The sequence below is a fragment of the Malus sylvestris genome, chromosome 2 (assembly GCF_916048215.2).
Source record: "Malus sylvestris chromosome 2, drMalSylv7.2, whole genome shotgun sequence".
Lineage (NCBI taxonomy): Eukaryota > Viridiplantae > Streptophyta > Magnoliopsida > Rosales > Rosaceae > Malus > Malus sylvestris.
In genome coordinates this window covers 23,652,366-23,796,544 of record NC_062261.1, presented here as the reverse complement: position 1 = coordinate 23,796,544, position 144,179 = coordinate 23,652,366, and the positions used below count along the sequence as shown (strand labels likewise).

At 38.9% G+C, this 144,179-nt stretch overlaps 1 protein-coding gene and 1 long non-coding RNA gene across 2 annotated transcripts; one reads left to right on the top strand and one right to left on the bottom strand.

Moving 5' to 3' along the window:
* The first annotated feature begins 9,603 nt into the window (after positions 1 to 9,603).
* Positions 9,604 to 10,874, top strand: LOC126605437 (uncharacterized). Its single transcript, XR_007616955.1, has 2 exons — positions 9,604 to 10,137; positions 10,317 to 10,874. It is a non-coding gene; the product is annotated as an uncharacterized LOC126605437 (long non-coding RNA).
* A 13,976-nt stretch (positions 10,875 to 24,850) lies between these two features.
* LOC126602262 (uncharacterized) lies at positions 24,851 to 110,770 on the bottom strand. The gene is made up of 6 exons (XM_050269096.1): positions 110,675 to 110,770; positions 102,017 to 102,377; positions 101,135 to 101,902; positions 93,646 to 94,354; positions 43,173 to 44,098; positions 24,851 to 24,930 (listed from the first exon to the last, which is right to left on the bottom strand). The coding sequence occupies exons 1-6, from the start codon at positions 110,768 to 110,770 to the stop codon at positions 24,851 to 24,853; spliced, it is 2,940 nt and encodes a 979-aa protein (XP_050125053.1).
* Between the last annotated feature and the right edge of the window lie 33,409 nt (positions 110,771 to 144,179).

Sequence of the window (144,179 nt, the reverse complement as noted above, 5' to 3'; positions counted from 1 at the left end):
CATTATCCTTCTAGAACCCTAGATCCTTGCCGCACCTAATTCCTATTTCCCTTGGGATTTTTGGTGTCTAGAAGCCTTATCTTTTCACACTCTTTCTGCTGCACATTATCTCCCAATCCCTTTGGGTTTTTGACTTGTTTTCCTTATAGGATTGGATGTTATTATCCTATGCAATTTAGGCCTTTAAAACCTTGTCCTTTGCTACCTAGGAATGTGAATTTTCAGCCTATAAATACAAGGCCTTGCCGCACCTATTCATTCACCACCCTCTACCAGATTTTCACTACACCATTCACCATTCATACCTCTTGTGCCGTGAGTTTGCAAGGAGAAGAAGGAAGACAACTTGGAGCCGTGCATGCCATTCAAGGAGCTTGGATTGTGGAGCGTTTCTAGGTGTTTTCTATCTTTATGTCAATGTTTAAATTTATTTGTCTTTGTGTATTTGCGAACATGAGGAACTAATTTCTTTATAGTTAGAGGGGAATTCAAAGCCATGATCATATGTTTTATATGACTTGATTTCTTCCAATTATGATTTCATGAATCGCGAATGTGGTTTACTTATCTATTTGATTGATAACATGTTTATGTATGTTGATTGAGGGTCGACACTTAGTTTGCATGCATGAATTTGATGCTAGAGTATAAGGGAATTTCACCTAATCGTTATTAACTTATATTCATAAGTGGTAAAAGTCGCTAGTCACGATTGTGTTAAGTAAATCCTAGGCAAGAGTAACATGCGTATCCCATAGTTATGAATGCCTCGTCAATGCTTATGATTTCCATTGAACTTAATGATCTTTGATATGTGTCTCTATCATGCGTATTCCATAGTTAGGGTCCTTGATAAGAATAATTTGGTTGTAATGCGTATCCCATTCAATTCAATGAATCTAGGGAAATCTGAGAGTTAATTGGTCAATCTAGTTAATTTGGGGCATTGTCATTCATGGTTTGTTGAAAGAGTAATTGGAGATCGAGTCGTATGCATATGTTTCATGTGTGGAGAAGGAACCTTCTAACTAGCCTTTCCCCATTCTATTTCATCAAAATCGTTTTCATTAAAGTTTGTTTTTAAAGTTTTTGTTTTAAAAGTTAAATTCGTCCAAAATCAATCCCCATTTACTTAGTTGAGTCATAGTAGTTAGAAATCACTTTAGTTTATGTTTTTAAGTGTCTTAGGTCAAGATAAAACCAATTTTCGTCCAAGATTGAGTCTAGTGTTCAGAACTGCCCAGATTGTGGTTTTAAGGCAGTTTTGAGTGTTTTTGGGCTGTTTTGAGTCTTTTGGTTTGTTTTGGTGTTTTAAAGTTTAGTTTTGTATTCTTTGAGTTTAGTTTAGTGTTTTAAACTTGTTTTTATGTATTTGAGTCCGTTTTCAAGTGATTTTGCAATCCCTCCTAATCCCCGGTTTAGAACGATCCCTACTTACATACTTTGCTACAATTGATAAAAAGAGGGTTAATTTGAGTGTCAACATAATTATCACACCATTCCTCATATGAACTACCAAAGAAATTGGAAAAACATAGATTGTCTTTATATTCCAATTTTAAGGAACTAAATTCCGTCACTATGTGAAATGGAAAAATGTTTTGTTTGACAAAATAATGTTCTTTATTAATCAATGATTGGATTATGGTAATCTAATTAATTATCTCTATAGTAGAGATAATATGGTAGTGTTAACTGTTTAGAAAATAATGATGCTTAAAACCCAAAAGGTTGCAAGGTAGTGACTAATCCCAACTAAAGTTGTGATACCTCTAAAACATAAATTACGAGTTGGTCATAGATGGACGCTTTGGATCGTTAGATCCGGATCCAATACCTTCTTGTTAAAATTATATAGAGGCGAAATGTTCGAAACTTTATTCTTTTGGAAAGAAGAAAGAATCACAAAGTTGTTGAGGTTAATTCACTTAGATGTTAGTGGCACTTGTCCACAAACATAATACTACTCATGTTGGATAACATTCACCGAAGATCACTCTCGGTTGGACTATAGTTTATTTTGAATAAACACAAGTCCGAATACTTTGCAAAATGTTTCAAAGAATTCAAGAAATGTAAGTTGATGAGTAAGACATCTAAAGTATTTACCTCCTTAGATTTGATCCAAGGAAAGGTAACACTTTAGATGAGTTTCCTTGAAAGATATCAAGGAAAATAGCATCATAAGATAATGTATTTCTCCATTAGGAGAAGAACGAACTCGAATAAGATTTAGTTCATTATATGTTATCTATTACCCATATATAGGATATATACTTCTAAAACAATATGATTGTCAATGAGAAGATCTTCCAATATTTTCATGACTCCATAAGATGTAGTTGGAAAGAAAAACAAATCTTAAAACATGTTAAGATTTGGGGTTGTGTGTTAATAAACAATATTTTTTTTATAACAATCTTGTAGGATATCCTTAAATTAACTTTTGGATATCGCTTCTATAAACCAACTAACAAATGTTGTTTTGTTGGGTAGTTCATTGTAATCTTACAATGTGATTTGCCTAAGAGCAAATGAACGAGGGATAGAACTCAAAGAATGGTTCTTTGAGAGACAAGAAAGTAATCAACAAATATAACAACCTAGTTCCTATACCTCAAGCTCCAAGGTAGTCGATAAGGATTTATAAACCGTCTCAGTTGAATGGTTTTTTGAACTTTATGACTAAGTCATAGAGTTGCACCTCTTAATTCGAAAGAACTAAGAATGAAAATCCTTATGACTACAATGAGTGTATATATATGATATATACTCAAGGAAATGGTAAAGTACCATTTGACTCGAAATAATGAAACCTTCATAGCTAATTGGTAGCTTAAGGTGACTACAATCAAAGAGAATGGTTGACTTTGAAGGAACCATTTTTGACGTAGTCTTAGTTTCAATTAATTCGAAGATTGCTAGCTACAACTAAATGGTGATTCAATGTTTGGACATAATATAGGTTTCCGAAACCATTATTAAGATAGTCTTGATAATATATGTCTAAAACTATGAATCACAAGACATGTAAGTTGTAGAGATCCATCCATCATGAATCTTAGCAAGCTAGTGGGAGCTATAAGCGTCTTATGAGAGAAAGGTCAAATCATTTGATTTCTCATAAAGATGTAAATGAATCTTTTGTTTACTAGGTTTACAAAAGATTAGTGGGAGTTAATCATATTCCTAAATTTGTATATATATATATAAATATATATGTGATATATATGAATGTATATATGATATATTAATTTTGGAAATGAAAAAAGAATATTTCTTCGTTAAAGTTATGACTTTAAACATTATATGAAGATAGAATGTATATGGGAGATATAGTCTATATACATGGGATGGAAATCTATAATGATATATTTCATGATATAATTGGATTATACCAATCCCTAATAATAGACAATGGATGCTAGGAAGTTTCTCATATGATGATAAACTTCAATTAGAAGGACAACTCTAGTGAGACTAAGAAGTTGCTCTTCTCAAAGAGAACGTACTCTTTGACTCCCAAAGAAATAATGCGTAAATAGAATCCTTTATGCATACGCACAAAGGTGATTTATGTATTTCATATTGTATGAAAAACATTGATATGAGTTGTACCTAGAACGGTACAAGACGATATCAGTGCAAGCCTAGGATCAGAACCATGGCAACTGTCAAGTGAGTCCTTAAGTATTTAAGAAATACTAAAGGATAGATTCCTCAAAGAATGAGGAAGAATTAGAGTAACGTAAAGGAAGCGTAAATGTATTAGATTATGAATCTAATCCATCATTGGATGTTTCTTCATTATGAATGAAGAGATAAACGGATAACTCTTTATTATGACTAAAGAGATATTTGGATGGAAACATTAAAGTAATGACTTTAGTGTGTTCCATTATGAATGCAAAATATATTGCCATATAGAAGCTTACAACAATGTTGTTTGGATGGGAAAGTTCATTTATGAACTCTCTATTCGGTTCCAACCAGAAAGTGTATCTAGTGTATCGACACTATGACACTAATGGGGCGATAGCTCAAGCCAGGGAATCAAGGTCTCATCAAGGTCCGAACTCATATGAGAGACTGAACCACATGATTGAGAATCATGTATAATGGTGACGTCGTTATTCTCAAGGTTGCTTCTATGGATAACATATAGATATCCATTGCCTAGGCCTACTATTTAGCCATTTATGAAATGACTACAAAAGAGGTATCATCACTGATGACTAAGCTGATTGGCTCTAGTGCAAGTGGGAGATTGTTGGAAATGTGCCCTAAAGCCAATCATATGATGATACTTTACGGACATTTTACATGTTAAACTAATCTAGTTTAACTATAAAGGGCAAAGATTATTGTTTGAGCCGTCTCATATAAATGTTATATGCTTAAACGATAAAGTCCAAGGAATATGTGATTGGAATAATGTAATCTAATGAAGTTAGATTCATGAGACCATTCTTTCGTAGACACATCCTAAATGTTCCTGATCATAGGATTGTCAATTGGGCATTGACAGTCCGTCAAGATCGGTACGTGCTATGTCTTCTCTCAGGGAGAGTGACTAGTCTCGAGTCATTGGTGTGTGTGACATCAAGACAAGTACGTAGGTGCTCTGTAGAGAATGAGTTCACTGAACGCGATCAACGAAGAGTTCTCATACTCATGTCACATGAGAACTCATGTTTGGGATAATGCAAATTAGTCATTTGACCTGAGGCATCACAGTTGTCTTGTGGTTAAGTCCTTGATCTTTGATTATGTCAAAGTCACCCCATCGGGGTGTCCACGGCATCGTTGGGGTTAAGCCACTTAGTCATGGAGGCAAGTGAATGCGCAACAAGGGATCTCTAACCTTCAAACCGTTTGAGGGAGAATACTCTATGATATGATTTAGAATCTCTGGCCAGAGTATGAATGAGATTTAGAAAAGTAGTTCTAAATCACATTCAAAGAAATCATATAAGCACACGAATCACATTGGATAGTAGACATGAATAAATAAACTATCAAACCAAACAATGTGGTCAGGAGTATTAGATTAGAGAAAGACCGTATTGCATTTGTAATCCCAAATTGAATAGGTTTTCTCTACCTCTTCTGATTAGCTTGGGTAACCATGATATGCTGCAAGGTGTCACTCATGGTTTGTGGAAGCCCTAAACGTGTGTAATCACTAAAGGGAGAATTGAAAGTAAGTTTCAATTCACAATCGATGTAAAATGGTTTTAAATCGCCCACTGCCTCGCTAAAAGGAACCTAATGGATCGCACACCGTGTATGGAGGAGATTGAAGAAACAATGGAGATGAGTAAGAATGATTAAATGGTTTAATCATTTATTTATGGCAATGATGAATTAATATGTTAATTAATCAAACGAATAAGTTCGTTAAAGCCCTCGGGATAGTTTTGGACCTTAAGGCCCAATGGGCTTCGAACGTCAAGCCCATTAACTTGAGTTGTATGACAACTTAATGAATAATGATTCACAAAGGCCCAATTAGTCCAAAATATCCTAATGGCCGGCCATATTGTTTAGGGTAGTGAACTTGGACTTATTTACAAGTTTGTCACTCAAATGAATAAAGGTATAAATATGACTTTATAGCCAAAATTCATTAAGGGTTTGTTTTGGAGAAAATTGGTGAGAACTTGTCTCTCCATTTCTCTCTAAAGAGGCTAGCCACCTTGGGGGGTGCATCTTGCAATCCACCTACTCCAAGGTCACTCATTTCTTCTCCAATCTCTCCTTGGTGAAGAGACTTAGAGGTTCTCAATTTTGGGAACTTGGAGAAACCTATTCTTCCATCCAAATCCATAGATTTATTATGCAAGGAATGAAGGCCCTCTCTTTGGGTGATTAGCCTTTGCTTATGCAAAGAGGAATCTACAAAGGTACAATTTCAACTCACTTTGTTTTGAGTTGAGTTTTGGTTCACCAATCTACTAGGCTTTGAATTTCATGGTTAAAGTTTTGTTTTTAAGTGCATGCAAGCATGATTCCGCCTTTAATTGTTAATTGCATGCTTATTGATGTTGCTTAAATGAACTTGTTTTCACAAAATATTCCTTCAATTCATGCATGCAAACTAAGTGGGCCCTCTTAACCAACATACACAAACCAGTTTTAATTCATAGATAAGTAAATTGAATTCACAACTTATGAAACGTAATTAGAAGTAATCAAATCATATAGCAAGCATAAACATGGTTTTGAATCCCCCCCTAGCCAAGGGGGGGTTTAGTTCCTGATATGCACAAAGCAAAGATAAATAAGTTTAAACATTGAAATCCAAAGAAAGAAAACACCTAGATACTCCAACTTGGACAGCAAGTGCATCCACGAAGTTCCTTCCTTTCTCCTTGCTGCGGCACAAAGGTTGGACAGGTTTTGGGGTTATGAATGGTGTAGAATGGATGGGGGATGTGTGGTGGTGTCTAGGGTTGATGGGTGGTGCGGCTAGGGATGATTTTGGGCAGAAATTATGGAATATGGTGGTGGAAGGGTGCGGCAGAGAGCAAGGGATGATTTCTGGCGTGAATTGATGTGTATGAGAGGTGGTAATTTAGCCAAAGGGTTAATATGAGTATATATAGGCACTTAAAACCCTAGGGGAATCAGATATGGACTTGTATAATTAAAACCCATCAGGAAAAGGCTTAAAACAATCAGATTTGGAATGGGAAAAGGCCTCGTAGGTGCGGCAGGTAAGGGATAGGGTGGATAAGGCTTCTAAAAAGCCTTGCAAGGCAAGGAAATCAGATTTCTAGAAGGGAATAGGTGCGGCACTAAGGGATAAGGCTGATTGTGAAGGGATAAGGTGTCCTAAAGTGTTTAGGACTCCTCTTTGGAGCTGAAATCTTTGTACATTAGGATTAGGAAAGTTTGTCTTTGTCAATCCTTCATCATCTTGGATTCCTTTTCCTTCTTGGACTTGGAAAACTTCTTTGTTGCTGAAACTTGATGCCATTTGGATTTAACTTTCCTACTTCAAGTAGGAAACCTTATTTGAGTAGGAATCTTCATCGTCTAGGAATCCCAATTCCACTAGGAAACCTATTTCAACTAGGAATCCTAATTCAACTAGGATTCCATCTTCAATTAGGGACTTTCCTACTTCAACAAGGAAACCTTGTTCAAGTAGGAAACATCATCTTCAAATCTTCAATTTCTTCCATCCTCTTGGCTCCAAGCATATGATGTCCATTCCAAGCTCTAATTTGCTCCAAAAGGCTCCAAAATGCATCCTTTTGCATACTTTGCCTTTATAGCCTGAAAACACATAAAACTAGCTTAAAAGACTACTTTAACTGAGGAAAAACAATGTAAATGCACAAGAACAAGCTAACTAAGGTGCATAAATATGCCCCTATCAAGATATGAATTGATTTCTTCCAATCGTGATTTGATAAGTTGTGATTGCAATTCAATTATCTATTTTATTCATAACTGATTCTTGTATCTTTATTAAGGATGCATACTTAATTTTCATGCATGAATTAGATGCTAGAATATAAATGAGTTTCACCTAATCGTTACAAGTTTATATTCATGAGTAGTGAAGGTTGTTTATCACAATCGCGTTAATTGAATTCTTGGCAATTGTATCATGCATTCATAGTTATAATTGCCTTGTCAACACTTATGATTTTCATTGAACGTAATGATCTCTGATTGTATCTCTATTATGCATTCATATAGGGGACTTTTAGAGAATGATTTGGGTTGTCGCATGCATTCATCCAATTCAATGAGTAAAGGAAAATCTGAGGGTTAATTTGTGCATCACGGTTAATCTGGGGTGTTGAGCATAATAGTTTATTGAAAAGCAATTGGAAATCGATTCATGTACAAGTGTGTCATGTGTGAAGAATGGACCTCTAACTAATCCATCCATCATCGTATTCCTCAAATTTGTCTTACAATCTGCCTAGTTTTATAACTTGTTTGTTTGTTTCAAATTCATCAAAACCAAAATCCCCATTTTACTTTCTTGTTTCAAAGTGTTAAATTTCAGTTTTGTTTGTGTTTTTGAGTGTTTTGATTCAAACCAAAACACTAAATTCGTCCAAAATTGTGTTAAAGTCAAATCTGCCCAGTTTGTGTTTTTTTTAGGCAGTTTTGAGTCCCTTGAGTCTATTCAAACGTTTTTAACTTTGTTTTTATGTTTTTGAGTAAGTTTAGAGGTTTTAGCAAGCCCTCATAATCCCCGGTTTAGAATGATCCCTACTTGCATTTATACTACAATTTGACAATAAGAGGATTTAATTTTAGTGCTTAACTTTCATCGCATCAGGGATGTGCACCACTTGAGTGCAATGATTAAATGTAATGGTGCATGAAAACAGAAATAATGAAGGGGACAAGGGTGAGTGTTGTGGTGATGAGTGAATGTAGTGGTGTATTTTCTGCCCATGCCATGCCTTTCCTTTGCCCATGTGTGTGTGTTTCCTTTGCCCATTTTCACACACATGTTCCTCATTATTTCAACCACAAAACAAACACATTTTCTACCCTCCAACCTGTCCATGCCAAGCTGTCCATGTGTGTGTGTGTTTCCTTTGCCCATTTGCACACACATATGCTGAATTCTAATCTTCCCAAAACGTCCATCCTCATGTCTCCAAGTGCATGCAATCCATTTCAGCCCAAAATTGCTCCAAAATGCACCAAAATGCACCAAAATGCACTTTTCTTGCCAACTTTGTTATTAGGACCTACAAACATACGAAAATGATTTAAAACACTCTTATAAGCAATAACTAACTAAGTAAGTGCAAGAAAACATGTTAACTAAGTCACATAAATATGCTCCTATCACCGGTCTAGAATGATCCCTACTTAGATCTTTACTACAATTGTCAATAAGAAGGTTTAATTTGTGTGCTTATATATTTCACATCAATACGGCATGATAAAGGCCCACGTTAGTAAGCATATCTTTGGATCAGCTCAAGACATCTTCAAGCCACTCCCAATAAAACTCAACAAAGATGGCTTCTCTAGTAGTCGACATGGTGCTATTCCAAGTCATAGCTCCACAATGGATGTGATCGCCAAGAAGCTCAAACAAAGTCACAATGATTAAAAGAAATCAGCCGCAAAGCTTGAGCAACACAACAAAGAAGGCAGCTACAAGACAGTCATTCAAAGCACGCTATAGTAGCAAAGAAAACCAAAATGCTACGCAATCACACTAAGCAACCCCACAACGATTGCGCAAGCAGTTTCTTGCACAAGCAAAGTCAATAAGCACGGGAAGGTTCGTTGTGCCAAAACACACACCTATTTGTCCTATAAATAAGGATCAATTGCTTCCTATTGCTATAGGGAGAATACATACCAAATAGTAAAAGGAAAATCAAAAGAAGGAAGTACATTTCTAGCAAAAGAAGGGAGGAAATTCCAAGCAAAAAATGGCAAGGTGATTTCAGCCACAAAGGAAAAAAGCATGCTGTTTTTGCAACAAAATCAGCAAAGAAAAGAAAAGGAAACAAAAAATAAGGAAGGGGCTTCAAAATTTCCAAAACATCAAAGGAAAGTACCTTTCCTTGCCAAAATACAAAAGGCAATCCCTCCAAAGCAAGGACCAAGGAGGAAAAAATCGATAATATCGGCGAAATATCGCCGATATTATCGTTTTTTTGAAGTTCCGAAATTTTTTTAACTATCCAACCTATTTTCGTCAAAATATCGCGATATTATCGATAATATCGATAATATCGCGATATTTTCGAAATTATCTACAATATCGCGATATTTTATTAAAAAAATACTTAAATATGTTGAGAAAACTCAACACATAGTTAACTTGATCATGGCCCAAAGGCCAAACAAGTTTTGGTTATCTCACCAGAGGAGTGTGAGTTTTATAGGAAAAATTCATTGCTCACTTCCTTGCATGGGCGATGTGGGACTCGCCCAATGGGGGAAAAAATCAAAATTTCGGCCGAAATTTTACACCCACTTTAAACGGCCATAACTTTGTCAAAACTCAACGAAATCAAGCAAGACAAAAACGAAAGTTGTAGCCCTCGAAGAGATGAAGAGAATGGTACCTCACACGATGTCTGAATCGTAGTGGTTTGGCCGGAAAATGCCTCGAAAATCACTGAGGTCGCTGAGGTCGTCGGAAACTGGGTAAGATTCAAATGAGTATAACGTTTTCAATACGCAACGAAATTGAGTGAAACAAAAAGAAAAGTTGTAGCCCTCGAAGAGACGAAGAGAATGGTACCTCACACGATGTCTGAATCGTAGTGGTTTGGCCGGAAAATTCCTCGAAAGTCACTGAGGTCGCTGAGGTCGTCGGAAACTGGGTAAGATTCAAATGAGTATAACTTTTTCAATACGCAACGAAATTGAGTGAAACAAAAAGGAAAGTTGTAGCCCTCGAAGAGACGAAGAGAATGGTACCTCACACGACGTCTGACTCGATGTGGTTTGGCCGGAAATTGCCTCGAAATCTACTGAGGTCGCCGGAAACTGGGTAAGATTCAAATGAGTATAACTTTTTCAATACGCAACGAAATTGAGTGAAACAAAAAGGAAAGTTGTAGCCCTCGAAGAGACGAAGAGATTGATACCTTGCACGTCAGCCAAAATTCAATTGACACACTCCTAGCTTCCAAAATTCAATACTTTTACTTTATATCAAGTTGAAAAAACATAATCGGCATCCAAATTAAAGTTTAATCTTATTCAATGTATTGATTTTCAATCGTTAATTGATATACTATAATTTGGAACTTCAACGCCTAGACGCATGCTTATGTGTAAGAAATTTAAATTGTCAAATTCGGCACATTATTCTTCATCATTTTATTCACTTCCCTTTTTTTTTTTTAATATCCTAAATAAAACCTCCAAATATTGTACTAATTAATTATATATAAATGATTATGGTGTGTTTAAACTTCTTTCATTAATTACTACATATTTTCTACACTCACAATGTTTGCCAGCTCGCTATATAATCAACTTAAATCAGTTAAATCCATCATGCAATGCATTTCCTTCCAATTTTTTGTGATAAACTAATAGATAATTGACTAAATAAACATCCTACAAAGTTTCATTAAAAATTTCCAAGTTTTTCTTACAATTTCCGTGGTTTCCATGTAATTTTTATCGATATCGATATTATCCCGATATTTCCATCGATATTTCCGTGTTTTCGGACTACCGATATTTCCGATATTACCGATATTTTCTTCCTTGGCAAGGACAAGCCTTCTAGTTTCCCAAACCAAAAGGGAAACACTCCCTTGGCTGAAAAAATGGAAAGGAAAGGGAAAAAAAAATATGCAAATCCTACTTATCTAAGGACAAGCATTAAATCTTTCCAAAACCTTGAAGGAAATCACCAAAGCTTTCAAACACTTTGAAGGAAATCACCTTCATTACCAAAATTGAAGGAGATTTCTACCTAAGGAAGGAAAAAAAATCCAAGTCTCAAATTACACCAAATGTAATTTGTCAAAAAAATAATGGAAAATCAATATGCACAATAAGTATGTGCCAATTTATCCATTTTCATAATTTTTATTCAAGATCACGCCTTTACAGACCTTGAAGAAAATTTTCATTTCATTCAAGATTAAGCATTTACGGCCTTTGAAGAAAATTTTCATTTCATTCAAGACCAAGCCTCAACGGCCCTTGAAGAAATGTTTCGTCCAAGAAATATGCCTTAACGACCCTTGAAGAAGCAAACTAATTCAAGATCAAGTCTCGTCTACCCTTGAGTTAGGACATTCACATTGTAGGACTTCAAAACACGTTTCCTACATGTGACAAGCACATGCCTACAACATGCTGATAGGAATATTTATGCGACTTAGTTAGCTTGTTCTTGTGCATTTATGTGGTTATTTCTTAGTTAAATTAGTATTTCAAGTCATTTTCGTGTGTTTGTAGGACCAAAGGGCTAAAGTATCAAGAAAGTTCATTTTGGAGTATTTCAGAGCAGTTTTGGGCACTAAATGGATAGCACATGTATGGGCCAAGGTGCATGGACAAATTTGGAGTTCAAAAGGCTAGGAATCTGATAAGGAGATTGATGCGAAATATATTAAGCACACAAATTAAACCCTCTTGTTGTCAAATTGTAGTAAAGATGTAAGTAGGGATCGTTCTAGACCGGGGATTAGGAGGGATTGCTAAACACTTGGAAACTGACTTAAACACTCAAAAACAAAGTTAAAAACACTAAACTAGACTCAAAGAATGCAAAACTAAAAGTCAAAACACTTAAACAAACCTAAAACTCAAAACAGCAACTAGAAGGCTCAAAACTGCCTAAAAACCACTTTCTGGGCAGTTTTGAGCACTTACACTAATCTGGACGAAATTGGTTGAAAACTTGAATCAAAACACCTAGAAACACAAATCAAAACACTTTCTAACTAATCTAAGACTTCAAATTAAAGGGGGATTTGTTTTGGACGAAAATTTAACACCAAACAGAAACTTGAAACTAAACAGATTGTAAAAACGATTTTGGTGAAAAGGATGGATAAAAGGCTAGTTAGGAGGTTCTTCTCCACACATGTCACACTTGCAAACAAAACGATTTTCAGTTGTTCTTCCTATAAACTATGAATACTCAACGCCCCAAGTTAACCGTGAATTGCACTAATTAACCCTCAGTTTTTCCACAAGTTATTAAGTTGGATGATTGCATACGACAACCCAAAACATTCCCTACAAGTTCCCTACATGAATTGCATAATAGAGATACAAGCAAGAATCATTACGTTCTATGAAAAACATAAGCATTGACGAAGCATTTGTTACTATGAATTGCATGAAACTTATGCTAAGAATTCATTCAACGCGATCGTTTTCAAGCGATCTTCTCTACTTGTGATTATAAGATTGTAACTATTAGGTGAAACTCCCTCATAATCTAGCATCATATTCATGCATGAAAACTAAGCGTGCACTCTCAATCAACATACGCAAATAAGTTATCAATCAAATAGATGAACGAATTGAATCCATAACTCATGAAATAACAACTGAATGTAATCGAATCAAATTGCAAGCATGTACATGGTTTCGAATCACCCCCCAACTAAGGGGGTTTAGTTCCTCATACTCACAACACAAAGTTTATTGAATTGAAACATCGAAGACATAAGAAAGATTACACCTAAAATGCCAAAGAAGTCCACTTTGAAATCTGCACAGAAAGCTCCTCTTTCTTCTTCTCCTTGCTGCGGCAGAGATGGTTTTGGGGGTTTTTGGATGTGATTTTTGATGTAGGAAGGGAATTAGGATGGTATGGGGGTGCGGCAAGGTGTGTGGGTGGTGTATGGAGGTGTAGGATGGTGTATAGAGGTGGAGAATGGTGGCTGGAATGGATGAAGGCTGCGGCAAAGTGGGGAATAGGGTTTTGACGAATTTCTGAATATGGAGAGGGAGAGAAGATGTGCGGCTAGGGTGGTAAAACACAAATATATAAGCACCTAAAACCCTAATGAAATCAGATTAGACCACAATGGGCTAGGGTTTGTGCGGCACTTAAGTGAACATGGGCTAGGGTTTAACATGGCAGATTTTAGATGATTAGGCCCTAGGGTTCGGCATGGGTTGAAGGTCCACAAGGAAATTTTGGGTTTAGGTCATCTAAAAGCCCAACGCCAAGAATAGAAACTCTCGAAAATGGAAACCTCCAAGAATAGAAACTTCCAACTTTTAGAAACTTTGGTTGCCAATTCCGATTTAGGAAAGATCGACCCAAAATGGAATCTTTTAGGCTTAGCTTTCCTACTTCAAGTAGGAAACCTCAAATCTTCAATTCTTCAATTCCATCCCAACCTTGCGTTCCAAGCATGTCCTTTTCAATTCAAGCTCACTTTTTGCTCCAAAAGCTCCCAATTGCATCATTTCATGTAATACGTCCGCTAAACCTGAAAACACAAGAAAGTAGCTTAAAAGACTATTTTAACAAAGAAAACATACAAAAGTGCATAAGAACTAGCTAACTAAGGCGCATAAATATGCTCCTATCAAATTCCCCCACACTTAGCTTTTGCTAGTCCTCGAGCAAAACAAACAAAGAAAGAAAACAAAACGAAACAAACTAACCAAAACAAAACCTAAACCTTCCAACAATTGCCTCAGGGATTTCCAATGCACATGACATGTTAAAGATTGTTATCCCCACAAATTTGAGTCATCTTTACACAAGCACATACTTAATTAAAGCCACCACTTACTAATTCACAAGTAATCAATCAAAACAATGCTTTGAATGTAGTAACATGCCTTAGAGAATTCCCTCAATTCCTTACAAGATATACACTCTATTTTCACTCAGATTTTCTAACTCCACACCCTACACTAGTCATATGTGAGAAGATTGATGTAGAAATGAAACGAATGCTCACATATATGTATCACAAAGAACGCAATTTCTAGAGTTAAGAAGCATGTTTAGATATGATCTCATGAATGGAATGCTACTACTTAGATGCGAGAACCAGTGACACCATATGCTCATACCAAATTCAAACTCCACAAATTGAAACACATAACATTCAAGATAGAAGTTAAGGGTTGTAATGGGGCTTGGGGTGTTGGTTAACAAGGAAAGGATAAGGAAAACAAACGTTCTTCAAGCAATAGTAAGCAAAGCAATGAAATTGAGACTTAGAATTCACTTAGAGTGCAGAAATTAACTTTAAAACACAAGGGGAAGATTTAAACAACTCCTTAGGGCCGAATTCATTGTTTTGGACCCTTACTTCAACAAACAATACTTTGGAACTCTTTTTCTCACTTTTCATATTTTTTTTCTTCAATTTTTCTTTTTCCACGAATTTTTTTTCTTTTCTCTTTTTTTTTTTCTTTTCTTTCCACACGTGCCTATGGCACACAAAATCACAAAAGAAATACTTCCCCCACACTAGTTTTCTGCCAACATAAATCAAAAGGAATTCAATTTGAATCATGCTTTACTATGCTTTAAGAACAAGGGTTTGGATGGTCCTAAACTAGGCTAGGTGAGGAAAACATGGGTTAACAAATAACGAAGGCTAACAAGGCTCAATGGGGTTAAAACCTACAAATCACAATGACATAGGGCACACGGCTTTTTGGCTAAGGTGGTGGTCACTACACAACTTCATCTTGAATATGTGTTATGCAAATCAATAACATGCTTTGAATGAAATGGGCATGAGTTCTAGCATTTGGAACTAAATGATGAAACGCCTTCTAAGTAGCAACCAAGCAAGGAATAATGAGATCATGCAACGACTTAGAAAACAAAGAATGCACAGATTTTAACTCTCCAAATAAGCGTTTAGGCTCAAGTCTCACAAGGTTGTAGCGTTAGTTTGAGTTCCTTCCTTCAAGCATGTTACAAAAACTGATTTTTTCTTTTATGATTGCATGTGAATTCATAAGTTATAACCACAACTAAACATAACAAAGAGTAAATCAAACTTTCATCCATGTTAGTCACTTTCTTTAACAGTCATGCACTTAAAAACCAAATCCTCATCATTGTGTTGGAAGGTACCCTAAGACACAAACAAACACAAAAACAACTCTTTTTGGGTTTTTAAAACAAATTTTTCAAATTTTTATGTAATTTTCGGATTTTTACTTCAAAACACACTAAAACACATCAAAACTGCTCAAAAACACTTAAAAACAGCAAGGAACAAGTCTTCAAGTTTAGGGTGATAAAATCACACGAATTTGTATCTAAAACACTTAGTTACCCCCCCCACACTTAAATCAAACATTGTCCTCAATGTTTCAAGCATAAAACCACACTAAACAAAAAGAAACATAAAACAGCAAGTAAAACAACTAAATAGGCAGATTCAAAATAAACAACAAAGAGAAGGGTTTAGGAACGCAAATCTGGAATTGAAGTAATTCCTTGGTCTTCCTTTGTTGAATTGCATGGGTTGCCTCCCAAGTAGCGCTTTCTTTTACGTCGTACAGCCGGACGAAAAGCCCTTTTATTCTCCATTTGTGCCCACGGCACCCAAAGAAATATCCTCCACAGTTTGTTCAACAAAGTTCTCATAATATGGCTTCAAACGGTGTCCGTTCACTTGGAATTCATGACCTGTTTTGAGACTTTGAATCTGGATGGCACCATAAGAAGATATGTTAGTAATAACAAACGGTCCAATCCACTTAGAACGTAACTTACCGGGAAACAAACGTAAACGGGAATTGAACAATAGCACTTTCTGCCCAATTGAGAATGATTTCCCACGGATCATGTTGTCATGGAAAGCTTTGGTCTTTTGCTTGTAAATGCTTGCATTATCGTACGCCTCAAGCCGTATCTCATCAAGCTCATTCAATTGCAATCTCCTTTGACTTCCTGCTTCCTCGAGGTTCATGTTAAACTTCTTAATGGCCCAAAGTGCTTTGTGCTCCAATTCAACAGGAAGATGGCACGCCTTGCCATAGACAAGTCGGAAGGGGGACATCCCAATGGGGGTTTTGTACGCCGTACGATACGCCCAAAGTGTATCATCTAACCGTAAGCTCCAATCCTTCCTTGTTGGCCCAACGGTCTTCTCTAGGATTTGCTTGATCTCACGGTTAGAAACCTCGGCTTGCCCATTAGTTTGAGGATGGTAAGGTGTAGAAACCTTATGGGTGACACTGTATTTCCTCAATAACGCTTCAATAGTCCGATTGCAAAAGTGTGACCCTCCGTCACTAATGATCACTCGTGGCATTCCGAACCTTGCAAAAATGTTAGTTCTAATAAAATCTGCAACCACTTTAGAATCATTAGTTCGGGTGGCCTTTGCTTCCACCCACTTCGACACATAATCAACCGCAAGCAAAATATATGTAAAACCATACGAAGAAGGAAAAGGACCCATAAAATCAATACCCCAAACATCAAAAATTTCAACATTTAGGATAGAAACCTGCGGCATTTGGTCCCTAGCACTAATACCACCCATTCGTTGGCATTTATCACATGTTAAGCAAAAAGTTTTAGCATCTTTAAAAATACTAGGCCAATAAAATCCACATTGTAACACCTTAAGGGCTGTGCGTTGTGTACCAAAGTGCCCTCCACATGCATATGTGTGACAAAAACTCAAAATTGAATGACATTCAGAATCGTGCACACAACGACGTATAATCTGATCGGGGCAAAATTTCCATAAGTACGGATCATCCCACACATAAAACCGTGCATCATGCCTAAGTTTATCACGTTGGTGCCTAGTGAACTCACTTGGAATACGTTTTGACACCAAAAAATTAACAATATCGGCATACCAAGGTGCACTAACCTTAATGGACAGCAATTGTTCATCGGGGAATGTCTCCAAAATTGGCACCAACTCCTCATTATGCACCATTCGGCTTAGGTGGTCCGCCACCACGTTCTCACTTCCCTTCTTGTCCCGAATCTCTATGTCGAACTCTTGAAGTAACAATATCCATCGAATTAGCCGTGGTTTGGCCTCCTTTTTGGTGAGCAAGTACTTCAGAGCTGCATGATCAGTGAAAACAATTACTTTAGTTCCAATTAAATATGATCGAAATTTATCTAAAGCAAAGACAACGGCAAGAAGTTCTTTTTCCGTAGTGGAGTAGTTCAATTGTGCATCGTTCAACGTCCGTGAGGCGTAGTAAATGACATGCGGCCTCTTGTCCTTTCTTTGTCCTAAAATAGCTCCTAAAGCATAGTCGGACGCATCACACATGAGCTCGAAAGGTAGACTCCAATCCGGTGGAACAATGATGGGTGCCGTGGTCAACAACTCCTTGAGTTGGTTGAATGATGCCGTGCACTCCTTGGTGAATTCAAACGCCACTTCTTTTTGTAGGAGTCGGCAAAGAGGTTGTGCTATCTTCGAGAAATCTTTGATAAACCTACGATAAAATCCTGCATGGCCAAGAAACGAATGAACCTCTCTAACCGAAGTCGGAGAGCGTAAGTGACGTACAAGATCTATTTTCGCCTTATCAACCTCAATACCCTTTTCAGAGATTATATGACCTAAAACGATACCTTGTTTAACCATAAAATGACACTTTTCCCAATTAAGTACAAGGTTAGTTTCAACACAACGTTTTAGGATCACACTTAGATTATGCAAGCAACTATCAAACGAATCACCAAATACGCTAAAATCATCCATAAACACTTCAATTATCTTTTCTACATGATCAGAAAATATGCTCATCATACATCTTTGAAATGTAGCAGGTGCATTACATAAACCAAAAGGCATGCGACGATATGCAAAGGTACCAAACGGGCATGTAAAAGTGGTTTTTTCTTGGTCCTCGGGTGAAATGACAATTTGATTATAACCAGAATAACCATCAAGAAAACAATAAAAAGCATAACCCGCTAACCTCTCAAGCATTTGGTCAATGAACGGCAATGGGAAGTGGTCCTTCCTCGTGGTGGTGTTTAGCTTCCTATAGTCAATGCACACCCTCCAACCGGTTTGAATACGTTGAGGGACAAGCTCATTCTCAGCATTAGCTACCACCGTCACTCCTGATTTCTTCGGTACGCATTGAACCGGCGAAACCCACCTACTATCCGATATTGGATAGATAACCCCACAATCTAGAAGCTTTATGATCTCCTTTTTCACTACTTCCATCATCGGAGGGTTGAGACGGCGTTGAGCCTCTCTAGTTGGTTTGGCCCCCTCCTCAAGAAATATGTGATGCATACAAGTCGTAGGGCTTATACCTTTGATGTCGGCCAATGTCCAACCTAGAGCAGATTTGAGCTCCTTCAAAACGCGAAGCAACTTCTCCTCCTCTTGTGCCGTGAGGGAAGAGGAAATGATGGCAGGTAGTGTTTCCTTTTCTCCCAAGAAAATGTACTTCAGATGGCTTGGCAAAGGCTTGAGTTCAAGGATAGGTGCCTGAATTATAGATGGAAGCAATTTGTTAGTCGAAATGGGAATGGACTCACGGTTAGTATACTTACCATCAAGCTTAGGTAAGGACTCAAGGGCAGCCACAACTTCAAGTAATTCCTCACTAGGGGGCACGGCATGGGATGAACCATGTATGCCGTGAGCATGCATGCAATCAGCCCCCTTTGTTTTGAGTTCCATGCCTCGTGTAATGACTTTTTCAAGCGCATCGTCCTTTAAATCGTCGAGATATCCCTGCGCCAAAGAGTCAATTATATCAATAGAAAAGCATGAATGGTCCTCACTAGGGTATTTAATGGAATCAGAAAGATTAAAATTAACAACTTCCCCATCGAATTCCATAGACAAAGTTCCACTATACACGTCAATCTTCGTCCGGGCCGTCTTCATGAATGGTCTTCCAAGTAAAATGGGCAGTGAAGGAGCATGGTCCGATTCATCCATTTCGAGGACATAGAAATCCGCTGGGAAAACTAAATGATTAACCTGCACAAGCACATCTTCCAAAACTCCCTTTGGATAGGCGTTAGATCTATCGGCCAATTGTATTATTACCCCATCATTTTTCAATGCTCCTAAGTTCATAGATGCATAAATGGAATATGGCATAACATTTATAGAAGCACCTAAGTCAAGCATGGCAGACTCAAATCTAGTATTCCCAATAACACAAGGAATGGTAAAGCTACCTGGATCTTTACATTTGGGAGGTAATTTGCGTTGCAAGATGGCGGACACATTCTCACCTACCTTGACCACTTCCTTGGTCGCCATCCTCTTCCTCGTGGTACACAACTCCTTCAAGAACTTAGCATACCTCGGAACTTGCTTGATTGCATCTAACAAAGGTATGTTAACTTGAACTTTCCTAAAGGTTTCAAGGATATCCTTTTCGGCCTCTTCTTTCTTCGTTTGCATGAACCTACTAGGAAAAGGCACATTTGAAGGGAAAACATTAGTATGAACTGAATTGGACACATTCTTACCTTTGTGGGACGAATTGGGCAAATTTGGGACATTAGGGACTTGCGGCAAAGGTGGAACCACCTTTGCCGTGGGCTGCTTTGATGCCTCCTCTTCCATTTCCAAAAGTTCATCCTCATTATGACCTGTTTTTGGTGTAGGACCTGCCCCAACTTCCTTACCACTTCTTAAGGTGATAGCTTTGGCACTTTCGAAACCTCCCTTCGGATTTGGAATGGTGGAACTAGGGAGTTGTCCGGGATCTCGAAACTTACCTACAAACTCGGCAATCTGCCCAATTTGTTTCTCAAGTTGATCCACCCTTTTATCTTGGTTTTGCATAGCCTTTGCTTGATCTTCCTGCCCATTAGACAACTTAGTTAGTATCTTAAGAAGTGCATCATTGTCAAGAGACATACCTGAGGCACTTGGGCCGGATTGGGCTTGATTTTGGGGTGGGCCGTAGGTTTTGGGAAAGAATCCCGGGGGTTGTTGCCTAAAGCCTCCTTGGTTCTGAGGTTGCTGAGGCTCCCTCCACTTGAAATTTGGGTGATCTCTCCAACCGGGATTATATGTGTTTGAATATGGATCGTTCCTTGGTTGGTTTTGCCCTTGAAACCCAATTGCATGAGCGCTTTCCCATCCACCATTTTCAATCAACTGTGGACATTTTTCAGAGACATGTCCTTGGATGGAACATACGCCACATACAATTGGTCCTTGCATCTTCATGCCCTCGGCCATCTGAGACACAAGAGAAGTAAGATTAGCCAATTGTGAATGAAGATCAGGAGTCGAACTTACCTCATGTACTTGGTGCCGTGGGGGTCCTCTTTGGCCTACACCCTCGTACTGTTGAGCGTTCAACGCTCTATTAGCAATCAAGACCTTGGCAGCCATGGGTGTTTTATCCACTAATGCTCCGCCCGCCGAAGCATCAAGCATTTGACGTTCTAGAGGTAGGAGACCCTCGTAGAAGTATTGCAAAAGCAACTCCTCCTTCATCTGATGCTGTGGACAAGAAGCAACAAGTGATTTAAATCGTTCATAATATGTAGGAAAAGACTCACCTTCTTCTTGCTGAATTCCGCTTATCTTTTTGCGGAGGAGGATGATGCGAGAAGTTGGAAAGAACTTCTCCAAGAACGCTCTCTTCATACTCTCCCATGATGTGACAGTGCCGGGAGCTAACTCATATAACCAATCCTTGGCTTTATCCATCAAAGAGAATGGAAAAGCCTTCATCTTCAAGATATTTCCGTCAACATTGACGGGAGTCATACTAGAGCAAACTACTTCAAATTCTTTCAAATGTTTGTTAGGATCTTCCATGGACAAGCCATGGTATTTAGGAATATGATGAAGCAAACTTGACTTTAATTCAAACTCATCCGTCTTACCTTGGGCAGCCATGGGGTATTGAATGCACAAGGGTGCGGCATTATCCAAACCCGAGGCGGAAAGCTCCTTGAGTGTACGATTGTCCATGGCCATGCCTTGGACTTCTTCAAATATCCCTGCCGTGGCTTCCTCCTCCTCTTCTTGTACGTTTTCTTCAAGGTCAGATTCGGAGTTGGGTGGATAGTGTGCTTGCTGGGTTCTAGCTCTTCTCTCAACTTCCTCTCAAAATCGTCGTCAAACTCCAAGATGTTTGCACGAATCGTTTGAGAGCTTCTAGTCATACATTAGTACCTAATAAACAAGAAACAAAATTAGGTCAGAAACTTAAACAAAGTCAGAAACAAAGTGAAATAAAAGAAACAAAAACAATCCAAGGGATTAGCAAATTTGCTAATCCCCGGCAACGGCGCCAAAAATTTGATGCGAAATATATTAAGCACACAAATTAAACCCTCTTGTTGTCAAATTGTAGTAAAGATGTAAGTAGGGATCGTTCTAGACCGGGGATTAGGAGGGATTGCTAAACACTTGGAAACTGACTTAAACACTCAAAAACAAAGTTAAAAACACTAAACTAGACTCAAAGAATGCAAAACTAAAAGTCAAAACACTTAAACAAACCTAAAACTCAAAACAGCAACTAGAAGGCTCAAAACTGCCTAAAAACCACTTTCTGGGCAGTTTTGAGCACTTACACTAATCTGGACGAAATTGGTTGAAAACTTGAATCAAAACACCTAGAAACACAAATCAAAACACTTTCTAACTAATCTAAGACTTCAAATTAAAGGGGGATTTGTTTTGGACGAAAATTTAACACCAAACAGAAACTTGAAACTAAACAGATTGTAAAAACGATTTTGGTGAAAAGGATGGATAAAAGGCTAGTTAGGAGGTTCTTCTCCACACATGTCACACTTGCAAACAAAACGATTTTCAGTTGTTCTTCCGATAAACTATGAATACTCAACGCCCCAAGTTAACCGTGAATTGCACTAATTAACCCTCAGTTTTTCCACAAGTTATTAAGTTGGATGATTGCATACGACAACCCAAAACATTCCCTACAAGTTCCCTACATGAATTGCATAATAGAGATACAAGCAAGAATCATTACGTTCTATGAAAAACATAAGCATTGACGAAGCATTTGTTACTATGAATTGCATGAAACTTATGCTAAGAATTCATTCAACGCGATCGTTTTCAAGCGATCTTCTCTACTTGTGATTATAAGATTGTAACTATTAGGTGAAACTCCCTCATAATCTAGCATCATATTCATGCATGAAAACTAAGCGTGCACTCTCAATCAACATACGCAAATAAGTTATCAATCAAATAGATGAACGAATTGAATCCATAACTCATGAAATAACAACTGAATGTAATCGAATCAAATTGCAAGCATGTACATGGTTTCGAATCACCCCCCAACTAAGGGGGTTTAGTTCCTCATACTCACAACACAAAGTTTATTGAATTGAAACATCGAAGACATAAGAAAGATTACACCTAAAATGCCAAAGAAGTCCACTTTGAAATCTGCACAGAAAGCTCCTCTTTCTTCTTCTCCTTGCGGCAGAGATGGTTTTGGGGGTTTTTGGATGTGATTTTTGATGTAGGAAGGGAATTAGGATGGTATGGGGGTGCGGCAAGGTGTGTGGGTGGTGTATGGAGGTGTAGGATGGTGTATAGAGGTGGAGAATGGTGGCTGGAATGGATGAAGGCTGCGGCAAAGTGGGGAATAGGGTTTTGACGAATTTCTGAATATGGAGAGGGAGAGAAGATGTGCGGCTAGGGTGGTAAAACACAAATATATAAGCACCTAAAACCCTAATGAAATCAGATTAGACCACAATGGGCTAGGGTTTGTGCGGCACTTAAGTGAACATGGCAGATTTTAGATGATTAGGCCCTAGGGTTCGGCATGGGTTGAAGGTCCACAAGGAAATTTTGGGTTTAGGTCATCTAAAAGCCCAACGCCAAGAATAGAAACTCTCGAAAATGGAAACCTCCAAGAATAGAAACTTCCAACTTTTAGAAACTTTGGTTGCCAATTCCGATTTAGGAAAGATCGACCCAAAATGGAAACTTTTAGGCTTAGCTTTCCTACTTCAAGTAGGAAACCTCAAATCTTCAATTCTTCAATTCCATCCCAACCTTGCGTTCCAAGCATGTCCTTTTCAATTCAAGCTCACTTTTTGCTCCAAAAGCTCCCAATTGCATCATTTCATGTAATACGTCCGCTAAACCTGAAAACACAAGAAAGTAGCTTAAAAGACTATTTTAACAAAGAAAACATACAAAAGTGCATAAGAACTAGCTAACTAAGGCGCATAAATATGCTCCTATCAGAGATGAAGAAATTATATTCAGGACAAAGAAAATAAGGAATAAGCTCAAAAGAGGAAACATTATCCACAACCTTATCCAACCTTATCCTATCATTATCCTATCCTAATCCTATCATGCCTTAAACCTAGTTGCAAGGGGACCTAAATATCTATTTCTAGAAGCATTCCCTTCTAGATGTCCCAAATTAGCCACAAAAACATTGTTTCTAGAAACCTTACAAAGGTGGCGCCTATTCCCTTCTAGAATGCCTTGCCTTGCCTTGCAATCCACTCTCCCTTCCCTCCAATACCTGCCGCACCTTTCCTCATCCAATTCCCCTTGGATTCTGATTTTATTAGCCTTATTCCTTGTGGATTTGGGTTATATAAATCATTTTCAGAGATTAATTTGGCCAAACCCTTTTCTTGGTGGATTTAAACTCAATGCCACACCCTAGGGCCTTAATACTTTTAATGTGCTGATTCATAACCCTAATCTGATTAACCCTAGCCTTGCCGTGCCTATATATACATATTTTCAGCCATAAATTCGTCACCATCCCCTAACCATCAGAAACACATTCAGCCGCAACCTTTTGATGTGATAAAAGTTAAGCACACAAATTAGACCCTCTTGTTGTCAAATCGTAGTATAAATGCAAGTAGGGATCGTTCTAAACCAGGGATTATGAGGGCTTGCTAAAACCTCTAAACTGACTCAAAAACATAAAAACAAAGTTAAAAACGTTTGAATAGATTCAAGGGACTCAAAACAGATTCAAAAGACTCAAAACTGCTTAAAAACACTCAAAACTGCCTAAAAACACAATCTGGGCAGATTCTGACCTTAACACAATTTTGGACGAATTTAGTGTTTTGGCTTGAACCAAAAACTCAAAACACAAACAAAACCTAAATTGAACACTTTGAAACAAGAAAGTAAAAGGGGGGTTTTGAATTGGACGAATTTGAAACAAACAAACAAGTTATAAAATTAAGCAGATTATAAAACGAAATTGATAAATAAGATGATGGATGGATTAGTTAGAGGTCAGTCATTCACACATGAAACACTTGGACATGAATTGATTTCCAATTGCTTTTCAATAGATTACGATGCTCAACACCCCAGATTAACCGTGATGCACAAATTAACCCTCAGATTTTCCTTTACTCATTGGATTGGATGAATGCATGCAACAACCCAAATCATTCTCGAAAAGTCCCCTACATGAATGCATAATAGAAATACAATAAGAGATCATTACGTTTCATGAAAATCAAAAGTGTTGACGAGGCAATTGTAACTATGAATGCATGATACACTTACCAAGAATTCAATTAACGCGATTGTGATAAGCAACCTTCACTACTAATGAATATAAACTTGTAACGATTAGGTGAAACTCATTTATATTCTAGCATCTAATTCATGTATGAAAACTAAGTATGCATCCTCAATAAACATACAAGAATCAGTTATGAATAAAATAGATAATTCAATTGCAATCACAACTTAACGAATCACAATTGGAAGAAATCAATTCATATCTCAAGCATGTTCATGGCTTCAAACTTCCCCCTAACTAATTAGGGGCTTAGCCACTCATGATTACAGCAAAATTAGAAAGTAATAACAAAATAAACATTGAAAACAAGAACGAAGTACACCTAAAACGCCCCAATCTACAAGCATGAAACGCCAAGGGCCTTCTTCTTCCCCACCTTGCTGCGGCACAAGAGTCTATGGATGGTTATGGACGTATGAAAGAGTCAGAAATAGGTTTAGGTTGAAAGGGGGTTGTGGCAAGGATGTATGGTGGTGGGAAGGGATGTAGAATGGTGTATAATGGTGGAGAGGATGCGGCTGGATGTATTTTTGAATGGAAGGGAGATGGTGACAAATTTAGGCTTTAAAACACATATATATAGGCATGGCAAAGCTAGGGTTTTCACAAATCTGATGGAAAGAGGTTAGGGTTTACGAGATAAAAGGCTTGGCCCATCTAAGGGAGAAAAGAACTCAGGTTTTATGCAGATTTTTAGGCTTCTAGAACATTAGGTGCGGCACAACCCTAGGGAAATCAGATTAGGGTTTAAACTTAGCAGATTTTAAGGCTTAGGGCCTAAAGATTCAGTTTAGGGTTTAAATCAACAAAGAAAAGGGTTTTGGCCCACTTAGTTTCTGAAAAGGATGTGTAGAACCCAAATCCACAAGGGAAAGGGCCTAACAAATCAAAATCCAAGAGGGAAGAGGCTTGAAAGGTGCGACAAGGGTTGGAACCAAGGTGAAAAAGGATTGGGAAACTTCCAATCCAAGAATAGAAACTTTCAAGAATGGAAACCTCCAACTTTAGAAACTTTGGCTTCCAATTCTGAACTCTTTGTTCTTCATGTTCATTTCTTCATTTCTTGCCTCCTTTGATCTTCAATTTCATCTATCCATTTGGCTCCAAGCATGTGATATCCATTTTATGCGCAAAACTGCTCCAAAGGCTCCAAAATGCACCTTTTTGCGTACTTTGTCCTTAGAACCTGAAAACACACTAAAATGGCTTAAAAGACTAAAATAACTAAGAACTAACAACGTAAATGCACAAGAACAAGCTAGCTAAGTCGCATAAATATGCTCTTATCAAATTCCCCCACACTTAGCTTTTGCTAGTCCTCGAGCAAAACGAAACAAACACAACAAAAAAAAATAAAATAAATAAACAAAAGACACTCTAATCCTTCCAACATTTACCTCAGGGATTTCCATTGCACATGACATGTTGAAGATCATCATTTCCCACAGATTTTAGTCATCTTCACACTTAAGCACATACTTAATCACAGTCACCACTTACTAGTTCACATTTAACCAATTAAAATGATGTTTTGAATGTAGCAACATGCCTTAGAGAATTTGCTCAATTCCTTACAAGATACTCTCTATTTTCACTCACATTTTCTGACTACACACCCTACACTAGTTATATGTGAGAAGATTGATGTAAACATGAAAACTAGTACTCACATATGTGTAAAACAAAGGAAGCCATTTTCTGGAGATATTAAGCATGTTTAGATTGAAGGGAAAAATATGAGTTTAACACATGGGATTTCTAAATGACTAACATGCATATACAATTCAAAATTTATATACAAGAGCAACGGAAGCAATTTATCAAATAATATCAAAGCTATAGTCATACAAATCCCCTTCAAGGTTCATAGGTTTATATATAATGCATCTATAACATTCAAGTTAAGAACTAAGTGAAGGTATAGATCTATACCTCTTGATCTTGATTTTAGGCCAAGGATGGACCACCTCCAAGTCCTTTGCTCCTTGAAGTCCTTGAGCCTAGCCTCCCTCCTTGCCTCCTCCACTTTGTTAGTAAGAGTGCTCCAAGGTTCTCCTTTAGTCTCCAAAGGAGAAGACCTCTAAAGATCCACACCCACTAGTGTAGTGAGATGGATGGAGGAATAACCAAAAGAGTGAAAAAGGATTAGCTAAATCACCCTTAAGGTGGCCGGCCCTTTGAGTGTTAGAGAGATATTTTTCTTTTGCCTCTTTGTTGTTTTAACACTTCAAAAAACCCCAATGAACTTTGTGCTATAAAGTTCCTTTTATAGACAAAAGAAACAAGTCAACATTTGACCTTTCTCTCCCTCTCTTTGGCCGGCCTATTGGTGTTGGTTTGGGCTTTGGGCTTTTATTATTTCAAGTCATCCTGTGCTTGAATAAAAGCCCAATGGGTCTAGGCCCAATGGGCCCAATTAAACCAGAACGTTTCTTTAAGCCCAAAACGATCTTTTATCGCTTTTATGATTTCTTTAGACTTTCTAAATTAACCACAACACTTAATTAATCCAATTAATTATTTTCTTCATCCATTAATTACTCACTACAAGAGTGTATCGGTGTACAATCATTTTAGGTTCTAATTAGCAAGGCAATGAGGTGATTGGCATCAATCCAATTGATTATATTTAATTCAATCACTTAGTGAATTAAAACTTCCTTTTAATTCACCTTCTTCTTTGATGACTACATTTAATCATCTAGAAGAACTCACAAGCTATGAGTGACATCTAACCATATGTCATAGCTACCCAAGCTAATGTAGAAGTTGTTCGGAGAACCTATTCAGTTGGAATTACAATGTAATTCGATCATTCTCTAAAACAATACTCTCAACCACATTACTAGGGTATGGATATATTATGTCAAACCCCTAATGTGATTATTCCTTCTTATATGATTCAATTGAGTCGTATAGGAACGCTTTCCTTTATTACGCTCGATACTTCGGCCGAAGATTCCTGAATCATATCTTAGAGTATTCTTCCTCTCTAATCGAGGATTAGAGATTCCTTGTTGCGCATTCACTTGCCTTCATGACTAAGTGGCTTAACCCCAATTATGCCGTGGACATCCGCGAATGGGGTGACTTTGACATAATCAAAGATTAAGTACTTAGCCACAAGACAACGACGATGCCTCAGGTCAAAGGACTACTTACATTATTCCAACCATTAGAGTTACTTGCTTGACATATGAGTAGACCTCCATGCAAGTACTCTCGTTCGATTGTGTTCAGTGAACTCATTCCCTTAATGAGCACCTACATACTTGTCTTAGTGTCACAACACGAATGGGATGAGACTTTCCATCATTCCATTTGAAGCGGACACAGTATGTACCGGTCTAAGCATTGTCAGTTTCCCTCCGACAATCCAATGACTAGGAACCTTTTGGACATAATGGTTATGTGAAGAAGGTCTCTTTAGTCTAACATTATTAGATTACTTCTTCAATCGATCCATTGTCCATGGATACACTATTTAGGACATATATCGTTTATTGAGACAGTCCTAATTCGTGTCTTTGCCATTTGATGTATAAGACTCATCTATACATCCATTCATTTGTCCTGAAAGGTTTCTTCCAAAGATTGACTTTCAGGGCATATTTCCAACAATCTCCCACTTGCACTAAAGTCAATCACTAGTGTATCTTATACATCTTGTTGAGAGAGCTTATGCTCGTAGGTTAACTTGGTTATGTATTAATCCCTTTTATTATTTAAAAGGGATTTTCTTATCAAATGTTTCCAAAACATTTGATGATGTCTCTTTATTGTGTTCGAATACTTTAAAAGCCTAATTTGTATAGGATAATAACACACAATCCTTGAAGGAAAAGGCTAAGGCTTTTAGAAACCAAGGGGGAAAGGAATAATCAGGTTTCTAGAAGTTCTAGAAAGGTTTGGGGCGTCACTTTTGTAGGACAAGGGATAAGGCCTTCTAGAAAGGTTGTTTTGTGGCTGATTTCTAGAAAAAACAAGGGATAAGGTGTGGCACCTTTGTAGGAGTGGATAAGGGCTTCTAGAAACCAATTTTAATGTGTCCTAATCTGAAAATAAATCCCCCATGCAGGTGGAATTAAATTAGGATAGGATTAGGATAGGATAAGATAAGATAGGATTGGATAGGATAGGGTTTGGATAATGTTTTGGATAAGGTTTCTTCACTTGAGCTGATTCTTTGGCTTCAACTTCCCTTCTTCAAGTAGGAAACCTTGTTTGAGTAGGAAACTTCAATCTTCTAGGAATCCAACTTCAACTAGGAATCCATCTTCAACTAGGATTTCATCTTCAATTAAGCACTTTCCCACTTCAATTAGGAATCTTTGTATCTTCAATTCTTCAACTTCAAAACACATTCCTAGCTTCATCAATCCTTCAAATTCGTCCATCCCTTGTGCTTCATGTGCATGAACTCCATTCTAGCCCAATTTTGCTCCAAAATGCTCCAAATTGCATCCTTTTGCTCACTTTGTCTCTAAAACCTGAAAACACATGAAAATAGCTTAAAAGACTACTTTAACTAAGAAAACACAACATAAATGCATAAGAACTAGCTAACTAAGGCACATAAATATGCTCCTATCAACATCCATTCATTTGTCCTGAAAGGTTTCTTCCAAAGATTGACTTTCAGGGCATATTTCCAACAATCTCCCACTTGCACTAAAGTCAATCACTAGTGTATCTTATACATCTTGTTGAGAGAGCTTATGCTCGTAGGTTAACTTGGTTATGTATTAATCCCTTTTATTATTTAAAAGGGATTTTCTTATCAAATGTTTCCAAAACATTTGATGATGTCTCTTTATTGTGTTCGAATACTTTGATGAGACCTTGATTCCATGGCTTGAGCTATCGCCCCATTACGTCGTAGTATCCTACTAACGACCTTATGGTTTGGATTCAATCATTGGTTCTAAAAGAACCCCTTCCATTCAAAACACCTTTTGAAGCAGTTTCTAAAACTATATATCGACATATATTTAATTTGTATACTTTATACAAACTTTGCTCCAACCTTGAGACCATTGTAGTACAATACTAACAATTCATTCATATGATTAGTACTTCATCCATTATGAAGTTCCATTTGTTAAAATGGCTTATTTTCACTTTGGTTAACAACCTAAGTGAATGCACGCTTCCAGAGTCCCACTCTGATGTTTCTTTCTTAAAGGCAATAATACTCTTTCAGTTGCTTTGGTTCTGATCCTGGGATATAGTAATATCTTAAAGTGACAACCCCTGTGGTTCTTCACCTTTGGATATCTACTTCACAAGTCAATACATGTGTCCCTTTTGTGATTTTATGACACATTCATTATAAGGGTTATGAAAGTGATTTCCTATCACATAGGAAAATGCTTTCTTAAATCTACAACATTTGAGATTTAATTCCCATATAACATTATTGAGATAGCCTTGCTATATCAATAAGTCCAATTTCAAGTCTATACTTCAAAATTGACCGTGTCATGTTTTGTCATTTTTCGAGTAACATCTATGTTTTATCAAGTCTATCGAATAGACTTTATTCACATCTTGTTGCTCAAATTATGACATCACTCCCACTGGCCTTGTTGTAACTTAGCATTCATTCAAAAATAACAATTATATTTTCTTGATTTGAATGCATATTGCTCCCACTAACTTAAATGAATCACACACAAAAGAATTCCTTCTCGAGTAATTCCATTTGAAATGTGTGACTTGTTTCATTAAGTCTATTCATTTAAATTATATGTTGTCATACACCATACTTCAAGTTTTAGTCATACTAAGACCTTTAATGTAGTCATATAAGAATTATCCAAGTCTTTAGTGGAAGCATGGCTCCTACTAAGGATATAGAAACTCAACCATTCCTTCTAGGTGGTTGATATAATTCTTTATCAAAACTACATAGAGCGTTATAGTTACATGAGATGTTGAATTTGGATTGTCTTGTTGTTAAACCATATGTTGTGACTCATTTTGAAACTATTTCCCTTTTGTTTTATCAACATGTCCATATGCTTAGTTATTTAGCTTGTTCTCATAAAAGAGAATGATGGACAACTCCCAACATATAACCATTTTATGCTAGGTTGACGAAACCAACATTCAAAGACTATTCTTTAGAATGTCACACAACATAGAATTTTAACGTTTGAAGAGCTTGAGTCCTTTTAACAATTAAAATTACAAACTTTTAATAATAGTCAAGTACTATTATTCTTTAGACAACTATAAACCAATCACATTCAAGTTTATATCCATTTTCACACCTCCCACTATTTCTCATGACTTTAATGAGAAATCATTTCATACATTCAAAATGTATAAAAGTGGAGTATATTGGAAGAAGACATTGTGTAGTAGCTTTAAAACATTTCAAGCTTATTTGTTTCAATCTTCACTAAGTTAATGTCTTGTTATTAAGTGACTAAAGTCTTTAAACATTTTATAGATTTAGACACTTCTTTCTTGGTTTAATCATTAACACAATTGACATTTTAAAACCTTTTAAAGAATGCCCAATTAGTTGTTCAAAACTACTAATTGAATCAAGAGTGATTTTGATCATTGTGTTTCAAGTGATAACCATATAAGGAACGTTTTTCTTATTACTTATATCATTATAATGTGATCTTCCTTTTCCTCAAGAAAGGATACTCTAGATTTTTGTCAATTCATATAGAACTCATAAGTAGACAAATGGAACCAAATCTATAGATTCATTGTATCCTTTTATGTCCTACATGTGAGATCTATCCATAATTGATAAATCTAAAGTTTGGTTATCACATTACAATAAATGATATAACTCTTGTATCTCATCTAGGATACAACAAGACAATTTTCAATTCATAACACTACTTTAAGGAAATAGTATATTAAAAAGGCATTCTTCACATAACATTAATATGATATTTCAAACATTCATAATGTTTAATACAAAAATATTAGCTCTATACATTTAGAGACTAATATAAATACCTTTATACATTTAGGCACTAATAGTGGTCTTCCATCATATGAAGCCACATAATAAGTTCTTAACAAAATAAGAAAGTTTAAAGACAATCTTTAATGCCTAACAAACTTCCTAAGTAGTAAGCAAAAACATAGTGGCCGAACCCTTCACCACATTTTCCTTGCTTGTTCATCTTCTACTTGGCTTCTCCACCTATATACAATTATACAAGTGATTAGCTCTTTATATCAAATATAAATATTTAGAAGATCTAACATTTAGAATTGAAGATAAGAACATAAACCATACCTTGTGGCTTGTCCTTAAGACTTGCAAGGTATATGATGTGAAAATTAACTTGACACACAAATTAAACCCTATTTGTGACAATTGTAGTAATGATGTAAGTAGGGATCGTTCTAACCGGGGATTAACTAGGGGTGCTAATCTAATACAAATCTACTTAGAAACACAAAAACTAAACTTAAAGACTCTAATTAGACTACTAAGATTCAAAACAGATTTGAAACACTCAAATCTGCCCAAAACTCATTAAAACAAGTTAATTGACTCAAACAGCAACTAAGACAAGATTTGGACGAATTTGACAAAACTTATGACTCAAAATACTTAAAAACACCAAAGAGGACAGATTATGAAGACTCAAACTTAACAAAATATGGGGGAATTGTGTTTGGACGAATTTGAACTAAATGCACAGATTGTAAATTAAAACAGATTGTAAACTAAATGTGATGAATCAATGGGTGATGGAATGGCTAAGGGGTTCTTCTCCACACATGAAATTTATGCAACGTAATCGATTTCCAGTTATCAATTCAATAAGTTATGAACCTCGACACTCCAAGTTAATTAGGTCCGCTTAAATTAACTTTCAGATTTCCCTAGAATCATTGAATTGGATGAATATGCATCGCAAACAAATTATTCCTAACAAGTTCTCTATATGAACAGCATGATAAAGATACAAGTTAGAATCATTAAGTTCTTTGGAAATCATAAGCATCGACAAGGCAATTGTAACTATGAAAAGCATGATACTCCTGCCATGAATCTACTTAACACGATCGTGACTAGCGATCTTCACTACTTGCGAATATAAATTCATAACGATTAGGTCTAACAAACTTATATTCTAGCACCAAATTCCAGCATGCAAATCAAGCGTGCACTCTCTATCAACATACAAGAATAAGTTTTGAATTAAACGGTTAAGCAAATTGTATTCACGACTTATGCAACGATAACTGGAAGTAATCAACTTATTTCACATAAATAAACATGGTTTCGAATACACCCTTAGCCAAAACGAATTTAGCCAATCATACTCAATGAAAAACAAAGATTACAAGAAGTAGACATTGAAATATAAGATAGAATACACCTAAAATTGTTCAACAACTCAGATTGAAGAGGCAAACAATTTTCTTGAACTGTCTCCTTCTCTTCTCCTTGCGGCAGATTGGGTGAGGATGATTTCTGGGGGGTTTGTGTGATGTAGAATGGATTATGGATGGTGTAGGGGCACGGCAAGGCTTGGGGGTAGTGTATGGGTGTTGTGTGGAAGGTGTGGAGATGAAGAATGTGATGCGAAATAGATAAGCACACAAATTAAACCCTCTTTTTGTCAAATTGTAGCAAAGATGTAAGTAGGGATCGTTCTAAACCGAGGATTAGGAGGGATTGCTAAACACTTGAAAACTGACTCAATAATGTAAAAACAAAGTTAAAACACTAAACTAGACTCAAAGAATGTAAAATTAAAAGTTAAAACACCAAAACAAGGTAAAGGAACCAAAACAGCAAATAAACACTCAAAACTGCCTTAGAAGCACAATCTGGGCAGTTTTGAGTACTAACACAAATTTAGACGAATTTATGTTATAACTTGACTCAAAACACTAGAAAACATAAACTAACACACTTTCTAACTAATCTAAGACTCTAAAATAAAGGGGGATTTTGTTTTGACGAAAATTAAAATAAAGAAAACAGATTGGAAATAGGGCAGATTGTAAAAACGATTTTTGTGAAATAGATGGGTAGAAGGCTAGTTAGGAGGTTCTTCTCCACACATGTCACACTTGCAAACAAAACGATTTTCAGTTGTTCTTCCAATAAATTATGAAACTCAACACCCCAAGTTAATTAGATACGCTTAAATTAACCTTCAAGTTCTCCTTAAGTTAATGAATTGGATGGGAAAGCGCATACAACAATTCAAAGCATTCCTCAAGGGTTCCTTACGTGATGAGCACAATAAAGATACAATCAAGAATCATGAAGCACAATGAGAACTATAAGTGTTGACGAGGCATTCGTTACTATGATGAGCATGAAACTAGTGCCAAGAATTCATTCAACGCGATCGTTTTCAAGCGACCTTCACTACTTGTGATTATAAGATTGTAACTATTAGGTGAAACTCCCTCATAATCTAGCATCATATTCATGCATGAAAACTAAGTGTGCACTCTCAATCAACATACACAAATAAGTTATCAATCAAGTAGATGAACGAATTGACTCCACAACTTATGAAATAACAACTGAATGTAATCAAATCATATTGCAAGCATGTACATGGTTTCAAATCACCCCCCAACTAAGGGGGTTTAGTTCCTCATACTCACAACACAAAGTTTATTGAATTGAAATATTGAAAACATAAGAAAGATTACACCTAAAAGTTCCAGCAATCTGCAATAGACTAGCAAGCACATTCAAGGGCACTCCTTCTTCCTTCTTGCTACGGCATAAGGTATGGAGGAGGCTTGGGATGGTTTTGGATGAGGTAGAATGGTAGAAAAGTGTCTAGGATGGGTGTATGGCACGGCTAGGGGGGTTTGGGGTCAGAAAATATGGATTTGGGTGAAGGATGGGCACGGCAAAGGTAGGGGAAAGGTTTCTGGCGTGAATGGAGTTGTATGGATGTGTGTGGAATGTTTTGTGGCTGCAACAAGGAGGTTTATTTAAAGGAAAACAGAAATTAAAACCCTAGGTTGATTAGGAAATCAGAAATTAAGTCTAAGGATTCTAGAATTAGGAAACAAATCAGAAAATAAAAGGAAAGGTCAAGGAAATATGCGGCTAGGGTTTAAAACATATTAGGAATGTGTTTTAAAGCTCAAAATCAGGAAAGGACCCTCTCCCTTGCACGGCAAGGAAGAGGAAGTAGTGGAAAGGGTATGTGAGGTGCGGCAAGGGTTGATATGGTGGAAGGGAGGTGTATTTGATGTCCTAAAATGCTTAGGAGGCCTTCAAAGTTGATAAGACTTAGGAATATTTAGGAAAGGTCAAACCAAAGTAGGAAACCTTGGCTTAACTTTCCTATTTCAAGTAGGAATCCTTCTTGGAGTAGGAATCCTTGTTCTTCTAGGAATCCTCATGTGAGTAGGAATCCATCTTCAATTAGGAATTCTCAAATAAGTAGGAATCCTTCTTCAATTAGGAATCCTTTGTTGATTAGGAATCCTTCTTGGATTAGGAAACCAACTTTCTTCAAGACTTTAATTCATCCATTCCTTTTGCTCCAAAAGGCTCCATTTTGCTTCTTTTTGCACACTTTGACCTTAGAACCTGAAAACACTCAAAAGTGACTTTAAACACTAAAATAGCTAAGTAAACATAACCTAAGTGCACGAGAACAAGCCAATTAAGTAGCATAAATATGCTCCTATCAAATTCCCCCACACTTAGCTTTTGCTAGTCCTCGAGCAAAACAAACAAAAGAAAGGAAACAAAACGAAACAAAACAAAACCTAAACCTCCCAACATTTGCCTCAGGGATTTCCAATGCACATGACATGTTAAAGATTGTTATCCCCACAGATTTGAGTCATCTTTACACAAGCACTTACTTAATTAAAGCCACCACTTACTAGTTCACAAGTAATCAATTAAAACAATGTTTTGAATGTAGTAACATGCCTTAGAGAATTCCCTCAATTCCTTACAAGATATACACTCTATTTTCACTCAGATTTTCTAACTCCACACCCTACACTAGTCATATGTGAGAAGATTGATGTAGATATGAAAACGAATGCTCACATATATGTTTCACAAAGAACGCAATTTCTAGAGTTAAGAAGCATGTTTAGATATGATCTCATGAATGGAATGCTACTACTTAGATGCGAGAACCAGTGACACCATATGCTCATACCAAATTCAAACTCCACAAATTGAAACACATAACACTCAAGATAGAAGTTAAGGGTTGTAATGCGGCTTGGGGTGTTGGTTAACAAGGAAAGGATAGGGAAAACAAACGTTCTTCAAGCAATAGTAAGCAAAGCAATGAAATTGAGACTTAGAATTCACTTTGATTGCAGAAATTAACTTTAAAACACAAGGGGAAGACTTAAACAACTCCTTAGGGCCGAATTCATTGTTTTGGACCCTTACTTCAACAAACAATACTTTGGAACTCTTTTTCTCAACTTTTCATATTTTTTCTTCAATTTTTCTTTTTCCACGAAATTTTTTTTTTTTTTTTTTTTTTTTCTTTTCTTTACCGTGCCTATGGCACTCAATTCCTCATGAAAAACACTTCCCCCACACTTATTTTCTGCCAACATAAATCAAAAGGAATTGAATTTGAATCATGCTTTACTATGCTTCAAGAACAAGGGTATGGATAGTCCTAATCTAGGCTAGGTGAGGGTAATGTGGGTTAACAAAGAAAAGGCTAAACAAGGCTCAACAGGGTTAAACTTAAACATATAATGGAGTAGGGCACACGGCTTTTTGGCTAAGGTGGTGGTCACTACACAACTTCATCTTGAATATGTGTTATGCAATTCAATGACATGCTTTGAATGAAATGGGCATGAGTTCTAGCATTTGGAACTAAATGATGAGACGCCTTCTAAGTAGCAACCAAGCAAGGAATAATGAGATCATGCAACGACTTAGAAAACAAAGAATGTACAGAATTTAACTCTCCAAATAAACGTTTAGGCTCAAGTCTCACAAGGTTGTAGCGTTAGTTTGAGTTCCTTCCTTCAAGCATGTTACAAAAACTGATTTTTTTCTTTTATGATTGCATGTGAATTCATAAGTTATAACCACAACCAAGCATAAACAAAGAGTAAATCAAACTTTCATCCATGTTAATCACTCTCTTTAACAGCCATGTAATTACAAACCGAATCCTCATCATTGTGTTGGAAAGTACCCTAAGACACAAACAAACACACTGATAGGAGCATATTTATGCGCCTTAGTTAGCTAGTTCTTATGCATTTTTGTTATGTTTTCTTTGTTAAAGTAGTCTTTTAAGCTACTTTCTTGTGTTTTCAGGTTTAGCGGACGTATTACATGAAATGATGCAATTTGGAGCTTTTGGAGCAAAAAGTGAGCTTGAATTGAAAAGGACATGCTTGGAACGCAAGGTTGGGATGGAATTGAAGAGTTGAAGATTTGAGGTTTCCTACTTGAAGTAGGAAAGCTAAGCCTAAAAGTTTCCATTTTGGGTCGATCTTTCCTAAATCGGAATTGGCAACCAAAGTTTCTAAAAGTTGGAAGTTTCTATTCTTGGAGGTTTCCATTTTCGAGAGTTTCTATTCTTGGCGTTGGGCTTTTAGATGACCTAAACCCAAATTTCCTTGTGGACCTTCAACCCATGCCGAACCCTAGGGCCTAATCATCTAAAATCTGCCATGTTAAACCCTAGTCCATTCCTCCTAAACCCAAGCCGCACCTTTCCATCCTAGAAGCCTATTTTACAAACCCTAGCCCATGTTCACTTAAGTGCCGCACCTAACCCTAGCCCATTGTTGTCTAATCTGATTTCATTAGGGTTTTAGGTGCTTATATATTTGTGTTTTACCACCTTGCCGAGAATCTTCTGCCCTCTCCATAAAATCAGAAAATCATCTCCCCCTTTCCACATCTTGCCGCAGCCACCATCACCAAAACCACATCTTGCCGCAGCCTTTGATTCATTCCAGCCACCATCCTCCACCTTTAGACACCATTCCACACCTCCATAACTCTTTCCCACACCTTGCCGCACCACCCTACCATCCTAACTCCCTTCTAAAAACCAAAAACACATCCAGCAAACTCCATTCACGCCAGAACCTGTCCCTCACCTTTGCCGAGCCCAACCTACACCCAAATCCATATTCTCTGACCCCAAACCTTCCTAGCCGTGCCCTACACCTATCCTAGATAGTTTTCCACCATTCTCCCTCATCCAAAGTCATCCAAAACCATCCAAAAACCCCCTAAACCAACTCTGCCGCAACAAGGAGAAGAAGAAAGAGGAGCTTTCTGTGCAGAATTCAAAGTGGACTTCTTTGGCATTTTAGGTGTAATCTTTCTTATGTCTTCGATGCCTCAATTCAATAAACTTTGTGTTGTGAGTATGAGGAACTAAACCCCCTTAGTTGGGGGGTGATTCGAAACCATGTACATGCTTGCAATTTGATTCGATTACATTCAGTTGTTATTTCATGAGTTATGGATTCAATTCGTTCATCTATTTGATTGATAACTTATTTGTGTATGTTGATTGAGAGTGCACGCTTAGTTTTCATGCATGAATATGATGCTAGATTATGAGGGAGTTTCACCTAATAGTTATAATCTTATAATCACAAGTAGTGAAGATCGCTTGAAAACGATCGCGTTGAATGAATTCTTAGCATAAGTTTCATGCAATTCATAGTAACAAATGCTTCGTCAATGCTTATGTTTTTCATAGAACGTAATGATTCTTGCTTGTTTCTCTATTATGCAATTCATGTAGGGAACTTGTAGGGAATGTTTTGGGTTGTCGTATGCAATCATCCAACTTAATAACTTGTGGAAAAACTGAGGGTTAATTAGTGCAATTCACGGTTAACTTGGGGCGTTGAGTATTCATAGTTTATCGGAAGAACAACTGAAAATCGTTTTGTTTGCAAGTGTGACATGTGTGGAGAAGAACCTCCTAACTAGCCTTTTATCCATCCTTTTCACCAAAATCGTTTTTACAATCTGTGTTAATCAAAGTTTCTGTTTTGTTTTCAATTTCTGTCCAAAACAAATCCCCCTTTAATTTGAAGTCTTAGATTAGTTAGAAAGTGTTTTGATTTGTGTTTCTAAGTGTTTTGATTCAAGTTTTCAACCAATTTCGTCCAGATTAGTGTAAGTGCTCAAAACTGCCCAGAAAGTGGTTTTTAGGCAGTTTTGAGTCTTCTAGTTGCTGTTTTGGTTTTTAGGTTTGTTTAAGTGTTTTAACTTTTAGTTTTGCATTCTTTGAGTCTAGTTTAGTGTTTTTAACTTTGTTTTTTAGTGTTTAAGTCAGTTTCCAAGCGTTTAGCAATCCCTCCTAATCCCCGGTCTAGAACGATCCCTACTTACATCTTTGCTACAATTTGACAAAAAGAGGGTTTAATTTGTGTGCTTAATATATTTCGCATCATAGGGTTAGGGTTAGGTGCGGCATAGGTCCAAGAGGCAAAGATGGGTCATCCAAAAGCCCAAAGCCAAGAATAGAAACTCTCGAAAATGGAAACCTCCAAGAATAGAAACTTCCAACTTTAGAAACTTTAGTTGCCAATTCCGACTTCTTTGTTCTTTACTTTCATTTCTTCATTTCTTAAGCTCCCTCGACCTTCAAACTCGTCCATTCCTTGTTCCAAGCATGTACTTTTCAATCCAAGCTCACTTTTGCTCTAAAATGCTCCATTTTGCCATCTTTTATGTCATATGCCCTTTGAACCTGAAAACACATGAAAGTAGCTCAAAAGACTACTTTAACTAAGAAAACATAACGAAAATGCATAAGAACTAGCTAACTAAGGCGCATAAATATGCTCCTATCAAATTCCCCCACACTTAGCTTTTGCTAGTCCTCGAGCAAAACAAAGAAACAAAAGAAAAACAAAACGAAACAAAACAAACAAAAACAACCTAAACCTTCCAACGTTTGCCTCAGGGATTTCCAATGCACATGACATATTAAAAATCATCATTCCCACAGATTTTAGCCATCTTTACACTTAAGCACATACTTAATTATAGTTACCACGTACTAGTTCGCATTTAACCAAGTAAAACATGATTTTGAATGTAGTAACATGCCTTAGAGAATTTGCTCAAATCCTCACTAGATATGCACTCAATTTTCACACAGATTTCTGACTACACACCCTATACTAGTTATATGTGAGAAGATTGATGTAAATATGAAAACGAATGCTCACATATGTTATAACAAGGAAAGCTTTTTCTGAATTTAATAAGCATGTATATGATCTCATGAAAGGAATGCTACTACTTAGACGCGAGAACCAGTGACACCATATGCTCATACCAATCCCAAACTCCACAAATTGAAATACACAACACTCAAGATAGAAGTTAAGGGTTGTAACAGGGCTTGGGGTATTGGCTAACAAAGAAAGGTGAAGGGTAAACAAACGTTCTGAAAACAATAGTAAGCAAAGCAATGAAATTGACACTTAGAATTCACTTTTGAATGCAAAAATCAACTTTTAAACTCAAAGGGGAAATTCATGCAACACTTAGGGTCAAATTCACTGTTTTGGACCCATTCTTCAACAACCAACACCTTAGAGCTCATTTTCATGCTCTTTCAACTCTTTTTCACACTTTTCACAATTTTTTTTTTCTTTTCTTTTCTTTTCTACCCCATGCCTCATTTAAGACTTTGGCACACAATACACAAGGCTCACTTTCCCCCACACTTGTTTTCTTCACACCCTTGATCAAAAGGAATTCATTTTAAGTCATGCTTACTATGCTTTAAGAACAAGGGTATGGATGGTCCTAATCTAGGCTAGGTAAGGATAACGTGGGTTAACAAACAATATAGGCTAAACAAGGCTCAACGGGGCTAAAACCTACAAAACAAATGTATGGAATGAAGGCTTTTTGGCTATGGTGGTACTACTAAACAACTTCATCTTGAATACGTGTTATGCAATTCAATGAAATGTTTTGAATTAAATTGGCATGAGTTCTAGCATTTGGAACTAAAGTGATGAAACGCCTTCTAAGTAATAACCAAGCAAAGAATAGTGAGATCATGCAACGACTTTTGAAAACAAGAATGCACAGATTTTAACTCTCCAAATAATGTTTAGGCTCAAGTCTCACAAGGTTGTAGCGTTAGTTTGAGTTCCTTCCTTCAAACATGTTACAAAAACTAATTTTTTTTCTTTATGATTACATGTGAATTCATAAGTTATAACCACAACCAAGCATAAACCAAGAGTAAATCAAACTTTCATCCATGTTTATAACTCTCTTTAACAGTCATGCAATTAAAAACCGAATCCTCATCATTGTGTTGGAAGGTACCCTAAGACACAAACAAACACACAAAAACAACTTAAAAACGACTCTTTTTGGGTTTTGTAAAACAAGTTTTCAAATTTTTATGGTATTTTCGGATTTTTGAATCAAAACACATTAAAACACACCAAAACAGCTTAAAAACACCTAAAAACAGCAAGAAACAACATTGGGAAGTATGAGTGAGAAAACCCTACGAATTTGCATCAAAACACTTTGGTTACCCCCCCCACACTTAAATCAAACATTGTCCTCAATGTTTCAAAGCATAAACTAACACAAAAACACATAAACAAACAAACAAACACTAACAAACTAAACATGGCAGAAACTAAATAAGCAACAAAGAGAAGGGTTTAGGAACGCAAATCTGGAATTGGAATGCTCTCTAGGTCTTCCTTTGTCGAATGCATGGGTTGCCTCCCACGAAGCGCTTGCGTTAACGTCTTCCAGCCGGACGGTACCTCCGTTTAAGCTGGACTAGGTGCCACGGCATGGAGGGGTACCTCCTCCACGACATGTTCCTCAAACATCTCGTAATAAGGCTTCAATCGATGCCCATTCACTTTGAATTCTTGTTGCGTCCTTGCACTCTTGATTTGCACTGCACCATGAGGGAAAACATTAGTGACAATAAAAGGACCAACCCATTTGGAACGCAACTTACCCGGAAACAACCGAAGGCGAGAATTGAACAACAACACTTTCTGCCCAATATAGAACGTCTTGGCACGAATCATCTTGTCATGGAATGCCTTCGTCTTCTCCTTGTAAATCCGGGCATTCTCATAAGCTTCATGTCGGATTTCCTCAAGCTCACACAATTGGAGCTTCCTATGTAAACCTGCAGCATCAAGGTCCATATTAAACCTTTTGACGGCCCAATGTGCACGATGCTCTAACTCGACGGGAAGATGGCATGGCTTCCCATAGATGAGCCGAAAAGGTGACATCCCAATGGGGGTTTTGTAGGCAGTGCGATACGCCGACAATGCATCGTTTAAACGCAAACTCCAATCCTTCCTCGTAGGCCCCACGGTCTTCTCAAGAATTTGCTTGATTTCCCTATTCGAAACCTCGGCTTGCCCGCTCGTTTGAGGATGATAAGGTGTGGCCACCTTATGCGTGACATTGTATTTCTTGAGCAACGCCTCGATGGTTCGATTACAAAAATGGGAACCTCCATCACTGATGAGCACGCGTGGCATTCCGAACCTTGCAAAAATGTTAGTTTTCACAAAATCTGCAACCACTCGAGAATCATTAGTTTGGGTGGCTTTTGCTTCCACCCACTTCGACACATAATCCACAGCAAGTAATATATAAAGAAATCCATGTGACGAAGGAAAGGGACCCATAAAATCAATACCCCAAACATCAAATATTTCAACACTAAAAATGGGGGTTTGCGGCATTTGTTGTATAGGACCTATATTGCCCGTTCTTTGGCATCTATCACAAGACATGCAAAATGTTCTAGCATCCCTAAAGATGGTAGGCCAATAGAAACCACATTCTAATACCTTAAGTGCTGTTCTATTAGTGCCAAAGTGTCCCCCACAAGCATAAGTGTGACAAAATGTTAGAATAGAACTAAACTCAGAATCGTGCACACACCTACATATAACTTGGTCAGGGCAATATTTCCATAAATACGGGTCATCCCACACATAAAACCGTGCCTCTTTCTTCAATTTATCACCTTGGTGTTTAAGTAATTCACTAGGAACATGTTTAGACACCAAATAATTCACCAAATCAGCATACCACGGTTAACTTACCTTGACGGACATCAGTTGCTCATCTGGGAATGTCTCCATGATAGGTACGGCATCCTCCTCATGTACCATACGACTCAAGTGGTCAGCCACCACGTTTTCACTTCCCTTCTTGTCCCGGATTTCGATATCGAACTCTTGGAGAAGAAGCATCCAACGAATGAGTCGTGGTTTGGCCTCCTTCTTGGTGAACAAATACTTCAATGCTGCATGGTCAGTATAAATAATAACTTTAGTACCAAGCAAATAAGAACGAAATTTATCTAAAGCAAATACAACAGCTAGAAGTTCTTTTTCAGTGGTGGAATAATTCAATTGTGCATCATTTAAAGTCCGAGAGGCATAATAGATAGCATGCGGCCTCTTGTCCTTCCTTTGCCCCAAAACAGCTCCTAATGCATAATCGGAAGCGTCGCACATAAGCTCAAAAGGAAGGCTCCAATCCGGTGGAACTATGATAGGGGCCGAAGTTAGCATGTCCTTTAGGTGATTGAACGGCTTCTCACACTCCTTGTTGAAGTCAAACGCCACATCTTTCTGGAGGAGACGGCAAAGAGGGTTTGAGATCTTGGAGAAGTCCTTGATAAATCGCCTATAAAATCCTACATGACCAAGAAACGAACGAACCTCTCGAACCGAAGTAGGAGAGGGTAAGTAGCGTACAAGATCTATTTTCGATTTATCCACTTCAATTCCTCTTTCTGAAACAATATGCCCTAAAACTATGCCTTGTCTAACCATAAAGTGACATTTTTCCCAATTAAGCACAAGGTTAGTTTCTACACATCGTTTCAAAATTAGTGTGAGATTTTCCAAACAACCATCAAATGAATCACCAAACACACTGAAATCATCCATAAATACCTCAATAATTTTTTCCACAAAATCTGAAAAGATACTTACCATACACCTTTGAAATGTGGCCGGAGCATTGCATAAACCAAAAGGCATGCGACGATAAGCAAAAGTACCAAAGGGGCATGTGAAAGTTGTCTTTTCTTGGTCATCCGGCGCTATGACAATCTGATTATATCCAGAATAACCATCAAGGAAACAATAAAAAGAATGACCGGCTAACCTTTCAAGCATTTGATCAATGAACGGCAAAGGGAAGTGGTCCTTCCTTGTGGTGGCGTTGAGCTTCCTATAATCAATGCACACTCGCCAACCTGTTTGGATACGGGTTGGCACAAGCTCATTCTCGGCATTCTTCTCCACGGTCACTCCGGACTTCTTTGGAACACATTGCACCGGTGACACCCAACGACTATCAGAGATCGGATAAATCACTCCACAATCAAGAAGTTTGATAATCTCCTTTTTCATAACTTCCATCATTGGAGGGTTGAGACGGCGCTGAGCCTCTCGAGTTGGTTTAGCCCCCTCCTCTAGAAGTATGCGATGCATGCACGTAGTTGGGCTAATTCCCCTAATATCGGCCAAAGTCCACCCAATGGCCGTCTTGTGCTCTTTCAACACTCGGATCAACTTCTCCTCCTCTATGGCCGTGAGTGATGAAGAGACAATGACGGGCAATGTCTCATTGTCTCCCAGAAAAACGTACTTTAAATGATCGGGTAACGGTTTAAGCTATGATCGGCTAACGGTTTAAGCTCAAGTACGGGTGCCTGAATCACTGAGGGTAACATCTTATTAGTGGAAACTGGAATTGAAATTGGGTTAGAAGGCTTACCATGGTGTTGAGGGAGTGACTCAAGGGCAGCCACTATCTCGGCCTCATCCTCACTTCTAGGCACGGCAACACCATTTTTGTGCCCAATTCCTTGTGCAATTGTCGTTTCAAGTGTATCCCTCTCCAAACAATCGAGGAAATCCTGCGCCAAATCATCAATTATATCAATAGAAAAGCAAGAATGATCGTCCTTAGGAAATTTAATACTTTCAGAAAGATTAAAATCAATGACTTCCCCATCAAATTCCATCGTTAAAGTTCCTTTAAACACATCTATCTTGGTGCGGGCTATTTTCATGAAGGGCCTCCCTAATAGAATCGGCAATGGGGTGGAATGGGGTGAATCCTCCATGTCAAGCACGTAGAAATCCGCTGGAAAAATCAAGTTACCAACCTGCACCAAAACATCTTCCAAAACACCCTTTGGATATGCATTAGAACGATCGGCTAATTGAATTATCACACCATCATTTTTAAGCTCACCTAAGTTCATAGATGCATAAATCGAGTATGGCATAACATTAATCGAAGCCCCTAAGTCTAACATGCATTGTTCAAACTTAGTATTACCAATAACGCACGGAATTGTAAAACTACCCGGATCTTTGCATTTAGGGGGTAATTTCCTTTGTAACACAGCAGAGACGTTTTCACTTACCTGGACCACCTCTTTGTTCGAAATCCTTCTCCTTGTTGTACAAAGTTCTTTAAGAACTTAGCATACCTCGTGACTTGCTTAATCGCATCAAGGAGCGGGATATTGACTTGAACTTTCCGAAAGGTCTCTAGAATATCCTTCTCGGCTTCTTCCTTCTTTGATTGCCTAAACCTGCCAGGAAAGGGCACATTTAGTGGAATAAAACTAGAAAAAGTCGAATTGGGACTTACCTTGGTGGTTGGGGACGATTTAGGAGGGTTAAAGGGTGGCGGCAAGGATTGGTCATCCTTGGCCGTGGGTTTTGCTCTTTGTGCCTCCTCTTGCATCAACTTGTCCTCCTCGTCTTGACTTCATTTGGATGTATTTGAGTCCGCTCCAACCTGTTTACCACTTCTCAACATGATGGCCTTAGCGGTTTCAAATCCTCCCTTCGGGTTCACAACGGTTGAACTAGGCAATCTGCCTTGTTCTCTAATTTGCCCCATAAACTCGGCAATTTGACCCATTTGCTTCTCCAAATTGTCCACCCGTTTGTCTTGGATTTGTCTCTCCTTATTTTGAGTTTGTACTTCCTGCGTCAAAGTAGTAAGTAACTTAACAAATTGATCATTATCCAAAGACGTACCTGAGGTTGGTGGGGCGGTTTGCACTTGGTTTTGATTGGGGACGAATGGCTTTGTATAAAAGCCCGGTGGTTGCTGCCTAAATCCTCCTTGTTGTTGGGGTTGTTGAGGATCCCGCCATTTGAAATTCGGATGGTCCCTCCACCCCGGATTGTAGGAATTAGAGTATGGATCATGGCGTGGTTGATTTTTGATGCGAAATAGATTAAGCACACAAATTAAACCCTCTTTTTGCAGATTGTAGCAAAGATGTAAGTAGGGATCGTTCTAGACCGGGGATTAGGAGGGATTGCTAAACGCTTGGAAACTGACTTAAACACTCAAAAACAAAGTTAAAAACACTAAACTAGACTCAAAGAATGCAAAACTAAAAGTCAAAACACTTAAACAAACCTAAAAACCAAAACAGCAACTAGAAGACTCAAAACTGCCTAAAAACCACTTTCTGGGCAGTTTTGAGCACTTACACTAATCTGGACGAAATTGGTTGAAAACTTGAATCAAAACACCTAGAAACACAAATCAAAACACTTTCTAACTAATCTAAGACTTCAAAATAAAGGGGGAATAGTTTTGGACAGAAATTGAAAACAAAACAGAAACTTTAATTAACACAGATTGTAAAAACGATTTTGGTGAAAAGGATGGATAAAAGGCTAGTTAGGAGGTTCTTCTCCACACATGTCACACTTGCAAACAAAACGATTTTCAGTTGTTCTTCCGATAAACTATGAATACTCAACGCCCCAAGTTAACCGTGAATTGCACTAATTAACCCTCAGTTTTTCCACAAGTTATTAAGTTGGATGATTGCATACGACAACCCAAAACATTCCCTACAAGTTCCCTACATGAATTGCATAATAGAGATACAAGCAAGAATCATTACGTTCTATGAAAAACATAAGCATTGACGAAGCATTTGTTACTATGAATTGCATGAAACTTATGCTAAGAATTCATTCAACGCGATCGTTTTCAAGCGATCTTCACTACTTGTGATTATAAGATTGTAACTATTAGGTGAAACTCCCTCATAATCTAGCATCATATTCATGCATGAAAACTAAGCGTGCACTCTCAATCAACATACACAAATAAGTTATCAATCAAATAGATGAACGAATTGAATCCATAACTTATGAAATAACAACTGAATGTAATCGAATCAAATTGCAAGCATGTACATGGTTTCGAATCACCCCCCAACTAAGGGGGTTTAGTTCCTCATACTCACAACACAAAGTTTATTAAATTGAAACATCGAAGACATAAGAAAGATTACACCTAAAAAGCCAAAGAATTCCACTTTGAATTCTGCACAGCAAGCTCCTCTTTCTTCTTCTCCTTGCTGCGGCAGAGAGGGTTTAGGGGATTTTTGGGTAGTTTTGGATGATTTGGACGAGGAAGAATGGTGGAAAAATGTCTAGGCTGGGTGTAGGGCACGGCTAGGAAGGTTTGGGGTCAGAAAATATGGAGTTGGGTGAAGGTTGGGCTCGGCAAAGGTGAGGGACAGGTTCTGGCGTGAATGGAGTTTTCTGGATGTGTTTTTGGGTTTTTTGAAAGGTAGATAGGATAGTATGGTGGTGCGGCAAGGTGTGGGAATGGTTTATGGAGGTGGAGAATGATGTATGGATGTGTGGAATGGTGCTGGAATCGATGGAAGCTGCGGCAAAAGGTGGGAAAGGTTGCTGGAATGGGTGGTGGCTGCGGCAAAGAGGGGATTAGGGTGATGGTGAATTTCTGATTTGTGTAGAGGGGATCTCCCTTGCGGCTAGGGTGTAGAAACATATATATAGGCACTTAAAAACCCTAGCAAATCAGATTAGGGCCTTTAAAACACAAATCCATCAGAAAAATAGGTTAAGCAATCAGAATTTTAATGAGCAAAGGCCTAGGGTTCGGCAATTAAGTGGGCTAGGGCTAGGGTTTGTAAAATAGGCCTTCTAGAATGGAAAGGTGCGGCATAGGCTTAGGGTTCACAAGGAGTTCGGGTTTAGGTCGTCTAAAAGCCCAAAGCCAAGAATAGAAACTCACGAAAATGGAAACCTCCAAGAATAGAAACTTCCAACTTTTAGAAACTTTGGTTGCCAATTCCGGTTTAGGAAAGATCAACCCAAAATGGAAACTTATAGGCTTAGCTTTCCTACATCAAGTAGGAAACCTCAAATCTTCAACTCTTCAATTCCATCCCAACCTTGTGTTCCAAGCATGTCCTTTTCAATCCAAGCTCACTTTTTGCTCCAAAAGCTCCAACTTGCATCATTTCATGTATTACGTCCTTTAACCTGAAAACACATGAAAGTAGCTTAAAAGACTACTTTAACGAAGAAAGCATAACAAAAATGCATAAGAACTAGCTAACTAAGGCGCATAATTATGCTCCTATCAAATTCCCCCACACTTAGCTTTTGCTAGTCCTCAAGCAAAACAAACAACCAAAGAAAACAAAACGAAACAAACTAACCAAAACAAAACCTAAACCTTCCAACGTTCGCCTCAGGGATTTCCAATGCACATGACATGTTAAAGATTGCTATCCCCACAGATTTGAGTCATCTTTACACAAGCACATACTTAATTAAAGCCACTACTCACTAGTTCACAAGTAATCAATTAAAACAATGCTTTGAATGTAGCAACATGCCTTATAGAATTCCCTCAATTCCTTACAAGATATACACTCTATTTTCACTCAGATTTTCTAACTCCACACCCTGCACTAGTCATATGTGAGAAGATTGATGTAGATATGACAACGAATGCTCACATATATGTATCACAAAGAACACAATTTCTAGAGTTAAGAAGCATGTTTAGATATGATCTCATGAATGGAATGCTACTACTTAGATGTGAGAACCAGTGATACCATATGCTCATACCAAATTCAAACTCCACAAATTGAAACACATAACACTCAAGATAGAAGTTAAGGGTTGTAATGGGGTTTAGGTTGTTGGTTAACAAGGAAAGGATAGGGAAAACAAACGTTCTTCAAGCAATAGTAAGCAAAGCAATGAAATTGAGACTTAGAATTCACTTAGATTGCAGAAATTAACTTTAAAACACAAGGGGAAGACTTAAACAACTCCTTAGGGCCGAATTCATTGTTTTGGACCCTTACTTCAACAAACAATACTTTGGAACTCTTTTTCTTTTTTTGTTTCAAACTGTTCATATTTTTTTTCTTCAATTTTTCTTTTTCCACAATTTTTTTCTTTTCTTTTCTTTCCACACGTGCCTATGGCACACAAAATCACCAAAAGAAATACTTCCCCCACACTTGTTTTCTGCCAACATAAATCAAAAGGAATTCAATTCGAATCATGCATTACTAGGCTTTAAGAACAAGGGTATGGATGGTCCTAAACAAGGCTAGGTGAGGTTAATGTGGGTTAACAAAGAAAAGGCGAAACAAGGCTCAATGGGGTTAAAACCTACAAAACATAATGACATAGGGGATTCATGGCTTTTTGGCTAAGGTGGTGGTCACTACATAACTTCATCTTGAATATGTGTTATGCAAATCAATAACATGCTTTGAATGAAATGGGCATGAGTTCTAGCATTTGGAACTAAATGATGAAACGCCTTCTAAATAGTAACCAAGCAAGGAATAATGAGATCATGCAACGACTTAGAAAACAAAGAATGCACAGATTTTAACTCTCCAAATAAACGTTTAGGCTCAAGTCTCACGAGGTTGTAGCGTTAGTTTGAGTTCCTTCCTTCAAGCATGTTACAAAAACTGATTTTTTCTTTTATGATTGCATGTGAATTCATGAGTTATAACCACAACCAAGCATAAACAAAGAGTAAATCAAACTTTCATCCATGTTAATCACTCTCTTTAACAGCCATGTAATTACAAACCGAATCCTCATCATTGTGTTGGAAGGTACCCTAAGACACAAACAAACACACAAAAACAACTCTTTTTGGGTTTTTAAAACAAAATTTTCAAATTTTTATGTAATTTTCGGATTTTTACTTCAAAACACACTAAAACACATCAAAACTGCTCAAAAACACTTAAAAACAGCAAGGAACAAGTCTTCAAGTTTAGGGTGATAAAATCCCACGAATTTGCATCTAAAACACTTAGTTACCCCCCCACACTTAAATCAAACATTGTCCTCAATGTTTCAAGCATAAAATCACACTAAACAAAAAGAAACACACAAACAGCAACTAAAACAACTAAATAGGCAGATTCGAAATAAACAACAAAGTGAAGAGTTTAGGAACGCAAATCTGGAATTGGAGTGATTCCTTGGGCTTCCTTTGTTGAATTGCATGGGTTGCTTCCTAAGTAGCGCTTTCTTTTACGTCGTACAGCCGGACGAAAAACATGATCATGCCCCATTGGAGCCCACGGCACTCTCATACATTGCATCTTTGAACGGTAATGGATAGTGATGTTTGTTGATGGGTGCGTTGTGTTGCCTAAGGTTCATGTACATGCGCCCACCATCGAGGATTTGCTTGGGTACCTGCACCATAGAAGGGAACCACCTATCAACTTTAATGGGAATTGGATTTGGATTAGGTGGCTTACCTATGTGGTGTGATGAAGTGGCAGCAAGGTACACGTTCTTCCCCATGGTGCCTTCGGCCACTGTGAGCACTTTGAGGGCAGTGGCCGTATGGGCCTTGTACTCCACTCCAATTCCCTCCTCTTGCATGGTTCTTGATGCATCCTTTGTGCTTGGTGCTGAACGGTCTGGGCCTATCTTTTCAAGTTTATCAATGGCACAACAAGAATGAACAACATTAGGAGTCTCAATGGATTCAGAAATTTTAAAACTAATCATGTCACCACCAAATGCCATAGTTACTAATCCTTTGGCCACATCAATCTTCGTTTGAGCCGTTTTCATAAATGGCCTTCCAAGGAGGATGGGCAACGAAGGGGCATGGTCCGATTCATCCATTTCGAGGACATAGAAATCCGCTGGGAAGACTAAACGATCAACCTACACTAAAACGTCTTCCAAAACTCCCTTTGGATAAACGTTAGATCTATCAGCCAATTGTATGATTACACCATCATGTTTAAGTGCTCCTAGATTCATAGATGCATAAACAGAATATGGCATAACATTAATAGATGCTCCTAAATCTAGCATGGCAGATTTGAAACGGGTATTACCAATGACACACGGAATTGTAAAACTCCCCGGATCTTTGCATTTAGGGGGTAGTTTGCGTTGCAAGATGGCGGAGACATTCTCGCTTACATGTACCACTTCTTTATCCCGGACACGTTTCTTGGTTGTACAAAGCTTCTTTAAACACTTGGCATACTTCCGGATTTGCTTTATGGCATCAAGGAGGGGAATGTTGACATGCACCTTTCTAAATGTCTCTAGAACATCTTTTTCCTCCTCTTCGTTCTTTGATTGCAAAAATCTGCTAGGAAAGGGGACATTCAAAGGAAAAACATTAGTAGGAACCGAATTTGACACATTCCTACCTTTATTGGCCGATTTGGACAGATTGGGGACATTAGAAGCTTGCGGCAAAGATGGAACCTCCCTTGCCGTGGGCATGCTTGATTCCTCCTCTTCAATTTGCACATTTACATCACTTTGGGGACCTGTTTGTGATGGTGTAGAACCTGCCCCAATCTCTTTTCCACTCCTTAGCATGATTGCATTTGCGCTTTCGAAACCTCCCTTCGGATTTGGAATGGTGAATTCCGCTTATCTTTTTGCGTAGGAGGATGATGCGAGAAGTTGGAAAGAACTTCTCCAAGAACGCTCTCTTCATACTCTCCCAAGAAGTGACAGTGCCGGGAGCTAACTCGTATAACCAATCCTTGGCTTTATCCATCAAAGAGAATGGAAAAGCCTTCATCTTCAAGATATTTCCGTCAACATTGACGGGAGTCATACTAGAGCAAACTACTTCAAATTCTTTCAAATGTTTGTTAGGATCTTCCATGGACAAGCCATGGTATTTAGGAATATGATGAAGCAAACTTGACTTTAATTCAAACTCATCCGTCTTACCTTGGGCAGCCATGGGGTATTGAATGCAAGGGTGCAGCATTATCCAAACCCGAGGCGGAAAGCTCCTTGAGTGTACGATTGTCCATGGTCATGCCTTGGACTTCTTCAAATATCCCTGCCGTGGTTTCCTCCTCCTCTTCTTGTACGTTTTCTTCAAGGTCAGATTCGGATTTGGGTGGATGGTGTTCTTGCTGGTTTCTAGCTCTTCTTAACTTCCTCTCAAAATCGTCGTCAAAATCCAAGATGTTTGTACGAATCGGTTGAGAGCTTCTAGTCATACATTAGTACCTAAGAAACAAGAAACAAAATTAGGTCAGAAACTTAAACAAAGTCAGAAACAAAGTGAAATAAAAGAAACAAAAACAATCCAAGGGATTAGCAAAATTGCTAATCCCCGGCAACGGCGCCAAAAATTTGATGCGAAATAGATTAAGCACACAAATTAAACCCTCTTTTTGTCAGATTGTAGCAAAGATGTAAGTAGGGATCGTTCTAGACCGGGGATTAGGAGGGATTGCTAAACGCTTGGAAACTGACTTAAACACTCAAAAACAAAGTTAAAAACACTAAACTAGACTCAAAGAATGCAAAACTAAAAGTCAAAACACTTAAACAAACCTAAAAACCAAAACAGCAACTAGAAGACTCAAAACTGCCTAAAAACCACTTTCTGGGCAGTTTTGAGCACTTACACTAATCTGGACGAAATTGGTTGAAAACTTGAATCAAAACACCTAGAAACACAAATCAAAACACTTTCTAACTAATCTAAGACTTCAAAATAAAGGGGGAATAGTTTTGGACAGAAATTGAAAACAAAACAGAAACTTTAATTAACACAGATTGTAAAAACGATTTTGGTGAAAAGGATGGATAAAAGGCTAGTTAGGAGGTTCTTCTCCACACATGTCACACTTGCAAACAAAACGATTTTCAGTTGTTCTTCCGATAAACTATGAATACTCAACGCCCCAAGTTAACCGTGAATTGCACTAATTAACCCTCAGTTTTTCCACAAGTTATTAAGTTGGATGATTGCATACGACAACCCAAAACATTCCCTACAAGTTCCCTACATGAATTGCATAATAGAGATACAAGCAAGAATCATTACGTTCTATGAAAAACATAAGCATTGACGAAGCATTTGTTACTATGAATTGCATGAAACTTATGCTAAGAATTCATTCAACGCGATCGTTTTCAAGCGATCTTCACTACTTGTGATTATAAGATTGTAACTATTAGGTGAAACTCCCTCATAATCTAGCATCATATTCATGCATGAAAACTAAGCGTGCACTCTCAATCAACATACACAAATAAGTTATCAATCAAATAGATGAACGAATTGAATCCATAACTTATGAAATAACAACTGAATGTAATCGAATCAAATTGCAAGCATGTACATGGTTTCGAATCACCCCCCAACTAAGGGGGTTTAGTTCCTCATACTCACAACACAAAGTTTATTAAATTGAAACATCGAAGACATAAGAAAGATTACACCTAAAAAGCCAAAGAATTCCACTTTGAATTCTGCACAGCAAGCTCCTCTTTCTTCTTCTCCTTGCTGCGGCAGAGAGGGTTTAGGGGATTTTTGGGTAGTTTTGGATGATTTTGGACGAGGAAGAATGGTGGAAAAATGTCTAGGCTGGGTGTAGGGCACGGTTAGGAAGGTTTGGGGTCAGAAAATATGGAGTTGGGTGAAGGTTGGGCTCGGCAAAGGTGAGGGACAGGTTCTGGCGTGAATGGAGTTTTCTGGATGTGTTTTTGGGTTTTTTGAAAGGTAGATAGGATAGTATGGTGGTGCGGCAAGGTGTGGGAATGGTTTATGGAGGTGGAGAATGATGTATGGATGTGTGGAATGGTGCTGGAATCGATGGAAGCTGCGGCAAAAGGTGGGAAAGGTTGCTGGAATGGGTGGTGGCTGCGGCAAAGAGGGGATTAGGGTGATGGTGAATTTCTGATTTGTATAGAGGGGATCTCCCTTGCGGCTAGGGTGTAGAAACATATATATAGGCACTTAAAAACCCTAGCAAATCAGATTAGGGCCTTTAAAACACAAATCCATCAGAAAAATAGGTTAAGCAATCAGAATTTTAATGAGCAAAGGCCTAGGGTTCGGCAATTAAGTGGGCTAGGGCTAGGGTTTGTAAAATAGGCCTTCTAGAATGGAAAGGTGCGGCATAGGCTTAGGGTCCACAAGGAGTTCGGGTTTAGGTCGTCTAACAGCCCAAAGCCAAGAATAGAAACTCACGAAAATGGAAACCTCCAAGAATAGAAACTTCCAACTTTTAGAAACTTTGGTTGCCAATTCCGGTTTAGGAAAGATCAACCCAAAATGGAAACTTATAGGCTTAGCTTTCCTACATCAAGTAGGAAACCTCAAATCTTCAACTCTTCAATTCCATCCCAACCTTGTGTTCCAAGCATGTCCTTTTCAATCCAAGCTCACTTTTTGCTCCAAAAGCTCCAACTTGCATCATTTCATGTAATACGTCCTTTAACCTGAAAACACATGAAAGTAGCTTAAAAGACTACTTTAACGAAGAAAGCATAACAAAAATGCATAAGAACTAGCTAACTAAGGCGCATAATTATGCTCCTATCAATTTTGGTTCCCAAAACCCGGCAGATTGCATGTGCATGTGCAAGGCTTCTCCTTCCTTTGGACTGCACGGCACTCCTTCTTTCTCCTCCTTTAGTGGCTGCACAAGGTGGATGAATGGTTATGGAAGGATGTAGGAATGGTTTGGGGAAGAGGATGGTGCGGCAAGGTTGAATTTGGGCAGAAAGTTGGGAGTTTGGGGATGGAAGGCTGCAGCAAGGTGGGAAATAGGGTTTTGGACGAATTTCTGAATATGGAGAGGTTGGTCTTCGGCCAAGGGAGGTAAAACACATATATATAGGCAGCCAAACCCTAAAGAAATCAGGTTAGACAAATGGGCTAGGGTTTAGGTGCGGCTAGGGTTAAGAAATCCACCAAAAACTAGGGTTTCTAGAACATTAGGTGCGGCATGGGCTTAGGGTAAGTAATCAGATTTTTTTTCATGTGAATAAGGCCTAGGTGCGGCTGCTTAAGTGGGCTAGGGTTAGGGTTAGGTGTGATAGGAGCATATTTATGCGCCTTAGTTAGCTAGTTCTTATGCATTTCCATGGTGTTTTCTTAGTTAAAGTAGTCTTTTAAGCTAGTTTTATGTGTTTTCAGGTTTTAAGGCCAAAGGATGCCAGAAGATGCATTTTGGATCTTTTTGGAGCAAAATTGGGCTTGGAATGATTATCACATAATTGGAGCCAAGGTTTGGACGAATTTGAAGACTTGAAGATGATGATTCCTACTTGAACAAGGTTTCCTAGTTGAAGTAGGAAAGTGCTTACATGAAGGAGGATTCCTAACCGACGAAGGATTCCTAATCGAAGATGGATTCCTAATCACATGAGGATTCCTAATTGAAGATGGATTCCTAATCACATGAGGATTCCTAGAAGAACAAGGATTCCTCCTCCAACAAGGATTCCTACTTGAAGTAGGAAAGTTAAGCCAAGGTTTCCTACTTTGGTTTGATTTTTCCTAATTGTCCCTAAAAGTTCCAGCAATTATGAAGACTTTCTAAGCATTCTAGGACACAAAACAAAAGCCTAGAACCCTTTTGAACCCTTTCCGCACCCCCCTTTGCATTTCCTCTTCCTTATTTCCTGTTTTTATGCTTTAAAACACCTTCCTTTTGTGTTTTAAACCCTAGACGAATTTCCCTTGCCCTTTCCTTTAATTTTCTGATTTATTTCCTAATTCTAGAATCCTTAGACTTAATTTCTGATTTCCTAATCAACCTAGGGTTTTAATTTCTGTTTTCCTTTAAATAAACCTCCTTGTTGCAGCCACAAAACATTCCACACACATCCATACAACTCCATTCACGCCAGAATTCATCCACCATCCCTAACTGCACCTATCCTTCACAAAACTCCATAGTTTCTGACCCCAAACCCCCCTAGCCGTGCCATACACCCATCCTAGACACTTTTCCACCATTCAACCTCATCCAAAACCATCCCAAACCATCTACCCCATTCATCCAGAAACTCACCATTCACGCCAGAAACTGAACTCCATCTTCAACAGCCCCATTCTACCACCATTCACCCAAATTTCTGCCACAAAACCACCCTAGCCGCACCACCCATCAACCCTAAACACTTCCATACGTCTTCCATCCATTCTACATCATTCAATTACCCAAGAAACCACCAACATCCAATCTGCCGCAAGCAAGGAAAGGGGACAGATTCACTCAATTGTTTGGCTCTTCATTCTGAGTTGTTGAACAATTTTAGGTGTATTCTATCTTATATTTCAATGTCTAATTCATGTAATCTGTGTTTTGCTTTGAGTATGATTGGCTAAATTCGTTTTGGCTAAGGGTGTATTCAAAACCATGATTATATATGTGAAATAAGTTGATTACTTTCAGTTATCGTTGCATAAGTCGTGAATACAATTTGCTTAACCGTTTGATTTAGAACTTATTCTTGTATGTTGATTGAGAGTGCACGCTTAATTTGCATGCTTGAATTTGGTGCTAGGATATAAGTTTGTTTCACCTAATCGTTATGAATTTATATTCGCAAGTAGTGAAGGTCGCTAGTCACGATCGTGTTAAGTAGATTCCTGGCAAGAGTATCATGCTTTTCATAGTTACAAATGCCTTGTCGATGCTTATGATTTCCAAAGAACGTAATGATTCTAACTTGTGTCTTTATCATGCTGTTCATATAGAGAACTTGTTAGGAATAATTTGTTTGCGATGCATATTCATCCAATTCAATCATTCTAGGGAAATCTGAAGGTTAATTTAAGCGGACCTAATTAACTTGGAGTGTCGAGGTTCACAACTTATTGAATTGATAACTGGAAATTGATTTACGTTGCATATATTTCATGTGTGGAGAAGAACCCCTTAGCTCTTCCATCATTCATTAATTCATCACAATTTTGTCTACTGTTTTCTTTACAATCTGCCATTTAATTTAAATTCGTCCAAAATCAACCCCACTTTATTTCTTTGAGTTATATTAGTTAGAACTTGTCTTAGATTATGTTTTTAAGTGTTTTAGGTCATTAGAAAACCAAAATTCGTCCAAGTTTGCATTAGAGTCCCAAAACTGCCCAGAAAGTGTTTTAAGGCAGTTTTGAGTGTTTTTGGTGCTGTTTTGAGTCTTTTGATTTGTTTTAGTGTTTTAGAGTTTAGTTTTCCATTCTTTGAGTCTAGTTGAGTGTTTTAAACCTAGTTTTACATATTTGAGTCAGTTTAGAGTGTTTTAGCAATCCCTCCTAATCCCCGGTTTAAGAACGATCCCTACTTATCCATACTACAATTGTCAACAAGAGGGTTTAATTTGTGTGTTTAGTTATTTTACGCATCAAGGTGCGGCATAGGTCCAAGAGGCAAAGATGGGTCATCCAAAAGCCCAAAGCCAAGAATAGAAACTCTCGAAAATGGAAACCTCCAAGAATAGAAACTTCCAACTTTAGAAACTTTAGTTGCCAATTCCGACTTCTTTGTTCTTTACTTTCATTTCTTCATTTCTTAAGCTCCCTCGACCTTCAAACTCGTCCATTCCTTGTTCCAAGCATGTACTTTTCAATCCAAGCTCACTTTTGCTCTAAAATGCTCCATTTTGCCATCTTTTATGTCATATGCCCTTTGAACCTGAAAACACATGAAAGTAGCTCAAAAGACTACTTTAACTAAGAAAACATAACGAAAATGCATAAGAACTAGCTAACTAAGGCGCATAAATATGCTCCTATCATGGGCTAAAACCCTAATTCTTTGTGGATATTCAACCTTTGCCGCACCTAAACCCTAGCCCATGGCCAAATCTGATCTCCCTAACCCTATGCCGCACCTAGGGTTTTAAATATCTGATTTCCTTGCCTTGCAAGGCATTCTAGAAGCCTAAACCCTAGCCCACTAAACCAGCCGAACCCTAGGCCTTTTCCCTTGCAAATTCTGATTGTTTTAACCTATTTTCTGGTGGATTTGGGTTTCTAGAAACCCTAATCTGATTGCTAGGGTTTTTAAGTGCCTATATATACTCTTTTAAACCTCTTGGCCGAACACACAACCTTCCATATCATCCATTCATTCCAGAAAATCATTCTAAACCCTTGCCGCAACCACCAATCCCATTCTCCCTAGTTCTAAGTCCTTGCCGTGCCTCCCCAGTCCTTTTAACCCTTCTACCCTCTTCCATAACCATCCATCCACCACAGCCGTGCCTTCCCACCACCATCACCACCTTGTGCAGCCACCAAAGGAGGAGAAAGAAGGAGTGCCGTGCAGTCCAAAGGAGGAAGACACCTTGCACATGCAATCTGCCATTAGTGGAGTGTTTGGAGTTCTTTCTTTCTTTGTTTCTGTTTTCATGTTTAATTCAAATTGTTGTTCAATTATGTTAGACATGTGGAACTAATTTCTTTTTAGTTAGAGGTGAATTTGAAGCCATGGACATATGTGTTATATGATTTGATTTCTTCCAATTATGATTTCAGAAATTGTGAATGTGATTTACTTATCTATTTGATTGATAACTTGTTTATGTATGTGGGTTGAGGGTCGACACTTAATTTGCATGCCTAAACTTGATGCTAGGGTATAAGGGAATTTCACCTAATCGTTATTAACTTGTATTCATAAGTAGTGAAAGTCGCTAGTCATGATTGTGTTAAGTAAATCCTAGGCAAGAGTAACATGCGTATCCCATAGTTATGAATGCCTCGTCAATGCTTATGATTTCCATTAAACTTAATGATCTTTGATATGTGTCTCTATCATGCGTATTCCATAGTTAGGGTCCTTGATAAGAATAATTTGATTGTAATGCGTATTCCATTCAATTCAATGAATCTAGGGAAATCTGAGAATTAATTGGTGCAACCTAGTTAATTTGGGGCATTGTCATTCATGGTTTGTTGAAAGAGTAATTGGAGATCGAGTTGTATGCATATGTTCATGTGTGGATAAGGAACCCTCTAACTAGCTTCTCACCATTCTATTTAATCACAATCTGTTTTGCTTTACATTTGTTTTTTAAAGTTTGAGTTTTAAAGTTTTAATTTCGTCAAAATCATTCCCCCATTTATTTTAAAGTGTTAGATTAGTTAGAAATCCATTTAGTTGTGTTTTTAAGTGTTTTGAGTCAAGTCATAGTCCAAATTCGTCCAAACTAGTGTTAGGTACTCAAAACTGCCCAGAAAGTGGTTTTAAGGCAGTTTTGGGCCTTTTAGTTGCTGTTTTGAGTTTTTAGTTTGTTTAGGTGTTTTAAACCCTAGTTTTGCATTAATTGAGTCTAGTTTAGTGTTCTACATTATATTTTTATGTTCTTGAGTCAGTTTTACATTGATTAGCATCCCTAGTTAATCCCCGGTTAGAACGATCCCTATTTGCTCATATACTACAATTGTCATCCATAGGGTTTAATTTGTGTGTCAATTTAATTCTCACATCAAATTTTGGCGCCGTTGCCGGGGATTAACAAAATTGCTAATCCCTTGTGTTTTTGCCGTGTGTCTTGATTTAATTTACCTAGTTTTCTGATTTTGTTTTGTTTTCTTGGTTTAGGTACTAGTGCATGACGCGGAGTTCTCAAACTGTGCATGCAAATATCTTGGACTTTAACGACGATTTTGAACGTGATTTGAGAAGAAAGAGGAGGCATCCCGAACCTAGTGAACCTAGTTCAAGTTCAGAGGCCGAATCTGAGTTTGAAGAAGTGGAAGAAGAAGTTATGGCCGCGGACAATCGGACCATTAAAGAGCTTTCGGCCTTGGGGTTGACCAATGCCGCACCATTATGCATTCAATACCCCGCGGCTGCCCAAGGCAAGACCGACGAATTCGAGTTGAAGTCAAGCTTGTTGCACCACATTCCGAAATACCATGGGCTTTCCATGGAAGATCCCAACAAGCATCTCAAGGAGTTCGAGGTTGTTTGTTCGAGCATGACACCCATCAATGTTGACGGGAGTATTCTGATGATGAAGGCCTTTCCATTCTCACTTTTGGAAAAGGCGAAAGATTGGCTTTACGAGTTAGCACCCGGAACGGTTACATCTTGGGATAGTATGAAAAGAGCTTTCTTGGAGAAGTTTTTCCCAACTTCAAGAGTCATTCTCTTGAGGAAACGGATTAGTGGCATCCAACAAAACCCAGGTGAATCGTTTCCTTCTTATTATGAACGTTTTAAATCACTTGTTGCTTCTTGTCCACAGTATCAAATGAAGGAGGAGCTGCTCATTCAATATTTCTACGAAGGACTCCTTCCCATGGAACGCCAAATGCTTGATGCCTCGGCGAGGGGTGCGTTGGTGGATAAAACTCCGGGGGCTGCAGAAGTTCTAATTGCCAACCGAGCACATAATGCACAACAATACGAAGGTGTTGGACAAAGAGACCCCCCACGGCCACAAGTGAATGAGGTAAGTTCTATGCCCGAGATTCAATCCCAATTAGCTAACCTTACTTCTATTGTTTCTCAGTTGGCCGAGGGAATGAAGATTCATGGACCAAGTGTGTGTGGCGTGTGTTCTATGCAAGGACATGCCAACGATCAATGCCCTAAATTGATTGAGAATGGGGGTTGGGAATCTGCCAATGCCGTGGGTTTTGGGAACCAAAATCAACCCCGCCATGATCCATACTCTAATTCCTACAATCCGGGGTGGAGGGACCATCCGAATTTCAAATGGCGGGATCCTCAACAACCCCAACAACAAGGAGGATTTAGGCAGCAACCACCGGGCTTTTATACAAAGCCATTCGTCCCCAATCAAAACCAAGTGCAAACCGCCCCACCAACCTCAGGTACGTCTTTGGATAATGATCAAGTTGTTAAGTTACTTACTACTTTGACGCAGGAAGTACAAACTCAAAATAAGGAGAGACAAATCCAAGACAAACGGGTGGACAACTTGGAGAAGCAGATGGGTCAAATTGCAGAGTTTATGGGGCAAATTAGAGAACAAGGCAGATTGCCTAGTTCAACCGTTGTGAACCCGAAGGGAGGATTTGAAACCGCTAAGGCCATCATGTTGAGAAGTGGTAAACAGGTTGGAGCGGACTCAAATACATCCAAATCAAGTCAAGACGAGGAGGACAAGTTGATGCAAGAGGAGGCACAAAGAGCAAAAGCCACGGCCAAGGATGACCAATCGTTGCCGCCACCCTCTAACCCTCCTAAATCGTCCTCAACCACCAAGGTAAGTCCCAATTCGACTTTTTCTAGTTCTATTCCACTAAATGTGCCCTTCCCTGGCAGGTTTAGGCAATCAAAGAAGGTAGAGGCCGAGAAGGACATTCTAGAGACCTTTCGGAAAGTTCAAGTCAATATCCCGCTCCTTGATGCGATTAAGCAAGTCCCGAGGTATGCTAAGTTCTTAAAAGAACTTTGTACAACAAGGAGAAGGATTTCGAACAAAGAGGTGGTTCAAGTAAGTGAAAATGTCTCTGCTGTGTTACAAAGGAAATTACCCCCTAAATGCAAAGATCCAGGTAGTTTTACAATTCCATGCGTTATTGGTAATACTAAGTTTGAACAATGCATGTTAGACTTAGGGGCTTCGATTAATGTTATGCCATACTCTATTTATGCATCTATGAACTTAGGTGAGCTTAAAAATGATGGTGTGATGACATGAGTATGAGAACTCTTCGTTGATCGCGTTCAGTGAACTCATTCTCTACTGAGCACCTACGTACTTGTCTTGATGTCACACACACCAATGACTCGAGACTAGTCACTCTCCCTGAGAGAAGACATAGCACGTACCGATCTTGACGGACTGTCAATGCCCAATTGACAATCCTATGATCATGAACATTTAGGATGTGTCTACGAAAGAATGGTCTCATGAATCTAACTTCATTAGATTACATTCTTCCAATCACATATTCCTTGGACTTTATCGTTTAAGCATATAACATTTATATGAGACGGCTCAAACAATAATCTTTGCCCTTTATAGTTAAACTAGATTAGTTTAACATGTAAAATGTCCGTAAAGTATCATCATATGATTGGCTTTAGGGCACATTTCCAACATGAATTTGATGCTAGGATATAAGGGAATTTCAATTAATTGTTATGAACTTATATTCACAAGTAGTAAAGGTTGTTGATCACAATCGTGTTAAGTAAATTCTTGGCATAAGTTTCATGCAATTCATAGTAACAAGTGCCTCGTCAATGCTTAAGGTTTTTATAGAACTTAATGATTCTTGCATGTGTCTCTATTATGCGCTTGCATGTAGGGAACTTGTGGGGAATGCTTTGCGTTGTCGTATGCAATTCATCCAATTCAATAACTTAAGGAAAATCTGAGGGTTAATTTAAGCGAACCTAATTAACTTGGGGCATTGAGAATTCATGGTTTATTGAGAAGCAATTGGAAATCGTTTTGTATGCAAGTGTGACATGTGTGGAGAAGAACCCCTTAGCTAGCCTTCCATCCATTCACTTTAACCAATTTCGTTTTAAAATCTGTTTAGTTTAGTTTACTTGTTTTGTTTTTAAATTCGTCCAAAATCAATCCCCCTTTACTTGGTTGAGTCATATTAGTTAAAAATCAATTTAGTTTGTGTTTTTAAGTGTCCTGAGTCAAGTTATAACCAATTTTCGTCCAAATTCTTCCTTGGTGTCAAAAAACTGCCCAGAATGTGTTTTTAAGGCAGTTTTGAGTGTTTGTTTGCTGTTTTGAGTCTTTTGGTTTGTTTTGGTGTTTCAAAGTTTAGTTTTGCATTCTTTGAGTCTAGTTTAGTGTTTTAAACTTGTTTTTACGTATTTGAGTCAGTTTTCAAGTGATTTAGCAATCCCTCCTAATCCCCGGCCTAGAACGATCCCTACTTACATACTTTGCTATAATTGATAACAAGAGGGTTAATTTGAGTGCTAGTTAATTTGAGTACTAGTTTATGACTCGGAGTTCTCATCCGATTCGTGAACACATCTTGAACTTTGACGACGATTTTGAGCGAGAGTTGAGACGAAAGAGTGATAGGAGCATATTTATGCGTCTTTGTTAGCTAGTTCTTATGCATTTTCGTTATGTTTTCTTAGTTTAAGTAGTCTTTTAAGCTAGTTTTATGTGTTTTCAGGTTTTAAGGGCATATTACATAAAATGATGCAATTTGGAGCAAAATTGGAGCTTGGAATGAATAGCACAAGCTTGGAACAAAAGGTTTGGACGAAATTGAAGATTTGAAGATTTGAGGATTCCTAATTGAAGAAGGATTCCTAATCAACGAGGGATTCCTAGTTGAAGATGGATTCTGAGAAGAATGAAGATTCCTACTCAAACGAGGTTTCCTACTTGAAGTAGGAAAGCTAAGCCTAAAAGTTTCCACTTCGGGTTGATCTTTCCTAAACCTAAATGGCCTTGAGTTTAAGCAATCTTGTCGTGGGTTAGGGCCTATTTCTTCTTGGTTTTGGGCTTTCTAGAAGCCCTATCTGCATCCCCTAAACCTGCCGCACCTTTCCCCTTTCTAGAAACCCTTTGCCTTGCCTTGCAAGGCATTCTAGAAGGCCCATCCTTTACTCTATCCATCCAGCCGCACCCTAGGCCTTTTCCCATTCAAAATCTGATTGCTTTAACCTATTTTCTGATGGATTTGGTTTCTAGAAGCCCTAATCTGATTGCCCTAGGGTTTTGGGTGCCTATATATACTCATTAACTCCCTTGGCCGAAATTACCACCTCCCATATTCATAAATCACACCAGAAATTCACCCTTGTGCTCTGCTGCAACCTTCTACCACCATTCTCCCAAATCTCTGCCAAAAACAACCCCTTGCCGCACCACCTATCAACCCTAAACCCTTCTATACCATTCCCCATCCATTCTACACCACAAATACCACCCAAAACCTGTCCACAAACTCTCTGCCGCAGCAAGGAGGAAGGAGGAATCGTGGATGCACCTACTGCGAAGTAGTAGCATTTTAGGTGTCCTCTTTTTTTGGATTGTAATGTCTAAATTTATGTATCTTTGCTTTGCGAGTATGAGGAACTAAACCCCCTTGGCTAGGGGAGGATTCGAAACCATGTTTATGCTTGCTATATGATTTGATTACTTCTAATTGCGTTTCATAAGTTGTGGATTCAATTTGCTTATCTATTTGAATTAAACTGATTTGTGTGTGTTGGTTGAGAGTGCACGCTTAATTGTCATGCATAAATCTAATGCTAGAATATAAGGAAATTTCACCTAATCGTTATGAACTTATATTCACAAGTAGTAAAAGTTGTTGATCACAATTGTGTTAAGTAAATTCTTGGCATAAGTTTCATGCGCTTTCATAGTTACGAGTGCCTCGTCAATACTTATGATTTCCATTGAACGTAATGATCTTTGATTGTATCTTTATTATGCGCTTTCATATAGAGAACTTTTGAGGAATAATTTGATTGCGATGCGCTTTTTCCATCCAATTCATTGACATAAGGGGAAATCTGAAAGTTAATTTAAGTGGACCTAATTAATTTGGAGTGTTGAGTATTCATGGTTTATTGAATTGCAATTAGAAATCGTTTTGTATGCAAGTGTGACATGTGTGGAGAAAAACCCCTTAGCTAGTTTTCCATCCCTTCAATTCAACCAAATTCGTTTTAGAATCTGTTCAATTTACAAGTTTTCTTTTTGTTTGCAATTTTCGTCAAAACCAAATCCCCATTTATTTTAAAGTGTTAGATTAGTTAGAAATCAGTTTAGTTTGTGTTTTTAAGTGTCTTGAGTCAAGTTATAACCAATTTTCGTCCAAATTCTTCCTTGGTGTCAGAAACTGCCCAGAAAGTGTTTTCTATGCAGTTTTGAGCCTTTGTTTGCTGTTTTGAGTCTTTTGGTTTATTTTGGTGTTTTAAAGTTTAGTTTTGCATTCTTTGAGTCTAGTTTAGTGTTTTAACCTTGTTTTTAAGTATTTGAGTCAGTTTTCAAGTGATTTAGCAATCCCTCCTAATCCCCGGCCTAGAATGATCCCTACTTACATACTTTGCTACAATTGATAAAAAGAGGGTTTAATTTGTGTGCTTATATATTTCGCATCAAAGAGGAAGAATCCCGAACCTAGTGAATCAAGTTCAAATTCAGAAGCCGAAGTTGAGTTTGAAGAAGAGGAACCCACGGCAAGAGTGGGTGAAGTAGAGGCAGTCATGGCACAAGACAATCGTACAATCAAGGAGCTTTCGGCTTCGGGATTGGACAATGCCGCACCCCTATGCATCCAATACCCCGCAGCTGCCCAAGGAAAGACCGAAGAATTCGAGTTGAAGTCAAGTTTGCTACACCACATTCCAAAGTACCATGGGTTGTCCATGGAGGATCCTAACAAGCACTTGAAAGAATTCAAAGTGGTGTGTTCAAGCATGACCCCCATCAATGTTGATGGAAGTATTTTGAAGATGAAGGCCTTTCCCTTTTCTCTCTTAGAAAATGCGAAAGATTGGTTGTATGAATTAGCTCCCGGGACTGTCACATTTTGGGAGAGCATGAAGCGGGCCTTTTTGGAGAAGTTCTTCCCCACTTCTCGAGTCATCCTCCTACGAAAAAGGATAAGTGGAATTCAACAAGATGAAGGTGAATCTTTTCCTACTTATTATGAACGTTTTAAATCTCTTGTTGCTTCTTGTCCACAACATCAAATGAAAGAAGAGCTTCTTCTACAATACTTCTACGAGGGGCTTTTACCAATCGAACGTCAAATGCTAGACGCCTCAGCAGGAGGAGCCTTGGTGGACAAGACCCCCACGGCAGCAAAGACTTTAATTGCCAATCGAGCGTTGAACGCTCAACAATACGAAGGTGTTGGGCAAAGGACAAACCCATGGCAACACCAAGTGAATGAGGTAAGTGCCATCTCCGAATTTCAAAATCAAATGGCTAACCTTACTACTCTTCTTTCTCAGGTTGTGGAAGGACCAAAAGTACAAAATGTAAGTGCTTGTGGCGTATGTTCCATGCAAGGACACCTTACGAACAAGTGCCCACAATTGATAGAGAATGGAGGGTGGGAGACCCTCAATGCCGTGGGTCTTGGGCAGCCATATTAACAAAGAAGTGATCCTTTCTCTAATACCTATAATCCCGGTTGGAAAGATCATCCAAACTTCAAATGGCGAGAACCCCAACAAGGCCAACAACAAAGCACATTTAGGCAACAACCCCCGGGTTTCTATCAAAAGCCGTTTGCACCCATACAACCTCAAGCACAACCTACCCAAACCAATTCAGGTTCGTCCATTGATAATGATCAGATTTTTCAATTACTAACTTCTATGGCTCAGGGTATGCAAAAGAGAGACAAAAGGATGGAAGAGTTGGAGAAGCAAGTAGGGCAGATTGCGGAGTTCATGGGCCAATTTTGAGAGCAAGGCAAGTTGCCAAGTTCAACCGTTGTCAATCCGAGGGGAGGATTCGAAACTACCAAGGCCATGACGCTAAGGAGAGGGAAAGAAGTAGGAACTGAGCCACAACCATTGAGATCTGCCCCCAAGGAGGACGAGAAGTTGCAAATTGAGGAGGAGAACCAAGCAAAGGCCACGACAAGGGTAGAAACACCCTTGCCGCAACCACCCAAGCATTCCAATTCGGCCACCATAGGTAAGGAAGGTCCAATTCAAGTTAATTATAATGTCATTCCTCCGAATGTACCGTTTCCTAGCAGATTTTTGCAAGCCAAGAACAAAGAAGAGGAGAAAGATGTTCTCGAGACGTTTAGGAAGGTGCATGTCAATATCCCACTCCTTGATGCTATAAAGCAAATCCCGAAGTATGCCAAGTTTTTTAAGAAGCTTTGTACAACAAGGAAACGGATTCGGGAGAAAGAGGTGGTACACGTAAGTGATAATGTATCTGCATTGTTGCAAAGAAAGTTACCACCTAAATGCAAAGATCCAGGTAGTTTCACTATCCCTTGTGTTATTGGCAATACGAGGTTTGATCATGCTATGTTAGATTTAGGTGCATCTATAAATGTCATGCCATATTCTGTTTATGCATCTATGAATCTAGGAAAGCTTAAAAATGATGGAGTTATTATTCAATTAGCCGATCGATCTAATGCATATCCCAAAGGAGTGTTGGAAGATGTTTTGGTGCAGGTAGACCACTTGATTTTTCCTGCAGATTTCTATATGCTTGATATGGAGGATTCAACCCACTCTCCACCATCACCACTCTTACTTGGACGACCATTCATGAAAACAGCTCAAACCAAGATTGACGTGGCCAAGGGAGCAGTAACTATGGCCTTTGGTGGTGATATGATTAACTTTAAGATTTCTGAATCGGTGGAGAATACTAATGATGTTCGTTCTTGTTGTGCTATTAATGAAATTGAACATATAGGGCAGGAATGTTCAACACTAGTCAAGAAGAATGTACCACAACCCACCATCGAGGAAGGAATTGGAGTAAACAACAAAGAGTGCATGGCCCCAACCTTGAAATCACCAAATCTGGCCGAGTGCACCCCTTGTGCATCTGTCCATAGTGCTACCACTTCTTTGCCGTACAAAGGTAAGCCACCTATTCCAATTTCGATTCCCATTTCAACTAATAGGTTGCTACCTTGTATAGTGTAGGTACCTAATCGAAGTCAACGTGGTGGGAGAGTTCGTGTTGATTTAGAGAAGCAAAACACGACAATAAGAAAGGATCATTATCCCATCCCATTCAAGGACCCAAAGAATGAAGTATTTCGTAGGACAGGTAGTGGAAAAACCCCTCCATACCGTGAGGTTCCATAAACCTTCAATGGAGCATCGTCCGGCTGCAAGACGTTAAAGAAAGCGCTACTTGGGAGGCAACCCATGCATTCGACAAAGGAAGACCAAGAGAGCACTCCAATTCCAGATTTGCGTTCCTAAACCCTTCTCTTTGTTGTTATTTCGTTTCTGCCATGTTAGATTGTTTAGTTGCTGTTTTCTTTGTTTGTTGGTTATTTGTGTTAGTTTATGCTTGAAACATTGAGGACAATGTTTGATTTAAGTGTGGGGGGGTAACCAAAGTGTTTTGATACAAATTCGTAGGGTTTTATCACCCATAATTTCAAATATTGTTCCTTGCTGTTTTTAGGTGTTTTTAGGCTGTTTTGGTGTGTTTTAGTGTGTTTTGACATAAAAATTCGAAAATCCCATAAAAATTTGACAAAATGTTTTGAAAAACCCAAAAAGAGTCGTTTTAAAGTTGTTTTGTGTGTTTGTGTGTGTCTTAGGGTACCTTCCAACACAATGATGAGGATTTGGTTTTTAAGAGCATGACTGTTAAAGAGAGTTATAAACATGGATAGACAAGCACACAAATTAAACCCTCTTTTTGTCAAATTGTAGTAAAGATGTAAGTAGGGATCGTTCTAGACCGGGGATTAGGAGGGATTGCTAAACACTTGAAAACTGACTTAAAAACATAAAAACAAAGTTTAAAACACTAAACTAGACTCAAAGAATGCAAAACTAAAGTTTAAAACACTTGAACAAACATAAAACTCAAAACAGCAACCTAATGACTCAAAACTGCCTAAAACCACTTTCTGGGCAGTTTTGAGAACCTAACAAGAACTTGGACGAATTTGGGTGAAAACTTGAATCAAAACACTTAGAAACACAAATCAAAACATATTCTAATTAATCTAAGACTTCAAAATAAAGGGGGATTTGTTTTGGACGAAAATTGAAAACAAAACAGAAACTCTAAACAAAACAGATTGTAAAACGTTTTTGGATGAAAAGGATGGATAAAAGGCTAGTTAGGAGGTTCTTCTCCACACATGTCACACTTGCAAACAAAACGATTTTCAGTTGTTCTTCCAATAAATTATGAATACTCAACGCCCCAAATTAACCGTGAATTGCACTAATTAACCCTTAGTTTTTCCACGAGTTATTGAGTTGGATGATTGCATACGACAACCCAAAGCATTCCCTACGAGTTCCCTACATGAATTGCATAATAGAGATACAAGCAAGAATCATTAAGTTCTATGAAAAACATAAGCATTGACGAAGCATTCGTTACTATGAATTGCATGAAACTTATGCCAAGAATTCATTCAACGAGATCGTTTTCAAGCGACCTTCACTACTTGTGATTATAAGATTGTAACTATTAGGTGAAACTCCCTCATAATCTAGCATCATATTCATGCATGAAAACTAAGCGTGCACTCTCAATCAACATACACAAATAAGTTATCAATCAAATAGATGAACGAATTGAATCCACAACTTATGAAATAACAACTGAATGTAATCAAATCATATTGCAAGCATGTACATGGTTTCGAATCACCCCCTAACTAAGAGGGGTTTAGTTCCTCATACTCGCAAAGCAAAGATACATAAATTTAGAAATTAAAACCCAAAGAAAGAAAACACCTAGAAGGCTCCAACTTGGCAGCAGGATCATCAATGATTTCCCTTTCCTCCTTGCTGCGGCAGAGAAGTTTAGAACAGGTTTTGGGTGGTATTTAGGGTGTAGAATGGATGGGGAATGGTAGGGAAAGGTTTAGGGTTGATGGGGGTACGGCTAGGGATGATTACCTTCAACTCGTCCATTTCATCCCAACCTTGTGTTCCAAGCATGTCCTTTTCAATCCAAGCTCACTTTTTGCTCCAAAAGCTCCAAATTGCATCATTTCATGTAATATGTCCTTTAAACCTGAAAACACATGAAAGTAGCTTAAAAGACTACTTTAACGAAGAAAACATAACGAAAATGCATAAGAACTAGCTAACTAAGGCGCATAAATATGCTCCTATCAATGCTTGGTTGTGGTTATAACTTATGAATTCACATGTAATCATAAAGGAAAAATCAGTTTTTGTAACATGCTTGAAGGAAGGAACTCAAACAAACGCTACAACCTTGTGAGACTTGAGCCTAAATGTTTATTTGGAGAGTTAAAATCTGTGCATTCTTGTTTTCTAAAGTCGTTGCATGATCTCATTATTTTTTTTGCTTGGTTACTACTTAGAAGGCGTTTCATCATTTAGTTCCAAATACTAGAACTCATGCCTATTTCATTCAAAACATGTTATTGATTTGCATAACACATATTCAAGATGAAGTTGTGTAGTAACCACCACTTAAGCCAAATTGCCGTGTCACCCATGTCATTTATTTTGTAGGTTTTAAACCCCGTTGAGCCTTGTTTAGCCTCTATTGTTTGTTAACCCACATTATCCTCACCTAGCCTAGATTAGGACCATCCATACCCTTGTTCTTGAAGCATAGTAAAGCATGACTCAATTGAATTCCTTTTGATCAATGTAGTGCAGAAAACAAGTGTGGGGGAATTTATTTGTTATGTGTGTGTGCCAATGTCTTTAATGAGGCACGGGTAGAAAAAAAATAAAATAAAATAAAAGGGAAGTTGTGAAAAGTTTGAAAAAGAGTCGAAAAAGATGTGAAAAAGAGTTCTAAAGTGTTGATTGTTGAAGAAAGGGTCCAAAAAGTTGAATTTGACCTAAGTGTTGCATGAATCTTCCCCTTGTGTTTAAAAGTTGATTTCTGCATTCTAAAGTGAATTCTAAGTTTCGATTTCATTGCTTTGCTTGCTATTGCTTAAAGAACCTTTGTTTATCCCTATCCGTTCTTTGTTAGCCAATACCCCAAGCCCCGTTACAACCCTTAACTTCAATCTTGAGTGTTGTATGTTTCAATTTGTGGAGTTTGAAATTGGTATGAGTGGTGCGAAATATATAAGCACACAAATTAAACCCTCTTTTTATCAATTGTACCAAAGTATGTAAGTAGGGATCGTTCTAGGCCGGGGATTATGAGGGATTGCTAAATCACTTGAAAACTGACTCAATTACCTAAAAACAAGTTTAAAACACTAAACTAGACTCAAAGGATGCAAAACTAAACTTTAAAACACTTAAACAAATCAAAAGACTCAAAACACTCAAAACTGCCATAAAACCACTTTCTGGGCAGTTTTGAGCACTAAGGAAGAATTTGGATGAAAATTGGTTCTAACTTGACTCAAGACACCTAAAGACACAAACTAAATCACTTTCTAACTAATATGACACTTAAAACTAAAGGGGGAATTGGTTTTGACGAATTTTAAAAAAAACAAGAACTTTGTAAAACAAAACAGGTTTTAAAACGAATTTGGGTTAAATGGATGGATGGAAGGCTAGCTAAGGGGTTCTTCTCCACACATGTCATGCTTGCATACAAAACGATCTCTAATTGCAATTCAATAAACCATGAATACTCAACACTCCAAGTTAATTAGGTCTGCTTAAATTAACTCTCAGATTTCCCTTATGTCAATGAATTGGACGGAAATAGCGCATCACAATCAAATTATTCTTCAAAAGTTCTTTATATGAAAGCGCATGATAGAGATACAATCAAAGATCATTACGTTCAATGGAAATCATAAGTATTGACGAGGCACTCATAACTATGAAAGCGCATGAAACTTATGCCAAGAATTTACTTAACACGATTGTGATCAACAACCTTTACTACTTGTGAATATAAGTTCGTAACGATTAGGTGAAACTCCCTTATATCCTAGCATCAAATTCATGCATGCAAATTAAGTGTCGACCCTCAACCAACACACACAAATCAGTTTTAATTCTTGTAGATAAGCATATTGAATTCATAATTCATGAAACACAATTAGAAGTAATCAAATCATATAGCAAGCATAAACATGGTTTTGAATCCCCCCCTAGCCAAGGGGGGTTTAGTTCCTCATACTCACAACGCAAAGATAAATAAGTTTAAACATTAGAATCCAAAGAAAGAAAACACCTAGAATGCTCCAACTTGGCAGCTGATAGGAGCATATTTATGCGACTTTGTTATCTTGTTTTCTTGCATTTACGTTGTTAGTTATTGTTTATTATAGTGAGTTAAGCTAGTTTCGTGTGTTTGTAGGTTCATATGGCAATTGAAGCAAGAAAGTGCATTTTGGTGCATTTTAGAGCAAAACTGAGCTGGAATGTTGTGTATGCTAATGGAGCACATGAAATGGACGAGTTTGAAGGTCAAAGAAGCTAAGAAATGAAGAAATGAAAGTGAAGAACAAAGAATTCGGAATTGGAAACCAAAGTTTCTAATGTTGGAAGTTTCTATTCTTGGAGGTTTCCGTTTTTGTGAGTTTCTATTCTTGGCGCTGGGCTTTTGGATGACCTGTCCTTACCTCTTGGACTTGAGCCGCACTTCCTAGCCCATTCTCTCTTAAATTCTGACTTATTAGGGCCTTTAGTTGTGGATTTGGGTTATACAAATCCCTGTCTAAAACTAAGTGGACCTAAGCCCTAATTCTTTGTGGATATTCACCCTATGCCGCACCTAAACCCTAGCCCATTTCCAAATCTGATCTCCCTAATCCTATGCCGCACCTAGGGTTTTAAATACCTGATTTCCTTGCCTTGCAAGGCATTCTAGAAGGCCCATCTCTAACCCTAATAAACCAGCCGAACCCTAGGCCTTTTCCCATGCAAAATCTGATTGTTTTAACCTATTTTCTGTTGGATTTGGGTTTCTAGAAACCCTAATCTGATTGCTAGGGTTTTTAGGTGCCTATATATACTCCTTTAAAGCCTTTGGCTGAATATACCACCTCCCATATAATCCATTCACTCCAGAAATTTACCCTAAGCCCTTTGCCGCAACCACCAACATCATTCTCCCTAGTTCTAAGTTCTTGCCGCAGCCTTCCACCCCCAAACTCCCATATTTCAGACTTCTACAACCCTAGCCGCACCTTTCCACCACCATCACCACCTCGTGCAGCCACCATTGAAGGAGAAAGAAGTAGTGTCGTGCAGTCCAAAGGAGGGAGAAACCTTGCACATGCAATCTGCCATTAGTGGAGTGTTTGGAGTTCTTTCTTCTCTTGTTTCTGTTTTCATGTTTAATTTAACTTACTTTTCAATTATGTTAAACATGTGGAACTAATTTCTTTTTAGTTAGAGGCGAATTTGAAGCCGTGGACATATGTTGGTTATGATTTGATTTACTCCAGTTATGAATTTGATAGGAGCATATTTATGCGCCTTAGTTAGCTAGTTCTTATGCATCTTTGTTATGTTTTCTTCGTTAAAGTAGTCTTTTAAGCTACTTTCTTGTGTTTTCAGGTTTAGCGGACGTATTACATGAAATGATGCAGTTTGGAGCTTTTGGAGCAGAAAGTGAGCTTGAAGTAAAAAGGACATGCTTGGAACGCAAGGTTGGGATGAAATTGAAGAGTTGAAGATTTGAGGTTTCCTACTTGAAGTAGGAAAGCTAAGCCTAAAAGTTTCCATTTTGGGTTGATCTTTCCTAAATCGGAATTGGCAACCAAAGTTTCTAAAGTTGGAAGTTTCTATTCTTGGAGGTTTCCATTTTCGTGAGTTTCTATTCTCGGTTTTGGGCTTTTGGATGACCCATCCTTAACTCTTGGACCTATGCCGTACCTAAACCCTAACCCTAGCCCATTGTTTCAGCCGCACCTAGGCCTTGTTCACATGCAAAAATCTGATTGGAAATCCCTAAGCCTATGCCGTACCTTTCCATCCAAAAAGCCCTATTTTACAAACCTTAACCCTAGCCCATTGTTCTAATCTGAATTGCTAGGGTTTTTAAGTGCCTATATATATATATTTCTACACCCTAGCCGCACATCTTCTTCCCTCTCCATAAAAATCAGAAAACTACATCCCTTTCCCCACCTTGCCGCAGCCACCATCACCCAAATCCCTTCCTTGCCGCAGCCATTCATCCATTCCAGCCACCATCCTCCACCTTTAGACACCATTCCACACCTCCATAACTCTTTCCCACACCTTGCCGCACCACCCTACCATCCTAACTCCATTCTAAAAAACCAAAAACACATCCAGAAACTCCATTCACGCCAGAACCTGTCCCTCACCTTTGCCGAGCCCAACCTTCACCCAACTCCATATTTTCTGACCCCAAACCTTCCTAGCCGTGCCCTACACCTATCCTAGATAGTTTTCCACCATTCTCCCTCATCCAAAACCATCCAAAAACCCCCTAACCCTCACTGCCGCAGCAAGGAGAAGAAGAAAGAGGAGCTTTCTGTGCAGATTTCAAAGTGGACTTCCTTGGCATTTTAGGTGTAATCTTTCTTATGTCTTTGATGTTTCAATTCAATAAACTTTGTGTTGTGAGTATGAGGAACTAAACCCCCTTAGTTGGGGGGCGATTCGAAACCATGTACATGCTTGCAATTTGATTCGATTACATTCAGTTGTTATTTCATAAGTTGTGGATTCAATTCGTTCATCTATTTGATTGATACTTATTTATGTATGTTGATTGAGAGTGCACGCTTAGTTTTCATGCATGAATATGATGCTAGATTATGAGGGAGTTTCACCTAATAGTTATAATCTTATAATCACAAGTAGTGAAGATCGCTTGAAAACGATCGCGTTGAATGAATTCTTAGCATAAGTTTCATGCAATTCATAGTAACAAATGCTTCGTCAATGCTTATGTTTTTCATAAAACGTAATGATTCTTGCTTGTATCTCTATTATGCAATTCATGTAGGGAACTTGTAGGGAATGTTTTGAGTTGTCGTATGCAATCATCCAACTTGATAAATTCTGGAAAAACTGAGGGTTAATTAGTGCAATTCACGGTTAACTTGGGGCGTTGAGTATTCATAGTTTATCGGAAGAACAACTGAAAATCGTTTTGTTTGCAAGTGTGACATGTGTGGAGAAGAACCTCCTAACTAGCCTTTTATCCATCCTTTTCACCAAAATCGTTTTTACAATCTGTGTTAATTAAAGTTTCTGTTTTGTTTTCAATTTCTGTCCAAAACTATTCCCCCTTTATTTTGAAGTCTTAGATTAGTTAGAAAGTGTTTTGATTTGTGTTTCTAGGTGTTTTGATTCAAGTTTTCAACCAATTTCGTCCAGATTAGTGTAAGTGCTCAAAACTGCCCAGAAAGTGGTTTTTAGGCAGTTTTGAGCCTTCTAGTTGCTGTTTTAAGTTTTAGGTTTGTTTAAGTGTTTTAACTTTTAGTTTTGCATTCTTTGAGTCTAGTTTAGTGTTTTTAACTTTGTTTTTGAGTGTTTAAGTCAGTTTCCAAGCGTTTAGCAATCCCTCCTAATCCCCGGTCTAGAACGATCCCTACTTACATCTTTACTACAATTTGACAAAAAGAGGGTTTAATTTGTGTGCTTAATATATTTCGCATCAAATTTTTGGCGCCGTTGCCGGGGATTAACAAAGTTGCTAATCCCTTGGATTGTTTTTGTTTCTTTTATTTCACTTTGTTTCTGACTTTGTTTAAGTTTCTGACCTAATTTTTGTTTCTTGTTTCTTAGGTACTAATGTATGACTAGAAGCTCTCAACCGATTCGTACAAACATCTTGGATTTTGACGACGATTTTGAGAGGAAGTTAAGGAGAGCTAGGAACCAGCAAGAGCATCATCCAACCAGTTCCGAATCTGACCTTGAAGAAAACGTACAACAAGAGGAGGAGGAAGCCACGGCAGGGATATTTGAAGAAGTCCAAGGCATGGCCATGGACAATCGTACACTCAAGGAGCTTTCCGCCTCGGGTTTGGATAATGCCGCGCCCTTGTGCATTCAATACCCCATGGCTGCCCAAGGTAAGACAGATGAGTTTGAATTAAAGTCAAGTTTACTTCATCATATTCCTAAATACCATGGCTTGTCCATGGAAGATCCTAACAAACATTTGAAAGAATTTGAAGTAGTTTGCTCTAGTATGACTCCCGTCAATGTTGACGGAAATATCTTGAAGATGAAGGCTTTTCCATTCTCTTTGATGGATAAAGCCAAGGATTGGTTATATGAGTTAGCTCCCGGAACTGTCACATCGTGGGAAAGTATGAAGAGAGCGTTCTTGGAGAAGTTCTTTCCAACTTCTCGCATCATCCTCCTCCGCAAAAAGATAAGCGGAATTCAGCAAGAAGAAGGTGAGTCTTTTCCTACATATTATGAACGGTTTAAATCACTTGTTGCTTCTTGTCCACAGCATCAGATGAAGGAGGAGTTACTGTTGCAATACTTCTACGAGGGTCTCCTACCTCTAGAACGTCAAATGCTTGATGCTTCGGCGGGGGGAGCATTGGTGGACAAGACACCCATGGCTGCCAAGGTCTTGATTGCTAATAGAGCGTTGAACGCTCAACAGTACGAAGGTGTAGGCCAAAGAGGACCCCCACGGCACCAAGTACATGAGGTAAGTTCGACTTCCGATCTTCATTCACAATTGGCTAATCTTACTTCTCTTGTGTCTCAGATGGCCGAGGGCATGAAGATGCAAGGAACAACTGTATGTGGCGTATGTTCCATCCAAGGACATGTCTCTGAAAAATGTCCACAGTTGATTGAGAATGGCGGATGGGAGAGTGCGAATGCCATTGGGTTTCAAGGCCAAAATCAGTCAAGGCATGATCCATACTCCAACACGTATAATCCGGGGTGGCGAGACCATCCAAACTTCAAGTGGAGGGATCCCCAGCAACCTCAGAATCAAGGAGGCTTTAGGCAACAACCCCCGGGGTTCTTTCCCAAAACCTACGGCCCACCCCAAAATCAAGCCCAATCCGGCCCAAGTGCCTCAGGTACGTCTCTTGACAATGATGCACTTCTTAAGATACTAACTAAGTTGTCTAATGGGCAGGAAGATCAAGCTAAGGCTATGCAAAACCAAGATAAAAGGGTGGATCAACTTGAGAAACAAATTGGGCAGATTGCCGAGTTTGTAGGTAAGTTTCGAGATCCCGGACAACTCCCTAGTTCCACCATTCCAAATCCGAAGGGAGGTTTCGAAAGTGCCAAAGCTATCACCCTAAGAAGTGGTAAGGAAGTTGGGGCAGGTCCTACACCAAAAACAGGTCATAATGAGGATGAACTTTTGGAAATGGAAGAGGAGGCATCAAAGCAGCCCACGGCAAAGGTGGTTCCACCTTTGCCGCAAGTCCCTAATGTCCCAAATCTGCCCAATTCGTCCCACAAAGGTAAGAATGTGTCCAATTCAGTTCATACTAATGTTTTCCCTTCAAATGTGCCTTTTCCTAGTAGGTTCATGCAAACGAATAAAGAAGAGGCAGAAAAGGATATCCTTGAAACCTTTAGGAAAGTTCAAGTTAACATACCTTTGTTAGATGCAATCAAGCAAGTTCCGAGGTATGCTAAGTTCTTGAAGGAGTTGTGTACCACGAGGAAGAGGATGGCGACCAAGGAAGTGGTCAAGGTAGGTGAGAATGTGTCCGCCATCTTGCAACGCAAATTACCTCCCAAATGTAAAGATCCAGGTAGCTTTACCATTCCTTGTGTTATTGGGAACAATAGGTTTGAATCTGCCATGCTTGATTTAGGTGCTTCTATAAATGTTATGCCATATTCCATTTATGCATCTATGAACTTAGGAGCGTTGAAAAATGATGGGGTAATAATACAATTGGCCGATAGATCTAACGCCTATCCAAAGGGAGTTTTGGAAGATGTTCTTGTGCAGGTTAATCATTTAGTCTTCCCAGCGGATTTCTATGTCCTCGAAATGGATGAGTCGGACCATGCTCCTTCGTTGCCCATTCTACTTGGAAGGCCATTCATGAAGACGGCCCGGACAAAGATTGACGTGTATAGTGGAACTTTGTCCATGGAATTCGATGGGGAAGTTGTTAATTTTAATCTTTCTGATTCCATTAAATACCCTAGTGAGGACCATTCATGCTTTTCTATTGATATAATTGACTCTTTGGCGCAGGGATATCTCGACGATTTAAATGACGATGTGCTTGAAAAAGTCATTACACGAGGCATGGAACTCAAAACAAAGGGGGCTGATTGCATGCATGCTCACGGCATACATGGTTCATCCCATGCCGTGCCCCCTAGTGAGGAATTACTTGAAGTTGTGGCTGCCCTTGAGTCCTTACCTAAGCTTGATGGTAAGTATACTAACCGTGAGTCCATTCCCATTTCGACTAACAAATTGCTTCCATCTATAATTCAGGCACCTATACTTGAACTCAAGCCTTTGCCAAGCCATCTGAAGTACATTTTCTTGGGAGAAAAGGAAACACTACCTGCCATCATTTCCTCTTCCCTCACGGCACAAGAGGAGGAGAAGTTGCTTCGCGTTTTGAAGGAGTTCAAATCTGCTCTAGGTTGGACATTGGCCGACATCAAAGGTATAAGCCCTACGACTTGTATGCATCACATATTTCTTGAGGAGGGGGCCAAACCAACTAGAGAGGCTCAACGCCGTCTCAACCCTCCGATGATGGAAGTAGTGAAAAAGGAGATCATAAAGCTTCTAGATTGTGGGGTTATCTATCCAATCTCAGATAGTAGGTGGGTTTCGCCGGTTCAATGCGTACCAAAGAAATCAGGAGTGACGGTGGTAGCTAATGCTGAGAATGAGCTTGTCCCTCAACGGATTCAAACCGGTTGGAGGGTGTGCATTGACTATAGGAAGCTAAACACCACAACGAGGAAGGACCACTTCCCATTGCCGTTCATTGACCAAATGCTTGAGAGGTTAGCGGGTTATGCTTTTTATTGTTTTCTTGATGGTTATTCTGGTTATAATCAAATTGTCATTTCACCCGAGGACCAAGAAAAAACCACTTTTACATGCCCGTTTGGTACCTTTGCATATCGTCGCATGCCTTTTGGTTTATGTAATGCACCTGCTACATTTCAAAGATGTATGATGAGCATATTTTCTGATCATGTAGAAAAGATAATTGAAGTGTTTATGGATGATTTTAGCGTATTTGGTGATTCGTTTGATAGTTGCTTGCATAATCTAAGTGTGATCCTAAAACGTTGTGTTGAAACGAACCTTGTACTTAATTGGGAAAAGTGTCATTTTATGGTTAAACAAGGTATCGTTTTAGGTCATATAATCTCTGAAAAGGGTATTGAGGTTGATAAGGCGAAAATAGATCTTGTACGTCACTTACCCTCTCCGACTTCGGTTAGAGAGGTTCGTTCGTTTCTTGGCCATGCAGGATTTTATCGTAGGTTTATCAAAGATTTCTCGAAGATAGCACAACCTCTTTGCCGACTCCTACAAAAAGAAGTGGCGTTTGAATTCACCAAGGAGTGCATGGCATCATTCAACCAACTCAAGGAATTGTTGACCACGGCACCCATCATTGTTCCACCGGATTGGAGTCTACCTTTCGAGCTCATGTGTGATGCGTCCGACTATGCTTTAGGAGCTGTTTTAGGACAAAGAAAGGACAAGAGGCCGCATGTCATTTACTACGCCTCTCGGACGTTGAACGATGCACAATTGAACTACTCCACTACGGAAAAAGAACTTCTTGCCGTTGTCTTTGCTTTAGATAAATTTCGATCATATTTAATTGGAACTAAAGTAATTGTTTTCACTGATCATGCAGCTCTGAAGTACTTGCTCACCAAAAAGGAAGCCAAGCCACGACTAATTCGATGGATATTATTACTTCAAGAGTTCGACATAGAGATTCGGGACAAGAAGGGAAGTGAGAACGTGGTGGCTGACCACCTAAGCCGAATGGTGCATAATGAGGAGTTGGTGCCGATTTTGGAGACATTCCCCGATGAACAATTGTTGTCCATTAAGGTTAGTGCACCTTGGTATGCCGATATTGTTAATTTTTTGGTGTCAAAACGTATTCCAAGTGAGTTCACTAGGCACCAACGTGATAAACTTAGGCATGATGCACGGTTTTATGTGTGGGATGATCCGTACTTATGGAAATTTTGCCCCGATCAGATTATACGTCGTTGTGTGCACGATTCTGAATGTCATTCAATTTTGAGTTTTTGTCACACATATGCATGTGGAGGGCACTTTGGTACACAACGCACAGCCCTTAAGGTGTTACAATGTGGATTTTATTGGCCGAGTATTTTTAAAGATGCTAAAACTTTTTGCTTAACATGTGATAAATGCCAACGAATGGGTGGTATTAGTGCAAAGGACCAAATGCCGCAGGTTTCTATCCTAAATGTTGAAATTTTTGATGTTTGGGGTATTGATTTTATGGGTCCTTTTCCTTCTTCGTATGGCTTTACATATATTTTGCTTGCGGTTGATTATGTGTCAAAGTGGGTGGAAGCCAAGGCCACCCGGACTAATGATTCTAAGGTGGTTGCAGATTTTATTAGAACTAACATTTTTGCAAGGTTCGGAATGCCACGAGTGATCATTAGTGACGGAGGGTCACACTTTTGCAATCGGACTATTGAAGCGTTATTGAGGAAATACAGTGTCACCCATAAGGTTTCTACACCTTACCATCCTCAAACTAATGGGCAAGCCGAGGTTTCTAACCGTGAGATCAAGCAAATCCTAGAGAAGACCGTGGGGCCAACAAGGAAGGATTGGAGCTTACGGTTAGATGATGCACTTTGGGCGTATCGTACGGCGTACAAAACCCCCATTGGGATGTCCCCCTTCCGACTTGTCTATGGCAAGGCGTGCCATCTTCCTGTTGAATTGGAGCACAAAGCACTTTGGGCCATTAAGAAGTTTAACATGAACCTCGAGGAAGCAGGAAGTCAAAGGAGATTGCAATTGAATGAGCTTGATGAGATACGGCTTGAGGCGTACGATAATGCAAGCATTTACAAGCAAAAGACCAAAGCTTTCCATGACAACATGATCCGTGGGAAATCATTCTCAATTGGGCAGAAAGTGCTATTGTTCAATTCCCGTTTACGGTTGTTTCCCGGTAAGTTACGTTCTAAGTGGATTGGACCGTTTGTTATTACTAACATATCTTCTTATGGTGCCATCCAGATTCAAAGTCTCAAAACAGGTCATGAATTCCAAGTGAACGGACATCGTTTGAAGCCATATTTTGAGAACTTTGTCGAACAAACCGTGGATGATATTTCTTTGGGTGCCGTGGGCACAAATGGAGAATGAATGGGTTTTTCGTCCGGCTGTACGACGTTAAAGAAAGCGCTACTTGGGAGGCAACCCATGCAATTCAACAAAGGAAGCCCAAGGAATCACTCCAATTCCAGATTTGCGTTCCTAAACCCTTCCCTTTGTTGTTTATTTCTAATCTGCCTATTTAGTTGTTTTAGTTGCTGTTTGTGTGTTTCTTGTTGTTTAGTGCGATTTTATGCTTGAAACATTGAGGACAATGTTTGATTTAAGTGTGGGGGGGTAACTAAGTGTTTTAGATGCAAATTCGTGGGATTTTATCACCCTAAACTTGAAGACTTGTTCCTTGCTGTTTTTAAGTGTTTTTGAGAAGTTTTGAGGTGTTTTAGTGTGTTTTGAAGTAAAAATCCGAAAATTACATAAAAATTTGAAAAAGTTGTTTTAAAAACCCAAAAAGAGTTGTTTTTGTGTGTTTGTTTGTGTCTTAGGGTACCTTCCAACACAATGATGAGGATTCGGTTTGTAATTACATGGCTGTTAAAGAGAGTGATTAACATGGATGAAAGTTTGATTTACTCTTTGTTATGCTTAGTTGTGGTTATAACTTATGAATTCACATGCAATCATAAAAGAAAAAAATTAGTTTTTGTAACATGCTTGAAGGAAGAAACTCAAACTAACGCTACAACCTTGTAAGACTTGAGCCTAAACGTTTATTTGGAGAGTTAAAATCTGTGCATTCTTTGTTTTCTAAGTCGTTGCATGATCTCATTATTCTTTGCTTGGGTGCTACTTAGAAGGCGTTTCATCATTTAGTTCCAAATGCTAGAACTCATGCCCATTTCATTCAAAGCATGTTATTGATTTGCATAACACATATTCAAGATGAAGTTGTGTAGTTACCACCACCTTAGCCAAATGCCGTGTGCCCTATGTCATTGTGATTTGTAGGTTTTAACCCCATTGAGCCTTGTTAGCCTTCGTTATTTGTTAACCCATGTTTTCCTCACCTAGCCTAGTTTAGGACCATCCAAACCCTTCTTAAAGCATAGTAAAGCATGATTCAAATTGAATTCCTTTTGATTTATGTTGGCAGAAAACTAGTGTGGGGGAAGTATTTCTTTTGTGATTTTGTGTGCCATAGGCACGTGTGGAAAGAGAAAAGAAAATAAAAAATTCGTGGAAAAAGAAAAAATGAAGAAAAAAAAATATGAAAAGTGTGAAAAAAGAGTTGAAAAGTTGAGAAAAAGAGTTCCAAAGTATTGTTTGTTGAAGTAAGGGTCCAAAACAATGAATTCGGCCCTAAGGAGTTGTTTAAATCTTTCCCTTGTGTTTTAAAGTTAATTTCTGCACTCTAAGTGAATTCTAAGTCTCAATTTCATTGCTTTGCTTACTATTGCTTGAAGAACGTTTGTTTTCCTTATCCTTTCCTTGTTAACCAACACCCCAAGCCCCATTACAACCCTTAACTTCTATCTTGAGTGTTATGTGTTTCAATTTGTGGAGTTTGAATTTGGTATGAGCATATGGTGTCACTGGTTCTCGCATCTAAGTAGTAGCATTCCATTCATGAGATCATATCTAAACATGCTTCATAACTCTAGAAATTGCGTTCTTTGTGATACATTTATGTGAGCATTCGTTTTCATTTCTACATCAATCTTCTCACATATGACTAGTGTAGGGTGTGGAGTTAGAAAATCTGAGTGAAAATAGAGTGTATATCTTGTAAGGAATTGAGGGAATTCTCTAAGGCATGTTACTACATTCAAAGCATTGTTTTGATTGATTACTTGTGAATTAGTAAGTGGTGGCTTTAATTAAGTATGTGCTTGTGTAAAGATGACTCAAATTTGTGGGGATAACAATCTTTAACATGTCATGTGCATTGGAAATCCCTGAGGCAATTGTTGGAAGGTTTAGGTTTTGTTTTGGTTAGTTTGTTTCATTTTGTTTTCTTTCTTTTGTTTGTTTTGCTCGAGGACTAGCAAAAGCTAAGTGTGGGGGAATTTGATAGGAGCATATTTATGCGCCTTAGTTAGCTAGTTCTTATGCATCTTTGTTATGTTTTCTTCGTTAAAGTAGTCTTTTAAGCTACTTTCTTGTGTTTTCAGGTTTAGCGGACGTATTACATGAAATGATGCAGTTTGGAGCTTTTGGAGCAGAAAGTGAGCTTGAAGTAAAAAGGACATGCTTGGAACGCAAGGTTGGGATGAAATTGAAGAGTTGAAGATTTGAGGTTTCCTACTTGAAGTAGGAAAGCTAAGCCTAAAAGTTTCCATTTTGGGTTGATCTTTCCTAAATCGGAATTGGCAACCAAAGTTTCTAAAGTTGGAAGTTTCTATTCTTGGAGGTTTCCATTTTCGTGAGTTTCTATTCTCGGTTTTGGGCTTTTGGATGACCCATCCTTAACTCTTGGACCTATGCCGTACCTAAACCCTAACCCTAGCCCATTGTTTCAGCCGCACCTAGGCCTTGTTCACATGCAAAAATCTGATTGGAAATCCCTAAGCCTATGCCGTACCTTTCCATCCAAAAAGCCCTATTTTACAAACCTTAACCCTAGCCCATTGTTCTAATCTGAATTGCTAGGGTTTTTAAGTGCCTATATATATATATTTCTACACCCTAGCCGCACATCTTCTTCCCTCTCCATAAAAATCAGAAAACTACATCCCTTTCCCCACCTTGCCGCAGCCACCATCACCCAAATCCCTTCCTTGCCGCAGCCATTCATCCATTCCAGCCACCATCCTCCACCTTTAGACACCATTCCACACCTCCATAACTCTTTCCCACACCTTGCCGCACCACCCTACCATCCTAACTCCATTCTAAAAAACCAAAAACACATCCAGAAACTCCATTCACGCCAGAACCTGTCCCTCACCTTTGCCGAGCCCAACCTTCACCCAACTCCATATTTTCTGACCCCAAACCTTCCTAGCCGTGCCCTACACCTATCCTAGATAGTTTTCCACCATTCTCCCTCATCCAAAACCATCCAAAAACCCCCTAACCCTCACTGCCGCAGCAAGGAGAAGAAGAAAGAGGAGCTTTCTGTGCAGATTTCAAAGTGGACTTCCTTGGCATTTTAGGTGTAATCTTTCTTATGTCTTTGATGTTTCAATTCAATAAACTTTGTGTTGTGAGTATGAGGAACTAAACCCCCTTAGTTGGGGGGCGATTCGAAACCATGTACATGCTTGCAATTTGATTCGATTACATTCAGTTGTTATTTCATAAGTTGTGGATTCAATTCGTTCATCTATTTGATTGATACTTATTTATGTATGTTGATTGAGAGTGCACGCTTAGTTTTCATGCATGAATATGATGCTAGATTATGAGGGAGTTTCACCTAATAGTTATAATCTTATAATCACAAGTAGTGAAGATCGCTTGAAAACGATCGCGTTGAATGAATTCTTAGCATAAGTTTCATGCAATTCATAGTAACAAATGCTTCGTCAATGCTTATGTTTTTCATAAAACGTAATGATTCTTGCTTGTATCTCTATTATGCAATTCATGTAGGGAACTTGTAGGGAATGTTTTGAGTTGTCGTATGCAATCATCCAACTTGATAAATTCTGGAAAAACTGAGGGTTAATTAGTGCAATTCACGGTTAACTTGGGGCGTTGAGTATTCATAGTTTATCGGAAGAACAACTGAAAATCGTTTTGTTTGCAAGTGTGACATGTGTGGAGAAGAACCTCCTAACTAGCCTTTTATCCATCCTTTTCACCAAAATCGTTTTTACAATCTGTGTTAATTAAAGTTTCTGTTTTGTTTTCAATTTCTGTCCAAAACTATTCCCCCTTTATTTTGAAGTCTTAGATTAGTTAGAAAGTGTTTTGATTTGTGTTTCTAGGTGTTTTGATTCAAGTTTTCAACCAATTTCGTCCAGATTAGTGTAAGTGCTCAAAACTGCCCAGAAAGTGGTTTTTAGGCAGTTTTGAGCCTTCTAGTTGCTGTTTTAAGTTTTAGGTTTGTTTAAGTGTTTTAACTTTTAGTTTTGCATTCTTTGAGTCTAGTTTAGTGTTTTTAACTTTGTTTTTGAGTGTTTAAGTCAGTTTCCAAGCGTTTAGCAATCCCTCCTAATCCCCGGTCTAGAACGATCCCTACTTACATCTTTACTACAATTTGACAAAAAGAGGGTTTAATTTGTGTGCTTAATATATTTCGCATCAGAATTCATGAACTTTAGATGTGGTTTACTTTTCTGTTTTGATTAAGAACTTGTTTATGTATGTGGGTTGAGGGTCGACACTTAATTTGCATGCCTAAACTTGATGCTAGGATATAAGGGAATTTCACCTAATCGTTATGAACTTATATTCATGAGTAGTAAAGATCGCTAGTCACGATTGTGTTTAAGTAAACCCTAGGTTGGATTAACATGCGTATTCCATAGTTATGAATGCCTAGTCGATGTTTATGATTTCCGTTGAACTTAATGATCTTTGTTGAATGTCTCTATCATGCGTATTCCATAGTTAGGGGCTTTGATGAGGAATAATTTGGTTGTAATGCGTATCCCATTCAATCCAATGAATCTAGGGAAATCTGAAAGTTAATTTAAGCGAACCTAATTAACTTGAAGCATTGTCATTCATTGTTTGTTGAAGTCACAACTGGGAATCAAATTTTATGCATATGTTCATGTGTGGATAAGGAACCCTCTAACTAGTTTCTCATCATTCTATTTCATCACAATATGTTTTGCTTTAAGTTTGTTTTCAAAGTTTAAGTTTTAAAGTTTTAAGTTCGTAAAAATCAATCCCCCATTTATTTTAAAGTGTTAGATTAGTTAGAAATCAATTTAGTTTGTGTTTTTAAGTGTCTTGAGTCAAGTTTTAGTCCAATTTCGTCCAAATTAGTGTAGGTACTCAAAACTGCCCAGAAAGTGGTTTTAAGGCAGTTTTGAGTCTTTTAGTTGCTGTTTTGAGTTTTTGGTTGATTTAAGTGTTTGAAACTTTAGTTTTGCATTAATTGAGTCTAGTTTAGTGTTCTACATTATGTTTTTATGTTCTTGAGTCAGTTTCACATTGATTAGCATCCCTAGTTAATCTCCGGTTTAGAACGATCCCTATTTGCTCATATACTACAATTGTCATCCATAGGGTTTAATTTGTGTGTCAAGTCAATTTTCACATCAAATTTTGGCGCCGTTGCCGGGGATTACCAAAATTGCTAATCCCTTGTGTTTTTTCCGTGTGTTTTAGTATAATTTACTTAGTTTTCTGATGTTGTTTTGTTTTCTTGGTTTAGGTACTAGTGCATGACGCGGAGTTCTCAAACTGTGCATGCAAATATCTTGGACTTTAACGACGATTTTGAACGTGATTTGAGAAGACAGAGGAGGCATCCCGAACCTAGTGAACCTAGTTCAAGTTCAGAGGCCGAATCTGAGTTTGAAGAAGTGGAAGAAGAAGTTATGGCAGCGGACAATCGGACCATTAAAGAGCTTTCGGCCTCGGGGTTGACCAATGCCGCACCATTATGCATTCAATACCCCGCGGCTGCCCAAGGCAAGACCGATGAATTCGAGTTGAAGTCAAGCTTGTTGCACCACATTCCAAAATACCATGGGCTTTCCATGGAAGATCCCAACAAGCATCTCAAGGAGTTCGAGGTTGTTTGTTCGAGTATGACACCCATAAATGTCGACGGGAACATTCTGATGATGAAGGCTTTTCCATTCTCACTTGTGGAAAAGGCGAAGGATTGGCTTTACGAGTTAGCACCCGGAACGGTTACATCTTGGGATAGTATGAAAAGAGCTTTCTTGGAGAAGTTTTTCCCAACTTCAAGAGTCATTCTCTTGAGGAAACGGATTAGTGGCATCCAACAAAATCAAGGTGAATCGTTTCCTTCTTATTATGAACGTTTTAAATCACTTGTTGCTTCTTGTCCACAGCATCAAATGAAGGAGGAGCTACTCATTCAATACTTCTACGAAGGACTCCTTCCCATGGAACGCCAAATGCTTGATGCCTCGGCGGGAGGTGCGTTGGTGGATAAAACTCCGGGGGCTGCAAAAGTTCTAATTGCCAACCGAGCACATAATGCACAACAATACGAAGGTGTTGGACGAAGAGACCCCCCACGGCCACAAGTGAATGAGGTAAGTTCTATGCCCGAAATTCAATCCCAATTAGCTAACCTTACCTCTATTGTTTCTCAGTTGGCCGAGGGAATGAAGATTCATGGACCAAGTGTGTGTGGCGTGTGCTCTATGCAAGGACATGCCAACGATCAATGCCCTAAATTGATTGAGAATGGGGGTTGGGAATCTGCCAATGCCGTGGGTTTTGGGAACCAAAATCAACCCCGCCATGATTCATACTCTAATTCCTACAATCCGGGGTGGAGAGACCATCCAAATTTCAAATGGCGGGATCCTCAACAACCCCAACAACAAGGAGGATTTAGGCAGCAACCACCGGGCTTTTATACAAAGCCATTCGTCCCCAATCAAAACCAAGTGCAATCTGCCCCACCAACCTCAGGTACGTCTTTGGATAATGATCAAGTTGTTAAGTTACTTACTACTTTGACGCAGGAAGTACAAACTCAAAATAAGGAGAGACAAATCCAAGACAAACGGGTGGATAATTTGGAGAAGCAAATGGGTCAAATTGCCGAGTTTATGGGGCAAATTAGAGAGCAAGGCCGATTGCCTAGTTCAACCGTTGTGAACCCGAAGGGAGGATTTGAAACCGCTAAGGCCATCATGTTAAGAAGTGGTAAACAGGTTGGAGCGGACTCAAATACATCCAAATCAAGTCAAGACGAGGAGGACAAGTTGCTGAAAGAGGAAGTACAGGGAGCAAAGCCCACGGCCAAGGATGACCAAACCTTGCCGCCACTACCTAGTCCTCCTAAACCGTCCCCAACCACCAAGGTAAGTCCCAATTCGACTTTTTCTAGTTCTATTCCACTAAATGTGCCCTTTCCTGGCAGGTTTAGGCAATCAAAGAAGGAAGAAGCCGAGAAGGACATTCTAGAGACCTTTCGGAAAGTTCAAGTCAATATCCCGCTCCTTGATGCGATTAAGCAAGTCCCGAGGTATGCTAAGTTTTTAAAAGAACTTTGTACAATGATGTGAAAATTAACTTGACACACAAATTAAACCCTATGGATGACAATTGTAGTATATGAGCAAATAGGGATCGTTCTAACCGGGGATTAACTAGGGATGCTAATCAATGTAAAACTGACTCAAGAACATAAAAATATAATGTAGAACACTAAACTAGACTCAATTAATGCAAAACTAGGGTTTAAAACACCTAAACAAACTAAAAACTCAAAACAGCAACTAGAAGGCTCAAAACTGCCTAAAAACCACTTTCTGGGCAGTTTTGAGCACCTACACTACTTTGGACGAATTTGGACTATGACTTGACTCAAAACACTTAGAAACACAACTAAATGGATTTCTAACTAATCTAACCCTTTAAAATAGATGGGGGAATGATTTTGACGAAATTAAAACTTTAAAACTCAAACTTTAAAAACAAATGTAAAGCAAAACAGATTGTGATTAAATAGAATGGTGAGAAGCTAGTTAGAGGGTTCCTTATCCACACATGAACATATGCATACAACTCAATCTCCAATTACTCTTTCAACAAACCATGAATGACAATGCCCCAAATTAACTAGATTGCACCAATTAATTCTCAGATTTCCCTAGATTCATTGAATTGAATGGAATACGCATTACAACCAAATTATTCTTCTCAAGGACCCTAACTATGGAATACGCATGATAGAGACACATATCAAAGATCATTAAGTTCAATGGAAATCATAAGCATTGACGAGGCATTCATAACTATGGGATACGCATGTTACTCTTGCCTAGGATTTACTTAACACAATCGTGACTAGCGACTTTCACTACTTATGAATATAAGTTAATAACGATTAGGTGAAATTCCCTTATATCCTAGCATCAAGTTTAGGCATGCAAATTAAGTGTCGACCCTCAACCCACATACATAAACAAGTTATCAATCAAATAGATAAGTAAATCACATTCACAATTTCTGAAATCATAATTGGAAGAAATCAAATCATATAACACATATGTCCATGGCTTCAAATTCACCTCTAACTAAAAAGAAATTAGTTCCACATGTTTAACATAATTGAAAAGCAAGTTAAATTAAACATGAAAACAGAAACAAAGAAAGAAAGAACTCCAAACACTCCACTAATGGCAGATTGCATGTGCAAGGTGTCTTCCTCCTTTGGGCTTCACGGCACTCCTTCTTCCTCCTCCAATGGTGGCTGCACAAGGTGGTGATGGTGGTGGAAAGGTGCGGCTATGGTGGATGAATGGTTATTTGAATGGAAGGTTGCGGCAAGGTTGAATTTGGGCAGAAAGTTGGGAGTTTGGGGATGGAAGGCTGCGGCAAGAACTAGAACTAGGGTTTTGGCGTGTAGAATGAATATGGGAGGTGATAGGTTCGGCCAAAGGGTTTAAAGGAGTATATATAGGCACTTCAAACCCTAGCAATCAGATTAGGGTTAGAGATGGGCCTTCATGAATGCCTTGCAAGGCAAGGAAATCAGGTATTTTGGGGCCCTAGGTGCGGCAGAGATTAGGGAAATCAGATTTGGAAATGGGCTAGGGTTTAGGTGCGGCATTAAGTGAGGATCCAAGATGAATTGGGCTAGGAGGGTGCGGCCTTGTCCAAGAGGTAGGGATGGGTCGTCTAGAAGCCCAAAGCCAAGAATAGAAACTCTCGAAAATGGAAACCTCCAAGAATAGAAACTTCCAACTTTAGAAACTTTAGTTGCCAATTCCGACTTCTTTGTTCTTCACTTTCATTTCTTCATTTCTTACGCTCCCTTGACCTTCAAACTCGTCCATTCCTTGTGCTCCAAGCATGTACTTTTCAATCCAAGCTCACTTTTGCTCTAAAAACTCCAATTTGCCAACTTTTATGTATTATGCCCTTTGAACCTGAAAACGCATGAAAGTAGCTCAAAAGACTACTTTAACTAAGAAAACATAACGAAAATGCATAAGAACTAGCTAACTAAGGTGCATAAATATGCTCCTATCAAATTCCCCCACACTTAGCTTTTGCTAGTCCTCGAGCAAAACAAAGAAACAAAAGAAACAAAATGAAACAAAACAAACAAAAACAACCTAAACCTTCCAACATTTGCCTCAGGGATTTCCAATGCACATGACAAATTAAAAATCATCATTCCCACAGTTTTTAGCCATCTTTACACTTAAGCACATACTTAATTATAGTTACCACGTACTAGTTCGCATTTAACCAAGTAAAACATGATTTTGAATGTAGTAACATGCCTTAGAGAATTTGCTCAAATCCTCACTAGATATGCACTCAATTTTCACACAGATTTTCTGACTACACACCCTATACTAGTTATATGTGAGAAGATTGATGTAAATATGAAAACGAATGCTCACATATGTTATAACAAGGAAAGCTTTTTCTGAATTTAATAAGCATGTATATGATCTCATGAAAGGAATGCTACTACTTAGACGCGAGAACCAGTGACACCATATGCTCATACCAATCCCAAACTCCACAAATTGAAATACACAACACTCAAGATAGAAGTTAAGGGTTGTAACGGGGCTTGGGGTATTGGCTAACAAAGAAAGGTGAAGGGTAAACAAACGTTCTTAAAACAATAGTGAGCAAAGCAATGAAATTGACACTTAGAATTCACTTTTGAATGCAAAAATCAACTTTTAAACTCAAAGGGGAAATTCATGCAACACTTAGGGTCAAATTCACTGTTTTGGACCCATTCTTCAACAACCAACACCTTAGAGCTCATTTTCATGCTCTTTCAACTCTTTTTCACACTTTTCACATTTTTTTTTTCTTTTCTTTTCTTTTCTACCCCATGCCTCATTTAAGACTTTGGCACACAATACACAAGGCTCACTTTCCCCCACACTTGTTTTCTGCACACCCTTGATCAAAAGGAATTCATTTTAAGTCATGCTTACTATGCTTTAAGAACAAGGGTATGGATGGTCCTAATCTAGGCTAGGTAAGGATAACGTGGGTTAACAAACAATATAGGCTAAACAAGGCTCAACGGGGCTAAAACCTACAAAACAAATGTATGGAATGAAGGCTTTTTGGCTATGGTGGTACTACTAAACAACTTCATCTTGAATACGTGTTATGCAATTCAATGAAATGTTTTGAATGAAATTGGCATGAGTTCTAGCATTTGGAACTAAAGTGATGAAACGCCTTCTAAGTAATAACCAAGCAAAGAACAGTGAGATCATGCAACGACTTTAGAAAACAAGAATGCACAGATGTTAACTCTCCAAATAATGTTTAGGCTCAAGTCTCACAAGGTTGTAGCGTTAGTTTGAGTTCCTTCCTTCAAACATGTTACAAAAACTAATTTTTTTTTTTCTTTATGATTACATGTGAATTCATAAGTTATAACCACAACCAAGCATAAACCAAGAGTAAATCAAACTTTCATCCATGTTTATAACTCTCTTTAACAGTCATGCAATTAAAAACCGAATCCTCATCATTGTGTTGGAAGGTACCCTAAGACACAAACAAACACACAAAAACAACTCTTTTTGGGTTTTTTAAAACAAATTTTCAAATTTTTATGGTATTTTCGGATTTTTGAATCAAAACGCATTAAAACACACCAAAACAACCTAAAAACACCTAAAAACAGCAAGAAACAACATTGGGAAATATGAGTGAGAAAACCCTACGAATTTGCATCAAAACACTTTGGTTACCCCCCCACACTTAAACCAAACATTGTCCTCAATGTTTTAAGCATAGACTCACACAAAAACACATAAACAAACAAACAAACACTAACAACCGAACATGGCAGAAACGAAATAAACAACAAAGAGAAGGGTTTAGGAACGCAAATCTGGAATTGGAGTGCTCGCTAGGTCTTCCTTTGTCGAATGCATGGGTTGCCTCCCAAGAAGCGCTTGCTTTAACGTCTTCCAGCCGGACGGTACCTCCGTTTAAGCTTGACTATGTGCCACGGCATGGAGGGGTACCTCCTCCACGACATGCTCCTCAAACATCTCGTAATAGGGCTTCAATCGATGCCCATTCACTTTGAATTCTTGTTGCGTCCTTGCACTCTTGATTTGCACTGCACCATGAGGGAAAACATTAGTGACAATAAAAGGACCAACCCATTTGGAACGCAACTTACCCGGAAACAACCGAAGGCGAGAATTGAACAACAACACTTTCTGCCCAATAGAGAACGTCTTGGCACGAATCATCTTGTCATGGAATGCCTTCGTTTTCTCCTTGTAAATCCGGGCATTCTCATAAGCTTCATGTCGGATTTCCTCAAGCTCGCACAATTGGAGCTTCCTATGTAAACCTGCGGCATCAAGGTCCAAATTAAACGTTTTGACGGCCCAATGTGCACGATGCTCTAACTCGACGGGAAGATGGCATGGCTTCCCATAGATGAGCCGAAAAGGTGACATCCCAATGGGGGTTTTGTAGGCAGTGCGATACGCCCACAATGCATCGTTTAAACGCAAACTCCAATCCTTCCTCGTAGGCCCCACGGTCTTCTCAAGAATTTGCTTGATTTCCCTATTCGAAACCTCGGCTTGCCCGCTCGTTTGAGGATGATAAGGTGTGGCCACCTTATGCGTGACATTGTATTTCTTGAGCAACGCCTCGATGGTTCGATTACAAAAATGGGAGCCTCCATCACTGATGAGCACGCGTGGCATTCCGAACCTTGCAAAAATGTTAGTTTTCACAAAATCTGCAACCACTCGAGAATCATTAGTTCGGGTGGCTTTTGCTTCCACCCACTTCGACACATAATCCACAGCAAGTAATATATAAAGAAATCCATGTGACGAAGGAAAGGGACCCATAAAATCAATACCCCAAACATCAAATATTTCAACACTAAAAATGGGGGTTTGCGGCATTTGTTGTTTAGGACCTATATTGCCCGTTCTTTGGCATCTATCACAAGACATGCAAAATGTTCTAGCATCCCTAAAGATGGTAGGCCAATAGAAACCACATTCTAATACCTTAAGTGCTGTTCTATTAGTGCCAAAGTGTCCCCCACAAGCATAAGTGTGACAAAATGTTAGAATAGTATTAAACTCAGAATCGTGCACACACCTACGTATAACTTGATCAGGGCAATATTTCCATAAATACGGGTCATCCCACACATAAAACCGTGCCTCTTTCTTCAATTTATCACCTTGGTGTTTAAGTAATTCACTAGGAACATGTTTAGACACCAAATAATTCACCAAATCAGCATACCACGGTTCACTTACCTTGACGGACATCAGTTGCTCATCTGGGAATGTCTCCATGATAGGTACGGCATCCTCCTCATGTACCATACGGCTCAAGTGGTCAGCCACCACGTTTTCACTTCCCTTCTTGTCCCGGATTTCGATATCGAACTCTTGGAGAAGAAGCATCCAACGAATGAGTCGTGGTTTGGCCTCCTTCTTGGTGAACAAATACTTCAATGCTGCATGGTCAGTATAAATAATAACTTTAGTACCGAGCAAATAAGAACGGAATTTATCTAAAGCAAATACAACAGCTAGAAGTTCTTTTTCAGTGGTGGAATAATTCAATTGTGCATCATTTAAAGTCCGAGAGGCATAATAGATAGCATGCGGCCTCTTGTCCTTCCTTTGCCCCAAAACAGCTCCTAATGCATAATCGGAAGCGTCGCACATAAGCTCAAAAGGAACGCTCCAATCCGGTGGAACTATGATAGGGGCCGAAGTTAGCATGTCCTTTAGGTGATTGAACGCCTTCTCACACTCCTTGTTGAAGGTAAACGCCACATCTTTCTGGAGGAGACGGCAAAGAGGGTTTGAGATCTTGGAGAAGTCCTTGATAAATCGCCTATAAAATCCTGCATGACCAAGAAACGAACGAACCTCTCGAACCGAAGTAGGAGAGGGTAAGTAGCGTACAAGATCTATTTTCGATTTATCCACTTCAATTCCTCTTTCTGAAACAATATGCCCTAGAACTATGCCTTGTCTAACCATAAAGTGACATTTTTCCCAATTAAGCACTAGGTTAGTTTCTACACATCGTTTCAAAATTATTGTGAGATTTTCCAAACATCCATCAAATGAATCACCAAACACACTGAAATCATCCATAAATACCTCAATAATTTTTTCCACAAAATCTGAAAAGATACTTACCATACACCTTTGAAATGTGGCCGGAGCATTGCATAAACCAAAAGGCATGCGACGATAAGCAAAAGTACCAAAGGGGCATGTGAAAGTTGTCTTTTCTTGGTCATCCGGCGCTATGACAATCTGATTATATCCAGAATAACCATCAAGGAAACAATAAAAAGAATGACCGGCTAACCTTTCAAGCATTTGATCAATGAACGGCAAAGGGAAGTGGTCCTTCCTTGTGGTGGCGTTGAGCTTCCTATAATCAATGCACACTCGCCAACCTGTTTGGATACGGGTCGGCACAAGCTCATTCTCGGCATTCTTCACCACGGTCACTCCGGACTTCTTTGGAACACATTGCACCGGTGACACCCAACGACTATCAGAGATCGGATAAATCACTCCACAATCAAGAAGTTTGATAATCTCCTTTTTCACAACTTCCATCATTGGAGGGTTGAGACGGCGTTGAGCCTCTCGAGTTGGTTTAGCCCCCTCCTCTAGAAGTATGCGATGCATGCACGTAGTTGGGCTAATTCCCCTAATATCGGCCAAAGTCCACCCAATGGCCGTCTTGTGCTCTTTCAACACTCGGATCAACTTCTCCTCCTCTATGGCCGTGAGTGATGAAGAGACAATGACGGGCAATGTCTCATTGTCTCCCAGAAAAACGTACTTTAAATGATCGGGTAACGGTTTAAGCTCAAGTACGGGTGCCTGAATCACTGAGGGTAACATCTTATTAGTGGAAACTGGAATTGAAATTGGGTTAGAAGGCTTACCATGGTGTTGAGGGAGTGACTCAAGGGCAGCCACTATCTCGGCCTCATCCTCACTTCTAGGCACGGCAACACCATTTTTGTGCCCAATTCCTTGTGCAATTGTCGTTTCAAGTGTATCCCTCTCCAAACAATCGAGAAAATCCTGCGCCAAATCATCAATTATATCAATAGAAAAGCAAGAATGATCGTCCTTAGGAAATTTAATACTTTCAGAAAGATTAAAATCAATGACTTCCCCATCAAATTTCATCGTTAAAGTTCCTTTAAAAACATCTATCTTGGTGCGGGCTGTTTTCATGAAGGGCCTCCCTAATAGAATCGGCAATGGGGTAGAATGGGGTGAATCCTCCATGTCAAGCACGTAAAAGTCCGCTGGAAAAATCAAATTACCAACCTGCACCAAAACATCTTCCAAAACACCCTTTGGGTATGCATTAGAACGATCGGCTAATTGAATTATCACACCATCATTTTTAAGCTCACCTAAGTTCATAGATGCATAAATCGAGTATGGCATGACATTAATCGAAGCCCCTAAGTCTAACATGCATTGTTCAAACTTAGTATTACCAATAACGCACGGAATTGTAAAACTACCCGGATCTTTGCATTTAGGGGGTAATTTCCTTTGTAACACAGCAGAGACGTTTTCACTTACTTGGACCACCTCTTTGTTCGCAATCCTTCTCCTTGTTGTACAAAGTTCTTTTAAGAACTTAGCATACCTCGGGACTTGCTTAATCGCATCAAGGAGCGGGATATTGACTTGAACTTTCCGAAAGGTCTCTAGAATGTCCTTCTCGGCTTCTTCCTTCTTCGATTGCCTAAACCTGCCAGGAAAGGGCACATTCAGTGGAATAGAACTAGAAAGAGTCGAATTTGGACTTACCTTGGTGGTTGAGGACGATTTAGGAGGGTTAGAGGGTGGTGGCAAGGATTGGTCATCCTTGGCCGTGGCTTTTGCTCTTTGTGCCTCCTCTTGCATCAACTTGTCCTCCTCGTCTTGACTTGATTTGGATGTATTTGAGTCAGCTCCAACCTGTTTACCACTTCTCAACATGATGGCCTTAGCGGTTTCAAATCCTCCCTTCGGGTTCACAACGGTTGAACTAGGCAATCTGCCTTGTTCTCTAATTTGCCCCATAAACTCTGCAATTTGACCCATTTGCTTCTCCAAGTTATCCACCCGTTTGTCTTGGATTTGTCTCTCCTTATTTTGAGTTTGTACTTCCTGCGTCAAAGTAGTAAGTAACTTAACAACTTGATCATTATCCAAAGACGTACCTGAGGTTGGTGGGGCGGTTTGCACTTGGTTTTGATTGGGGACGAATGGCTTTGTATAAAAGCCCGGTGGTTGCTGCCTAAATCCTCCTTGTTGTTGGGGTTGTTGAGGATCCCGCCATTTGAAATTGGGATGGTCCCTCCACCCCGGATTGTAGGAATTAGAGTATGGATCATGGCGTGGTTGATTTTGGTTCCCAAAACCCACGGCATTGGCAGATTCCCAACCCCCACTCTCAATCAATTGAGGGCATTGATCATTGGCATGTCCTTGCATCGAGCACACGCCACACACACTTGGTCCATGAATCTTCATTCCCTCGGCCAACTGAGAAACAATAGAAGTAAGGTTAGCTAATTGGGATTGAATCTCGGGCATAGAACTTACCTCATTCACTTGTGGCCGTGGGGGGTCTCTTTGTCCAACACCTTCGTATTGTTGTGCATTATGTGCTCGGTTGGCAATTAGAACTTTTGCAGCCCCTGGAGTCTTATCCACCAACGCTCCTCCCGCCGAGGCATCAAGCATTTGGCGTTCCATGGGAAGGAGTCCTTCGTAGAAGTATTGAATGAGTAGCTCCTCCTTCATTTGATGCTGTGGACAAGAAGCAACAAGTGATTTAAAACGTTCATAATAAGAAGGAAACGATTCACCTGGGTTTTGTTGGATGCCACTAATCCGTTTCCTCAAGAGAATGACTCTTGAAGTTGGGAAAAACTTCTCCAAGAACGCTCTTTTCATACTATCCCAAGATGTAACCGTTCCGGGTGCTAACTCGTAAAGCCAATCTTTCGCCTTTTCCAAAAGTGAGAATGGAAAGGCCTTCATCATCAGAATACTCCCGTCAACATTGATGGGTGTCATGCTCGAACAAACAACCTCGAACTCCTTGAGATGCTTGTTGGGATCTTCCATGGAAAGCCCATGGTATTTCGGAATGTGGTGCAACAAGCTTGACTTCAACTCAAATTCGTCGGTCTTGCCTTGGGCAGCCGCGGGGTATTGAATGCATAATGGTGCGGCATTGGTCAACCCCGAGGCCGAAAGCTCTTTGATGGTCCGATTATCCGCGGCCATAACTTCTTCTTCCTCTTCTTCAAACTCAGATTCGGCCTCTGAACTTGAACTAGGTTCACTAGGTTCGGGATGCCTCCTCTTTCTTCTCAAATCACGTTCAAAATCGTCGTTAAAGTCCAAGATGTTTGCATGCACAGTTTGAGAACTCCGCGTCATGCACTAGTACCTACACCAAGAAAACAAAACAAAATCAGAAAACTAGGTAAATTAAATCAAGACACACGGCAACAACACAAGGGATTAGCAATTTTGCTAATCCCCGGCAACGGCGCCAAAATTTGATGTGAAAATTAACTTGACACACAAATTAAACCCTATGGATGACAATTGTAGTATATGAGCAAATAGGGATCGTTCTAACCGGGGATTAACTAGGGATGCTAATCAATGTAAAACTGACTCAAGAACATAAAAATATAATGTAGAACACTAAACTAGACTCAATTAATGCAAAACTAGGGTTTAAAACACCTAAACAAACTAAAAACTCAAAACAGCAACTAGAAGGCTCAAAACTGCCTAAAAACCACTTTCTGGGCAGTTTTGAGCACCTACACTACTTTGGACGAATTTGGACTATGACTTGACTCAAAACACTTAGAAACACAACTAAATGGATTTCTAACTAATCTAACACTTTAAAATAGATGGGGGAATGATTTTGACGAAATTAAAACTTTAAAACTCAAACTTTAAAAACAAATGTAAAGCAAAACAGATTGTGATTAAATAGAATGGTGAGAAGCTAGTTAGAGGGTTCCTTATCCACACATGAACATATGCATACAACTCAATCTCCAATTACTCTTTCAACAAACCATGAATGACAATGCCCCAAATTAACTAGATTGCACCAATTAATTCTCAGATTTCCCTAGATTCATTGAATTGAATGGAATACGCATTACAACCAAATTATTCTTCTCAAGGACCCTAACTATGGAATACGCATGATAGAGACACATATCAAAGATCATTAAGTTCAATGGAAATCATAAGCATTGACGAGGCATTCATAACTATGGGATACGCATGTTACTCTTGCCTAGGATTTACTTAACACAATCGTGACTAGCGACTTTCACTACTTATGAATATAAGTTAATAACGATTAGGTGAAATTCCCTTATATCCTAGCATCAAGTTTAGGCATGCAAATTAAGTGTCGACCCTCAACCCACATACATAAACAAGTTATCAATCAAATAGATAAGTAAATCACATTCACAATTTCTGAAATCATAATTGGAAGAAATCAAATCATATAACACATATGTCCATGGCTTCAAATTCACCTCTAACTAAAAAGAAATTAGTTCCACATGTTTAACATAATTGAAAAGCAAGTTAAATTAAACATGAAAACAGAAACAAAGAAAGAAAGAACTCCAAACACTCCACTAATGGCAGATTGCATGTGCAAGGTGTCTTCCTCCTTTGGGCTGCACGGCACTCCTTCTTCCTCCTCCAATGGTGGCTGCACAAGGTGGTGATGGTGGTGGAAAGGTGCGGCTATGGTGGATGAATGGTTATTTGAATGGAAGGTTGCGGCAAGGTTGAATTTGGGCAGAAAGTTGGGAGTTTGGGGATGGAAGGCTGCGGCAAGAACTAGAACTAGGGTTTTGGCGTGTAGAATGAATATGGGAGGTGATAGGTTCGGCCAAAGGGTTTAAAGGAGTATATATAGGCACTTCAAACCCTAGCAATCAGATTAGGGTTAGAGATGGGCCTTCATGAATGCCTTGCAAGGCAAGGAAATCAGGTATTTTGGGGCCCTAGGTGCGGCAGAGATTAGGGAAATCAGATTTGGAAATGGGCTAGGGTTTAGGTGCGGCATTAAGTGAGGATCCAAGATGAATTGGGCTAGGAGGGTGCGGCCTTGTCCAAGAGGTAGGGATGGGTCGTCTAGAAGCCCAAAGCCAAGAATAGAAACTCTCGAAAATGGAAACCTCCAAGAATAGAAACTTCCAACTTTAGAAACTTTAGTTGCCAATTCCGACTTCTTTGTTCTTCACTTTCATTTCTTCATTTCTTACGCTCCCTTGACCTTCAAACTCGTCCATTCCTTGTGCTCCAAGCATGTACTTTTCAATCCAAGCTCACTTTTGCTCTAAAAACTCCAATTTGCCAACTTTTATGTATTATGCCCTTTGAACCTGAAAACGCATGAAAGTAGCTCAAAAGACTACTTTAACTAAGAAAACATAACGAAAATGCATAAGAACTAGCTAACGAAAAGTGCAGAAATTAACTTTAAAACACAAGGGAAAGATTTAAACAACTCCTTAGGGCCGAATTCATTGTTTTGGACCCTTACTTCAACAAACAATACTTTGGAACTCTTTTTCTCAACTTTTCAACTCTTTTTCACACTTTTCATATTTTTTTTTTCTTCATTTTTTCTTTTTCCACGAATTTTTTATTTTCTTTTCTCTTTCCACACGTGCCTATGGCACACAAAATCACAAAGAAATACTTCCCCCACACTAGTTTTCTGCCAACATAAATCAAAAGGAATTCAATTTGAATCATGCTTTACTATGCTTTAAGAACAAGGGTTTGGATGGTCCTAAACTAGGCTAGGTGAGGAAAACATGGGTTAACAAATAACGAAGGCTAACAAGGCTCAATGGGGTTAAAACCTACAAATCACAATGACATAGGTCACACGGCTTTTTGGCTAAGGTGGTGGTCACTACACAACTTCATCTTGAATATGTGTTATGCAAATCAATAACATGCTTTGAATGAAATGGGCATGAGTTCTAGCATTTGGAACTAAATGATGAAACGCCTTCTAAGTAGCAACCAAGCAAGGAATAATGAGATCATGCAACGACTTAGAAAACAAAGAATGCACAGATTTTAACTCTCCAAATAAGCGTTTAGGCTCAAGTCTCACAAGGTTGTAGCGTTAGTTTGAGTTCCTTCCTTCAAGCATGTTACAAAAACTGATTTTTTCTTTTATGATTGCATGTGAATTCATAAGTTATAACCACAACTAAACATAACAAAGAGTAAATCAAACTTTCATCCATGTTAGTCACTTTCTTTAACAGTCATGCACTTAAAAACCAAATCCTCATCATTGTGTTGGAAGGTACCCTAAGACACAAACAAACACAAAAACAACTCTTTTTGGGTTTTTAAAACAAATTTTTCAAATTTTTATGTAATTTTCGGATTTTTACTTCAAAACACACTAAAACACATCAAAACTGCTCAAAAACACTTAAAAACAGCAAGGAACAAGTCTTCAAGTTTAGGGTGATAAAATCCCACGAATTTGTATCTAAAACACTTAGTTACCCCCCCATACTTAAATCAAACATTGTCCTCAATGTTTCAAGCATAAAATCACACTAAACAAAAAGAAACACACAAACAGCAACTAAAACAACTAAATAGGCAGATTCGAAATAAATAACAAAGGGAAGAGTTTAGGAACGCAAATCTGGAATTGGAGTGATTCCGTGGTCTTCCTTTGTTGCATTGCATGGGTTGCCTCCCAAGTAGCGCTTTCTTTAACGTCGTACAGCCGGACGAAAAGCCCATTCACTCTCCATTTGTGCCCACGGCACCCAAAGAAATATCATCCACGGTTTGTTCGACAAAGTTCTCAAAATATGGCTTCAAACGATGTCCGTTCACTTGGAATTCATGACCTGTTTTGAGACTTTGAATCTGGATGGCACCATAAGAAGATATGTTAGTAATAACAAACGGTCCAATCCACTTAGAACGTAACTTACCGGGAAACAACCGTAAACGGGAATTGAACAATAGCACTTTCTGCCCAATTGAGAATGATTTCCCACGGATCATGTTGTCATGGAAAGCTTTGGTCTTTTGCTTGTAAATGCTTGCATTATCGTACGCCTCAAGCCGTATCTCATCAAGCTCATTCAATTGCAATCTCCTTTGACTTCCTGCTTCCTCGAGGTTCATGTTAAACTTCTTAATGGCCCAAAGTGCTTTGTGCTCCAATTCAACAGGAAGATGGCACGCCTTGCCATAGACAAGTCGGAAAGGGGACATCCCAATGGGGGTTTTGTACGCCGTACGATACGCCCAAAGTGCATCATCTAACCGTAAGCTCCAATCCTTCCTTGTTGGCCCCACGGTCTTCTCTAGGATTTGCTTGATCTCACGGTTAGAAACCTCGGCTTGCCCATTAGTTTGAGGATGGTAAGGTGTAGAAACCTTATGGGTGACACTGTATTTCCTCAATAACGCTTCAATAGTCCGATTGCAAAAGTGTGACCCTCCGTCACTAATGATCACTCGTGGCATTCCGAACCTTGCAAAAATGTTAGTTCTAATAAAATCTGCAACCACCTTAGAATCATTAGTCCGGGTGGCCTTGGCTTCCACCCACTTTGACACATAATCAACCGCAAGCAAAATATATGTAAAGCCATACGAAGAAGGAAAAGGACCCATAAAATCAATACCCCAAACATCAAAAATTTCAACATTTAGGATAGAAACCTGCGGCATTTGGTCCTTTGCACTAATACCACCCATTCGTTGGCATTTATCACATGTTAAGCAAAAAGTTTTAGCATCTTTAAAAATACTCGGCCAATAAAATCCACATTGTAACACCTTAAGGGCTGTGCGTTGTGTACCAAAGTGCCCTCCACATGCATATGTGTGACAAAAACTCAAAATTGAATGACATTCAGAATCGTGCACACAACGACGTATAATCTGATCGGGGCAAAATTTCCATAAGTACGGATCATCCCACACATAAAACCGTGCATCATGCCTAAGTTTATCACGTTGGTGCCTAGTGAACTCACTTGGAATACGTTTTGACACCAAAAAATTAACAATATCGGCATACCAAGGCGCACTAACCTTAATGGACAGCAATTGTTCATCGGGGAATGTCTCCAAAATCGGCAAAGGCTCCTCATTATGCACCATTCGGCTTAGGTGGTCAGCCACCACGTTTTCACTTCCCTTCTTGTCCCGAATCTCTATGTCGAACTCTTGAAGTAACAATATCCATCGAATAAGCCGTGGCTTGGCCTCCTTTTTGGTGAGCAAGTACTTCAGAGCTGCATGATCAGTGAAAACAATTACTTTAGTTCCAATTAGATATGATCGAAATTTATCTAAAGCAAAAACAACGGCAAGGAGTTCTTTTTCCGTAGTGGAGTAGTTCAATTGTGCATCGTTCAACGTCCGTGAGGCGTAGTAAATGACATGCGGCCTCTTGTCCTTTCTTTGTCCTAAAACAGCTCCTAAAGCATAGTCGGACGCATCACACATGAGCTCGAACGGTAGACTCCAATCCGGTGGGACAATGATGGGTGCCGTGGTCAACAACTCCTTGAGTTGTTTGAATGATGCTGTGCACTCCTTGGTGAATTCAAACGCCACTTCTTTTTGTAGGAGTCGGCAAAGAGGTTGTGCTATCTTCGAGAAATCTTTGATAAACCTACGATAAAATCCTGCATGGCCAAGAAACGAACGAACCTCTCTAACCGAAGTCGGAGAGGGTAAGTGACGTACAAGATCTATTTTCGACTTATCAACCTCAATACCCTTTTCAGAGATTATATGACCTAAAACGATACCTTGTTTAACCATAAAATGACACTTTTCCCAATTAAGCACAAGGTTAGTTTCAACACAACGTTTTAGGATCACACTTAGATTATGTAAGCAACTATCAAATGAATCACCAAAGACGCTAAAATCATCCATAAACACTTCAATTATCTTCTCTACATAATCAGAAAATATACTCATCATGCATCTTTGAAATGTAGCAGGTGCGTTACATAAACCAAAAGGCATGCGACGATATGCAAATGTACCAAACGGGCATGTAAAAGTGGTTTTTTCTTGGTCCTCAGGTGAAATGACAATTTGATTATAACCAGAATAACCATCAAGAAAACAATAGAAAGCATAACCCGCTAACCTCTCAAGCATTTGGTCAATGAACGGCAATGGGAAGTGGTCCTTCCTCGTGGTGGTGTTTAGCTTCCTATAGTCAATGCACACCCTCCAACCGGTTTGAATCCGTTGAGGGACAAGCTCATTCTCGGCATTAGCTACCACCGTCACTCCGGATTTCTTTGGCACGCATTGAACGGGCGAAACCCACTTACTATCCGAGATTGGATAGATAACCCCACAATCTAGAAGCTTTATGATCTCCTTTTTCACTACTTCCATCATCGGAGGGTTGAGACGGCGTTGAGCCTCTCTAGTTGGTTTGGCCCCCTCCTCAAGAAATATGTGATGCATACAAGTCGTAGGGCTTATACCTTTAATATCGGCCAATGTCCAACCTAAGGCAGATTTGAACTCCTTCAAAACTCGAAGCAATTTCTCCTCCTCTTGTGCCGTGAGGGAGGAGGAGATGATGGCAGGTAGTGTTTCATTTTCTCCCAAGAAAATGTACTTCAGATGGCTTGGCAAAGGCTTGAGTTCAAGGATAGGTGCCTGAATTATAGATGGAAGCAATTTGTTAGTCGAAATGGGAATGGACTCACGGTTAGTATACTTACCATCAAGCTTAGGTAAGGACTCAAGGGCAGCCACAACTTCAAGTAATTCCTCACTAGGGGGCACGGCATGGGATGAACCATGTATGCCGTGAGCATGCATGCAATCAGCCCCCTTTGTTTTGAGTTCCATGCCTCGTGTAATGACTTTTTCAAGCACATCGTCATTTAAATCGTCGAGATATCCCTGCGCCAAAGAGTCAATTATATCAATAGAAAAGCATGAATGGTCCTCACTAGGGTATTTAATGGAATCAGAAAGATTAAAATTAACAACTTCCCCATCGAATTCCATGGACAAAGTTCCACTATACACGTCAATCTTTGTCCGGGCCGTCTTCATGAATGGCCTTCCAAGTAGAATGGGCAACGAAGGAGCATGGTCCGACTCATCCATTTCGAGGACATAGAAATCCGCTGGGAAGACTAAATGATTAACCTGCACAAGAACATCTTCCAAAACTCCCTTTGGATAGGCGTTAGATCTATCGGCCAATTGTATTATTACCCCATCATTTTTCAACGCTCCTAAGTTCATAGATGCATAAATGGAATATGGCATAACATTTATAGAAGCACCTAAATCAAGCATGGCAGATTCAAACCTATTGTTCCCAATAACACAAGGAATGGTAAAGCTACCTGGATCTTTACATTTGGGAGGTAATTTGCGTTGCAAGATGGCGGACACATTCTCACCTACCTTGACCACTTCCTTGGTCGCCATCCTCTTCCTCGTGGTACACAACTCCTTCAAGAACTTAGCATACCTCGGAACTTGCTTGATTGCATCTAACAAAGGTATGTTAACTTGAACTTTCCTAAAGGTTTCAAGGATATCCTTTTCTGCCTCTTCTTTCTTCGTTTGCATGAACCTACTAGGAAAAGGCACATTTGAAGGAAAAACATTAGTATGAACTGAATTGGACACATTCTTACCTTTGTGGGACGAATTGGGCAGATTTGGGACATTAGGGACTTGCGGCAAAGGTGGAACCACCTTTGCCGTGGGCTGCTTTGATGCCTCCTCTTCCATTTCCAAAAGTTCATCCTCATTATGACCTGTTTTTGGTGTAGGACCTGCCCCAACTTCCTTACCACTTCTTAGGGTGATAGCTTTGGCACTTTCGAAACCTCCCTTCGGATTTGGAATGGTGGAACTAGGGAGTTGTCCGGGATCTCGAAACTTACCTACAAACTCGGCAATCTGCCCAATTTGTTTCTCAAGTTGATCCACCCTTTTATCTTGGTTTTGCATAGCCTTAGCTTGATGTTCCTGCCCATTAGACAACTTAGTTAGTATCTTAAGAAGTGCATCATTGTCAAGAGACGTACCTGAGGCACTTGGGCCGGATTGGGCTTGATTTTGGGGTGGGCCGTAGGTTTTGGGAAAGAACCCCGGGGGTTGTTGCCTAAAGCCTCCTTGGTTCTGAGGTTGCTGGGGATCCCTCCACTTGAAGTTTGGATGGTCTCGCCACCCCGGATTATACGTGTTGGAGTATGGATCATGCCTTGACTGATTTTGGCCTTGAAACCCAATGGCATTCGCACTCTCCCATCCGCCATTCTCAATCAACTGTGGACATTTTTCAGAGACATGTCCTTGGATGGAACATACGCCACATACAGTTGTTCCTTGCATCTTCATGTCCTCGGCCATCTGAGACACAAGAGAAGTAAGATTAGCCAATTGTGAATGAAGATCGGAAGTCGAACTTACCTCATGTACTTGGTGCCGTGAGGGTCCTCTTTGGCCTACACCCTCGTACTGTTGAGCGTTCAACGCTCTATTAGCAATCAAGACCTTGGCAGCCATGGGTGTCTTGTCCACCAACGCTCCCCCCGCCGAAGCATCAAGCATTTGACGTTCTAGAGGTAGGAGACCCTCGTAGAAGTATTGCAACAGTAACTCCTCTTTCATCTGATGCTGTGGACAAGAAGCAACAAGTGATTTAAATCGTTCATAATATGTAGGAAAAGACTCACCTTCTTCTTGCTGAATTCCGCTTATCTTTTTGCGGAGGAGGATGATGCGAGAAGTTGGAAAGAACTTCTCCAGGAACGCTCTCTTCATACTTTCCCACGATGTGACAGTTCCGGGAGCTAACTCATATAACCAATCCTTGGCTTTATCCATCAAAGAGAATGGAAAAGCCTTCATCTTCAAGATATTTCCGTCAACATTGACGGGAGTCATACTAGAGCAAACTACTTCAAATTCTTTCAAATGTTTGTTAGGATCTTCCATGGACAAGCCATGGTATTTAGGAATATGATGAAGTAAACTTGACTTTAATTCAAACTCATCTGTCTTACCTTGGGCAGCCATGGGGTATTGAATGCACAAGGGCGCGGCATTATCCAAACCCGAGGCGGAAAGCTCCTTGAGTGTACGATTGTCCATGGCCATGCCTTGGACTTCTTCAAATATCCCTGCCGTGGCTTCCTCCTCCTCTTGTTGTACGTTTTCTTCAAGGTCAGATTCGGAACTGGTTGGATGATGCTCTTGCTGGTTCCTAGCTCTCCTTAACTTCCTCTCAAAATCGTCGTCAAAATCCAAGATGTTTGTACGAATCGGTTGAGAGCTTCTAGTCATACATTAGTACCTAAGAAACAAGAAACAAAAATTAGGTCAGAAACTTAAATTAAGTCAGAAACAAAGTGAAATAAAAGAAACGAAAACAATCCAAGGGATTAGCAAAATTGCTAATCCCCGGCAACGGCGCCAAAAATTTGATGCGAAATAGATTAAGCACACAAATTAAACCCTCTTTTTGTCAAATTGTAGCAAAGATGTAAGTAGGGATCGTTCTAGACCGGGGATTAGGAGGGATTGCTAAACGCTTGGAAACTGACTTAAACACTCAAAAACAAAGTTAAAAACACTAAACTAGACTCAAAGAATGCAAAACTAAAAGTTAAAACACTTAAACAAACCTAAAACTTAAAACAGCAACTAGAAGGCTCAAAACTGCCTAAAAACCACTTTCTGGGCAGTTTTGAGCACCTACACTAATTTGGACGAAATTTGATGAAAACTTGAATCAAAATACTTAGAAACACAAATCAAAACACTTTCTAACTAATCTAAGACTTCAAATAAAAGGGGGATTTGTTTTGGACGAAAATTTAACACAAAACAGAAACTTGAAACTAAACAGATTGTAAAAACGATTTTGGTGAAATAGATGGATAAAAGGCTAGTTAGGAGGTTCTTCTCCACACATGTCACACTTGCAAACAAAACAATTTTCAGTTGTTCTTCCGATAAACTATGAATACTCAACGCCCCAAGTTAACCGTGAATTGCACTAATTAACCCTCAGTTTTTCCAGAATTTATCAAGTTGGATGATTGCATACGACAACTCAAAACATTCCCTACAAGTTCCCTACATGAATTGCATAATAGAGATACAAGCAAGAATCATTACGTTCTATGAAAAACATAAGCATTGACGAAGCATTTGTTACTATGAATTGCATGAAACTTATGCTAAGAATTCATTCAACGCGATCGTTTTCAAGCGATCTTCACTACTTGTGATTATAAGATTATAACTATTAGGTGAAACTCCCTCATAATCTAGCATCATATTCATGCATGAAAATTAAGCGTGCACTCTCAATCAACATACACAAATAAGTTATCAATCAAATAGATGAACGAATTGAATCCATAACTCATGAAATAACAACTGAATGTAATCGAATCAAATTGCAAGCATGTACATGGTTTCGAATCACCCCCCAACTAAGGGGGTTTAGTTCCTCATACTCACAACACAAAGTTTATTGAATTGAAACATCGAAGACATAAGAAAGATTACACCTAAAATGCCAAAGAAGTCCACTTTGAATTCTGCACAGAAAGCTCCTCTTTCTTCTTCTCCTTGTTGCGGCAGAGTTGGTTTAGGGGGTTTTTGGATGGGTTTGGATGACTTTGGATGAGGGAGAATGGTGGAAAACTATCTAGGATAGGTGTAGGGCACGGCTAGGAAGGTTTGGGGTCAGAGAATATGGATTTGGGTGTAGGTTGGGCTCGGCAAAGGTGAGGGACAGGTTCTGGCGTGAATGGAGTTTCTGGATGTGTTTTTGGTTTTTTAGAAGGGAGTTAGGATGGTAGGGTGGTGCGGCAAGGTGTGGGAAAGAGTTATGGAGGTGTGGAATGGTGTCTAAAGGTGGAGGATGGTGGCTGGAATGGATGAATGGCTGCGGCAAGGAAGGGATTTGGGTTATGGTGGCTGCGGCAAGGTGGGGAAAGGGATGTAGTTTTCTGATTTTTATGGAGAGGGAAGAAGAGGTGCGGCTAGGGTGTAGAAATATATATATATAGGCACTTAAAAACCCTAGCAATTCAGATTAGAACAATGGGCTAGGGTTAAGGTTTGTAAAATAGGGCTTTTTGGATGGAAAGGTGCGGCATAGGCTTAGGGATTTCCAATCAGATTTTTGCATGTGAACAAGGCCTAGGTGCGGCTGAAACAATGGGCTAGGGTTAGGGTTTAGGTACGGCATAGGTCCAAGAGTTAAGGATGGGTCATCCAAAAGCCCAAAACCGAGAATAGAAACTCACGAAAATGGAAACCTCCAAGAATAGAAACTTCCAACTTTAGAAACTTTGGTTGCCAATTCCGATTTAGGAAAGATCAACCCAAAATGGAAACTTTTAGGCTTAGCTTTCCTACTTCAAGTAGGAAACCTCAAATCTTCAACTCTTCAATTTCATCCCAACCTTGCGTTCCAAGCATGTCCTTTTTACTTCAAGCTCACTTTCTGCTCCAAAAGCTCCAAACTGCATCATTTCATGTAATACGTCCGCTAAACCTGAAAACACAAGAAAGTAGCTTAAAAGACTACTTTAACGAAGAAAACATAACAAAGATGCATAAGAACTAGCTAACTAAGGCGCATAAATATGCTCCTATCATTTATCCACTTCAATTCCTCTTTCTGAAACAATATGCCCTAGAACTATGCCTTGTCTAACCATAAAGTGACATTTTTCCCAATTAAGCACTAGGTTAGTTTCTACACATCGTTTCAAAATTATTGTGAGATTTTCCAAACATCCATCAAATGAATCACCAAACACACTGAAATCATCCATAAATACCTCAATAATTTTTTCCACAAAATCTGAAAAGATACTTACCATACACCTTTGAAATGTGGCCGGAGCATTGCATAAACCAAAAGGCATGCGACGATAAGCAAAAGTACCAAAGGGGCATGTGAAAGTTGTCTTTTCTTGGTCATCCGGCGCTATGACAATCTGATTATATCCAGAATAACCATCAAGGAAACAATAAAAAGAATGACCGGCTAACCTTTCAAGCATTTGATCAATGAACGGCAAAGGGAAGTGGTCCTTCCTTGTGGTGGCGTTGAGCTTCCTATAATCAATGCACACTCGCCAACCTGTTTGGATACGGGTCGGCACAAGCTCATTCTCGGCATTCTTCACCACGGTCACTCCGGACTTCTTTGGAACACATTGCACCGGTGACACCCAACGACTATCAGAGATCGGATAAATCACTCCACAATCAAGAAGTTTGATAATCTCCTTTTTCACAACTTCCATCATTGGAGGGTTGAGACGGCGTTGAGCCTCTCGAGTTGGTTTAGCCCCCTCCTCTAGAAGTATGCGATGCATGCACGTAGTTGGGCTAATTCCCCTAATATCGGCCAAAGTCCACCCAATGGCCGTCTTGTGCTCTTTCAACACTCGGATCAACTTCTCCTCCTCTATGGCCGTGAGTGATGAAGAGACAATGACGGGCAATGTCTCATTGTCTCCCAGAAAAACGTACTTTAAATGATCGGGTAACGGTTTAAGCTCAAGTACGGGTGCCTGAATCACTGAGGGTAACATCTTATTAGTGGAAACTGGAATTGAAATTGGGTTAGAAGGCTTACCATGGTGTTGAGGGAGTGACTCAAGGGCAGCCACTATCTCGGCCTCATCCTCACTTCTAGGCACGGCAACACCATTTTTGTGCCCAATTCCTTGTGCAATTGTCGTTTCAAGTGTATCCCTCTCCAAACAATCGAGAAAATCCTGCGCCAAATCATCAATTATATCAATAGAAAAGCAAGAATGATCGTCCTTAGGAAATTTAATACTTTCAGAAAGATTAAAATCAATGACTTCCCCATCAAATTCCATCGTTAAAGTTCCTTTAAAAACATCTATCTTGGTGCGGGCTGTTTTCATGAAGGGCCTCCCTAATAGAATCGGCAATGGGGTAGAATGGGGTGAATCCTCCATGTCAAGCACGTAAAAGTCCGCTGGAAAAATCAAATTACCAACCTGCACCAAAACATCTTCCAAAACACCCTTTGGGTATGCATTAGAACGATCGGCTAATTGAATTATCACACCATCATTTTTAAGCTCACCTAAGTTCATAGATGCATAAATCGAGTATGGCATGACATTAATCGAAGCCCCTAAGTCTAACATGCATTGTTCAAACTTAGTATTACCAATAACGCACGGAATTGTAAAACTACCCGGATCTTTGCATTTAGGGGGTAATTTCCTTTGTAACACAGCAGAGACGTTTTCACTTACTTGGACCACCTCTTTGTTCGCAATCCTTCTCCTTGTTGTACAAAGTTCTTTTAAGAACTTAGCATACCTCGGGACTTGCTTAATCGCATCAAGGAGCGGGATATTGACTTGAACTTTCCGAAAGGTCTCTAGAATGTCCTTCTCGGCTTCTTCCTTCTTCGATTGCCTAAACCTGCCAGGAAAGGGCACATTCAGTGGAATAGAACTAGAAAGAGTCGAATTTGGACTTACCTTGGTGGTTGAGGACGATTTAGGAGGGTTAGAGGGTGGTGGCAAGGATTGGTCATCCTTGGCCGTGGCTTTTGCTCTTTGTGCCTCCTCTTGCATCAACTTGTCCTCCTCGTCTTGACTTGATTTGGATGTATTTGAGTCAGCTCCAACCTGTTTACCACTTCTCAACATGATGGCCTTAGCGGTTTCAAATCCTCCCTTCGGGTTCACAACGGTTGAACTAGGCAATCTGCCTTGTTCTCTAATTTGCCCCATAAACTCTGCAATTTGACCCATTTGCTTCTCCAAGTTATCCACCCGTTTGTCTTGGATTTGTCTCTCCTTATTTTGAGTTTGTACTTCCTGCGTCAAAGTAGTAAGTAACTTAACAACTTGATCATTATCCAAAGACGTACCTGAGGTTGGTGGGGCGGTTTGCACTTGGTTTTGATTGGGGACGAATGGCTTTGTATAAAAGCCCGGTGGTTGCTGCCTAAATCCTCCTTGTTGTTGGGGTTGTTGAGGATCCCGCCATTTGAAATTGGGATGGTCCCTCCACCCCGGATTGTAGGAATTAGAGTATGGATCATGGCGTGGTTGATTTTGGTTCCCAAAACCCACGGCATTGGCAGATTCCCAACCCCCACTCTCAATCAATTGAGGGCATTGATCATTGGCATGTCCTTGCATCGAGCACACGCCACACACACTTGGTCCATGAATCTTCATTCCCTCGGCCAACTGAGAAACAATAGAAGTAAGGTTAGCTAATTGGGATTGAATCTCGGGCATAGAACTTACCTCATTCACTTGTGGCCGTGGGGGGTCTCTTTGTCCAACACCTTCGTATTGTTGTGCATTATGTGCTCGGTTGGCAATTAGAACTTTTGCAGCCCCTGGAGTCTTATCCACCAACGCTCCTCCCGCCGAGGCATCAAGCATTTGGCGTTCCATGGGAAGGAGTCCTTCGTAGAAGTATTGAATGAGTAGCTCCTCCTTCATTTGATGCTGTGGACAAGAAGCAACAAGTGATTTAAAACGTTCATAATAAGAAGGAAACGATTCACCTGGGTTTTGTTGGATGCCACTAATCCGTTTCCTCAAGAGAATGACTCTTGAAGTTGGGAAAAACTTCTCCAAGAACGCTCTTTTCATACTATCCCAAGATGTAACCGTTCCGGGTGCTAACTCGTAAAGCCAATCTTTCGCCTTTTCCAAAAGTGAGAATGGAAAGGCCTTCATCATCAGAATACTCCCGTCAACATTGATGGGTGTCATGCTCGAACAAACAACCTCGAACTCCTTGAGATGCTTGTTGGGATCTTCCATGGAAAGCCCATGGTATTTCGGAATGTGGTGCAACAAGCTTGACTTCAACTCAAATTCGTCGGTCTTGCCTTGGGCAGCCGCGGGGTATTGAATGCATAATGGTGCGGCATTGGTCAACCCCGAGGCCGAAAGCTCTTTGATGGTCCGATTATCCGCGGCCATAACTTCTTCTTCCTCTTCTTCAAACTCAGATTCGGCCTCTGAACTTGAACTAGGTTCACTAGGTTCGGGATGCCTCCTCTTTCTTCTCAAATCACGTTCAAAATCGTCGTTAAAGTCCAAGATGTTTGCATGCACAGTTTGAGAACTCCGCGTCATGCACTAGTACCTACACCAAGAAAACAAAACAAAATCAGAAAACTAGGTAAATTAAATCAAGACACACGGCAACAACACAAGGGATTAGCAATTTTGCTAATCCCCGGCAACGGCGCCAAAATTTGATGTGAAAATTAACTTGACACACAAATTAAACCCTATGGATGACAATTGTAGTATATGAGCAAATAGGGATCGTTCTAACCGGGGATTAACTAGGGATGCTAATCAATGTAAAACTGACTCAAGAACATAAAAATATAATGTAGAACACTAAACTAGACTCAATTAATGCAAAACTAGGGTTTAAAACACCTAAACAAACTAAAAACTCAAAACAGCAACTAGAAGGCTCAAAACTGCCTAAAAACCACTTTCTGGGCAGTTTTGAGCACCTACACTACTTTGGACGAATTTGGACTATGACTTGACTCAAAACACTTAGAAACACAACTAAATGGATTTCTAACTAATCTAACACTTTAAAATAGATGGGGGAATGATTTTGACGAAATTAAAACTTTAAAACTCAAACTTTAAAAACAAATGTAAAGCAAAACAGATTGTGATTAAATAGAATGGTGAGAAGCTAGTTAGAGGGTTCCTTATCCACACATGAACATATGCATACAACTCAATCTCCAATTACTCTTTCAACAAACCATGAATGACAATGCCCCAAATTAACTAGATTGCACCAATTAATTCTCAGATTTCCCTAGATTCATTGAATTGAATGGAATACGCATTACAACCAAATTATTCTTCTCAAGGACCCTAACTATGGAATACGCATGATAGAGACACATATCAAAGATCATTAAGTTCAATGGAAATCATAAGCATTGACGAGGCATTCATAACTATGGGATACGCATGTTACTCTTGCCTAGGATTTACTTAACACAATCGTGACTAGCGACTTTCACTACTTATGAATATAAGTTAATAACGATTAGGTGAAATTCCCTTATATCCTAGCATCAAGTTTAGGCATGCAAATTAAGTGTCGACCCTCAACCCACATACATAAACAAGTTATCAATCAAATAGATAAGTAAATCACATTCACAATTTCTGAAATCATAATTGGAAGAAATCAAATCATATAACACATATGTCCATGGCTTCAAATTCACCTCTAACTAAAAAGAAATTAGTTCCACATGTTTAACATAATTGAAAAGCAAGTTAAATTAAACATGAAAACAGAAACAAAGAAAGAAAGAACTCCAAACACTCCACTAATGGCAGATTGCATGTGCAAGGTGTCTTCCTCCTTTGGGCTGCACGGCACTCCTTCTTCCTCCTCCAATGGTGGCTGCACAAGGTGGTGATGGTGGTGGAAAGGTGCGGCTATGGTGGATGAATGGTTATTTGAATGGAAGGTTGCGGCAAGGTTGAATTTGGGCAGAAAGTTGGGAGTTTGGGGATGGAAGGCTGCGGCAAGAACTAGAACTAGGGTTTTGGCGTGTAGAATGAATATGGGAGGTGATAGGTTCGGCCAAAGGGTTTAAAGGAGTATATATAGGCACTTCAAACCCTGGCAATCAGATTAGGGTTAGAGATGGGCCTTCATGAATGCCTTGCAAGGCAAGGAAATCAGGTATTTTGGGGCCCTAGGTGCGGCAGAGATTAGGGAAATCAGATTTGGAAATGGGCTAGGGTTTAGGTGCGGCATTAAGTGAGGATCCAAGATGAATTGGGCTAGGAGGGTGCGGCCTTGTCCAAGAGGTAGGGATGGGTCGTCTAGAAGCCCAAAGCCAAGAATAGAAACTCTCGAAAATGGAAACCTCCAAGAATAGAAACTTCCAACTTTAGAAACTTTAGTTGCCAATTCCGACTTCTTTGTTCTTCACTTTCATTTCTTCATTTCTTACGCTCCCTTGACCTTCAAACTCGTCCATTCCTTGTGCTCCAAGCATGTACTTTTCAATCCAAGCTCACTTTTGCTCTAAAAACTCCAATTTGCCAACTTTTATGTATTATGCCCTTTGAACCTGAAAACGCATGAAAGTAGCTCAAAAGACTACTTTAACTAAGAAAACATAACGAAAATGCATAAGAACTAGCTAACTAAGGTGCATAAATATGCTCCTATCATACAACAAGGAGAAGGATTTCGAACAAAGAGGTGGTTCAAGTAAGTGAAAATGTCTCTGCTGTGTTACAAAGGAAATTACCCCCTAAATGCAAAGATCCGGGTAGTTTTACAATTCCATGCGTTATTGGTAATACTAAGTTTGAACAATGCATGTTAGACTTAGGGGCTTCGATTAATGTTATGCCATACTCTATTTATGCATCTATGAACTTAGGTGAGCTTAAAAATGATGGTGTGATAATTCAATTAGCCGATCGTTCTAATGCATATCCAAAGGGTGTTTTGGAAGATGTTTTGGTGCAGGTTGGTAACTTGATTTTTCCAGCGGATTTCTACGTGCTTGACATGGAGGATTCACCCCATTCCACCCCATTGCCGATTCTATTAGGGAGGCCCTTCATGAAAACAGCTCGCACCAAGATAGATGTGTTTAAAGGAACTTTAACGATGGAATTTGATGGGGAAGTCATTGATTTTAATCTTTCTGAAAGTATTAAATTTCCTAAGGACGATCATTCTTGCTTTTCTATTGATATAATTGATGATTTGGCGCAGGATTTCCTCGATTGTTTGGAGAGGGATACACTTGAAACGACAATTGCACAAGGAATTGGGCAAACATCTGGTTTTGCCGTGCTTAGAAGTGAGGAGGAGGCCGAGATAGTGGTTGCCCTTGAGTCACTACCTCAACACCATGGTAAGCCTTCTAACCCAATTTCAATTCCAGTTTCCACTAATAAGTTGTTACCCTCAGTGATTCAGGCACCTGTACTTGAGCTTAAACCGTTGCCCGATCATTTAAAGTACGTCTTTCTGGGAGACAACGAGACATTGCCCGTCATTGTCTCCTCATCACTCACGGCCCTAGAAGAGGAGAAGTTGATCCGAGTGTTGAAAGAGCACAAGACGGCCATTGGGTGGACTTTGGCCGATATTAGGGGAATTAGCCCGACTACGTGCATGCATCGCATACTTCTAGAGGTGGGGGCTAAACCAACTCGAGAGGCTCAGCGCCGTCTCAACCCTCCAATGATGGAAGTTGTGAAAAATGAGATTATCAAACTTCTTGATTGTGGAGTGATTTATCCGATCTCTGATAGTCGTTGGGTGTCACCGGTGCAATGTGTTCCAAAGAAGTCCGGAGTGACCGTGGTGAAGAATGCCGAGAATGAGCTTGTGCCAACCCGCATCCAAACAGGTTGGCGAGTGTGCATTGATTATAGGAAGCTCAACACCACCACAAGGAAGGACCACTTCCCTTTGCCGTTCATTGATCAAATGCTTGAAAGGTTAGCCGGTCATTCTTTTTATTGTTTCCTTGATGGTTATTCTGGATATAATCAGATTGTCATAGCGCCGGATGACCAAGAAAAGACAACTTTCACATGCCCCTTTGGTACCTTTGCTTATCGTCGCATGCCTTTTGGGTTATGCAATGCTCCGGCCACATTTCAAAGGTGTATGGTAAGTATCTTTTCAGATTTTGTGGAAAAGATTATTGAGGTATTTATGGATGATTTCAGTGTGTTTGGTGATTCATTTGATGGATGTTTGGAAAATCTCACAATAATTTTGAAACGATGTGTAGAAACTAACCTTGTGCTTAATTGGGAAAAATGTCACTTTATGGTTAGACAAGGCATAGTTCTAGGGCATATTGTTTCAGAAAGAGGAATTGAAGTGGATAAATCGAAAATAGATCTTGTACGCTACTTACCCTCTCCTACTTCGGTTCGAGAGGTTCGTTCGTTTCTTGGTCATGCAGGATTTTATAGGCGATTTATCAAGGACTTCTCCAAGATCTCAAACCCTCTTTGCCGTCTCCTCCAGAAAGATGTGGCATTTGACTTCAACGAGGAGTGTGAGAAGGCGTTCAATCACCTCAAGGACATGCTAACTTCGGCCCCTATCATAGTTCCACCAGATTGGAGCCTTCCTTTTGAGCTTATGTGTGATGCTTCCGATTATGCATTAGGAGCTGTTTTGGGGCAAAGGAAGGACAAGAGGCCGCATGTTATCTATTATGCCTCTCGGACTTTAAATGATGCACAATTGAATTATTCTACCACTGAAAAAGAACTTCTTACTGTTGTATTTGCTTTAGATAAATTCCGTTCTTATTTGCTTGGTACTAAAGTTATTATTTATACGGACCATGCAGCATTGAAGTATTTATTCACCAAGAAGAAGGCCAAACCACGCCTCATTCTTTGGATGCTTCTTCTTCAAGAGTTCGATATCGAGATCCGGGACAAGAAGGGAAGTGAAAACGTGGTGGCTGACCACTTGAGCCGTATGGTGCATGAGGAGGATGCCGTGCCTATCATAGAGACATTCCCCGATGAGCAACTGATGTCTGTCAAGGTAAGTGAACCGTGGTATGCTGATTTGGTGAACTATTTGGTGTCTAAACATGTTCCTAGTGAATTACTTAAACACCAATGTGATAAATTGAAGAAAGAGGCACGGTTTTATGTGTGGGATGACCCGTATTTATGGAAATATTGCCCTGACCAAGTTATACGTAGGTGTGTGCACGATTCTGAGTTTAATGCTATTCTAACCTTTTGTCACACTTATGCTTGTGGGGGACACTTTGGCACTCAAAGAACAGCACTTAAGGTGTTAGAATGTGGTTTCTATTGGCCTACCATCTTTAGGGATGCTAGAACATTTTGCATGTCTTGTGATAGATGCCAAAGAACGGGCAATATTGGTCCTAAACAACAAATGCCGCAAACCCCCATTTTTAGTGTTGAAATCTTTGATGTTTGGGGTATTGATTTTATGGGTCCCTTTCCTTCGTCACATGGGTTTCTTTATATATTGCTTGCTGTGGATTATGTGTCGAAATGGGTGGAAGCAAAAGCCACCCGAACTAATGATTCTCGAGTGGTTGCAGATTTTGTGAAAACTAACATTTTTGCAAGGTTTGGAATGCCACGAGTGCTAATCAGTGATGGAGGTTCCCATTTTTGTAATCGAACCATCGAGGCGTTGCTTAAGAAATACAATGTCACGCATAAGGTGGCCACACCTTATCATCCTCAAACGAGCGGGCAAGCCGAGGTTTCGAATAGGGAAATCAAGCAGATTCTTAAGAAGACCGTGGGGCCTACAAGGAAGGATTGGAGTTTACGCTTAAACGATGCATTGTGGGCGTATCGCACTGCCTACAAGACCCCCATTGGGATGTCACCTTTCCGGCTCATCTATGGGAAGCCATGCCATCTTCCCGTCGAGTTAGAGCATCGTGCACATTGGGCCGTCAAAACGTTTAATATGGATCTTGATGCCGCAGGTTTACATAGGAAGCTTCAATTGTGTGAGCTTGAGGAAATCCGACATGAAGCATATGAGAATGCCTGGATTTACAAGGAGAAAACGAAGGCATTCCATGACAAGATGATTCGTGCCAAGACGTTCTATATGGGGCCGAAAGTGTTGTTGTTCAATTCTCACCTACGATTGTTTCCGGGTAAGTTGCGTTCCAAATGGGTTGGTCCTTTTATTGTCACTAATGTTTTCCCTCATGGTGCAGTGCAAATCAAGAGTGCAAGGACGACGCAACAAGAATTCAAAGTGAATGTGCATCGATTGAAGCCTTATTACGAGATGTTTGAGGAACATGTCGCGGAGGAGGTACCCCTCCATGCCGTGGCACCTAGTCAAGCTTAAACGGAGGTACCGTCCGGCTGGAAGACGTTAAAGCAAGCGCTTCGTGGGAGGCAACCCATGCATTCGACAAAGGAAGACCTAGAGAGCATTCCAATTCCAGATTTGCGTTCCTAAACCCTTCTCTTTGTTGCTTATTTAGTTTCTGCCATGTTTAGTTTGTTAGTGTTTGTTTGTTTGTTTATGTGTTTTTGTGTTAGTTTATGCTTTGAAACATTGAGGACAATGTTTGATTTAAGTGTGGGGGGGTAACCAAAGTGTTTTGATGCAAATTCGTAGGGTTTTCTCACTCATACTTCCCAATGTTGTTTCTTGCTGTTTTTAGGTGTTTTTAGGCTGTTTTGGTGTGTTTTAATGTGTTTTGATTCAAAAATCCGAAAATTCCATAAAAACTTGAAAATTTGTTTTAAAAAAGCCCAAAAAGAGTCGTTTTTAAGTTTTTTTTGTGTGTGTGTTTGTGTCTTAGGGTACCTTCCAACACAATGATGAGGATTCGGTTTTTAATTGCATGACTGTTAAAGAACGTTATAAACATGAATGAAAGTTTGATTTACTCTTTGGGTTATGCTTGGTTGTGGTTATAACTTATGAATTCACATGTAATCAAAAAGGAAAAAAAATCAGTTTTTGTAACATGCTTGAAGGAAGGAACTCAAACTAACGCTACATCCCTGAGAGACTTGAGCCTAAACTTTATTTGGAGAGTTATTAATCTGTGCAGTCTTGTTGTCTAAAGTCGTTGCATGATCTCATTATTCTTTGCTTGGTTGTTACTTAGAATGCGTTTTATCACTTTAGTTCCAAATGCTAGAACTCATGCCAATTTCATTCAAAACATGTTATTGAATTTCATAACACATATTCAAGAAGAAGTTGTTTAGTAGTTGCCACCATATCCAAAAAGCCTTCATTCCATACATTTGTTTTTGTAGGTTTAACCCCGTTGCGCCTTATTTAGCCTATATTGTTTGTTAACCCACATTATCCATACCTAGCCTAGATTAGGATCATCCATACCCGTGTTCTTAAAGCATAGTAAGCATGATTTAAAATGAATTCCTTTTGATCAAGGGTGTGCAGAAAACAAGTGTGGGGGAAAGTGAGCCTTGTGTATTGTGTGCCAAAGTCTTAAATGAGGCATGGGGTAGAAAATAAAAAGAAAAGAAAAAAAAATTCGTAGAAAAAAAAAAAAAAAAAATGTGAAAAGTGTGAAAAAGAGTTGAAAGAGCATGAAAATGAGCTCTAAGGTGTTGGTTGTTGAAGAAGGGGTCCAAAACAGTGAATTTGACCCTAAGTGTTGCATGAATTTCCCCTTTGAGTTTAAAAGTTGATTTTTGCATTCAAAAGTGAATTCTAAGTGTCAATTTCATTGCTTTGCTTACTATTGTTTTAAGAACGTTTGTTTACCCTTCACCTTTCTTTGTTAGCCAATACCCCAAGCCCCGTTACAACCCTTAACTTCTATCTTGAGTGTTGTGTATTTCAATTTGTGGAGTTTGGGATTGGTATGAGCATATGGTGTCATTGGTTCTCGCGTCTAAGTAGTAGCATTCCTTTCATGAGATCATATACATGCTTATTAAATTCAGAAAAAGCTTTCCTTGTTATAACATATGTGAGCATTCATCGTTTTCATATTTACATCAATCTTCTCACATATAACTAGTATAGGGTGTGTAGTCAGAAAATCTGAGTGAAAATTGAGTGCATATCTAGTGAGGAATTGAGCAAATTCTCTAAAGCATGTTACTATATTCAAAATCATGTTTTAATTGGTTAAATGCGAACTTGTACGTGGTGACTATAATTAAGTATGTGCTTAAGTGTAAAGATGGCTAAAATCTGTGGGAATGATGATTTTTAATATGTCATGTTCATTGGAAATCCCTGAGGCAAATGTTGGAAGGTTTAGGATTTGTTTTGTTTCTTTGTTTTGCTCGAGGACTAGCAAAAGCTAAGTGTGGGGGAATTTGATAGGAGCATATTTATACGACTTTGTTATCTTGTTTTCTTGCATTTACGTTGTTAGTTATTGTTTATTATAGTGAGTTAAGCTAGTTTCGTGTGTTTGTAGGTTCATATGGCAATTGAAGCAAGAAAGTGCATTTTGGTGCATTTTAGAGCAAAACTGAGCTGGAATGTTGTGTATGCTAATGGAGCACATGAAATGGACGAGTTTGAAGGTCAAAGAAGCTAAGAAATGAAGAAATGAAAGTGAACAAAGAATTCGGAATTCGGAATTGGAAACCAAAGTTTCTAATGTTGGAAGTTTCTATTCTTGGAGGTTTCCGTTTTTGTGAGTTTCTATTCTTGGCGTTGGGCTTTTGGATGACCTATCCTTACCTCTTGGACTTGAGCCGCACTTCCTAGCCCATTCTCTCTTAAATTCTGACTTATTAGGGCCTTTAGTTGTGGATTTGGGTTATACAAATCCCTGTCTAAAACTAAGTGGACCTAAGCCCTAATTCTTTGTGGATATTCACCCTATGCCGCACCTAAACCCTAGCCCATTTCCAAATCTGATCTCCCTAATCCTATGCCGTACCTAGGGTTTTAAATACCTGATTTCCTTGCCTTGCAAGGCATTCTAGAAGGCCCATCTCTAACCCTAATAAACCAGCCGAACCCTAGGCCTTTTCCCATGCAAAATCTGATTGTTTTAACCTATTTTCTGTTGGATTTGGGTTTCTAGAAACCCTAATCTGATTGCTAGGGTTTTTAGGTGCCTATATATACTCCTTTAAAGCCTTTGGCCAAATATACCACCTCCCATATCATCCATTCACTCCAGAAATTTACCCTAAGCCCTTTGCCGCAACCACCAACATCATTCTCCCTAGTTCTAAGTTCTTGCCGCAGCCTTCCACCCCCAAACTCCCATATTTCAGACTTCTACAACCCTAGCCGCACCTTTCCACCACCATCACCACCTCGTGCAGCCACCATTGAAGGAGAAAGAAGTAGTGCCTGATGTGAAAATTAACTTGACACACAAATTAAACCCTATGGATGACAATTGTAGTATATGAGCAAATAGGGATTGTTCTAACCGGGGATTAACTAGGGATGCTAATCAATGTAAAACTGACTCAAGAACATAAAAATATAATGTAGAACACTAAACTAGACTCAATTAATGCAAAACTAGGGTTTAAAACACCTAAACAAACTAAAAACTCAAAACAGCAACTAAAAGGCTCAAAACTGCCTTAAAACCACTTTCTGGGCAGTTTTGAGTACCTAACACTAGTTTGGACGAATTTGGACTATGACTTGACTCAAAACACTTAAAAACACAACTAAATGGATTTCTAACTAATCTAACACTTTAAAATAAATGGGGGAATGATTTTGACGAAATTAAAACTTTAAAACTCAAACTTTAAAAACAAATGTAAAGCAAAACAGATTGTGATTAAATAGAATGGTGAGAAGCTAGTTAGAGGGTTCCTTATCCACACATGAACATATGCATACAACTCAATCTCCAATTACTCTTTCAACAAACCATGAATGACAATGCCCCAAATTAACTAGATTGCACCAATTAATTCTCAGATTTCCCTAGATTCATTGAATTGAATGGAATACGCATTACAACCAAATTATTCTTCTCAAGGACCCTAACTATGGAATACGCATGATAGAGACACATATCAAAGATCATTAAGTTCAATGGAAATCATAAGCATTGACGAGGCATTCATAACTATGGGATACGCATGTTACTCTTGCCTAGGATTTACTTAACACAATCGTGACTAGCGACTTTCACTACTTATGAATATAAGTTAATAACGATTAGGTGAAATTCCGTTATACCCTAGCATCAAGTTTAAGCATGCAAATTAAGTGTCGACCCTCAACCCATATACATAAACAAGTTATCAATCAAATAGATAAGTAAATCACATTCACAATTTCTGAAATCATAATTGGAAGAAATCAAATCATATAAAACATATGTCCATGGCTTCAAATTCACCTCTAACTAAAAAGAAATTAGTTCCACATGTTTAACATAATTGAAAAGCAAGTTAAATTAAACATGAAAACAGAAACAAAGAAAGAAAGAACTCTAGAAACTCCAATGGTTGAAGATTGCATGCGACAAAGCCTTCCTCCTCTCCAAAGGTCACGGCAAAGCTCCTCTCTTTGGTGGAATGGAAGTGTTGCGGCAAAAGGATGGGGGAAGGTTAGAAAATATGGAAGAATGGTGGTAGATGGCTTGCGGCAAGGAAGAAAAATGGCTAGAATTGTGTTTTTGAGGATTTTGGATGTGTAGAATGGTGTGGCTGGAAGTATGGACGAAAAATTAGGTGATTCAACCCTAAAATATGTATTTATAGGCACCACAAAACCCTAGAGAAATCAGCACAAGTAATGGGCTAGGGTTTAGGGTGCGGCAAGGGTAGAGATCCACAATGAATTAGGGTTTCTAGAAAGCCTTGCAAGGCAAGGAAAATAGGGTTTCTAGAAAGCCTTGCAAGGCAAGGAAAATAGGGTTTCTAGAAAGCTTATTTCATCTAGAAGCCCAAAGCCAAGAATAGAAACTCTCAAAAATGGAAACCTTCAAGAATAGAAACTTCCAACATTAGAAACTTTGGTTGCCAATTCCGACTTCTTTGTTCTTCACTTTCATTTCTTCATTTCTTAAACTCATTTGACCTTCAAACTTGTCCATTCCCTATGCTCCATAAGCATACATTCCATTTAAGCTCATTTTTGCTCTAAAATGCACCAAAATGCACTTTCTTGCTTCAATTGCCATATGAACCTACAAACACACGAAACTAGCTTAAATCACTATAATAAACAATAACTAACAACGTAAATGCAAGAAAACAAGATAACAAAGTCGCATAAATATGCTCCTATCAAATTCCCCCACACTTAGCTTATGCTAGTCCTCGAGCAAAATAAAGAATTAAAGAAAAACAAAACGAACAAAACAAACAAAACACAACCTAAACCTTCCAACATTTACCTCAGGGATTTCCAATACACATGACATGTTAAAAATCATCATTCCCACAGATTTTAGTCATCTTTACACTTAAGCACACACTTAATCATAGTCACCACGTACTAGTTCACATTTAACCAATTAAAACATGATTTTGAACGTAGTAACATGCCTTAGAGAATTTGCTCAATTCCTTACTAGATATGCACTCAATTTTCACACAGATTTTCTGACTACACACCCTATACTAGTTATATGTGAGAAGATTGATGTAAATATGAAAACGAATGCTCACATATATGTTATAACAAGGAAAGCTTTCTCTGAATTTAATAAGCATGTATATGATCTCATGAAAGGAATGCTACTACTTAGACGCGAGAACCAGTGACACCATATGCTCATACCAATCCCAAACTCCACAAATTTGAAATACATAACACTCAAGATAGAAGTTAAGGGTTGTAACGGGGCTTGGGGTATTGGCTAACAAAGAAAGGTGAAGGGTAAACAAACGTTCTTAAAACAATAGTAAGCAAAGCAATGAAATTGACTCTTCGAATTCACTTTTGAATGCAAAAATCAACTTTTAAACTCAAAGGGGAAATTCATGCAACACTTGGGGTCAAATTCAATGTTTTGGGGCAGGTTCTTCATCAAAAACAGGTCATAACGAGGATGAAATTTTGCAAATGGAAGAGAAGGAATCAAGGTTGCCCACGGCAAAGGTGGTTCCACCTTTTCCGCAAGTCCCTAAGGCCCCAAATCTGCCCAATTTGTCCCACAAAGGTAAGAATGTGTCAAATTCGGTTCATACTAATGTTTTCCCTTCAAATGTGCCTTTTCCTAGTAGGTTCATGCAAATGAAGAAAGAAGTGGCAGAAAAGGATATCCTTGAAACCTTTAGGAAAGTTCAAGTTAACATACCTTTGTTAGATGCAATCAAGCAAGTTCCGAGGTATGCTAAGTTCTTGAAGGAGTTGTGTACCACTAGGAAGAGGATGTCAACTAAGGAAGTGGTAAAGGTAGGTGAGAATGTGTCCGCCATCTTGCCACGCAAACTACCTCCTAAATGCAAAGATCCAGGTAGCTTTACCATTCCTTGTGTCATTGGGAATACTAGATTTGAATCTGCCATGCTTGATTTAGGTGCTTCTATAAATGTTATGCCATATTCCATTTATGCATCTATGAACTTAGGAGCAATGAAAAATGATGGGGTAATAATACAATTGGCCGATAGATCTAACGCCTATCCAAAGGGAGTTTTGGAAGATGTGCTTGTGCAGGTTAATCATTTAGTCTTCCCGGCGGATTTCTATGTCCTCGAAATGGATGAATCGGACCACGCTTCTTCACTGCCCATTCTACTTGGAAGGCCATTCATGAAGACGGCCCGGACGAAGATCGACGTGTATAGTGGAACTTTGTCCATGGAATTCGATGGGGAAGTTGTTAATTTTAATCTTTCTGATTCCATTAAATACCCCAGTGAGGACCATTCATGCTTTTCTATTGATATAATTGACTCTTTGGCGCAGGGATATCTCGACGATTTGAATGACGATGCGCTTGAAAAAGTCATTACACGAGGCATGGAATTCAAAACCAAGGGGGCAGATTATAGTGTAACCCATGGCATACATGGACTAGGCCATGCCGTGCCCCCTAGTGAGGATCTAATTGAAGTTGTGGCTGCCCTTGAGTCCTCACCTAAGCTTGATGGTAAGTATGCTACCCGTGAGTCCATTCCCATTTCGACTAACAAATTACTTCCATCCATAATTCAGGCACCTATCCTTGAACTCAAGCCTTTGCCAAGCCATTTTAAGTACATTTTCTTGGGAGAAAATGAAACACTACCTGCCATCATTTCCTCCTCCCTCACGGCACAAGAGGAGGAGAAATTGCTTCGAGTTTTGAAGGAGTTCAAATCTGCCTTAGGTTGGACATTGGCCGACATCAAAGGTATAAGCCCTACGACTTGTATGCATCACATATTTCTTGAGGAGGGGGTCAAACCAACTCGAGAGGCTCAACGCCGTCTCAACCCTCCTATGATGGAAGTTGTGAAAAAGGAGATCATAAAGCTTCTAGATTGTGGGGTTATCTATCCAATCTCGGATAGTAGGTGGGTTTCGCCCGTTCAATGTGTACCAAAGAAATCCGGAGTGACGGTGGTAGCTAATGCCGAGAATGAGCTTGTCCCTCAACGTATTCAAACTGGTTGGAGGGTGTGCATTGACTATAGGACGCTAAACACCACCACGAGGAAGGACCACTTCCCATTGCCGTTCATTGACCAAATGCTTGAGAGGTTAACGGGTTATGCTTTCTATTGTTTTCTTGACGGTTATTCTGGTTATAATCAAATTGTCATTTCACCCGAGGACCAAGAAAAAACCACTTTTACATGCCTGTTTGGTACATTTGCATATCGTCGCATTCCTTTTGGTTTATGTAATGCACCTGCTACATTTCAAAGATGCATGATGAGCATATTTTCTGATCACGTAGAAAAGATAATTGAAGTGTTTATGGATGATTTTAGCGTATTTGGTGATTCGTTTGATAGCTGCTTGCATAATCTAAGTTTGATCTTAAAACGTTGCGTTGAAACTAACCTTGTTCTTAATTGGGAAAAGTGTCATTTTATGGTTAAACAAGGCATCGGTTTAGGTCATATAATCTCTGAAAAGGGTATTGAGGTTGATAAGTCGAAAATAGATCTTGTACGTCACTTACCCTCTCCGACTTCGGTTAGAGAGGTTCGTTCGTTTCTTGGCCATGCAGGATTTTATCGTAGGTTTATCAAAGATTTCTCAAAGATAGCACAACCTCTTTGCCGACTCCTACAAAAAGAAGTGGCGTTTGAATTCACCAAGGAGTGCACAACATCATTCAACCAACTCAAGGAGTTGTTGACCACGACACCCATCATTGTTTCACCGGATTGGAGTCTACCTTTCGAGCTCATGTGTGATGCGTCCGACTATGCTTTAGGAGCTGTTTTAGGACAAAGAAAGGACAAGAGGCCGCATGTCATTTGCTACGCCTCCCGGACGTTGAACGATGCACAATTGAACTACTCCACTACGGAAAAAGAACTCCTTGCCGTTGTCTTTGCTTTAGATAAATTTCGATCATATCTAATTGGAACTAAAGTAATTGTTTTCACTGATCATGAAGCTCTGAAGTACTTGCTCACCAAAAAGGAGGCCAAGCCACGGCTTATTCGATGGATATTGCTACTTCAAGAGTTCGACATAGAGATTCGGGACAAGAAGGGAAGTGAAAACGTGGTGGCTGACCACCTAAGCCGAATGGTGCATAATGAGGAGTCTTTGCCGATTTTGGAGACATTCCCCGATGAACAATTGCTGTCCATTAAGGTTAGTGCACCTTGGTATGCCGATATTGTTAATTTTTTTGTGTCAAAACGTATTCCAAGTGAGTTCACTAGGCACCAACGTGATAAACTTAGGCATGATGCACGGTTTTATGTGTGGGATGATCCGTACTTATGGAAATTTTGCCCCGATCAGATTATACGTCGTTGTGTGCACGATTCTGAATGTCATTCAATTTTGAGTTTTTGTCACACATATGCATGTGGAGGGCACTTTGGCACACAACGCACAGCCCTTAAGGTGTTACAATGTGGATTTTATTGGCCTAGTATTTTCAAAGATGCTAAAACTTTTTGCTTAACATGTGATAAATGCCAACGAATGGGTGGTATTAGTGCTAGGGACCAAATGCCGCAGGTTTCTATCCTAAATGTTGAAATTTTGGATGTTTGGGGTATTGATTTTATGGGTCCTTTTCCTTCTTCGTATGGTTTTACATATATTTTGCTTGCGGTTGATTATGTGTCGAAGTGGGTGGAAGCAAAGGCCACCCGAACTATTGATTCTAAAGTGGTTGCAGATTTTATTAGAACTAACATTTTTGCGAGGTTCGGAATGCCACGAGTGATCATTAGTGACGGAAGGTCACACTTTTGCAATCGGACCATTGAAGCGTTATTGAGGAAATACAGTGTCACCCATAAGGTTTCTACACCTTACCATCCTCAAACTAATGGGCAAGCCGAGGTTTCCAACCGTGAGATCAAGCAAATCTTAGAGAAGACCATTGGGCCAACGAGGAAGGATTGGAGTCTACGACTTGATGACGCACTTTGGGCGTATCGTACGGCGTACAAAACACCCATTGGGATGTCCCCCTTCCGACTTGTCTATGGCAAGGCGTGCCATCTTCCTGTTGAATTGGAGCACAAAGCACTTTGGGCCATCAAGAAGTTTAACATGAACCTCGAGGAAGCAGGAAGTCAAAGGAGCTTGCAATTGAATGAGCTTGATGAGATACGGCACGAGGCGTACGATAATGCAAGCATTTACAAGCAAAAGACCAAAGCTTTCCATGACAACATGATCCGTGGGAAATCATTCTCAATTGGGCAGAAAGTGCTATTGTTCAATTCCCGTTTACGTTTGTTTCCCGGTAAGTTACGTTCTAAGTGGATTGGACCGTTTGTTATTACTAACATATCTTCTTATGGTGCCATCCAGATTCAAAGTCTCAAAACAGGTCATGAATTCCAAGTGAACGGACACCGTTTGAAGCCATATTATGAGAGCTTTGTTGAACAAACCGTGGATGATATTTCTTTGGGTGCCGTGGGCACAAATGGAGAATGAATGGGCTTTTCGTCCGGCTGTACGACGTAAAAGAAAGCGCTACTTGGGAGGCAACCCATGCAATTCAACAAAGGAAGACCAAGGAATTACTCCAATTCCAGATTTGCGTTCCTAAACTCTTCACTTTGTTGTTTATTTCGAATCTGCCTCTTTAGTTGTTTTAGTTGCTGTTTGTGTGTTTCTTTTTGTTTAGTGTGATTTTATGCTTGAAACATTGAGGACAATGTTTGATTTAAGTGTGGGGGGGGTAACTAAGTGTTTTAGATGCAAATTCGTGGGATTTTATCACCCTTAACTTGGAGACTTGTTCCTTGCTGTTTTTAAGTGTTTTTGAGCAGTTTTGATGTGTTTTAGTGTGTTTTGATGCAAAAATCCGAAAATCACATAAAAATTTGAAAAATTTGTTTTAAAAAACCCAAAAAGAGTTGTTTTTGTGTGTTTGTTTGTGTCTTAGGGTACCTTCCAACACAATGATGAGGATTCGGTTTGTAATTACATGGCTGTTAAAGAGAGTGATTAACATGGATGAAAGTTTGATTTACTCTTTGTTATGCTTAGTTGTGGTTATAACTTATGAATTCACATGCAATCATAAAAGAAAAAAATCAGTTTTTGTAACATGCTTGAAGGAAGGAACTCAAACTAACGCTACAACCGTGTGAGACTTGAGCCTAAACGTTTATTTGGAGAGTTAAAATCTGTGCATTCTTTGTTTTCTAAAGTCGTTGCATGATCTCATTATTCTTTGCTTGGTTGCTACTTAGAAGGCGTTTCATCATTTAGTTCCAAATGCTAGAACTCATGCCCATTTCATTCAAAGCATGTTATTGATTTGCATAACACACATTCAAGATGAAGTTGTGTAGTGACCACCACCTTAGCCAAAAAGCCGTGTGCCCTATGTCATTATGTTTTGTAGGTTTTTAACCCCATTGAGCCTTGTTAGCCTTCGTTATTTGTTAACCCATGTTCTCCTCACCTAGCCTAGATTAGGACCATCCATACCTTGTTCTTAAAGCATAGTAAAGCATGATTCAAATTGAATTCCTTTTGATTTATGTTGGCAGAAAACAAGTGTGGGGGAAGTATTTCTTTTGTGATTTTGTGTGCCATAGGCACGTGTGGAAAGAAAGAAAAAAAGAAAAAAAATTCGTGGAAAAAGAAAAAAATGAAGAAAAAATATGAGAAGTATGAAAAAAAGAGTTGAAAAGTTGAGACAAAGACTTCCAAAGTATTGTTTGTTGAAGTAAGGGTCCAAAACAATGAATTTGACCCTAAGGAGTTGTTTAAGTCTCCCCCTTGTGTGTTAAAGTTAATGTCTGCAATCTAAGTGAATTCTAAGTCTCAATTTCATTGCTTTGCTTACTATCGCTTGAAGAACGGTTGTTTTCCTTATCCTTTCCTTGTTAACCAATACCCCGAGCCCCATTACAACCCTTAACTTCTATCTTGAGTATTATGTGTTTCAATTTGTGGAGTTTGAATTTGGTATGAGCATATGGTGTCACTGGTTCTCGCATCTAAGTAGTAGCATTCCATTCATGAGATCATATCTAAACATGCTTCTTAACTCTAGAAATTGCGTTCTTTGTGATACATATATGTGAGCATTCGTTGTCATATCTACATCAATCTTCTCACATATGACTAGTGTAGGGTGTGGAGTTAGAAAATCTGAGTGAAAATAGAGTGTATATCTTGTAAGGAATTGAGGGAATTCTCCAAGGCATGTAGTAACATTCAAAGCATTGTTTTAATTGATTACTTGTGAACTAGTGAGTAGTGGCTTTAATTAAGTATGTGCTTGTGTAAAGATGACTCAAATCTGTGGGGATAACAATCTTTAACATGTCATATGCATTGGAAATCCCTGAGGCAAACGTTGGAAGGTTTAGGTTTTGTTTTGGTTAGTTTGTTTCGTTTTGTTTTCTTTCTTTTGTTTGTTTTGCTCGAGGACTAGCAAAAGCTAAGTGTGGGGGAATTTGATAGGAGCATATTTATGCGCCTTAGTTAGCTAGTTCTTATGCATTTTCGTTATGTTTTCTTTGTTAAAGTAGTCTTTTAAGCTACTTTCATGTGTTTTCAGGTTTAAAGGACATATTACATGAAATGATGCAATTTGGAGCTTTTGGAGCAAAAAGTGAGCTTGGAATGAAAAGGACATGCTTGGAACACAAGGTTGGGATGAAATTGAAGAGTTGAAGATTTGAGGTTTCCTACTTGAAGTAGGAAAGCTAAGCCTAAAAGTTTCCATTGTGGGTTGATCTTTCCTAAACCGGAATGGCCTTGCGTTTGAGCAACATTAGAAGGTTCCGAAGCGTTGGAAGACACAAAGAAAGGTGTTAGAATATTTTCTCATCCTTGCCGTGGGTTAGGGCTTAATTTCTCTTGGTTTTGGGCTTTTTAGAACCCCTATCCACATTCCCACTAACCAGCCGCACCTTTCCCCTTCTAGAACACATATTTCCTTGCCTTGCAAGGCTTTCTAGAAGCCCTAACCCTAGCCCACTTAATTGCCGCACCCTAGGCCCTTTTCTCACCAAATTTCTGATTGTTTAACCTATTTTTCTGGTGGATTTGGGTTTCTAGAAACCCTAATCTGATTTGCTAGGGTTTTTAAGTGCCTATATATATATTTCTACACCTAGCCGCACACATCACCTCTCCACAATTCAGAAATTCATCCAACCCTATATTCCCATTCCTTGCCACAGCCACCATCATCCTTATACCCTTAGCCGCCACTCCTCCATCCATTCGAGCCATTTCCCACACCTTGCCGCAACCCTTCTCCACAACCATACACCATTCTACACCTCCATACACCATCCATACACCTTGCCGCACCACCATACTATCCTAACTCCCTTCCAAACCCAAAATCACATCCAAAAATCCCCTAAACCCTCTCTGCCGCAGCAAGGAGAAGAAGAAAGAGGAGCTTGACGTGCAGAATTCAAAGTGGAATTGTTGGGCGTTTTAGGTGTAATCTTTCTTATGTCTTCGATGTTTCAATTCAATAAACTTTGTGTTGTGAGTATGAGGAACTAAACCCCCTTAGTTGGGGGGTAATTCGAAACCATGTACATGCTTGCAATATGATTTGATTACATTCAGTTGTTATTTCATGAGTTGTGGATTCAATTCGTTCATCTATTTGATTGATAACTTATTTGTGTATGTTGATTGAGAGTGCACGCTTAGTTTTCATGCATGAATACGATGCTAGATTATGAGGGAGTTTCACCTAATAGTTACAATCTTATAATCACAAGTAGTGAAGATCGCTTGAAAACGATCGTGTTGAATGAATTCTTGGCATAAGTTTCATGCAATTCATAGTAACAAATGCTTCGTCAATGCTTATGTTTTTCATAGAACGTAATGATTCTTGCTTGTATCTCTATTATGCAATTCATGTAGGGAACTTGTAGGGAATGTTTTGGGTTGTCGTATGCAATCATCCAACTTAATAACTTGTGGAAAAACTGAGGGTTAACTAGTGCAATTCACTGTTAATTTGGGGCGTTGAGTATTCATAATTCATTGGAAGAACAACTGATAATCGTTTTGTTTGCAAGTGTGACATGTGTGGAGAAGAACCTCCTAACTAGCCTTTTATCCATCCTTTTATTCAAAAACGTTCTACAATCTGTTTAGTTTAAAGTTTCTGTTTTGTTTTCAATTTTCGTCCAAAATACATCCCCCTTTATTTTGAAGTCTTAGATTAGTTAGAAAGTGTTTTGATTCAAGTTTTCACTCAAATTCGTCCAAGTTCTTGTTAGGTTCTCAAAACTGCCCAGAAAGTGGTTTTTAGGCAGTTTTGATTCATTAGGTTGCTGTTTTGAGTTTTAGGTTTGTTTAAGTGTTTTAACCTTTAGTTTTGCATTCTTTGAGTCTAGTTTAGTGGTTTAAACTTTGTTTTTGAGTTTTTAAGTCAATTTCCAAGTGTTTAGCAATCCCTCCTAATCCCCGGTCTAGAACGATCCCTACTTACATCTCTACTACAATTTGACAAAAGAGGGTTTAATTTGTGTGCTTAATATATTTCGCATCAGGGTAGCACGGCAAGCTTAGGGAATGAAGATAGGGCTTCTAAAAAGCCCAAAACCAAGAAAACATAGGCCCTAACCCACGACAGAGATGAGGAAAATGTTCTACAACCATTCTTCGTGTCTTCCAACGCTTAGGAACCTTCTAATGTTGCTAAAACTTGATGCGAAATAGATAAGCACACAAATTAAACCCTCTTTTTGTCAAATTGTAGCAAAGATGTAAGTAGGGATCGTTCTAAACCGGGGATTAGGAGGGATTGCTAAACACTTGAAAACTGACTCAATGATGTAAAAACAAAGTTAAAACACTAAACTAGACTCAAAGAATGTAAAATTAAAAGTTAAAACACCAAAACAAGGCAAAGGAACCAAAACAGCAAATAAACACTCAAAACTGCCTTAGAAGCACAATCTGGGCAGTTTTGAGTACTAACACAAATTTGGACGAATTTATGTTATAACTTGACTCAAAACACTAGAAAACATAAACTAACACACTTTCTAACTAATCTAAGACTCTAAAATAAAGGGGGATTTTGTTTTGACGAAAATTAAAATAAAGAAAACAGATTGGAAATAGGGCAGATTGTAAAAACGATTTTTGTGAAATAGATGGGTAGAAGGCTAGTTAGGGGCTCTTTCTCCACACATGACAAGTATGCAAACGACTCAATTTCCAGTTATTCCTTCGTTGAATTATGAATGACAATGCCCCAAATTAACCGTGACATCACTAGTTAATTCTCAAGTTTTCCTTGTGTTATTGGATTGGATGACATCATTCGACAACCCAAAGCATTCCTCAAAAGTTCCCTACATGACATCATAATAAAGATACAATCAAAGATCATTACGTTCAATGAAAACTATAAGCATTGACAAAGCACTTGCAACTATGATATCATGTCACTCATGTTAGGAATTGAACTTAACGCGATCGTGACTAGCGACCTTCACTACATATGAATATAAGTGTGTGACGATTATGTGAAACAACCTTATATTCTAGCAACATATTCATGCAAGCCAATTAAGTGTCGACCCCTAATTAACAAACACAAATAAGTTATTACTCGCACAGTTAAGCCAATTGCATTCACGATTCAAGAACTCATAACTGGAATTTATTAAATCAACTTGCATACATAGTCATGGCTTCGAAATTACCCCTAACCAATAGGGGTTTAGCCACTCATGTTCGTAGCAAAACGAAAGGAAAAGAAATTAAACATTGAAAGCATAAAACGAATTACACCTAGAATGCACCAACGATGAAGCTTAAGCATCCAAGAGTCCTTCCTTCTTTCTCCTTGCTGCTGCCCACGAATGGGTGAGTTTTGGGGGTTATGAATGGTGTAGAACGATGGGTTTATGACTGGGATAGGTGTATGGGATGGCTAGGGTGGTTTTTGGTCAGAAAATTTGGTGAATGGTGAAGGATAGGTGCGGCAGAGAGAGTGGTGATGTTTCTGGCGTGAATGGGACTGAATGGGCAGATTCTTGGGTATTTGAATGATGTAGAATGGATGGAGGATGTATGGAAGTGTTTAGGGTTGATGGGTGGTGCGGCTAGGGTGGTTTTGTGGCAGAAATTTGGGTGAATGGTGAAGGAATGGGGCTGTTGAAGATGGAGAATGGTTTCTGGCGTGAAGGATTATTTTCTGGATGAATGGCTATGTTTGTGGCTGCACAAACATGTTTATTTAAAGGGATTAGGAAATTAAAAACCCTAGGCTAATTAGGTAATCAGAAATTAAGTCTAAGGATTCTAGAATTAGGAAATAAATCAGAAAATTAAAGGAAAGGGCAAGGGAAATTCGGCTAGGGTTTAAAACACAAAAGGAAGGTGTTTTAAAGCATAAAAACAGGAAATAAGGAAGAGGAAATGCAAAGGGGGGTGCGGCAAGGGTTCAAAAGGGTTCTAGGCTTTTGTTTTGTGTCCTAGAATGCTTAGAAAGTCTTCATAATTGCTGGAACTTTTAGGGACAATTAGGAAAAATCAAACCAAAGTAGGAAACCTTGGCTTAACTTTCCTACTTCAAGTAGGAATCCTTGTTGGAGGAGGAATCCTTGTTCTTCTAGGAATCCTCATGTGATTAGGAATCCTCTTGTGATTAGGAATCCATCTTCAATTAGGAATCCTTCGTTGATTAGGAATCCTTCATCGATTAGGAATCCTCCTTCATGTAAGCACTTTCCTACTTCAACTAGGAAACCTTGTTCAAGTAGGAATCATCATCTTCAAGTCTTCAAATTCGTCCAAACCTTGGCTCCAATTATGTGATAATCATTCCAAGCCCAATTTTGCTCCAAAAAGCTCCAAAATGCATCTTCTTGCATCCTTTGGCCTTAAAACCTGAAAACACATAAAACTAGCTTAAAAGACTACTTTAACTAAGAAAACACCATGGAAATGCATAAGAACTAGCTAACTAAGGCGCATAAATATGCTCCTATCAAAACTCAAGGCCATGTAGGTTTAGGAAAGATCAACCCAAAATAGGAAATCTTAGGCTTAGCTTTCCTACTTCAAGTAGGAAACCTTGTTTGAGTAGGAATCTTCATTCCTCTAGGAATCCATCTTCAACTAGGAATCCCTCGTTAATTAGGAATCCTTCTTGTACTAGGAATCCTCAAATCTTCAAATCTTCAATTTCATCCAAACCTTGTGTTCCAAGCATGTGCTATTCACTCTAAGCTCACTTTTGCTCCAAAAAGCTCCAATTTGCATCATTTTGTATAATATGCCTTAAAAACCTGAAAACACATGAAAATAGCTTAAAAGACTACTTTAAATAAGAAAACATAACGAAAATGCATAAGAACTAGCTAACTAAGGCACATAAATATGCTCCTATCAATGAGCATATGGTGTCAATGGTTCTCGCATCTAAGTAGTAGCATTCCATTCATGAGATCATATCTAAATGCTTATTAACTCCTGAAAATGCTTTATTTGTTATATATATATATGTGCGAGGGTTCATTTTTATGTCTATGATAGGAGCATATTTATGCGCCTTAGTTAGTTAGTTCTTATGCATTTATGTTGTGTTTTCTTAGTTAAGTTAGTCTTTTTAAGCTATTTTCATGTGTTTTCAGGTTTTAGAGACAAAGTGAGCAAAAGGATGCAATTTGGAGCATTTTGGAGCAAAATTGGGCTAAAATGGAGTTCATGCACATGAAGCACAAGGGATGGACGAATTTGAGGAATTGATGAAGCTAGGAAGGCGTTTCAAAGTTGAAGAATTGAAGATACCAAGTTTCCTAGTTGAAGTAGGAAAGAGCTTACATGAAGGATTCCTAAATGAAGAAGGATTCCTAATCAATGTAGGAGTCCTAATTGAAGATGGATTCCTAGACGAATGAAGTTTCCTACTCAAGCAAGGTTTCCTATGTGAAGAAGAAGAGTAAAGTCAAAGAATCAGCTCAAGAGAAGGATCTTATCCAAAACCTCATCCATAACCTTATCTTAGCTTATCTTATCCATACAAACTTTATCCTATCTTATCTTATCCTAATCCTAAACTATCCACATTCCACCCACTTAGGAGGGTTTCTAATTAGATTAGGATGCTTAAAATGGGATTTCTAGAAGCCTTATCCCTTCCTAGATAAGTGCCGCACCCTATACCTTATTTCCCTTGGAATTTCAGATTTCTAGAAGCCTTATCATCTCCTATCTTTGTGCCGCACCTTATTTCCCAATCCCTTTGGGTTTTGACTTGTTTTCCTTATAGGATTGTATGTTATTATCCTATGCAACTTAGGCTTTTAAAACCTTGTCCTTGGCTACCTAGGAGATGGGATTTTCAGCCTATAAATACAAGGCCTTGCCGCACCCTTTCATTCACCACCCTCTACCAGATTTTCACTACACCATTCACCAATCATACCTCTTGTGCCGTGAATTTGCAAGGAGAAGAAGGAAGACAACTTGGAGCCGTGCATGCCATTCAAGACGTTGGATTGTCGGAGCGTTTCTAGGTGTTTTCTATCTTTATGTCAATGTTTAAATTTATTTATCTTCGTTTATTTGCGAACATGAGGAACTAATTTCTTTATAGTTAGAGGGGAATTCAAAGCCATGATCATATGTTTTATATGACTTGATTACCTCCAGTTATGATTTCATGAATCGTGAATGTGGTTTACTTATCTATTTGATTGATAACTTGTTCTTGTGTGTTAATTAAGGATGCATACTTAGTTCGCATGCATGAATTTGATGCTAGAGTATAAGGGAATTTCACCTAATCGTTATTAACTTATATTCATAAGTAGTAAAAGTCGCTAGTCACAATTGTGTTGAGTAAATCCTTGGCAAGAGTAACATGCGTATCCCATAGTTATGAATGCCTCGTCAATGCTTATGATTTCCATTGAACTTAATGATCTTTGATATGTGTCTCTATCATGCGTATTCCATAGTTAGGGTCCTTGATAAGAATAATTTGGTTGTAATGCGTATTCCATTCAATTCAATGAATCTAGGGAAATCTGAGAATTAATTGGTGCAATCTAGTTAATTTGGGGCATTGTCATTCATGGTTTGTTGAAGGAGTAACTGGAAATCAAGTCGTATGCATATGTTTCATGTGTGGAGAAGGAACCCTCTAAGTAGCCTTTCACCATCCTATTTCATCAAAATCGTTCTTGTTAAAGTTTGTTTTCAAAGTTTTTGTTTTAAAAGTTAAATTCGTCCAAAATCAATCACCCTTTACTTGGTTGAGTCATAGTAGTTAGAAATCACTTTAGTTTGTGTTTTTAAGTGTCTTAGGTCAAGTTAAAACCAATTTTCGTCCAAGTTTGTGTCTAGTGTTCAAAACTGCCCAGATTGTGGTTTTAAGGCAGTTTTGAGTGTTTCTGGGCTGTTTTGAGTCTTTTGGTTTGTTTTGGTATTTTAAAGTTTAGTTTTGCATTCTTTGAGTCTAGTTTAGTGTTTTAAACTTGTTTTTACGTATTTGAGTCAGTTTTCAAGTGATTTTGCAATCCCTCCTAATCCCTGGTTTAGAACGATCCCTACTTACATACTTTGCTACAATTGATAAAAAGAGGGTTAATTTGAGTGTCAACATAATTTTCACATCAGTCTACATCAATCTTCTCACATATAACTAGTATAGGGTGTGTAGTTAGAAAATCTGAGTGAAAATTGAGTGCATATCTAGTAAGGAATTGAGCAAATTCTCTAAGGCATGTTACTACATTCAAAACATCGTTTTAAATGGTTAAATGTGAACTAGTAAGTAGTGACTATGATTAAGTATGTGCTTAAGTGTAAAGATGGCTAAAATTTGTGGGAATGATGATTTTTAACATGTCATGTGCATTGGAAATCCCTGAGGCAATCGTTGGAAGGTTTAGGTTGTGTTTTACTTGTTTTATTTCGTTTTGTTTACTTTGTTTCGTTTTGTTTTGCTCAAGGACTAGCAAAAGCTAAGTGTGGGGGAATTTGATAGGGGCATATTTATGCACCTTAGTTAGCTTGTTCTTGTGCATTTACATTGTTTTTCCTCAGTTAAAGTAGTTTTTTAAGCTAGTTTTATGTGTTTTCAGGCTATAAGGGCAAAGTATGCAAAATGATGCATTTTGGAGCCTTATGGAGCAAATTAGAGCTTGGAATGGACATCATATGCTTGGAGCCAAAAGGATGGACGAAATTGAAGATTTGAAGATGATGTTTCCTACTTGAACAAGGTTTCCTTGTTGAAGTAGGAAAGTCCCTAATTGAAGATGGAATCCTAGTTGAATTAGGATTCCTAGTTGAAATAGGTTTCCTAGTGGAATTGGGATTCCTAGAAGATGAAGATTCCTACTCAAACAAGGTTTCCTACTTGAAGTAGGAAAGTTAAATCCAAATGGCATCAAGTTTCAGCAACAAAGAAGTTTTCCAAGTCCAAGAAGGAAAAGGAATCCAAGATGATGAAGGATTGACAAAGACAAACTTTCCTAATCCTAATGTACAAAGATTTCAGCTCCAAAGAGGAGTCCTAAACACTTTAGGACACCTTATCCCTTCACAATCAACCTTATCCCTTAGTGCCGCACCTATTCCCTTCTAGAAATCTGATTTCCTTGCCTTGCAAGGCTTTTTAGAAGCCTTATCCACCCTATCCCTTACCTGCCGCACCTAGGAGGCCTTTTCCCATTCAAAATCTGATTGTTTTAAGCCTTTTCCTGATGGGTTTTAATTATACAAGTCCATATCTGATTCCCCTAGGGTTTTAAGTGCCTATATATACTCATATTAACCCTTTGGCTAAATTACCACCTCTCATACACATCAATTCACGCCAGAAATCATCCCTTGCTCTCTGCCGCACCCTTCCACCACCATATTCCATAATTTCTGCCCAAAATCATCCCTAGCCGCACCACCCATCAACCCTAGACACCACCACACATCCCCTATCCATTCTACACCATTCATAACCCCAAAACCTGTCCACAACCTTTGTGCCGCAGCAAGGAGAAAGGAAGGAACTTCGTGGATGCACTTGCTGTCCAAGTTGGAGTATCTAGGTGTTTTCTTTCTTTGGATTTCAATGTTTAAACTTATTTATCTTTGCTTTGTGCATATGAGGAACTAAACCCCCCTTGGCTAGGGGGGATTCAAAACCATGTTTATGCTTGCTATATGATTTGATTACTTCTAATTGCGTTTCATAAGTTGTGAATTCAATTTACTTATCTATATGAATTAAAACTGGTTTGTGTATGTTGGTTAAGAGGGCCCGCTTAGTTTGCATGCATGAATTTGATGCTAGGATATAAGGGAATTTCAATTAATTGTTATGAACTTATATTCACAAGTAGTAAAGGTTGTTGATCACAATCGTGTTAAGTAAATTCTTGGCATAAGTTTCATGCAATTCATAGTAACAAGTGCCTCGTCAATGCTTATGGTTTTCATAGAACTTAATGATTCTTGCATGTGTCTCTATTATGCGCTTTCATGTAGGGAACTTGTGGGGAATGCTTTGGGTTGTCGTATGCAATTCATCCAATTCAATAACTTAAGGAAAATCTGAGGGTTAATTTAAGCGAACCTAATTAACTTGGGGCGTTGAGAATTCATGGTTTATTGAGAAGCAATTGGAAATCGTTTTGTATGCAAGTGTGACATGTGTGGAGAAGAACCCCTTAGCTAGCCTTCCATCCATTCACTTTAACCAATTTCATTTTAAAATCTGTTTACATTAGTTTACTTGTTTTGTTTTTAAATTCGTCCAAAATCAATCCCCCTTTACTTGGTTGAGTCATATTAGTTAGAAGTCAATTTAGTTTGTGTTGTTAAGTGTCTTGAGTCAAGTTATAACCAATTTTCGTCCAAATTCTTCCTTGGTGTAAAAAAAACTGCCCAGAAAGTGTTTTTAAGGCAGTTTTGAGTTTTTGTTTGCTGTTTTGAGTCTTTTGGTTTGTTTTGGTGTTTTAAAGTTTAGTTTTGCATTCTTTGAGTCTAGTTTAGTGTTTTAAACTTGTTTTTACGTATTTGAGTCAGTTTTCTAGTGATTTAGTAATCGCTCCTAATCTCCGGCCTAGAACGATCCCTACTTACATACTTTGCTACAATTGATAACAAGAGGGTTAATTTGAGTGCTAGTTAATATCATATCATATCTCAAGCATGTTCATGGCTTCAAACTTCCCCCTAACTAAATGGGGGTTTAGCCACTCATAATTACAACAAAATCAGAAAATGGATTTAACATTGGAAACAAAAGAAAGAAAACACCTAAACGCTCCAACGATCCAAGTTGACAGCACGCACGTCCAAGCACTTTCCTTTCCTTCCTTTGCTACGGCACAAGGTGTTGGTGAGTGTTTGAAGGTTTGTCTGTATGGAGGAATGGATGTGTTTGGATGAAGGTTGTATTCAAATGGGAGTGAATGATCTAAAAATATATGAACTCCATTTATGTTACACACACTTTTATAGAGGAAGTGCAAGGCAAAGCATGGGTAAAATGGAGTAGTGTTGAAATGATTCAAAGGTGAAAGTGGAGTAATGATGCAAAGCATGGGTAAAATGGAGTGGTGTTGAAATGATTCAAAGGTGAAAGTGAAGTATTGATGCAAAGCATGGGTGTTGAAATGATTCAAAGGTGAAAGTGAAGTATTGATGCAAAGCATGGGTAAAATGGAGTGGTGTTGAAATGATTCAAAGGTGAAAGTGAAGTAATGATGCAAAGCATGGGTAAAATGGAGTGGTATTGAAATGATTCAAAGTAATGATGCATGAAATCTGAAATGATGGAGGGAACAAGGAATGGAGTAGCAATTAAGTGCAAGGAGGGAACATGGATGATGATAAGGTAATCTTGACTCATGTTTCTTCTTTGGTTGCTGAGCTCTTTGTCATTTTTACATTAATTCTTCTTTCTTTTTAACACATTCCAAGCTTCCTTAGTCTTCAATTTCGTCGATCCACCTTGCTCCATGCATGTGCTATCCATTCCAAGCCCAAAACTACTCCAAAATGCACCAAAATGCACCTTATTGCTTTATAAGGCCTATGGACCTACAAACACACGAAAATAGCTTAAAATACATAATTAACTAAGAAATAACAACATAAATGCATGAGAACAAGCTAACTCAATTGCATAAATATGTTCTTATCAAATTCTCCCACACTTAGCTTTTGCTAGTCCTCGAGCAAAACAAAACAACGAAACAAACAAAACATAACCTATACCTTCCAACATTTGCCTCAGGGATTTTCAATGAAACATGACATGCCAAAGATCACCACTCACATAGATTTAAGCGATCCTTACCCTCGAGCATACTTGATCATAGTCACCATTCACTAGCTCACATTTAATCAATTAAACTAGCATTTTGAATGTAGTAACATGCCTTAGAGAATTCCCTTAATTCCTTACCAGATACACTCTTATTTTCACACAAGAAGTTTTTGACTACACTCCCTATACTAGGTATATATGAGAAGATTGATGTAAACAAGAAAACTAGTACTCACATATGTTTTTTGACAAAGAAACAATTTCTGGAATTATTAATGCATGTATATATATGATCTCATGAACGGATTGCCACTACTTAGAAGCGAGAATCAGTGATATCATATGCTCATACCAATTTCAAACTCCACATATTGAAATACACAACACTCAAGATAGAAGTCAAGGGTTGTAATGGGGTTAAGGTAAGGGTAAACAAATGTTCTTAAAGCAATAGTGAGCAAAGTAATGATTTAGGTACTTAGAATTCTCTTAGAATGCAGAAATCTACTTTTAAACACAAGGGAAAATTCATGCAACTCATGCATTTATTTTTCTTTTCTTTTTCTTTTTTTTCACGAATTTTTCTCTCTGCCATGCCCAATTTCTTTGGCACACACAAAAAAAACACAACTTTGAAATCTAAATTCCCCCACACTTGTTTTCTGCAATAATGTTGATCAAAATGAATTCTTTCTAAGTTATGCTCCACTATACTTCAAGAAGGGTATGGATGGTCCTAATCTAAGCTAGGTGAGGATAGTGTGGGTTAACAAAGAACATAGGCTACACAAGGCTCAACAGGGTTAAACTTAAACACATAATGAAATAGAGCACGACAATTTGGTTGTGGTGGTCACTACACAACTTCATCTTGAATATGTATTATGCAAATCAATAGCATGCTTTGAATGAAATAGGCATGAGTTCTAGCATTTGGAACTAAATGATGAAACGCGTTCTAAGTAGCAACAAAGCAAAGAATAATGAGATCATGCAACGACTTTAGAAAACAATGATGCACAGATTATTAACTCTCCAAATAAACGTTTAGGCTCAAGTCTCACAAGGTTGTAGCGTACATTTGAGTTCCTTCTTTCAAGCATGTTACAAAATTGATTTTTCCTTTATGATTGCATGTGAATTCATAAATCTACATGCACTCATTGATGCACCACTCCTCCACTTTCCTTGCCCATGCCGTGCATCATGAATCCACCTGCACCTATGACTCATTTCTGCACCATTCTACCTCCCTTTCCTTTATCTACCATGTGCACAATCATTCATGTTCCCCACTTGCATTCATAGCTGAAACACCACTCCATTTCACCCCCCATGCTTTGTATCATTGCTTCACTTACACCTTTGAATCATTGCTAACACCACCATCCATCCCTCCATGCCATGCACTTCCTCTATGAAAGGAAGTGTGTGTGGCAGCCATTATTTTCAGTTTTTGCTAGAGAATTCATCACCATTTCGATACAACCTTCATCCAAACACTTCCATTCATCCTCACATCCATTCCTCCATACAAACAAACCTTCAAACACTCACCAACACCATGTGCCGTAGCAAAGGAAGGAAAGGAAAGTACTTGGATGTGCTTGCTGTCCAACTTGGATCGTTGGAGCATTTAGGTGTTTTCTTTCTTTTTGTTTTCAATGTCTAAATTTGTTTATCTTTGCTTTATAAGTATGAGAAACTAAACCCCCCTTAGCTAGGGGGGAATTCGAAACTATGTTCATGCTTGCAATATGATTTGATTACTTTCAGTTGTGATTCATAAGTTGTGAATTCAATTTACTTATCCATTTGAATTAAAACTGATTTGTGTATGTTGGTTGAGAGTGCACGCTTAATTTCCACGCATAAATATGATGCTAGGATATAAGGGAGTTTCACCTAATCGTTATGAACTTATATTCACAAGTAGTAAAGGTTGTTCGTCACAACCATGTTAAGTAAATTCTTGGCATAAGTTTCATGCAATTCATAGTTACAAGTGTTTCGTCAATGCTTATGATTTTCATAGAACTTAATGATTCTTGCTTGTATCTCTATTATCCAATTCATGTAAGGAACTTGTGGGGAATGCTTTGGGTTGTTGTATGCAATCATCCAATTCAATGAAATTAGGAAAATCTGAGGATTAATTTAAGCGTACCTAATTAATCTAGGGTGTTGAGGTTCACAGTTTATTGAAAAGCAACTAGAAATCGTTTTATATGCAAGTGTGTCATGTGTGGAGAAAGACCTTCTAGCTTGCCCATCATCCATTCAAATCACCAAATTCGTCCAAAATTTGTTTTAAGTCTTTAGTTACTTGTTTTTACTTAAATTCATCCAAAACCAAATCCCCCTTTACTTTAGAGTGTCTAATTAGTTAGAATCTGTCCTAGTTGTGTTTTTAAGTGTTTTGAGTTAAGATAAAATCAATTTTCGTCCAAACTTTGTGTTAGTGGCAGAAACTGCCTTAGAGTTGTTTTAGGCAGTTTTGAGTCTCTATAATCTGTTTTGAGTCTTGTGACTTTGTTTTGAGTCTTGTAAGTTTAATTTCATACTTTTAAGTTTGTTTTCACATATTTAAGTCAGTTTCAAGTGTTTTAGCAATCCCTCCTAATCCCCGGCCTAGAACGATCTCTACTTACATTCTTTACTTCAATTGACAACAAGAGGGTTTAATTGGTGTGCTTATATATTTCGCACCAATAACCACAACCAAGCATACACCAAAGAGTAAATCAAATTTTTATCCATGTTTATAACTCTCTTTAACAGTCATGTAATTAAAAACCAAATCCTCATCATTGTGTTGGAAGGTACCCTAAGACACAAATAAACATACAAAAACAACTCTTTTTGGGTTTTTCAAAAGAATTTTTCAAAATTTTATGAGATTTTTGGATTTTTATGTCAAAACACACTGAAACACTCCAAAACAGCTTAAAAACACTTAAAACAGCAAGGAACAACACTAGAAGTAATGGGTGATAAACTCCTACGAATTTCATGCAAAACAATGGTTACCCCTACACTTAAATCAAACATTGTCCTCAATGTTTCAAGCATAAACTCACACAATAACAATCAAATAAACAAACAATGAATAAACATGACAAGTATAGCAAAGTAAAAACCAGACAGAGTAGAGTTTAAGAACGCAAATCTGGTTTTGGAGATAGTTGATCTTGTTGTCTTTCCACAGCTTTGATCTCGAACTGGTTTGGAATTCTGAGTGAGGAATATGAGAGTTCCTTGGTTTCAATTCAGATTCCTTTTGCTGGGTTGATTTGATTGTGCAGTCTGCATTCTTCTCTGCTTGTTTTTTATGCACGGCAGGCAGGCACGAGGTAGAGGTGATGGTCTGTTTCTTTAATCTTTCCAAGTGCCCACCTCTTGCTTTCTTTCTCCTTGTCCCTAGCTGAGGATGAATTATCACATTGTCACCACATGCTTCGAGGTATCATTTTCACTTCCCTTATCTGTTCCCCAAGCAGAAGTGGTAGGCGAAGCAGAAGCGTAAGATGTTGAAGATGAGTACTCGAAAGCAAGGCTAGGTAAGCAATCAGGAAAGGGTTCCAGGTAGTCGGTTCCAGATCGGAAGATTGATACCAAGTGCT

Excerpts from the sequence above, each read along its gene's own strand:
- LOC126602262 (XM_050269096.1), bottom strand. The coding sequence starts at position 110,770 with ATGCAAGAGGAGGCACAAAGAGCAAAAGCCACGGCCAAGGATGACCAA. Across the intron at positions 102,378-110,674 it reads AATCGTCCTCAACCACCAAG|GAGGCCAAGCCACGGCTTAT; the intron begins GTAAGTCCAAAT and ends CTCACCAAAAAG. Across the intron at positions 24,931-43,172 it reads CCAAGAGTTCGATATCGAAA|TTACAATTGCCTCGTCAACA; the intron begins TCCGGGACAAGA and ends ATGCATTCATAG.